The sequence below is a fragment of the Panicum virgatum genome, chromosome 5N (genome assembly GCF_016808335.1).
Source record: "Panicum virgatum strain AP13 chromosome 5N, P.virgatum_v5, whole genome shotgun sequence".
Lineage (NCBI taxonomy): Eukaryota > Viridiplantae > Streptophyta > Magnoliopsida > Poales > Poaceae > Panicum > Panicum virgatum.
The window spans coordinates 58,073,261-58,203,684 of record NC_053149.1 but is presented as its reverse complement, the minus strand read 5'-3'; the positions used below and the strand labels follow the sequence as shown (position 1 = coordinate 58,203,684).

Genomic DNA, 130,424 nt, shown 5'->3' with positions numbered 1-130,424 from the left:
CATTTGTGCATGAAGCTTCCACCTCTCCATGAACGTCCCCTCCTGCTGGAGTTTTGACAAAAGGAACCGCGCCCACCCCATCATTTATTTTCGCTCCATGCACGCCAACATCATCCTGAATATTACTGGCCATTGTTGCTGCACAACCATGATCCTTGTCCACATCTGTAGGTTACCATAGTGCTATATTAATTTGAATACATACTTGTGACATGTATGTGTATCTTCAAGTAAATGATCGCAATACACAAACCTGTGGAGAAGGCATTTGCCAACTTTTGTACCCCCTCAGCCCCCCTAGTTCTGTACTCTTGCAGGCACCCACACCTTCGCCATGCGGTTGTCCTGGTGAACCCCGTGCGGCTGCAGATGTATTATCTGTATATGCAATGTGCAGCGGCATTTAGGTGTTTCTGAAAACATGTTATTCATACAAACTGTACAATTATTATTACCTATCACATTATCCGAACAAACAGGGTCAGCTCCACTGCTCCCAGTTGCAAGTGCGGCTAGTAGTGATTGTTGTTTCACTATGGTTCCTCTAATACTAGAAAAAACCTTATCAATGTTTTCCTTTTGTTTGTCATATGTAGACTTCATCTCAGCATCTAGGCGTTCATGCGCAGAGTCCAGCGCACTAAGCAAGCCACAATAGGCATCCTTCACTCCTTGAATTACTTCCTACACACACATCAACTAACAGACTTTACCTACCTCATTTGTCTAGTAGGCACGGATGGGGGTGTGGGGGGCAGGGGTAGGTGGGGGTACTGTACCTTGTGCCTTGGGTCAGAACATCCTGCCTCGTTGTCTTTATCAATTGATCCTAAGTTATCCTCATTTTCTTGGACTAAGCAACGGCGCTGCACCCGATGATAACATATAATCAATTATTGTCTTCCAATAATAAACCATAGATGTACTGTTAAAGACATGGATCTTTTCTATCATCCCGTGGGAATAGTATATGACTTACTGGCCTCGCACCGAATGATACTTTGCTGATCTCATCTGAAGCAATCAGATTTGATATTCTGTACTTGTTGTACGCCATCACACGTGGGGTGACCCCTGCTGGTATATTGAATTCGCCAAGGTCCACATGATCTAGGTACAGGAGCTGCACTTCAACAATAAATTAGCCCCCACACAGAAGTGATTCCATTATCCTGTTAGCTACACATGATCCTATGCTACAAAAACAAAATCAATGCGCAGCACAGGATTATAATTTAATTACCTCTAGATACAGCCAGCAGCCACCTAGCCTCACAGAGAAAGGGTCGCCATGCATCATGTTATTTTTCACTTCCTGGGCATTCTTTCGAATTATCGATAGCACATACCTTGCCCAGTTGCAATTCCTAACATTTCCAGCAACAGAAATAAATTCCCAAATGTTTTTTGGTACCATTGCGGATCTTTCTTCTGGGCCTAGCATATACGCACAACAAAAAGCTGACAACGCAACTACAAATTTGTCCTCATCCTTTTTTGACATCTCTTCTCCATACTCCTTCAACAAAACCCTCCGCAGCTCATCGCCCTTAGGCAAGACTTTTGGACTTCTTGTCCCAAAGGTCTGATGCAGTGTCAATTTTAAACTGTCTGGTATCGCCCTCTTTGCTTGAACCAGTTCAACACCAGAACTCCTAATGCCTAGAACTCTCTCTACGGATTTCTCAGTCAGTGCCATTTCATTCCCACCTCCTAGCAATATTCTCATTTTTTGTGGGTCTAGCCTCCGCAACAACCAGAAAACCAATGCACGACTATGGGTCATGTTTGTTTTCAAATGCAACAGCCCCCCTAAACCGATCTCTTCAACAATCTCTCTCTTTTTCTTCCCAAATGTACAAACAACCTCACCTATAGCCTGAGATGAGAAAGAACCGTGAAATTTGTCGGGGTAGTACTCCTGCGTTTCTTCCTTGTCGCCCTTGCCTCGCGCTTCACCATTCCCCTTCGTCTCTCCCGCATCGCGCCCATCTCCAAGCCCGCCTCTTCTTGCAGTTCGCTCCCCCAAAACAGCTTCATTAGATGATTCACAGCGCCGCGCATGGCTCCTGGTCACAGCTCTCCTATGCGACAGGTCCCCGGCATTGCTCTCCGCCTTGGAAGCCATGGCCGGCCTACAGATCTGATCCCAAATGTCAAGGCTGTACCACCAGATTCCCCAAAGCTAGTACTCCATTAGCCACCAACACATTTGGATTCAATCGAACCTATCGATGGGCAAGAGATACCTTACATGGGGTTGCCGTCGGTGCTCACGGCTTTGCCGCCATGGATTGCCTGCGGTCGGCGGTCCTCCTCCCTTCCCCGGAGTTGGAAAGCCCCACACCTTTTGCCTTTTCAGTTTTTTTCCCCTTATCTATCCTTATCAACTGGCCTCGCTGTACTCCACGATGAGCCCCACAGGAACATTCACTGCACCCCACCACACCTCTGCTAAGGGTACACCATCTCCGCACGCCAAGTAAAATCGATACATGCCACACACATTGATTATTGCTTTCAAAACAATATAAATGGATCATGATAGTGGAATTGTTGCAATTACGTTCTCATATTTAGTCCATGGATGGTCAGTATGCTTACAAAAGCTACCGCTCAGTTCACCAGTACCCACGTGCTATTTTCCTAGACCCAAACAAAAAATAGCACTAAACAAAATCCCTCAATTCTGGAGCCGCATACATGCTTTTATGGCCTGTCAATGCCAGCCCGACATTATGCCTAAGCACAATTACAACTCCATAACCAAGAACAACTACATTGCCCGATCTAATCATCTGCTCTTTTGGCTGCACCAAATGAACTACTGCAGCCAATATTTAGGCAGAAGTCAAAAGACAGCAACCCCATCCATTTTTTGTCTTAATTACCACTATTTCTCCGCCGACGAGGCATCAACCCTTTTGGATGCAAGGCTTGATGCATCGTCCAGCTCATGATCCGAACTGTCATCATCTTGTCCACCAAATGTTCCGGAGCATTGGTCCCCTTCCGCAAGCTCAACTTTTTCTTTTCCTGTTCCAACTTCATCTACAGAATAGCTGTCCCCCTCCCCCTCCTCACCTGCGACTCCTTCAAGCTCCTGCAAGGTCACAGAAACACAGCATACCATTCATCTAACAACGCTCAATTATCCAACAATTAATTCGACGAACAGTGCGGTACCTGGTACGGCCCTCCCTCATCAAGTGGTGTACCTCCGTTCCAGGAAACTATCTTCGCGTTCACCGAATCCTGCGCATGAAACGCAGGTCTCATGGAAGAATTTATTTGGATCCGGAGATTCAGCGAAATGCAAATCGATTACTGCACGGATGCAAAAAAATTTCATTAAAACTTACCGAATCGGATGACTCCACCAGACCCGATGTACTATCTCCTCTCTTCCTCTTATTTCCGAGTACCTTCTGAGCTGTACTCTGCCCCATAGCCCCCTCCAGCTTCCCTCCTACAGCCAAGTCCGATCCCTGCATACAGAAATCAAAGTACAACTTCGCATAATTTTCTCAGAACAGATATACGAAAAAGGTTGGTGGATGCCCATTCGAAGCAAGCAAAGTTTTACCAACGAGCTGATCCCACCTGAAGCATCTGAATCCATACCCCTCGCTTTCCCACTCTTGGTTACTGCTTCGCACTATTTTCCCTTTCCTCACAACCTTACCTTTTCCGCAGCTCTCCAAAGCTATGAGCCCGGTCTCCGTTTCAGAGAGGTACCCCCGGCTTATGTACCCCGTAGTCAACGACGCACTAAAATTTCTAAGCGCGAGAGTTCAAAATACAGATTCATGTGTTTGGCGGGACTTTTACGAAGTACAGGTACCCATTTTCACCATTTTTTCGGGCCTCGAACCCCTAGAAATGAACGCCCCCGTGGGATCCTGTACAACAGGCCGCTTACACAGTCCCAATACAATTTGGGACAGAAGGCAATGTCTTCCTTCAACTTAGACTGACTTCAACAATCATATGCATTTGCATAAATGCCTCGCGCGGAGCACTGTGCATGGCTGATCCGTCGTCCAACAGAAGACGCAAACGGCGATACAGTTTGCTTCGCAAGGAGAGAGGAGAGGTAAAAATGTCTCACCTCTCTCCTCGAAGCCAAACGAGTCCGCGGGGCCAGGCGAGACGCAGTTGCCGCAGACCCCTCCTCGGCGCCGCCCCATCCTCGCCGTATCCGAGGTCGCCGCCGCCCCCTCCTCACCTCTCCGTGCTCGGCCCCTGTAGCTCGAGCAACGGAGGCCCATGGCGGCCTCGAGCTCCACCGCCGCGGGTCGGCCGGCCGCGGGCTCGTTGGCCGCGAGATCGCCGGCCTCGGCCTCGGGCCGTTCCGGGGATGGCGCGTCGATACAGCGGCGGCGCGTCGATACGTCCGCTCGCCTCGTCCGCTCCATCCGCCACGACGCCCTTGCTCCCTCCCTTTCACTTGTGCGGTGGCCTGGCGGAGAGGAGGCGGGAGGAGGGATGCTCACCGTACCGGAGCAGAGGAGGAGGGACGCCCGCCATGGCACCACGACGCCCGAGCTCAAATGTGGCTCTCGGCGGACCGTGGCTCGGAGCTCCCCGTACTCCCGCGGCGAGGCGCACTGCCACCAAGTGCGTCTCCGGTGCGGGCCGAACGCGGACGCACGGGCGGCGGTGGGCCTTGGGCGGCCGCGTCCGGCGGATCAAAGGCGGGCCGGCGTGCGGGAGGGCGGCGGGGCCGGCGCGCGGGAGGGAGGCGGGAGGGAGGGCTGCGGGGCTGGCGCGCGGTAGGGAGGCGGGAGGGAGGGCTGGTGTGCGGGAGGGAGGGCGGCGGTGCCGACGCGCGGTCCGGCGAAGGTTGATTTGCCTCTCTGATTTCACTGCGCTGTTGGAGTCCATGCTTTGTTGTTCCTACTGTACACACGAGGCAAAATCGAATTGCATTTCCAAAATGTATCTCCGCTGTTCGAGTCAATTTTAGTTGGCCTGGAGTTTGTTCACATTGTTACCAAAATCAAGTGTTATTATCAAATTTGTTCCAAACACAACGTGCTGGTATTCTGGCCATAAGATTAAACACATTGTTTACCAGATATCTGCGACTCCAACCTAACAATAATAGAGAAAGTGATATATGGATGTGGCTCTTTCCAGTAATGCTGTGTAGGTAGACAGGTTTTATCCCAGCACTACACCATAAGCATGAATCACTTCAATGCAAATCGCGAACGGCAAAAAGGCACAGAGCCATCAAAAAATGATTTGATTACAAAAAAGAAATGACTGACAGCCTTAGACTAACATATCAGCAATTGCACCAAGGCGCTGGTCAGTAATATGGCACCTATCTTGGCTATGTCCTAGAACACCACACCGAGAACAAGTCGGTTTCCGCCTTTGCTGCTGATTTCCAATGTCTTTCTCAGGGCACTTCAGCTTGTTATGCTTGTCGCTGCGGCATATACTGCAAAAACGGGGTCTTTTAGAACCTCCTTCGTAACCCGGCTTGTCTCTCTTGTTACTTGGTCTACCTTTGTCTCTCTTCTTCTTCGGAACTCTAAGTGGAAATTGATCAGCACCAGCTATCTCTTCCGGCAAATGCGTATCATTCTCTCTATCAGCTAGGCCAAGACCATCCCTATCTATGTCAAGAGCTTTCATTGCCTTTTTCCCTTCTTCCAGAAACTGCATTCCTATTTTATAGCTCTCAATGTTCCTGTCACCTAACTCAACATACTCAAGCACACTGATCATAATAGAGGAGTGTCGATATGTCTGAGCCATTAACGAAACATCCTTATTGCCGTACGCTCGCAGATGTGCGGGTAACATAATTCTTGCCTTCTTTGTCCAACGTTTAACGATCAGACTATCTGGTATCTTCTGCACACCCTGACTGATGAGCACCTGTACAGGAACACATGGACCAATCAAAAGTTATTTCAACAAAGCATATATTCATTAATCCAAATTCCAAAAGAAGTACACAGATTCAATGCATTAAAACCCTGTCACATCAGCTAGATGTATTTGCCACTTACCCTCAAGATGTGTGCGCATGGCAAACCAAAATGCTCCAGTAAACCACATTCACACTCATATTTCTCACCTAGACCTACAACATCCACCACGTACCTCCCGTTGCACCACTGTTGTACTCTCTCAAAATCATAGTGCTCAACAATGTACCTGTTGCCAGCTTCAACTTCAATTGACCTGTAGAATTCTGATTCATCTTTTGTCTCACAAAACATCTTGTGTACATTAGGGGTGTACAGTTCCCAAGCATGAATGACTAATGGCCCTCCTGTCAACTTTTTCTTCCCCTCCTACAGATATTTGACACCTCAATCAAACAGCTCAGGTGTATAGTTTATCATGCCAACAAATCTAACTTCACATCAACAGTTCAATTGCATCAATAATAATCTTACCTTCTTCGACCTTTTCTCCTCGTAGTCCTCATCTTGGTCCCTTATGAACTGAAGCTTCGAATACTGCTCAACAAAATTGTGCAAGGTGCTGTTAGGAGGTACAATATTTTTCAGCATCATGTTGGCACTCTCACTCCGCTGCGTGCTGGTCATGCGAGCACAAAAAATACCCTTGAAGTAGCTCTTTACCCACTTTTCCCTTGTTGCATATATCTGAAGCACGAATGGGTCTTTGTCCAGCCCATACAAATACATCAATCCAGCCCACTGTCTTTCGAATTCATCAATAGTAAGCATCTCATTCAGCAGCTTGTGAAACTGATCTCTGAAATCCCTATTCTGTGTGTACCTTGTTCCCAAACACTCTACAATCCTCTTCAGGACATGCCATTTGCACCATCGATGGGATGTTTTTTCCCATTCCGCTGCGATAGCAACCTCCATTGCCCTACACTGGTCTGCAGCAATGAATTGCATCAGTGATTGTTCCCCTCCCCAATCAAAACACTATATGCATCAACAGTACCACTAGCAAAGTAATGTTCTATCTGTTCCATACTTTCACTGTACATATAATAAACTGTGCTAAAGAAAACTATTAAGCAAACTCACCGGTAAGGATTGTCACTGGTTCCTTGCCTCCCATTAACCTTGTAAATTCTTTGAATATCCATCTGAAAGTCTCTACCTTCTCATCTGTCATCAAAACCCCGCCCAACAAAACTGACTGAAAATGGTTGTTCACACCAATGAAAAGCCCGAATGGCATCTCATACATGTTTGTTTTGTATGTCGTGTCAAATGTGATAGCATCCCCAAAGTGCTCATACTGCATCCTACTCTTACTGTTGGTCCATATCATAGTTTTTATCCTCCCATCTTCATCTTGGTCTATTGAATACATGAACCCTGGATCATCCTTCATGAACTCACCAAAAAGATCAAGAGTCTTCTTAATATCATTTTCAGCCTGCTCCCTATTTATTTTGTGGCATAGATTCTTCAAACATCTCTTTGTAGTGGGCACGTTTTCCATCTTCCCGAAGAATGTACCAAGTATACTGTACAGCTTCGTTATTGGAACATTATTTTCCCTTAACATACGCACTAATGACCTGGTGTACTTATCAAGATGAGTATGTGATGGCCACAGTTTGTTCTCCCCATATGACTCACTCATTTCATGGTTGTGTATGGGATTATGCTCAACCACAACCCACCCATGATCAGCTGTCCTCCCTAGTCGAAGTTTTGCGGGGCAGTTTGTCCTAGCTGACATTGTCTTCAGCTCCCTGCTCGGCCTACCCTGAAATACAATATTACCTCAGTCAGATTTACTTTTCAGTGAGATACTTGAACTATGTAATGGACAATAGAATTTCAGAGTCACAACTTACACTGCAACAGCAGTTTAATTCTTGACCGAGCTGGTACCTCTTTTCCTGGGGCAGTTTCAAGCTTTCCCTGGTCATTGAGTACCTCTTCTTGCCACATCTTATTCCAAAGCCACACTCCCACGAGTACAAGTTGTAGTACTCATAAGCTTCCTCACAATCATCAAATTCAGTACCCACTGCAGGGTTGATGATGTACTCTGAATTTCGGTCTGCAAACTTCATAAGAGCATGCTCCAGTGCACTTGTTTTCCCTAATTCCTTTCCCCTATGATCTGGCCCGCTGCTCACGCAGTTCCTGTCCAATTCCAAAGTCAAAAACAAATCTAGTTTGTCTGTATACATTTTTACAGAAATCATCAGACTGTACACATCCTAAATAAATAACTATTACTTCTATGCGACAGAAAATCAATAACCTTGTCTTCCAGCCAACTACTTGTTGATTAGTGCTTGAGACTTCAGCATCTACTGACACAATTGCAGCACCCCCACCTTTTACTATGCCACACATAGTGCTTGAGCTCTCTGCTGGTTGCTCATTAAGGTCCCAATGATTCATGTTACAGCCAGCTAACCTGCACATGCAAATGGATTTTTAGTTGCCGCTATACTCGGATCGTGTGAATCTGCCATCTTTCAACATAAATAATTATGGGCCAGCCTACCATGTATCAACCCGGCCTGGTGCAGCATTGTCGGCAACAACCTCCGCCAAAACTAAACCAGCTTCTTTATTTTCTTCAGATCCTTTGCCAGTACCGTGATCCCTTTCAAAGCAGCAGAGATCAATTATTGTTATGTAAAACAAACCTATCAAACGCTGGGTCCAAAAAGGAATTGCCTTGCTTATTCGCTACGCTCACCGTATTTTAATCTGTTCAAGTGCAGCACATGGCCTCTCTTTCAGCGTCTCAGTTTGACTGGTGCTGCAAACACCAATCAATTTGCCCAGCCGGGCCTGAACAAATTCAGCTAATTGCATTGTTAAAACCATAATACTAGTAAGTAACCGAAAACAAACCTCTTTACGTGCAGGTGTTCTAAACCATTAGGTGGCGATTCAGAGTCGAACCCACAGAACGCAACAGGCCTTGCTACTTTTTGCCTTTTGCCGGGCAATGAACTACAAAAGTGGCAGCAATTTATGGAAAACAAGCCCCCCCCCCCAACCATGATATGTACTGAAGTTTCATCAGACAACATACCTTATAGAATTGTTCAGGTCAAATGATGCATCCGTGCTCTCCGAACCTCCACCGCTATTTTCTCTGGGAAAAATAGTACTCAAATCATCAAATGTCAACGCTTTGCAAGAGGTTGAAGCAAAACTTTTTCATACAAACCCAATGAGCAAGATGTAATACCTGCTCCCACCAACGGACCTGCTGTTTCTTCTCTTCTGCGAGTTCAACTTGCCGCTCCGCCACAAGCATCCATCCCCTTCCATTCCTGCCAAACCATCGCGGTAGACTGGTCCCAGATTCAGAGCTGCCGGTACACTGGTCCCAGATTCAGAGCTGCCTGCCGCAGGACACGACGAACCGCGGCAAGCACCTTCCATTCCCCCTCCACTTCGACTACTGCCACTCTGAGCCGCACCGACGGGAAGCTTTGTTCGGCTAGCTTCGAATCGCATGGCTGGAAAGTCCCACCCACTAACTCCTCCAGCCAACCTACGCCAAGACGGTGACCACTCTGCTTCCGCCACCCGCGCTCCCTCCCCGCCAATATCAGCATGCAACCCTCGTCTGGCTTCGAAGCCGGGGTACATGGCCGGAACCGGTGGGTTCACGAACCGGATGTACCCCGCCGCCGGGGCTCCCCCGGCCGGTGACCCCTCTCCTTGCGCCAACCACGCTCCCTCCCCGCCAGCTACATCGCCAAGCCCTCTGCCGGAGCGAGCGCCGGGGTACTTGACCGGACCCGCCTGGTCCATGAACCGGATTCGCCTCCTCGCCGGCGCTACGCCGGTCGTCGCTACTCCCCTTCTCTCTCTTCTAGATCTGATTTTCAAATTTCGAACCACATGAGGGCTCAGCTCACCGTATCATACCCCCTCCCGCGCACTACCCCGTCGCCAGCTCAGCTGTATTCATCGGTTCAAGTGCATACGTATAAGATTCGTATACGTACATCTGACACGAAGGTTTCAAAAGAAAACAGTACAGCACTCATCCACATACATTGATGGACGGTCCAGATAGGTTCCACCATGCTTCTATGGTGTATATTATTCTAGTTCATGATCAGGAGCCTATAGTTGAAGCCATGTTTCAGAACTCGACGTACATCGAACCAGTGGCGGATCCAGACTAGGGGGCTCAACTACACACTGTTCATCTTCAGCGTTGAGCTTTCTTCAATGGCAGGGGAAAAAATAAAGGAGGGGGGGCTCGGGTGTGACGGAACCGCCAAATTAAAACTCTAAATTAAACATAATGGCCGTCATTTGAACACATCGGGCGCATTAACTTAATGATTTAATTTGGCGACCCTTTCTCAACCCACGGCTCAATCGAAACAACACCGGAAGTCCCACTCGAAGGCGGGCGCAGATGGTACAAACACGACAAATACTTGAAAAATATACAAGGATGACAAACCGATAAACAAGAGTTTTACAAGCCGAGTCCAAAGACACCATGAATTACATAATTTACATAAATTACATAATGTACAAACTTTACAATAGGGAAACAAGTTCAAAAGAAAAGAACCTGCAACTACCCTAATTCATTGGCTCAGGTTTAACACAAACCGGTCAGACCGGTTCCCAACACCGGTCAGACCGGTGCCCTTCCCCGGCCTATACTAACCACCGGTCAGACCGGTCCAAACAGGACAGAGGGTTGCACACTCAGCCCTCAAGTGTGCAACCCGGCGAACTCCTAGCCTAGGGGTCTCGATCCACCACTTCCCACCCCTTTGCATCGCGGCGGATAAATTTGACACAGCAGGGGTAGAAATCAACGTCCAGGTGACCTGAAATAAAATTTGGTGGCAACAAACCCTGAGCAACTAATACTCAGCAAGACTTACCCGACCAGTGGGTATAACTTAGCCCACATATCTAGACATGCAAAGCATTTGGCTGGTGGTTATTTTGCAGAAAAAGCAACTAAAGTAATTCCTTACTTTCATTATTTTAGCTCCAGATTCTATTTAACTTAACCATAATCTAATCATTGGCATAATCCAACTATAGCACACATGTGAAGCAATAATCATTAATTCAATGTATGGATCCTCATATATATAACTTATCATCCCCAACATAACACTATGATGCGACGCAGTGATCAAGGTGCTCATATTCGAGAGCGACTGACGGCGAATCGATCCAATTTAACCTTGCAAGGTGGACCTAACCAACACGGCACGCAAAAGCCCCGTCGGACCCCACGCACCAACCTTTCCTCTCCCCGCCTCGAACTACAGAACCGCCCCACCTGCATATAGTCAGCCGAGCCCATACGAGAGACCACCAAAAGTAAACTCATGCATCCCAATTCTCCGCGGCCACTCGACTCGCCCTAAGGGGTGAGTAGAAGTTCTGTACTTTCGAAGTAAGGTAGTACTCGGCTTACCGGTTTCGACTACCTCCTACTCCGGGCATGCGGTTAGTACAATTCAAACATGATCAGTAGGGCCAACAACGGTACGGTCCTTAATCAACACGGGCGGGGCTAGACACCAGGAACCCTGTCCCGCTGCCATACCTACACATCATCATCATTCCCCGTCCGGTCTCTCATTTCCCTATTAATTCAATAACTCACGTACTATAATATAATTATATAACCTATATCTCGCGAGTGACAAGAAATCACCCGACTTCTACCGAGAACCATTAAGCATAGCATTTCTATCGTCCTATACATACTAGTATAACTCCAGGAAATCTAGGGATCATGCAACTAGGGTTCCAAATAATTTCTAAACCTAATGCACAAGTAATAGAAATATATATAGGTGTCATAATTTTTAAAATATTAGGTTGTGCACCGGGACTTGCCTTCGAGCTGCTGCTCAACACTGGGGTGAACTGGGCCTTAGGCCGACTCCTCACGAACTTCCTGCTGCGGGGGCTGCCCCTGCGGCTCCTGTGGCTCCGCAACCACTTCGTATACAACCTCCTCCGCTGCGGCTGCTACACGTATGCATATGATATGAGTGAATGCAAATATGGTTTTTCAATTTTTTTGAACACCCGATATCCGAAAACAATTGCTAACAAATTGACTTAACCTCCCTAAGTACTACACGTCAAAAAAAAGCTAATCCAACTGGTTTCATGTTGTTAGCATGCTCCCAACTCTAATTATGCATTTAACAAGCTAGAAAATTATTTTATCAATCATAAATAAAACCGCATATAGAAAGTTGTGAAAAATCCCATTTTATGGTTTAATCATATAGAGCATGAAGATACGAAGCTAACAAAATTAGTTTTGTATTTTTTTTATTTTTCTACAATTTTCTACGTATTTTCAAGTACTACTGCACAGTGTTTATAGGAAGTTCCGACAACCGCCGGAAGTTTCAGGTGAGTTCCGATAAAGGGTGCTCGGTTTTCCCAAATTAATTCATAGGAAGTTCCGACAAAAGTATAGGAAGTTCCGATAAGTACATTTTCAGCCAAAACAGAAATCGCTCAACAACAAAAATCCTCCTCAGGGAAAAACTAACCCACCAAAATCGAAACCCTTTTAGATCCTAGTTGAGGGATTAGGACCTCCTAGAAAGATAGATCGGGCGGCACAAGTGTAAATACCTTGAATGGACCTTGCTTGCACCAAGAGCTCAAAATCCAAGATACCCGGGGAGAAGCTCGTGGGAAGGAAGGTCCCCCACCCGATTGGAAGCTTTCTTGGTCTTGGAATCAAGTTTAGATGGAGGATTTACACTCTAGAGCCTCATGGAGAGGGAGAGCTTGGGAGGGAGAGGGAGAGCTCATGAGGGAGTGAGTGAGAGGGAGAGTACACGTGAGGGAGAGAGGAAGAGTGAGCTGTGAGGGAGAGAGAGAGTGAAATTCCTATTTCAATGATTGTGGGGCACACCTGTCATTACAGGTCCAACCGGTCAGACCGGTTGCTCCGATCGGTTAGACCGGTCTGGCCCAAATTGACAAAAAAAAATTTGTGTGGTGATTTATCGCGTGATTTATGGAACTAATGGCCGTGATAAATTTTAATTACAGGTGATTAACACATGTGGTGTTACATCGGCGGGCTCCAATGGAGTTTCCTGGGGCAGCACCCCCCCCCCCCCCCCCCCCCCCGCTGGATCCGCCCTGATGATGGTAACACGGCTTTGTTCTGGTCAGACCGCTGGCTGCATGGAACCTCTTTGCAGGACATGCCACCCTGTCTTTGCAATGCGGTCAGTGCTCGAGTCCGGGCACAATGCACTGTTGCGCAAGCTTTAACCAACAAGCAATGGATTAAAGACATTTCAGGGGCTCTGACGGTGCAAGTTCTCATTGAATATCTGCACGTTTGGGATCAAATGGAGCTCATCCACCTGAATCGTGATCCTGACAGACTCTGTTGGAGGTGGACTGCAGATCGGCGTTTTACCACAGCGTCGGCTTACCGTTCCTTCTTCACGGGTCAGCATGCAGTTAAAGGTGCAAAGCTTCTCTGCAAAGCCCGTGCACCATCCAAGTGCAAATTTTTCATCTGGCTTGTCCCCCACGATCGGTGTTGGACAGCGCACCATCGCAAAAGACCATCGATCATCATCTTTCAAAAAAAAACCATCGATCATCTGCTGACCACTTGTGTTTACTCAAGAGAGATATGGTACAGGGTTTTCCTCAGGCTTGGTTGGTCGAACCACGGTCCTTCCCCCGGACTGCATTTCCTTTGCTGATTGGTGGAATTCAGCCCACAAACGGATTGCTAAGTCTGACAGGAAATGTTTTGATTCCGTGATCATTCTCACTTGTTGGCTACTATGGAAGGAGCGCAACCGAAGGACTTTTGAGCATCGATTGCACAATGCAGTTGACCTTACCTCTTTTATAGCTGACGAGGTGGTGTGCTGGACACAGGCCGGTTACCAACACTTCCTGTTGCTACGGCCTTTGGTAGGATGACTGGTCGCGATTTAGTTGTAATGTAATCACACGCTTTAAAACTTTGTTTTGGCCAATTCCCTTTTTTTTAATCGGCCATTGTACTTTATAATTCTTCTTTTTAATGAAATACGTGCTCAGACACGTTCATGAAAAATAAACAATTATGAGCTGCGAGGGCCAAGCAGCTGTTTGCCTGTTTCATTTCATTTGGACAAAAACCAACGGCTGGGCTGCGCATGCACCTTGCCGGTCGTCTACGCCGATCGAATCTGCTGTCGTGAACCGGCCGGCTTCTTCGTCGTCAAGCCGCCTCCGACGCGGGTTATCTTCAGCCAGCGTCGCATCACATCTCTGATCTGTCTAATCAAGAACGCAGCACTGGTTGTGCGATCGGGGGCTGCCACAACCAGAATTTGGGCCTCATGTTCGGCGTTCCATGCCAGGCTGTGTGGCTGCTCTAGTGCTCTGACTCAGTAGACAACTTCGTGTGCTGAATTCCTGTCCTTCCCGTCAGTTCCTCTTCGAGCTGAACCCTGAGTTCCTGTGCCCAAAGCACATGGCATTTCCAGAAAACAGAAAATGACCGTGCCTCTGCCCATGCCCATCCGGGCAAAGTCTGCAAATCTGCAAACGGATCGGCACGGAACCATCTGTCCGGTCCGGGACTCGTCGCATCACGCGCGCACGGCGGGTTACCTGATCACGAAATTGCCAAAACAGAACCAAACGATTCACGGAGAAGGCCAAGCAGCCGGGGCATTTGGCCCGAAACCTCCAGCTCGCCGCTCGTCTGCACCGCACGCTTGCCGGCCGAATCAAACTGTCGTAAACCGGCCGGCCTCTTCAGCTTCAAGCTGCCTCCAACGTGGCATGCCCCCAATTCTCTACTGATGATGGAACATCACGGCTCCGGAACGAAGAAAACCACACAGCGCCTGTACTGCACGATCGCCCGCTGACTTCATGTGCTCCTGACCTGTCTTTTCTTGGTCGCCAAATCTCTTCCGGCCGAAGCTACGCCGAGCTGTCTGTCAGCTGTGCTGACTTTGCACGGAGGAGCAACCAGGAACGGTACATGATGAGGTGCCCGAGCCAGTTTAGGTTGCGCCACAGCTCTGCAATCTGCGCCCCGCTCGCCGTGTCTGCCGTAGCAAACTTCCGCTTCTCTTCTCCTCTTCTAGACCGGAAAGTTTGGTAACTGAAGTTACGGGGATTCATCCTATCCGCGTAGTAGTTTCCTCACGCCACCCCCGCGTGGAGACAGGCACCGGAACGGCAGTGCTCGCTCATCCGTTACGGTGCACGAGTCCTGCACGGGGCAACTGTTCCGGAAATGGGCTGTGAGCGCTGCGTACAGCCAATGCCCAAGTGTTAACATCACGGTGACTCGGTGAGCGTCAGAGCGTATCATGACGTGATCACGCGAGCACAGAACTGAGCTCGCCCTTGTGGTCTTGTGGAGAAAAACCATTGACCCCGGGTGCAGCATCAATGCACCATTAGCCTGAGGTCGAATCGGTTCGATTCCTCCGGATTGGCTGATCAAATTGAGAGCTAAGTAATGGGGCGAAAACACCCAAGCATGCGTAGTGTTTGTCGTCTTATGGAAGTTAATAGTATACAAGAACGGGACTGGACAAGCGTATCAGTGGCAACGATGGGCCCTCGTACAGTCAAACTGCATTATCCCGGTGTCCCCATCGGGGAATTCCGTCGGCTGACAGGGGACGGATGACGGGTTTAAAAATAGTGGTTCCCAATGCTTCAGCGTCAGGAGATGTTCTCAGCACTTTTGCATCATCTATGACGATTTCGCCCTGAGTGGCTAAGCACAAGATCTGCTTGCGGCAGGAAATCAATCAGTAGTTTGATCTCTTCTTTTCAAAAAAAAAAAAAAGTTTGATCTCTCCGTGATCAGCTCCGGATCCATAAAACTCATGAGATGCCAACAGAAGCACCGGTTCGGAGCACCATTCACATCTTGATGAACCAAGTATGGGCAAACCTGCATAAGTTTTCACAAATGAAAGTGCTGTCATGACCGCACCCGAAAGGAAGAGGGCAAGGATACAGAATATTTGAGCCGCAAAAGCACATCAAAACCATGTAAATAACAAAAATGACAAGGACAAGCTTCTGAAACTCTGAACAAATCAGACCTACCAGAAGATGACTCCCTGCTCTTTGGTTTAGTTCAGTGGAGATTAGGTGCCACCTTATGCTTCAGATTCGTCAGCAGGTCTGAATTTTCTGTTCATGTTATCAAGATAACCCTGCTCGCAAAAGGATCATTGTCCATGTCACTAAAGCTGATTAAAAAAACTTCAACGGAATGATCTATATATCATCCTTAATGAATCAACTAAAAACTTGAAAAGTCACCCGGATATCTGGATTATGTACCTGGAGTATGCAAACTGCAGCAAATTTATCTGTTATTGTTTTGGCCTCATCTCGATTTTTTAGATTTAGAGGATGTAAGAGGGCTTCAACACACTGTAGAGAACACAACAACAAGATCAATCAAATCACTCCACTAACAGATAATTTCAAAAGGGAGATGAAAAGAGAGTAGTTGAGCCATAGATTAAGGAGCGACCCTAAGGCATCCAATGATCAGTCTAGTGTATTACAACAATTCAATTTACCATCTCAATATGTTTGAGCAAGAATGCTCAGAGAAGAAAACGTAATTCACCTTTGAGGTGAAATTTTCATCCCAATATGTGTAGCTCAGATCATCAAGTTTCCCTGTTTTACAAAGTTCTCCAGCAAGAAGCCTTACTTGAACTGCCTGATTTACAAAAAAAGAGAACATTAGAAAACATAAAATGGAACAGGGTGAACTGTACAAGAGAATGAAAACTTTACATTTGGAGAGTGTTGACCATGAAGGTTGAATGGATAGCCCACAACAAACCCAGCTAGGGAATATTTCGAAGCCTATTCCAGTAAACAAAGTTGAAATCAGAGATATCATCTTTCATGTCTATTAGTATAAGGTCAAAACTGCAGAAGACCGAATAGGTTCAACAAGAGAAGTTGAAAATTTACAGCCTAGTCAATTAAAAAATACTGCAAAATGATTGAGAATATTCTGCTTTAAATCTCTTTTGACATTTTTTGTGGACAGTGTCAAACCTGAATATTTTGGGAAAATACATGATAAAATAAAACCAAATTGGTAAAGAAGCCTGAGTACCCAACATCTTACAGTCACTGGGATCCTTCATTCCTCTAGGGTAGAGGTAAATTTGAATTTTCCTAAAAAGAATGGTGCGATGTGCCATCATCATTATTACCATAATGCTGTGTAGCAGACTGAGTATCACTGATGACTAACTTTTGAATTTTGATATATCCACAATAGATATGATGTCAAACTTAACAGGATATTAAACATACCAATGTTTTGAAATCATCTGCCATCAAGTTGATGTTTGTCTTTGTCCGACTCAAGACACTGCAAGAATCATTCAGTAAAGTACAAACAACTGATTAACTCGAGAATAGAAAACAACAAAAAAAATCTTTGGTCAATAAGGAAATAGATTTAGATTATCTACCACATGGACATTGTTATCTTTTTCACAAGACACATCAATGACTATAATGGAAGCAAGTCAATTTGTCAGTACCCACTAGCCAAGAAAATAACACGCTATCTTGTCAAGTTGCAAGGAGAATCTTCTCAGACTTGACAGATAAATTTATGAAAACAACATAGACAATTATTGCAAAAACCCTTGATCAGCATACACTGAAGCAATTTTGATACCACCGGCCCAGCCAGGAAGGGGGGAAAACAGTTTAGGCCCATCAAATTCTAGTTTGACCAGCTTGGTTCAGACTGACGGAGCATAGTACAAACTGCTCTAAGGCTGGGCAGAACAGACCCACAAAGTTTACCACCATGAAGATCTACCAATTGGTACACAGACAGTTTAATAACCACACATTCTTTATTGCTAAATATTAGCACACATTTATATTTTTCCAAATAATCAGTATAGTTTTCTGTGCAGCTGTCCATCTTGTTTTAGACTGCATACAGAGATGGGCAGATGCATAGTTTTTTTCCATTTTTCTTTTTACCATCTAGTAAGGATAAAACCACATAACCGCTCAGCATTTGATGCCGCCTGTTCTTAAAAGAACTTTTTTGGGTGGGGCGGGTGCGGATTAGAAAGAATTGGTGTTGCTTCAAAATGCAGAACACAAATAAATAGGCATTGGCTCAATCATAGAACATTACTGTCTTGCATAGAGCAAGTCAGTTTCCGTTTGACACTGGAATACAATGCCAGTGGATCAATGGTTTTGGTGTCATACAGCAAAACTTGACGACCGAAAGAGTTCACAAGCGGAGCCATTCATGCACAAACATTCATATGGAAAACTTCATCTATAAGTCTATGCTAGAACTAGAGTACAATGAAATCACATTGTGCGGCCAGTTAACATAGGAATAAAAGCAAACCCTCGAGACATAGCACTAACAGCATCGAACGTATTGTGCGGCGGCCAGCAATTGTTGGAGGCGCTTACCTCAGAGGCAAAGCAATCCTGTTCTTCTCATCGGAGACGGCCAGTCCGACGTACTTGCTGCCAACGTCGAGCCCGAGCAGCCGAGACGCCTTCGTCTTCGACCCACCCTCCAGAACTTTCCGGAATAGCTCTTCCGCTTGCAGCAGCCTTATTGTATACCTCAACGTGGCCGGCGATGGGCGGACCCAGGAATTGAAACTAGGGCAGGCCTAGCAAAAAAATTTCAAAGTACTAGCAAAAAAAATTAGAGCAATGTTTCTGTTCTTCATAGCTAAACTTTCTGGTAACACACAACAACACACCAATTAATCATTACTGCGGATTGCAATTGGAGCAAAGGGAAAGAGCAGCAGTACGATTGTACGAACCAGTGGCGATGGGCAGAGAGCTGCAGTGGGCGACGACGGCGGAAGGTGACGGGCGGCCGCAGCAAAGCGCAGGCTGGACCGAGCGAACAGACGCGCCCGCAGCCGCGCCGCGCGTTGGGCGGCCGGTGGAGCCGCCGGCCGCGCAAGGCGCAGGCGCTCTGCGCGAAGGGGCGGCAGGGCGGCGGCCGGCAGGTGGGGAGCCGGGTAGGGGAGGGTGGGCGGCGAGCGACGGGCGGAGGGTAGAAGCCGAGCAGTGCGGCGGCCGTCGGGGAGAGGCGGGCATGTGCCAGGCGCGACCGCGGGCCGGACTGGGAGGTCAGCTGGGCTTAGGATTCGCTTGTTGGGCCACTTCTTCGTTTTGGGCTTCCAATTCGAAGTACTAAAGTTTGTTTGGGCCAAATTTTATGTTAGTCGAGGACCTACTGGACTACCCTTTGGGCCCGTTACAGTGGGTGCATGCAAGGTCACGTTGTTTGGTTACCTGTGCACGAGCCTGGTTAAGTAGATAAATTGTTTGGCTGCTCGTATCAATCACCAAGTATAGAAAGCAGATGCTAGAGAGTTTGTTTGGTTGACCGCATGTATACATATTATGATGACAACCTCCTAGGTTATGTGGTGAGAATATCTCCAATACTTCTCAATGTCGCTAATTCTTGGTTCAAACATACCATATCAGCTTTAATTATAAAAAAGCAGATCATATCATCTTGAGAAGTAAAATAATGAGCATATACTAAACGGTGAGCCAGAATAACTGTTCGAACCACATAAGAACGGTGAGACAAAAATGAGCTGATGTGTTATGTCAGAACTATAAATCAACAAGTGGCTTATTTTACACATGTCCGCGCCACACTAAAGATGACCTAGGATTTGAACATGTGACTTCTTGCCTTGCGCGTAACTTCTTCACCACCCTACCTATACAGGGCATGTGACTTTAGTTGGGATAAGTATTTTTTGAACTAACACATGGATAATCCTTTTTAGTCCCGGTTGGAGCTATCAACTAGTTGGTGGCTCCAACATGAATTAAAGGGCCCTCCTGCCCCTAGCTTGCAGTTGGATCTGGGATTAATGTCTAGATTAGTTTCTGAACTTAACCGTGACAATATTAAAGATAAAAAATTATTTGTGGCGGCAAGCGCTGGTCACCCAACGTCAACTACACCGACTGGGCGGATGGGCACGAGTTCCACGTCGGCGACTTGCTCGGTATCGTTCTCGGCATCTCGCCTCTCCCACTCTCACTACCGGAAAAAGGCCGTGTGCAAGTTCACGGGCACACGGCAAACATAAATTTTGTCTGAGTGTGCTCAAAAAAACACACGGCAAAACTAAAGCACACGGCAAAGTCATCATTTGCCATGTGTTTTTTTTTGCATACAGCAAATAAATACTTTGCTGTGTGTTTTTTGACACACGACAAAACAAAATTTTGCTGTGTGTTTTATTTTGGCACACGATAAAGTAATAAAATTTTTTGTTTTCTCACCTCGAAACTTTTTCTACTCTTCAGTCTTCACATACAACATGTGATACTCCATGTCAAAATTTGATATATTTTTGTATTTATTTGTTATATTTAACTAATTAATTTTATTTCAAGCAATTTTTTAAATTAAGTCAAATTAAACCGCAAGTGATTCAAATAATAGAATAAATTAATTAAAAAATGATATTCATGTTATTTAACATAGTTTGAGGCCTTACCTATCAAATGAAAAGAAATTGCAAACATTTTGTATAGGAAATACGACCACAAACGTGTGTTCGAATGATTTTAAAATTCTAAAAAAATCAATTGAAGTCTAAAAATTATGAGATTTGTCAATATCTCATGATATCATATGTGGAGGCTGTGGTCAAAATTTGAGTGGGTTTTGCAATTTTGTCACGTACGATGCTTACAAATGAAAACATCTGCGAAGAAGAATCAGAGAGTTGAGAATGATGCGGTTAGGTTTGGAGTGGAAGTGACGATCAAATTTGAGTTTGACTTCAAAAATTTTTCTATAGCCAAGAGACATAAATATTGTTTCGTGTAAAATTTTGGTAATTTTTTTGGAACCATTTGATAATTTTAATGTATCAAGTGCAATTATAGAATTTATATAAATTGAATTTTGATCTATAACTCCATAAAATAAAGCAATAATATGAGTAGAAAAATTAAGTACATATAGTTGACTGAATTTGATAAGATATATTCAAAGTGCATGGTAATCAATTTGGAAGAATTAAAAAAAGGAAACAAAAAACAAAAAAAGAAGGAAACAAAAAATAAAAAAATAGTTTTGCCGTGTGCTAGATCAAGGCACACGGCAAAATGAACTTCAAATTTCGTAAACGACCTCGAATGGAGAAACGTCCAAAACGAAAGTTGTAGATCTCGAAAAGTTATGAAACTTTATAGTTGACAACTTTTTAATTTGAATTCGTTTAGGGTATCAAACAAGCAATTTAGACTGGATTTAGTATAGTATATGGGAAAGAAAATAAAGTATAAACAAAACTGAGTGTGTGGTGTAGTGGTAGAGAAGGGTAGATGTGAGGGTGAGGTTGCGGGTTCGAAACCTACCACATGCAATGTGCACAAAAACAATTGTGATTCGCGACTTTGGTGGAATGGGCAGGTGGCTGACCGGTGGGGTCCTTCATAAATTAATTTTTTTTTGTTTTCTATTTTTAAAATTAGTTTTTTGGTACTCGGCAAACTCTTTGCCGTGTGTCCGATAAATGGTACACGGCAAAAAGCCTCTTTGCCAACACATATTTGCCGTGTGTCCGGCAAAGGATTTGCCATGAGTATTTTGTGGCACACGGCAGAAGAGCCGATTCCTAGTGTCTCTCCCTAGCACAGCCTCAGAACGCTTGATGCCAAGGACGCCTGTGGGCTGAACGTCCATGCACAATTTGACTACGAGAAGAACAGGTACGACGTGGTGCAGGTGAACGAGACGGCGTACGCGAAGTGCGACGGCAGCAGCCCGATCCTCAGCTACAGCCGCGGCCGCAACTTCATCTTCCGCCTCAACACGACGGGCCGGCTCTACTTCATCTGCAGCCGCGGCTACTGCTGGAACGGCATGAAGGTGTCCGTGCTCGTCCGGCCCGCGCCGCCGCCACCGGTCGCGGCGCCGTCGACGTCCCACGCATCGCGCGCGCGGCCGGGGTCTGGCGGTGGGCGGCTCTCACTGCCTTGGTGGGGGCGCGGCGTGCTGGGGCCGTTGTGCCGTTCCGGGTGTGAACGGAAAGGCGCAAGCACTGGGTGTTCGGAGCGGGGCCTTCCTGACTGACATGGTCTACAGCTGTTTGCTACCGTGCTGCCCATTTTTTGCAGCCTTACGTAGTCGTGTTCGAGGGAAATATCAAATAATCGAGAAAAAATGAGCCATGGTGAACTGTCAATGCGGTTTTTAGACGAATTTTGCATGATCTGATCCTGCGCTGCCAGTAGCCACACGCTGAAACACGCATACAGCACAGCAGATTTGCAGAACCCTCATGGCTATTGTGGTTTGGCAGCCTAGGCAGCACATCACCTGCTAACCAACCATAAACTGTAATGGCCCCGTGCCAAACCTCCATCACCGGCCAACCCCCGGAATCTATGGAAGTTATATTCAGGTGGGGATAGTCCCCCCGGTGTTCTCCCTAAAAAAACAAAAAAACAACAACCATAAACTAGACTTTTGAAGCTTGGGCATCAAGCCAAGTAACGATCTAGGCATCTAGCAGGAATAATGGAATGTGATGCAACTACGTTTAACTGTGAAATAAAGAACTGCATACAAAACTGTGGTTTAATGCGTGATAACACAAGTTTAAAATTCTATGGTGACTGAACCATCACCCTCCAGTATAAGATTCAAAATAGAACGTTAAATATTGAAGAACAAACCAAAGGGAGGCTCCCCCATGCGAACATATTTGCACAAATTATAAAGCTATTTGGTGTATGCTTTCTTTACATCAGGTCCAGTTGCCAGCTGCTGCCTGCTGGTCTCAGCCTTGCCAAAAATTGGACTTGGCAGTCCTACGAAAATATTAAAAGCTGGCCCATGTGGCCAAGAGCATGTACCATGAACACCTGACATGAATTCTAAAAGGAAAGGTAGTACTCTGTCTAAATTTGAAAACCCTGGCAGCCCTGAAATTCATTGGGCATGGGAAAATTGAGCGAACTTCTTTTCGTTAGCAATGATCTGGAATCAGAGGATAAAAAAAAAAACTCAGAGATGCAATGCTCACAAGGTCAGAGTACCCAAGGAAGGTAACCTATCATAGGAAGTGGGAGCATACCCAACTTGCTTTCAGCGAAGGTTAGAGATCAAAAGGGGTGGAGTGTCAGAAAAGAAGAGAGCCTGGAGTCTTTTCTTTCCGGTCCTTTTAGAACAGGAGAACCTGGAGTTAGCATAACAGGATGATGGGTTCAGGTTGTTAGGTGAGGGTGGATAAGTGTGCCATAGATCTGTTGGATAGAGAGCCCTCAAGAGATCATGTTGGAGTCCTTGATAATTTCATATAGTGAGATGGCAATCTCAATAGTCAGTAGTATTATGACACCCCACTCCAGCAGATCTGATCGTCTATTTTGGAGGACTTCTTGAAGAAAATGGATGTTGTGCTGTTACAATAATAAATTATAAGCACAAATGCAAACTCAAAAAGAAAAAAGAAACAGTTTTTTGTACTATAAGAATTTGTACACAAGGCACTTACCTCCACAAATTTCAGTTTGAAGTCGAGGCTTCCAAAACGCTGATTCAGTTCATATTCTTCCCGAAGATACTCCAGAATTTGTGCATAATTTGCATTTTTCCAGGCAATTTCTGACCTGAGGAAAATCATGTTGTTAAATGACAGAAGGTACATGTTCCCAGAAGCAAAATTGCATTTAGAAAAAGCAATCAGCATATCAAAGCAGAAACAACACAGGGTGAGTGCAACAGAGCCAACAAAGATATGATATAATCTGGGGATGGAAAGCACAATGCTTTTTAAAAACAGTTAGCATGGTGACATACTATGTCTAATTTCTAAGAACGAAGATCAAAATTATCGATGTTTACTCAAAGCACTGGAACAAATTCCAAATTAATAGCATAAATACCATGTGAATAGCAAATTCCCTCACATGGGATCGATATATTCTTTCGTCCATAAAGTACTTAACTTCACACATGTCTTATAGGAGATAGAGCGAACCTACAAACGAATATAGTGCTTGAGGGTTCAAGACAGACCTGTCAAAAAGACCAAGTCTGATGATGACATCCGCAAGATTGGAATTAGCCTTGCCCACAAGTTGAAAGAGCTTCTTTCTTTGCATGGTGAAGTTGCCAGTCTTCTCCATAACACGATTAATTTCAGTGAATTCTTCAACCATATCATCAACCTATCAAAATTGGTGTTTAAGTTTAGAACTTTTAGACAGCTTTTAATGACACCGGCACCATGCAAAAGATCATTAACTCTGCTCAATTTCGATACCTGCCGGATATAATGATCAAGGGCAATACTTTGACCAAGAACACTTGAAATTATGCGAATCCCATCTGTGTCTAAACTTTTAAGAGCTATATAATCAAGACCTCCTTTCATCCATGTTGTCAACGATGGTTTCTCGACCACAGCATAATCTGTTAATTGCAAAATAGATGTCATTAATCTAATACATATTTTACTCTAAACCTATAAATTTGCAAATAATTATGCAGGCAGTTTTAGGTAGGGGTGGTAATGGGCCATGGCCCTAGTGGCCTCTTCACAGCCCAACAAGGCCCTTAAATTTTTTAGTTCAAAATTGTATAAGATTAGAGCCCAGCCCTTTTAGGGCCCGGCCCTTAGATTTTCTAGTTCAAAATGTTGGGCCCTTTACCACCCCTAGTTTTAGGGGCTGTACAACAAAGCAACATTGCAGTCTCAGAAAAGGGAAGCAGTGGAAACTTATTTCATCTAAAGAACAGCCTATGCATGCAATGACTCTTAAGTTGAGTTCTATGACATGTATGGATCATCTTTGAACATCACATGAGAGAGAAAAGGGAGACAGCTAAAAAGCAATAAACAGGACTCGATTTAGCAGATGATATGAACAGGAAATGAATTGCATAGATATACCATCTTTTCTCATCTCTGGAAGCCATCCTGAAGCATGTTTCCTAATTATATCAAGATAATATTCAGCTTCATGATCAGCAATGTTGAAAAGTACAGCAGAACCATATTGGAAAACAACCACATAGCGATAGCAAAATCTGTTGTCCTTTACTCCAATCTCCTGCATAAGTATCAACCAAAATCACAAGGAAATCAATTTCTACAGAATAGGCCAATGTCAAAACAGCATGTCTAACCGTTATCCTATTGTGCCTGAGATCAGTTAATTCTAGATTTCACCAGGCCCTCCAACAAAGTGATACTAAGCTGTAATCACTAACCATTATCTCAGGTGGGAATTCAGAGTACCGAAGTGCAATGTAGTTGAGCGTACGGGTTGATGGAGGTACGATATCACTACCATGTTCCGCTTGCATGCTCTTCAGATCAATGCTGCCACAAAGAGGATGAAAAATCAAATGAAAACCCATCATTTTAGTTCACTGCGCCAATTGGGCGTGTGAAATCTTCCGAACAGCACGGTTGCACACAAAGTTTCCTCGCAGATAAATCATCAAACACCTAAGGAGCAAGCGTGGGCGCGGTGCGGCGTCCTTACCTGGTGGAGAGGAAGTAAGCCTTGACGGGGATGTAGCGCGCCGGGCCGTCGTCCTCCTCCTCATGCGGCGGCGTGGGCGCCGGGGCCGACTCGGTCGCCGCGCGAATCCAGGCCCAGTACGCCGAGCCGCCGAGGCCAGAGTCGCGGGCCTCGTGGGGCGCGACGGCCGAGGCCGACGAGAAAAGCCTCGAGAAGGGCAAGCCGTGGGCGGCGGTGGCGTGGGGCCCGCGTGCCAGAGGGTGACCCGGTGGTGGTAGTACTTGTGGCGGCGGCGGCGCGAGGAGGCGGCGAAGACGGCAGCACGCGCGCAGCCGCCCCATCAGGCAGGCGAGTTGCAGTTGCAGCCGCCAAGCTCCGCGACTTCTCGCCGGCTGCGCTCGCTCTGTTGTCTGGAATCTGGAGAGAAAGCAAATGGAGCGGGACCCAGCGCGCAGGGGGAAGGCCCGTATCCCCGTTCCGCAAGAACCGCAGCAACACGATTGTACGAACCAGGTGCCAGGCGCGACCGCGGGCCGGACTGGGAGGTCAGCTGGGCTTAGGATTCGCTTGTTGGGCCACTTCTTCGTTTTGGGCTTCCAATTCGAAGTACTAAAGTTTGTTTGGGCCAAATTTTAGGTTAGTCGAGGGCCTTCTTCATCGTTCAATTAGTGGTGTATATCCCGGCCGTATAAGGCCCAGTCTGTTCTCCTAATTGAGGCAACGAGTCCCAAAACTATCTGATCTGATGGCCAACCCTAGTTGGTGATGTATTATTTGGGACTCAATTCGCAAACCTTTCAGGATTTGACATTTTTATCACAATGATATGTGGGGGTCATGCTGAGTCATTGACATGTGGGTCGGGATGTCAAATTCTAAAAGACAGGCAAATTGAGATCTAAATTCTAAAATTTCTCGGCAACGGCAGTCAGGCAGCCCCAGTACGCTCACACGCACAGCAGCCCACGCGCACATCACACACCGTGTCGACACCAGGGTTCACCTAACCGGTGGGAATCGGTCCGGTTCCGGTTTGGACCGGTACCAAACCGGCCCAAATTCAAAATTTAAATTTAAATTCAAAAAAATGAAAAATTCCTAAAAATACTTCAAGGTGCGACGAATCTAATGGTGTCAAATTTTCTTAAAAATTCGTTCATTTAGTATAGTTTGCGGGGATTTGAAGTTAAACAAAAAAAACATGTATACAAAAATATACAAATACAATATAAAAATAGTACAAAAGAGGGTTGGAGGGTTTATTTAGACTAAAATATGTTATACAAACATTTATTTAGTATACTTTGCGGGCATTTGAATTTAAACAAAAAAAGAAAAAAAATTTGAATTTGACCGCTTACCAGTCAAACCGACCGATAAACCGGTCAAATCGACCGGTATACCGGTACGAACCGATTGAACTGCGCCATTTGAATTTAAATTTGGATTCCACCGGTTCCGACCGGTAACCGGCCAAACCGGACCGGTATACCGGTACCGGAGGCCAGCGGTTACCGGACACCGGTCGGATATTAAAACCCTAGTCACACCGGTCAGATATTAAAACCCTAGTCGACACACGCCCTCTCCCCATCCTCTCATCTCTCCCGGCATCCGCAGTTCTGGGAATTCGCTCGCGCCGCCGCCCTAGTGCTCCACTCTCATTGTGTCTCATTCCCCTTCCTCCCCTGCTACCCTCTCACCTTCTCGTGAAGGCGCACCGCGCACCACTTGCGCGCTCAAGCAGGACACCCAGGCGACGCTCGTTGGCAGAACCTTCCTCATCCATGGGGGATCGGCTTGCTTCATGCGGGTTCCCACCAGCGCCGCCTCGCTACCAAAGGTAAGCTGCCCCGCACACGCCCAAACTGAATGAGCTAGAGTCACCAAGCGCGGAGCTGCGTAGGTCTGTGAAGACCACGACCTCACTTTGTGATTTTAATTATTATGTTTGGAGATGATTTTTTCCCAATTGATTTATGCCATGATTCAGTGCTTCCATTGGTTTATAGTTTGCTTGGATTCAATTTGGGATCCCTAGCCTATCACTGCTAATTTTGTTTTTATTTATAACCTTAGCTCTGTTTGGAATTTTTTTTCTTTTAGTACGCCGATGTCAAAATATGAGCTGTAGACTCCATCGGCATCCTCTTCTGTTTCCGTCTGCCTCCATTGTTCGTATGTCGAGCTAGCGCGTGAGTTCAACGAACCAGCTCGAGCTGGCAAACGAACTGGAATGCCAAACAACCAGCTTGTCTAGATAGCCAATTTTTCAGACAGCTAGCTTATCACAGAATCATGATGAATCTTGCTTCTCAGAAAAGCGATATCCAGATAAGCGGGAACAAATAAGCCCTACACAGCGCGGCGGCGCTGTGCTCAGATTCCCGTGTCGCTCCGGGACCCCCTTAGCTTCGGCCGTTAGACCGCAGGAGTGAAGCATCCATGGCGGAAGAGGCGGCGCAGGAGCAGCCGAGCCCCACAGCGCCCCGCAAGGTCCGCTGTATCGTCAAGCTAGGTACACTCTCACGCTGTCCGCGCTTCCTTTCCATGCGTGCCTGTACACCTCTCTGGCATTGGTTTATTTGAAAAGCTCCAATGGGTAGCGCAGGTGGAGCTGCGATCACGAACAAGGGCGAGCTGGAGAGCATCAACGAGGAGAGCCTGCAGTCGGCGTGCGCACAGCTGCGGCAGGCTATGTCCGAATCCAAAGGCGATGGTGCCCCAGAGAAAGTTCTAGGGATGGACTGGAGCAAGAGGCATGGCGATCCGGCCGACCCAGCTGTGGACGCGGAGTGGATCTCGGGGATGGCTGGGCTGGGGCTTGACACCAATTTCATAGTCGTCCATGGCGCCGGTATTGCTCGGGCTCTGAATTGACTTGTCTTACTCCTGCAGCTGAAGTTGACCCCACATGATGGTTCATATTTTTGCTTTGGAACTTGTAAGCTCAAAATGTTATGTTAATGTATGCATTATTGATTAGCAAGTAACATGTCACAAATTCCTCTCAGTGGAAGAGAAACTTTGCACATTGGGTTGCGTGGCTCGGTTCGACACTGCTCAGCTGTAGTTTCAACTTTGATTTCATAGGCTCTATGATATTCCTTCCTGAGAAATATTTCTAAGCAACTGGTAGAGATTTACCTTGACATATGTAAGCCTTACGAACTATTATTAGACTGTTCGGTTATATGGAGCTAGACTCCAAAAATTTTAGTTTTACAAAGGTTTTACAATTCTGCTTCAGGGTCTTTTGGCCACTTCCAAGCAAGTAGATCTGGAGTTCATAAAGGAGGGCTGCATTCGACACTTGTGAAGGCTGGCTTTGTCGCTACAAGAATTTCAGTGAGGCCCCTTTTGATGTCTATTGGCTTGTCAAATGTTTGTCTTTTTTTTTTGCGTTTTCTGGAAGCATGTTGTAATGCAATAAACTTTGTAATTTAGGTCACTTCTCTTAACCAGGAGATCGTTAGAGCCCTGGCAAGAGGTATGCATTTTTTGGGATCCTTTTATGTATCTTTGTTTCTGTGTAGTATTATGCCTCATGCCAAGCATAGTGTGTATTGTGTTATTTTTCATATCAGTGTTGTAGGTACTTAGAGTCCATGATAATGTTTCCTTCTTGTCTGTAGTAAGATATGCTTATGTTTCCTTATGTTTAGTTTTATCGTATACTTAAGTTCTTATTTAACCCATGATCCCATGCAAGGATGTATTGTCGTTTGTTAAGAACAATTTCTTCCTTTATCTGCAAATCTTAATGAACTTTCATAAATTGGCAGCCATATTACTTGTCCATTTTGAAATAGACCTTGAATAGTTATTACTAGATTGTCAGTTAGAATCAGTGGTTAGTAGAAGACTTACAGAAATGCATATTCTTTTGCAGAAGGAATACCATCTGTTGGGATGTCACCATTTGCTTGTGGGTGGTCTACCAGTCAAAGAAAGGTGAGCAAACTTGAAAACTATTGCTTAGTCAAAGAAAGGTGAGCAAACTTGAAAACATTGCTTTTCTTCCATACCATTAGACATCTCCTTGGAATTATACATTGTTTTACATCCATACATACCTGACCCTTTTAATATGCATTTGCAGATTGCATCAGCTAATGCTTCTCAAATAATTCAGTCACTCCATACTGGCTTTGTCCCTGTAAGTTTTTTCTTAGTTCTTACCAAAGGTTTTGAACCACTATCCCTTCAGAATTTCATATTTCCCTAGGCTGTTAGCATGAGTCATCTGCATATCTAAGAAACATATGGTGTTGCTGGAGTATGTGTCACATTTATTAGTTACTTCTTATACATGTTCTTTGATGCATCATTCAAATCTAATCGCACTGGCAGCCTGGTACTTTTAATAGTCATGGTGTGTGATGCATATTGGATGCTAACATCATATTGTTGTAGGACTTATGTTAATGTCCAGTATGCATTACAGAACAGGATGCTAACATAATTGATTATTATTAATTAATTCTAAACATAGAGGAAGCATTACAAAAGTTCCATGAGTTTTCTCAGATCTGCGTGTGGAAGCAACGTAAACTTTATCAGCAATTAAGATAATTTTTTAGTTTAGTATAAGACCCACGTTTCTTGCAGGTGTTGCATGGAGATGCCGTTCTTGACGAATTGCTGGTGGGTTCTTGAATCAAAGCATGTCTACTTTCTCCTTTAGATTTTAGTCCATTTGTTCATTCAAATTAGAACTGATCTTATCATTCAATTACCAGGACTGCACCATATTGAGTGGGGATGTCATTATACGGCATCTTGCACAACTTCTAAGTCCGAAATATGTTGTATTTCTGGTATTGCTACCTTCCCTCCTTTTTCATGTCTTTAAAATTATGTTGTATCAAATATCAATGGAAGATAACTTGGTTCACCATATTCTTTATTTGGTTATACTGTCTTCCTTTTAATACTGAAATTTTGTTTTGTTCTTTTTCTTTTCATTTGATGGGCTCACTTTCTTTTGCTTTTCTTATCATATTTTACTTCAAATGTGCCATTCATTTCTTACAATAGACAATTGTAATTATCATATTTTACTTCAAATGTGCCATTCATTTCTTACAATAGACAATTGTATTTTTTTTATCTGGTATTCTGAAAATTGAGATGTAGACAGATGTCCATGGAGTATATGATCGCCCTCCAACTGACCCAAATGCAGTACTTCTGAAGGAGATAGGTTAGTATTCACTTGGCATGTATTGATTTGGCTGCCCATAAACCATAATATCTGGCTTTGACTGTTTGAAATGCATAAAGGCTTTATGGAGAAAACAGGAAAAAATGTAATTATAATTTTTTTTGTTTTGCAAAAAAAGAAAAGAAATGTGTTGATGCTATGGACCTCCAACTGATTTGTGCTAGTTAACAGAGGTGGATGATAAAGGAAGCTGGTCTATTGTAAAACCTGCATTACTGCAAGGCAACAATAAAGGAGGTATGACGTTGTATTCCTTTTCATGTATATGGTGATGAGCTAATGATCCTAGGCCCTAGCACTGGTGCAGTTGTGCCATGATGATGCTCCAAAGTTGGATAACTGTAAGTATAAAAAAAACTTGGACGACTATACATGGCTGTACCTGATTGTGGTAGCTAACTGAATAAGCAAAGGCACTATAGTTGTTAAGGCGTCATCGATAATGTTCTTCTGTCTCTCTTCAATAACTTGATAATCAAATGCACGTACCTTCTATATTGCTTCTAATTTCTAAACCGCTTATTTGTAGCTGTTGGGATCAATGTATGGCATTAGGCCTAGAAACTAGTGAAAATCGGTGACCTGTCTATATTGCTTAAAACAGCTTATTGTAGCCTGATATGTCTGCTATGTACTGCAGTGGAGATATCAGTTGCTGCACATGACACCACTGGCGGAATGGAGACCAAAATACTGGAAGCTGCAATGATAGCTAGGCTTGGAATTGATGTTTACATTACAAAGGTGGGAATGCTCGCAACCTTTTTGCCGCTTTGAAACACGATAATCTTAAGATTCTCCTAGCAAATTATTTTCGAATGATGTGACATAACCCTGAGCATTTTCTGTGTGTTTTGTGATACAGGCTGGAACGGAACACTCGCTAAGGGCTTTAAAGAGGGATGTGAGCTCGGACTCTGAAGACTGGCTGGGAACCATTATACGCTCTTCGAAGTAGATTTTATTTATACATTCGATGTTGACTAGTGAATTTTTGTCGTAGCACTGATATATGAAGCTGGGAGCCCTCTATTTCTTCCTAATTGTGATTACATACCGGTCATATGCGTCAGTTTGATTGTACAAATTGAGCTCAGTAACGTTGATTTGGTTGATGAAAGTATCGATGCATTGGTTGGAACTTGGAAGATGCACGAACTCATTTCATGGTTTTAGCCGTTTTATTTTCTTGGGACAGATTTGCTGTGTTTCCTTGGCCAAACATGACCTAGAACATCCATTTGAGAGATATCACAACTTACAAGAAATACACTAGTATTAAGTCCATTAATTAAAAGTGATAAATAAGAGTCTTTTTTTCTGAAAAGTAAAGAGGAGTAAAATTTGAGGGTGCATCCTGGGCTGATCCAGTGCTGGTGAAAGAGTGCGACTCTGTGCTTCCAGCGGGAGCATCACCGGGAGAGCTGGTATCTGGGCCGTATGGACCCAGGAGTCCAGGGAAGCTTTCAGTTTCCGCCTTTCCGGAGCGGGGCGGCTGGTGCTGCAGCCTGCAGGTGAGGCGAGGAGGCTCCGTTGATCTCTATCCACAACAACCGTAGCAGCAGCAGAGTCCGCCTCCGCGGCTCCGCCCTAACCAACGAACAGCAGCGCATGCACTCGGCGGCCACCTCAGACCTCACCGCCCTTTTCCTTCCCCGTTTCGCCGTCGTCGCATCCGGTAAGTGAGCTATCCTTCCCACCAATGGCGGACCTGGGATTCCAGAGTCACCCAATTTACGGTTTTCGTACAAAATTAGACCTGCTCACTGCTGTAGACCGCCGCTCCCCCGCCATGCGCGGTCTCCGCCAGCATCGGCGTCGAGCGGGCACCGCGGATGGCAGCGGCGTGGTGCGGGTGCTGGCCCCTCGCGCTCCGCTGCGGGCCTGCGGCGCCGTCCACCGAACGCTGGCGCAGGCGGGGCTCATCAAGTCGCCCCATGCCCCAGCCCCATTTCAGCCTCCGCCTTTCTCGCGCGCCTGAGCCCGCGCCCGCGCCGGCGTTGTGTCTTCTGTGGCGGAGCGTCCCGACTCCCGTGCACGAATGGGCATTGAGACAGGCTTGATTGCGTGTGACTCTGAACATATTGACCAGAATCTAGAGACACGGGCTATAAATAGTTGTTCCGTTTCTAATATTTAAGCTCTTTGCTGGAAGTGTAACGTGCTTCAGGTTAAGTTACTCTGTTGATGTTATAATTTCAGTTTGTGCTTTGCCGGAGTTGGAGATGCCATCGACCACCTGTGCACTCCATTGAGCAGGGATCGAGTTGCCCAAATTGTGGTGATTGAAGCTGTCCCAAGTTCCAAGCCTATACAATGCAGGGCATCTCTATATGTGGTTCTGTTGCCTCACCCCATGGAGCAAATTGCAGAAGGGCTTGTGTTGCAAGGAACAGTCTGAGGCTGCCATATGAGATTAATGCAGTAAGCCATGGAGCTTTCTCATGCCACTGGCGCATGCATAAACTCCACATAAAGATCAATGGCAGAAGAATGAATGCTACAGTAAGAACTAATGCTAGATGGTTGTTTGGAGGAGACGGGCGTAGCAGCGATGCAAGGCTGGAGCGCAGTGAGTCTGCTAATGAAGATATCTTGATCTTCTACTTCCAGATGGATTTACAGACCCGAATACAAGTGAGTGGTAGCTTATTAGCCTGTACCTTCTAAATATACTGGGAACAGCAGCTAGTGCCTCCAGCTGCACTTTTTGTCATATGTTAATTATTTTACTGATTTATTGTCTAGCGCACAGTCAATTTACAGAGAAGCAAATCTACCATCACTATTGTGATCAACTAATACATGCAAATATTTGATACATCAAATTTGCAAGTCCAACCTCACTCTTGATTGTTCTTTTTTTTACCAGTATGCATTGAATATAGAACAATTTGATGTGGCAAAACAATTGAGGGAAAAACTCACTGAGGTAACATAACAACTTCACTTCAAGTTCAAAAGCAAATACAGAGGTTGAGACATTGCTAACAAAAGAAATCGGCCTTTTTAGATTGAAATGGAGATAATTAGGCAACGTGAAGCTAAACGAGGTTCATCAAAGACTGAAGCTCAAGACAAAGCTCTGAATCTTTTACGTGTACGGTAAGTTAACATTTCAATTTCTCCATGAAGAATTCAGTGTTGTGCTATTCTAGTTTGTTATTTAACCTATACCTTAGAACAAATCTGAGAAGGGGAAACTTGGTTATAGGACAGCCTCCATTTGGAATGTAACTTCATCTTTTCCATTTGTTGCAGTGCAGACTTGCAGAAAGCTATTGACAGTGAAAACTATGCTGTGGCAGCTGGTCTGCGTGATGAAATCGCCAAACTTGAGGTATACCAAACCTGAGGTGCATCATTTCTGTGATTGTTATGTTTTCAGTGATTATAATGTTCAATACCTTACACTTCAACTTTAATGTCACATAGGCCGAATCTCTTGCAGTATCTGCTAAAGCTCTTGCTTATCAAAATGTGAAGTATGCGTTTCGACTAGGGCAGAAAGTACGTCATAATGTACATGGTGAGTACTTCCATGCATCTAAAAATACTTTAGCTTTTGCTGCACATAATCCCAATGGATAAATGTAGCATTTTCTTCAAAATTGCTAGCAAGCAATAAGGAAAGTGAAAAACCTTTTTAACTTTTTTCTCTTTTGGAACAATAGAAGACTGCTCAAAATTGTCAGTAACTTTTCTAGGCTTGTTTATGCTCATATTCCCATTCTTTCAGTTCGGGGTTGCACCAGATCTATTGAAAATAGCAAATAAACATTTCTACAGTTCCAGCTTGGATTGACCCAGAACCACTGAAAGAGCAAATAGATATTTATATTATCAGCTTTGTTAGTAGACCTATTTCGTTTATTATATTTCCCCAATAAATTGACAATGCTTGTCTGCGGCTTTATTCATCCTTATTACTGAGGACATTAATCTTGTAGTTCAGCACTTGGTTTCAATGTCCGTCTTCTTTAATTTTGTGTCATCCTGTACTCCTGTTGAAGGATATAGAGGAGTGATATGTGGCATGGATCCTGTATGCTGTGAATCCAAGTCATGGATGGAGACAGCAAATGTGGAGAAGCTGTCTAAAGGTCCAAATCAACCATTTTATCAGGTAGATGTCGCTTCCAATTTTGTCTTTGTAGCTACAGTTCACAGAATGCCTCAGTATTTTTCTTCTCGTAGTATCTGCAAGTTATTGTGCAATGCTATTTTTGTCAAGTTTACAGCAAGCTAGAGCTGCACTAGATTAACATAATGATAACATGTAATATATGAATATCCTGGCAAAGGCTAAGCATAGCTATTCAATTGACCTGGTCGTAGTTCTGTAGTTCTTTGAATAGGCTTATGCATACGGCTTCTGGAATCTATGATTGTACACCTTTTCATACATTCCTGTTCCGCGACTGTGGTACTCATTGTTCCCTTTTTCTGACTTATTTAGTTATCATATGAATTAACATAGCAATATCAACGGTGAAACGCATTTTATTCCTTGAACCACATCCTCCTTTTAAGACCATTCTTTGGTATACTACCATGCCCTGCATGCTGATGTGCGCATCTGGTCTTTTGAAGTCTTTGACACGCTATGTGATTTATTGTTGAATATTCCAGGTCCTGGTTGACGTATACGTTGATCCAGAACTACTTGTCGCATATGGTGTGTTTCTTTTCCTATCAGTTGATATTAGTTTTAGTAGATACATTTGAATTTTACCTTTTTAGATAAAAACAAATTTGTCATTGTAATTTCAGCAATTTCATGTTTCTTTGTGTGACCTTTCATTAATGAGCCAAATGGCATATGAAAGTTAAACCAGGAGACATGCTATCCAAACCATTATCTAAGATACCTTTACCCATGCTATCCAAACCATTATCTAAGATACCTTTACCCTTTTAAGAAAAAAAAAAGAATAACTTATGTCATTGTGATATATGGTTTTTCACTTTTTAATTTCAGTGGCAGAAGAAAATCTTTCAGCAGCTGAAGAATCAGAGAAAGTGAGCATGCGTTCATATCACATGCTTGGTTGTCCAGCTCATTTACCTGCTGAAATGAAGTAATGCGGTTATCCTTCACTTGTTACTGTAGGGAAGGTTTGATCACCCCTACATTGAATTTCTATTCTATGGTGAGGACACGGCTGGGGACTTCATCCCTATCAAACAACTCCGTGAGAAGTATGACCAGCCACGCTATGAAGCTTCTGGAGATGAAAATGACGACGATGGCGACACAAGTAGCTGAAGGGCGAGGTATCACTTAAATGAAATTCCTGTATCATCAAATTGCCCTGCATACGTTCGTTCAAATTGCCCTACATACTAAACTTAGTCTTTGTCTGTGCAGCGCCTTCATGTAGCTGAAGTTGTTTTGGAACCATTCTGATTCACCACCAACCGAGATGTGAATTATTGAGGTATCTGGTACAACTGCAGATGGCATATGGTATGCAATGCAACCATCGGCGAAATGCTCATCAGCTGGGATGTGCAGTGGATAAATTGCATATCACCCTTGCAGATTGGAGGTTGCGCTTTTACAGTTATAATCTCATCAACCAATGAAACGATGCTTGAGATACATCTGCCTTGCTTAGTTGCTTATACGTTATACTGTCGACGGGTGTCAAAGCAAAAAGGGAAAATAATCCTTGTCGATGTTCCGTGTACAGTTCTCCCTCATCGTCTTATTTTCTGTACCCTCTTACGGGCAATTGTGCATATGTCATACTTGCAACTTCAGTTGAGTTTAGAATAATTTACGCGAAGGCTTCGTATGCAGTTGTTTGGATTTCCGCTTTCGCGGAAACAACAGATTTTGTTGACTGCTCGTGCAAGCCTTTCTTTTGGGATAGATTCCTGAAGAGTTGCTTGGTGCTGATGATAAAATACACTCATGATGCAATCAATTTCGTCTTGCTACTCCGTTTTATCATGATAAAATACACTCACGTTCGTGTAAAACGGAGCGCGGAAACGTCGTGGATTCCCTCATTTTTACACGAACTCTGGTGGTTCATGGTTGGTCCTGATCTCTTGACGCTACAGATTGGAACGGTTGAAAATCGTGGTTGCAGCAACACGCACCTCGGCCCACAGGCCGCAACTGCAGCCCGTAGCGAAAAAAAAACTGCAGCCCGCAGCGGCGAAGCCCCAACGAGGCACCAACCCGTCCACCCTCCACCAAATCCAACCCGTATCCCTCTCGGATCCGGCTGTGGCGGCGCACGTTGACGGGCTCACCAATGCGGCTCCGGGGCTACGGGCGCGTGCTGACGACCGCAGCGGCCGCGCACGGCGCACCGGCGGCAAGCGAGAGTCGAGGGCTCGGCGGCGGCATTATGTCATGGAGCAGCACTCGAGGTCGGCGGAACGGCGCATCGGCTGCGCCGGGGCACGGCGGCGCGTCGCGAGAGCGCAAGCGTGGCGCGCGGGAGTGACTAGAGAGCGTCGAGGACCGGTGGTGGCCGTGGCCCGGGCCGCGGGGGGGGGGGGGGGGGGGGACGAGCAGCGGGCAGGTGAAACAGGCAGCTGCGTCCCGACCTGTGTGCTGTTCGCTCCTCTGCTCCAGCGCTGCGTCCCGACCAGCGCCAATCATGCACGTTCTCTCGACCGGTCCGAAACATCTGCGCAGAGCCCAGGACACGGGCAGCTCGCTCGCCCGCCCGCCCCCGCCCCTGACCCTTTGGCCCCCCGCCCTTTCGTCTCCATCCAACAAGACCTCACACTGCCTGATCCTACCTACGCCACGCCTGGCGCGCGCTGCGGTCAGCACTCCGCCGCAGCCGCTGCGCACGCCACAGTCGCCTCGCCCGCTCCGGCGCTCCCACTCCTCCCACATAATGACCGGACGTCAGGACCACCGGCACAGCGCGCTCGCCGCTCAGCACCGCAGGACGCACAGCTGCCGCTGTTGACTTCCACTCCACTTCCTACTACCAGTCTACTCCTACTCCTACAGCCCTACTAGTACTCCTCAACGAAAGGGGGCCCCCGGGCCACGCAGCTGCTGCTGCCTTCCATTCCATGGCACGCCCGCTGCACGACCCGCACCCATCCCTGTACTGGAACCACCTAACCCCCCACGACTCCATCCTCGCGTGCCACGGAAAGGCACGGAAGAAACATTCCCACTCCACTCTCGGCCTCACGCTTCCGAGCGGCCGAGCCCCCCTCTGCTCTCTATAAATACGTACGTCTCGCCCGTCACCTTCCCCTGACCCGCAGCTCGGCTGAACGCTCTGCTACGATCGACTCCCCCGCTAGGCTCGGAGTTCGGCGGCCATGAAGGTAGGCATAGCAAGAGGAGCCCTCCTCGCCTCGCCGTTTCGTCCAGCGACCCCCCAGCGATGTCTTTTCGGCCTCTGCTGTGATATCTCATCTTGATCTGCTTGCTGGTCGTGTGAGGCTGATGCGCTCTCTCCATGTTGCGAATGCAGAAGGTGCGGGCGAGGCGGCAGCGCGTGCCGGCGTTCGGGGAGTGGAACTACGACTACGGCGGCGCCGGTGACTGGCCGGTCACCCAGTACTTCGACTCCGCCATGCAGGCCGCCGGGCTGGTCGTCGCGATACCGCCCTCGACCAAGCCACCCAAAAAGGTAACTGCTGGGAATGCCTGACGCTGCATACTGCTCTCTTCTTATTACCAGTCTTTCAGTATTTCCTTTTCTTCTTTTCGAGGGAGATTGTGTTTCTGTGATAGAGCTTTAACCTGCAGTAGTTCGTCTTCTGGTGCTCTGTCTCTCACTAATCATTGGTTAACTAGCACTCGTTCAAATTATTACTTCATGATCCAATCCAGCTAAGTTGATTCTAGTACAAAACCCTTGCAACATGACGCGCTCTATCTGTCTGCAAAGCTAATCGAAGTACTGCCACCAGTAAACACAATTTTGAACATCCAATGTGACGTTTTGTTCAAAAACCATCAAGATGTGTCCAATGTTACCTCTACTGGTTTTCAAGCTGGGTAACGTTTGCGTTGTTCTGGCATTAGCAGGCGGTGAAGTGGAGTGACAGTGCCACACTGGAGGCGGAGGGCGAGAAGCAGCGGCAGGCGGTGGTGGCGGGGCTGGGCGAGCAGGGCGCCGTGAAGAAGCAGGGGAAGCAGAGCCGGGTGGCCGACGCCGGGGCCCACGCCTCATCCCCTGCGTACAAGGCGTGCCGGGTGGCCGTCAAGGCCGTGGACCAGGACCTCTACCAGATCCCACCCGACATGCTCTGCCACGAGCCCAGGGTAAATCCCTGCCTCCTTGAAATACAGTCGATTTTGTAGCCTGTCCCCATTTCTTTTCAGAATACTCGCTGGCTAGCGTAGTAGCTGAAAGTCTATAAAGTCATGTCACCTAGTCTTTGTAATAACCGTACTAATCCAACAACCCACCGTGCTTGATAGTAGCATCACTCGTTGATCACATTTCACTGCTCATACCAACCTACTCCTACAATCAACTGGAGAAAAAGAGAAGCAATCACGATCAGGATGAAAACCGTGCCGTTTTTCAGTCAGAATCAATGCTAATAACCACATCATTGGTTCAATACGTTGTACTACCGGAAGATACTGTTCTTTTTTATGGAACCTAGTGTAAGAGTCTCGTGTTTTTTCTTAATCCTGTGCAGAAGAGGGTGACGAGGAGGAGGAGCGTGTGGATGGGCTGCCTGGGGTTCAGCTGCATCGCCTAGGGATCCGCCGCACCGCCTGCCCGATGACTGCTCATCATGAGTCGCCAGCCGCCTTGTTCTCGTGTGTGCGCGCCTCCCCGCTCCTGTAAAAGCACACTCCGTACCTGAAAACCATGGCCATGATGTTGTCACTTGTCACACACCACCCCTCTCTCTCTCTCGTCATCTCCTTCAGTGTTTGGTCGTCGTACGCGTGTAACCAGTAGACGGGCGACGGACGCGACGTGATGTGGCCGTGCCGCGGCAGAGTCATTTCCCCGTGCCCGAGACCACTCGATCGCTGCTTTTCCGGCGTCCCGTTGGCTTGGCTGGCTCCGTGCGTGCGTGGAGTTTACGGCCCCGGCGAGGCCGGCGGAAAGGCCGCGCGTGTTTACCCATGGGAGCTGGAAAAAGGTTTGATGTAACCCTAAATAGTCTGAAAGAGAAAAAAAAAAGGCTTGTGCCTTCCTCCCCGTTTAGTTCCCAAAATTTTTCTCATGCAATGTTTGATCACTAATTTAGAGTATTAAATGTGAATAACTAATAAAAACTCATTCCATAACTCCAGGGTGAAATCGCGAATCTAATGAATCTAATTATACAATGATTAGATAATATTGTGCTACAGTAATCAACCTCTAATGACAGATTAATTATGCTTAATAGATTTGCCTCGCGATTTCCCGTCCATCGTTGTAATTAATTTTATAATTAATTTATATTTAATATTCCTAATTAGTGGTCGAACGGTACCAAAAATTTATGCCCAAGAATTTTTGGGAACTAAACGGTCCCTTGGGATTTGGAGTCCCCGATGGATCAAATCACGTCGGGCCGCTCAACGTCCTTGGAGGATGGATGCTTCGCTTTGGTTTGGTACTTTGGTTGGCGTCGATCGCAGAGGGAGCTGGTTGCTTTACCATGTTATTTCGACTAAGCCATAATACCCACCCACCCTGTGTACAAACTTGTCACATAAAGCCTGGTCGTTTTTGCGCTGCTTCTGCCATCTCCTGTTAACCTGATTGTATGAAATTACGGGAGTGGTGAATAGCATGATGGCATGTCCACTTCCCCAGCATGCCATTGATGGCAATACTAGCCTCTGCGCGACCGGTTGAACCAACCTTTTGCGCTGCGACACTAGCTTTTCACTAGGCGCCCTTAATTTTCGACTACATTGGGGAGAAAAAGGTCAAAAGGCCGATGGAAAGTCAGAACACCAAAGTTGCAGCAAAAAGCAGCGATCAAGTAGTTCTCGAGAGAGGGGAGGGAGAAAGGGAAAATGAGGTTAATTTCCTTGTGGGTGCCACTAGTTATCAGGTAATCTCTTGCATGAATGTTTGGTGCCGTCATGACAGTCCGATTGGGTTGGTTGATAGTAGTACAGTATTACTACATAGTAGTATTATTGCTCTTCATTATTGGTAAATCACATCAACTCTCTTCGTCTTGGGACTTGGGGTGCATTGATTCTGCTGGTGTTGGAAGAAGCTCTCATACTTCTTCGAAAGTTTCTAAACAGGTTTTCAATACATGTTTATTTTTACAAAATCAGTATGGTTGGGGTAGAAATTTAGGTCAAAGCTAAGGGAAGTCAAACTCGAATGGTTGGGATGTACATTTCCTCCCACAATCCCCTCGATTAAGCTTAGTTGCAACACCACGAGGACATTGCAGAAACCTGAGAGCGAGGACCTCTATCCTTTTTTTTTCTTCTAATGGAGGCATGGGCATCTATTGTATGTAGCCCTGCTAATAGTTTAGATTGAAATGGGTTTAATGGATTGAATTTTGATATGGATTGTGTTTGGGTGAATTCAAATGGGTTGTATTAGCTAATGAGGTGGGGTGGGTGGGTTCTATGTAAATATAGATTGGAGTGGATTGGAGTGGGCTGAAATGGATTCTTTATACAAAACAGTATGACTATATATAAATATTGGTCCTGTAAGAGCCGGATCCTAAAAATAAAACCTCGCGTTCACACTATAAAATTTTATCGAAATTGACTGAAATTTGTTGTAGATAACTCAGTATGACTAGGAGCTACTCTGTGCAAAGCAGCGTGGCTAGAATTACACGTGGATCCCACGTCAAGAGCCGGACCCTAGAAATAAAACCTCGCATTCACACTATAAAATTTTATCGATATTGACTGAAATTTGTTGTAGATGACTCAGTATGACTAGGAGCTACTCTGTGCAAAGCAGCGTGGCTAGAATTACACGTGGGTCCCACGTCAAGAGCCAAACTCTAGAAATAAAACCCCGCGTTCACACTATAAAGTTTTATCGAAATTAACCAAAATTTGTTGGAGATGACTCATTATAACTGACAGCTACTCTGTGCAAAACGGTGTGGCAAAATTTATACTATAATTTTTTTTTGAGAAACGGGTTCTTATTGGGTTGTAACCATAGTTTGGCTAATAGTTTATTACATCATGAGCTGAAATATTTGGGTTGAATTGATTTGTGGTGGTGGTGGTTTGGAGTGGTGTGGGTAATATTAGTTTCTCTAATGAGAATGGATTGGTGTGTGTTTAGTTTGGTTTCCAACCTATTTGCAGGGCTAATTGTATGGGGCTTTCCCATGTTTCTGTTTTAGAAAGAGCCCTTCGACCCCATCTTTTTGGCAAACTTTCAGCTTCTGTATTGCTGGCCTCCTGCACAGTGCTGGTCCCACCAACACTCGTAGCCCTACCTCTAGTATGTAAATCTATATTGCTGAACCAAACCGAGGCCAACGAGAGCCTCTGCGCCATTTAGCCTACGGGAAAGTGACGTGTGCAAGTATGCGTTAGCAGTACGCCGTTCATTCATTGGTGCCCGTGTGTCTTGCCTATAGCAGGTCGCGTTTTTCCTACGCGGCAATTGTTGAACCAAACCGAGGCCAACGAGAGCCTCTGCGCCATTTAGCCTACGGGAAAGTGACGCGTGCAAGTATGCGTTAGCAGTACGCTGTTCATTCATTGGTGTCCGCGTGTCTTACCTGCAGCAAGTCGCGTTTTTCCTACGCGGCAGGTCTACATGTCGTCTTTGCCGCGCGAACATTTCTGTGTCACGTGTTGCGGTGTTGGCTGCCGCTGCCTCGCCGTCTCCCCATCGCTTCCCGTGCGCGCCGCCCTTCACCCCATTGCTTTCTGCGCTGGTGCCGGCCTCCTCCAGGCTGCTGCTCCAGCTCAGGCCAACCTGGGTGCCTTGGAGCCTCGGACCACCGCGTGCGAGGCTGCTCGTGCAGGCCTGGGCACTCGAGCCTATGGAAGCCAATCTTGAGCAGAGCTGCCGCATATCCTCTGATTGCTTAGGAACCCCGGTAGTTTCAACTGCATATCCTCTGATTGCTTAGGAACCCCGGTAGTTTCAGCATCCAACACACAGGTACTAGTACAGTCATATGATTGTTCGAGCTATCTCACTGGTGTCCAAATTTCCTATTCCAATAGATCAGGTGCACTAAATTAATCTCATTACTACTGCATATCAACAGAGGAGAATTCCATCTATGTGCTCACGATTTGATTGCCAAGTTGTGCCCATCTTGAATGCATGTTTCCATTTTGAAAATTAAGATCTGTTGATTGTTTTCCTTTTAATCCATGTCCTGCAGAAGGTAGGCATTTAAACGGAGATGAGATGATAATAAGTTGAAGTTGCTTTGTTGCAAATATGAGAGCATAATCTATTCTGAACTTCTCCCTCACTGGCTCATATATGTATTTTTCCACTCTCCTGTTTAATACATCTTAAAATAGTTGCTATAATTGAACATTTGAAATAGATTGGTACATGCACTTGCTTCTCGCTTTATTATCGACCCTGCTATCCTAAACCCACGTGGTCAACCAGGCAGTTGAATAACATGGTTCTACATCTTGGTCATTCAGTTGCAAACTTCACCTAGGGCACTGACATGGTGATCTTGACGTATTCGTATCCTTCAAAAAAAAAATGTTGTACTCAGCAGGCGCGGTGTACCTTTTTTGGGAATTCCAAAAGACAATTCAAGGTGCCTTTTCAAATCATGATTAATGTTGGTCAAATTATCCTTGATTGTACTGTGCAATTGAATTTCATTTATGTCTTACCATTGTTTTCCCTACAGCCTACTATGTCCTCTCAAGGCCCTCTATCCAATTCCAGTATTCCACCTGTACCAATTTCTTTGTTTCACCGAACTCTCTGGCTCTCTGCCATTCTTGCAATAACTTTAGTTTCCAATTATCTCTTAGATTCAGTGCCCGTAGTTGTCAACAAGTGCACAGCCAAAAGGTGCAGAGTTATATTTGTGGTGCTAGCAGTAAAGCACTGAGAACACTTTTCTTAGTAAATGGGATAATATAGATGCTTCATGTCATCTGCATCAAGATATCTGGCACTTCAAACTCCTGATTGATCATACAGATTATCAAACACACAGGCAATCTTGCCACCCTAGGCGCTAGCACTATCGTTTGCCATGGCCCTAGAAATCCATCATTCATGCAACACCAACATGAACCAAATGACCATATCAATGCTAACCAAAAAGCCCACCAAAGAAACCAGCAGCACATCATGCATCCTCTGCAGGCGCAGCAGGCGCAGCAGGCGCAGCGTAGCGCGCCAATCTTTCTAGTTCTTATAGAGTTGCTAGCCTAGATTGTTCATTTCCGATCCTCTGAAGATGCGGCTGTTGGACGGCCATGCTGAACTTTTACAGTGAGCTAGATCCTGTCCATCTACTCATCAGTTCCGTTTCCCTTGTCTGGTATCCCATCGATTGCATCTTGACGGTCATGACTGCATTTTCTCGTGCACATTTCTAGCGCATGCCCAACAGTTTTCTATAAGCACACAGCTTATGCCGGGGTCAATTCTAACGTGATCACGAGCTACAAGTCAATGTAGGTTAGGTTTCAGCTAACTCCAGCTAATCGATGCAGCCGAAACGTCTTATTGGCCTCTAAGCTACAAAAAAGGAATGCAGTGCCTGTACAGAACACTGTTGTCAGTGAGCACTGATGGACTAATTTTTTTATGGGAGCAGAGCTGCAGAGACAAGAGTGATCCTTCTAGAAAGGTTCTACTCGTTAAATTTTTGGAAACTGTAGTATCTACCAATAAAAAAACAAAAACTATCCATCATTGCTAGTTTCATGGAGAGCATTCACATTTCGAGATGCGTATGGATTAGATCTCTCTGAGCACTAAGCCATGGTCGAACTAATGGATGGCAGAGCAAAAGACCATGGTAAACTTGCCTGATTTTTGCTCTATTCATCCATACATACGTTAGCACAGCATTGACAGTTCAACTGAGATTTCGTACCAAACACTTTGTGAAAATCTTTATTGACGGCAGAAACGAAAGACGTGGCTGAAACAAGAAAACGAAAATGTTAAGACGCCAACGGATCGGTCGCTGCAAGCTACTAGCAGTACTCTGTTTGGTTTGTACTGTGCTAGTAAATAGTGACAGTTTGACCGCTAATTATGGTGTCAAACAAAATTAGTTTATAAAATCAACTTCAGAACCCTCGCGCTAGCGATCTTGAAGAATCTAATGAGACTTTTAACCGTGCGATTTTGAGGATGATTACTATAGTATTACTGTAGCAAATCATCGATTAATTAACGTCATTAGATTCGTCGCGAAAAATTACACCCATTCTTAAAAAAAATTTGCAAATAGATTTTATTTGGTCTTTCATGCGGAGGACATAACAGAACAGGCGCGCCTAGCGCGCGAACCAAACGAGGCGCATAGCAGCTAGTTGCCCAATAAGCAGGGTCGCCCATATCTTCGTGCCACGACAAGCACTCACGCATTTGCATCGCACGGCCTAGCCCACATTCCATTCCATCGTAAACGCTGCTCTCTCTTTTTTCTACTGGATCGGTGCCGTATGTCACGACGAGGCCTTTCCCCGCTGTCGCCCGTGCAAAGCCTCGAAAGGCCGACGTGACGGCGATGTGCCGTATCTCGGACCGGTTCCAGACTTCCAGTAGCGTATTACCTGCACCACCGCCTGTCCGCCCGCCTGCCCTCTGCGTCCTTCCCGGTGAAAGCAAGCAGAAGCAGTGCGCCACACTGCCACTCCCCCCTGGCTGCCATGCCTGCTCGTGTGCTAGCTACCAAAGCTTCTCTTCGAGCAGCAGTGATTGTGGTGGGTAAAGGTTGATGCAACCTCCTGCCGTGTCCGTTCGTCGTGAGACTTTGTGCCGGCCGGGCCATCGCTCATGGGGCAGAGGGAAATGGGATTGGACCTGTCGTTCAGACGAACGAACAAGGCGGGCCTGGACGCCTGGTACAGGTGATCAAGATTGCAGGTCACTTTACATCCAACTATCTATATAGCTAGTTAATTGGAAGGAAGACATCGAACATATATTTTTTCTAACTAGTTTGTAGGCTTTCATGGATTTGGTTGATGAAGGCCGTGTTTCATGAACGAAATTTCAGGGAACTAACCTGACGGCAGTGCCAGGTATGTAATATGTTGGTGTCCAAATGCTAAGAACGGAACATCTATACTACACATCACACAACACATATGGCAAGTTTGAATAATTTTGGAGCTATTTGGTTACCAAAATAAGAAAGAAGAAGAGTTTAAGTCTGCATTTATCTATCACGCCTTTAGTTAAGTGGCAGTATGTCCAAGTAACACTAGTCATATTTGGAAACGGACAAATTGAATACTACAACATATGTTAGTATCAAAATGCTCAAAATGGAGCGCACACACACATACATCATAAAATACACCTGGAGACTTTTCAAGAATTTTGGAGCTCTTTAGATAATTGAAAGACGGATAAAGAAGAGGCTAAGTGACCTGCATTTTTTTATCACCTATGAGGCCACCGTTCGATACTGGCATGGCATAAGCTCCCACTGCCTGCTCGTGTACCACCAAAGCTTCTCTTTGCAGCAGGGAAAAAAAAAAGCTTCGACCAGCAGCTTCGTAAAGGTTGATTCAACCCCTCGGTGTGTCTGTTCGTCGTGAGCCTTTGTGCCGGCCGGGCCATCGAGGAGACTTTGTTCTTTAGGCAGCTGGTTATTATTAACGTCTCGTCGGGTCTGTATATTCAGGGACACAGGCTCGACGATCATGTTCTGGCTCGCGGGTAAGACCATGTATGTCTTCGGGAATGAGAAAGAAACATTGTTGGAGGCATGGAGGCGGACTGGCGGAGGGTCAGCGTGTAACCTTTGCTTAGAACATGGGCCTTGGGCCACGATTTTGTTTGGTTCTAGGGAGTGTGCATGGTGGAGGCCCATGCGGGTGCTCGGGTGTGGACAGGAAAGCTTGCTGCTGAAGCTTAATTTTCGCAGGAATTCAGGATAATTTTTTTTATAGAGGGAAGCTTAATTTTTGCAGGAATTCAGGAAAAAAATTTATAGACAAAAATCCGAATTACACCCTCCAACTATCGCAGAAGTTCGATTTTCAACCTTCAACTACAAAACCGGTTTTTTCGACGAACTACTGGCACCTTGCTTTTACTCTCTCCGTTTTGAGCTAACCGGCGTCATATATAAACGAAGGAAGGGAGTAGTTACATCGTCGACGTTCTCCATGCTCTCTATAGCACGCCGTCACCATCCCTCCCACGGGCCCTCCCCGCCACTGCTCCCGCACGACGTCCTCTCCTCTTCGTGCCGGCGAGGCTCGACGCTGCCGGTCTCGCTGCCAGTGCAGCTCGGCGCCGCAGTCCCTCCCTGTCTGCGTGGCTGAGCGACGTCGCCGCCCTCCCCTGCCGGCCTGGCTCGACCCCGCCACACTCCCCTTTCGGTACGGCTCGGCCCCGACGCCCTTGCCTGCCAGCCTAGCTTCGCCCCGCCGCACTTCTGTGCGACGTGGTGGCACTGGGACGGAAGCGGCAGCCCATCCCAGACAACTGCGCGACGTGGTGGACGACGAGGAGGAGGACAAATGGCGCCACTGGGGCGCGAGCCACTCGCCGGGCGACGGCCCACTGCCGGACCTATCGCGGATGAATTTGCCCGCCCTCCAGGCCGAGCTCCTCCGCGGCCGCCCCTACCGGCGCGGCTTCAGCGAGGCTCGGCCCGTCGCCCTCCCCTGCCGGCCTGGCCCCGTGTCGCCGCTCCTCCCCTGCTGAGGTGATGCTGCTGCTTGCACGTGGCGGCCGGTTCCGGCGAGCTGAAGGGGGAAGATTGGAGGAAAGAGATGATTTGAGGATAGACACAAGATTTTGGCTAATCTGTTGGTTTACTAAACCATGTAGCTAGCTATTTAGTTCTTACCTAGTCTTTTACCTAATCATTTAGCTACGATTTTTAGCTAATCTCTTGGAGATGCCCTAAATGTTCTGTGTACAGCTATCGGATATCATCTATTTTTTAATTTACCGTTTTATTGGCAATTATTGTGTGTTGTGCTGGCAACTTCCGTGGAGTTTGGAATAATTTTCGTGGAGGCTTCACATGCAAATGTTCGGACTCAGCTTTCGTGGAAACCACAGATTCCGTTGAGTGCTTTTGCAAGCCTTTCATTTGGGAAAAGATTCCAGGGGGTTGCTGTTGCTGATGATAAAATACAGTAAGATTCTTTTCAAAAAAAAAAAAGCGGTCCGGTCAAGATGCTACGAAAACTCGAGCACATGTCCTTGTGCCCGCTAAGGCTATCTCCAACTATTCCCCCTATCCAACTCCACCCAAACATACTATTTACTATATTTTACTACATCCCTCCAAAAAATTCCTCCCCCTATAACTCCTTCCCTCCAATCATTCCCCCATATCCATTCCCTCTATATACTATCACTCATTAACTAACTATTTATTTATCGTTTTTGAATTTAAAAAAATCATACAATATTTGTACTGTCATAATACACATTATCATCATGTTACGGGACTCAAACGAGATTAATATCATGAAGAAACAAAGTTGGAAATAGCGGGCTATGAAGTTTAGCGGTAACCTTCTCTAAAAGCTATAGAATAGCTATAGCGAAGCTATAGCGGGCTATAGCGAAAACTAAATCATTTAGCGGAATGGTAAAATAATAAATAATCTCATACAAATTTTAAGTATCGTTGGTCTAACACCTAAAATTTGAGTCTAACACGTCTCTTAACTACCCAACAGTACCCAATTGACATTTAGCGCTGTTAAGTCTCACAAAAATCTATTTAGCGGACATTTAGTATGGCTAAATCTCATAAAACCTTCTTTAGCGGATATAGCGGAGAAATGTTGTATAGCGTAGCGGTAGATCTCCTAAAAAGCTATTAGCAAGCTATAGCAGACTATTTCCAACCATGTGAAGAAATGATGTGATTAGAATATAGGGGGAGTTGAAACTCACCCTATATATAAGGGGAGTTTCAACTCCCCATATATAGGAGGAGTTTTGGGGGGAACCGTTGGAGGAAATTCTCCCCCAAAGCTCTCCCTTACATACATAGGGTGGGGGGCGGTTTGCAGGGCTCTGTGAGCAAGCCTAAGATGGAGCCCCGAACGTCGCCGATTCTTTTTCTATTTCACGACCGTTGGGCCAGCCTTCGTGGTACGGAAAGATACCCTTGGAACAATTTTTAACGTTTGGTGACTTACCGCCCAGAACACATGCATGGCATCATCAGGATCAGGTGACGAGCCAAGTATAGCAAATCACATATTCTAAACTGGAGTGAATGACGCAGTAACGTTCGCCGACAGTGCAAGTGTGCAACCTGGCTGCTTGTTTGAGACATGTGACTTCCCTCAGATTCTGATGGGAATTGAGCTGCCAACAGAAAGAAAAAACTGTAATACAAATAAGCCGTGAGCCCAACATCTAACGATCTGGTTACTGCAAAGTGTAAGGGTGTTTGGATGTGCTAAAACAGGGAAGCAAAAGTTTAGATCAAGATATGTTAATGGAGCTAAACGTGAGCTAACAAAAGCTAATCAAGGAATAGTTGACTTTTTGGAGGTAAAGAGAGAGCTTTTATTAACTAGGCACGGTCCTGCTTAAAATCGGTGTTAATGAGATCCACAGCACACGCAGGACGGCAGGCGAGCCTGGTCTAACCACACGGCTGAACGAGTATTTCATCTAGGCTATGGTGAAGCCGATATCTGATTTGTCCTGGTATTTGCCTAAAAGCACATTTACCACCAGGTCACAATCCGATTCCAGGACAAGCGGGTGATGACACCATTGGGAGGCTAATCTTAAACCTTCAACGTACGCGAGTGCTTCCGCCTTCGCCGCAGTTGAAGAGCACACGCCAAGCTGTGAATTTTACCTTTCCATCGCTATCTCTGGCAATGACGTCCCTGGCTCCTGCGCAGCCTGTGGCACTAACAAAGAAAAAGCAACAACATTAACTTCAATCCATTCATTAGGTGGTCGCGACCACGCCTCAGAACTGGGGCTCTCCTAGTGCCCATCTCTTTTTATTAACCCCCCATTCCCCCTAGCGCCTTTTCCTTTACCAACCACCTCGGTTTGTTGTTGACAGCTCTCTAAACTTGACTTAAGGCTGAAGTAGAGCATGTACCGAATCCCCCGACTCGTGTTGGTCCGGCCTCATGGGTGTAATTGCTATGCACTAGCCAAAGTTCTCCATAGCAGTAATAAGAGGATTTTCATTCTGCTTCTTTGTCACAATCGAGCACGACCAACGACTGGTATCTCCACATATCGAGCAGTAGGGGCACAAATTGGTGGTCCTTAGGTGCATCTCCAATCCTTTTTAGTCTAAAATTTTATACTAATTTTTCAAAATAAGATCAGATTTTAAAGAATTAGTACAAAATGTTGAAGTAAAAAATATTGAAGATGCACCTAAAGATCACTAATTGACACCCCTATCGAGCAGGACCAACAATTGTTCCTCCTTTGGTAGTTCTCAATAAGGCCCTGTTTAGATCCCAAAATGCAAAATACAAAATTTTTGTAAATAGCTTGCATGGTGTACTAAATGTAGTCGAAAAATAAATCGCATTACACAAATGGATTGTAAATCGCGTGACGAATCTAATGAGCCTAATTAGGACGTGATTAGGTACTAAATTGCTACAGTAATGCTACAGTAAACATACTCTAATGCTAGATCAATTAGGCTCATTAGATTTGTCTGATAGTTTACATACGAGATCTGTAATTAGTTTTGTGATTAGTCTACATTTAATACTTTAAATGTTGAAAATTCTCTTCTAAAAATGCAAAATGCAAAATGAACTAAACAAAGTCTAAGAGCGCATTACTTGACGTAAGTTAAATTTTGTTGGCAAGCCACCAGCCCACCACCGCATCGAAGCTTGTTTCTGAAGTCTGTCCACAATGTCACTAGTGTCATCCACTTCCATTTTCCTCCTGAACTTGTTATTGTTTGTAGATGTTGGCAATGTGCCTTCTCAGCTTCCACGGAAAAATTCTGACCTTAGGAGGAATCTCCAAGTGCTAATAATAAATAATTAGTCATCATATATGTAAGTAGATCAACAATTAATCTATATTTAGTTCTACTTTTTGGCACGTGAATATGTGGGCTAAAGTTTAGGCCCTTGGACCCCAACATCCTGTGTAGTACCCAGCGTTCTCTGTTAAATGGCAAAGGCAGACCCCGACCGTCAAATGCCCGGAAATGTTTTTTTTTAAAAACCCGGAAACGATGTAAACTCTTCTCCAAGCAATTCGCAAAAGACAAAACTCCAGAGAAAGAAAAAATTGAAATGGCAAAATTGCCAGTATCCAGTCTGGCCCGGGCCACCGTCCCAGACACGGCCACACAGGATGCGTGCACCAAGACACCACCCACGCAGACCACGACCACACCGTGCCGCCCTGGCAATGGCATGGCAGGGCCCTCCCAGCCCACCTGGCAACGCCACGCTCCACCACGGAGTAGACCCCACACCTGAACCTCCATTGAACACTTCAGCCTCACCAAACACGGGCGCGCTCGATCGAGGCCAACCAACCCCCCTCGCCAGACGCCAACTAGCTCCGCCGCAAACCGGGACGGGACGAGCGGGCCACGCCCGCGCGCGGCGCGCCCCACCCCACCCCACCCGACCTGACCTGACCAACCTCGCCGCGCCGCGCACGTCCCCGAGACGCTTTCCACGCGTCCGGGGCCACCGGCCACACCCTGTCCTCCTGGCCTCCTCTACGGGCTCTACTACCGGCTCGGCCGTCTCCCCCTCCCACTCCCAAGTCCCAAGTCCCACCAACTTCTCTTCCAAGGCTCGAGTCCAACCATCCCCTCTCGAACACCCTTCCGCACCACCCGGGCCGCCCCCCGCCTACAAATAAATCCCCCGGCATTTCCAGGCCTCCCGCCCTCTTCCTCCTGCTTCCCGCCCTCTTCCTCCTGCAGTCCTGCCTCCCGCGAGCGCCCCGAAATCCAGGTGCTCGTGGCGGGGAGGTAGGTACCGCCGATGGAGTTCAAGGTGGCCGCCAAGGCCGCGGCGGCGTCGCTGGCGCCCGCGCCCGCGAACCAGGGAGCGCAGGGCAGGAGCCGCGTCAGCTTCGTCTCCGGCCCAGCGCCGACCAGGACCAAGGCGCTCCGCGCGACCAGCAACTCCGCGACCCCCGTGGCCAAGTACGTACTAATTGGACTCCTCCTAGCTAGAAATCGTTGGGTGTCACGAACTAGTGCTGCACTTGGTTCCGTGTGGGGGTTTGTAGGCATGTGCTTGCGCGTGTGGGGGCTGACTGTAGTGCGGTGGTTTCCTGTGATGATCCTGGAATCGGGTTTGGATGTCAATTGGGAGAGTTGTTGGTCTAGCGTTTCTGTTTCTGAGATTGGTGCTTCTGAATCCGACCGTACATGCTTTATGGCTTGATTTCCGAGACTGATTGCTTGATTTCAGGCGTCCGCTTTATGGCTGTTTTGCGGAGATTGCATCGGCAATTCCTGGCTGTTTTTTCCGGTGATTTTATTTGGCAATTTTTTTTGGCTATTTTGCGATCCACCATGGCCGAGGACTTACCAATTGGGTTCGTTCTAGCTGGAAATCGCTTGATCTAACGAACGGCTGTTCCGCTTGGTTCCGTGGTGTTGGGATCTTCGGCTCGATCACCAGACAGAGGAAGTAGACTTCGGACGAGGGTTAAAACACAAAGAAACGAATTGCACAATAGAAATTGCTCTATAGTTCGCACAAAATGTTCCAACCCGTACAATGTTGGGTGGGGGTATTTATACCCCCAAATCTTATTACGTCATACCAAAAATGCCCCTCTGGTCCCCACGAAGGTCAAAAAATTACATTAGGGGTATTTGGTAATTTCCCTTAGTCGGACAGTCCGACTTGGATACTCCTATTTGGATCACTTGTTTCTTGCCCTTCGGGAACCTTCGGTAGTGGTATTCAACAAGCTTCGTGTGGCGCCGCCTTCATCGTTCGCCACTCTTGAGCCGCCCGCCGCACCCGAAGGTTCTTGTCATAACCTTCGAGAGTATGGCTCCGAGCGGCCCTCGGAACCTTCGGGTTTCGTGATGTGCAGCAACCCTCAGAGACGACCTTCGACAAGCTTCGAGGGACTTCGCCTTTTTCATCCGTCATCTTCGCGCTGCCCGAAGCATAACGAAGATTCAGGGCATCACCTTCGGACACCGTACCTCGACGAGCTCTTCGATGCTTCGTCATCTTCGGTGAACCTTCAGTCATCTTTTGGTGAACTTTCGGTCATCCTTCGGGTCAGGCCACCTTCGTGAGGGGGCGATTGCCCAACAGTAGCCTCTCGCGGGCGAGGTCACTCCGGCCGGCCGAACCCTCGAAAAGACCAAAATCGGTCAAGACACCCATGCGAAAGCGTCTCCCCCGAAGGACGGAGGTGGGCGAGACCCGAAGGTATTTTGTTACACGTGTCGCGGTATGATTTGCCGTCGTTTTGACTTCTCCTCGATTTTACCGTTTAGTGAACAGTGCGAAGTTACCCCCTATAAAAGGGGGCGTGGAGGAAAGGTCGCTTTCACGCTTTCATTCTTTACGAACTTTCGCTCGCTTGTCGAATTTGACACGCGGCGCTTTTCGATTTGCCCATCCTTCGGGTCTTGAAAGCGACTCGTTCCGACCCATCCTTCGCGGCGGTTGTGGAAAGGGAAGGAGTGCTCTGCTATGTCTTTGTGAGTTATCGCTTCAACCTTTTTGCTGGGATCTTCGAGATTTGTTCTTTGCGATTCTGAATATTTGGTTTGTTTAGGGATGGCCCGGTTGAAGGTTACTGCCAGGCCCATCAGATCCGAGGACATTGAACCTTCGGAAGAGGAGAGAAGGCAGTTGTCTGAGGGAGAGGAGGATTTGACCAACGTGGACGCTGATCCTTCGGAGCTAATGGGGTCCTGGGAGAAGCCTCCTACTCATTTTTGGTCAATCGTGGGCGACCCGGGAGTTGGTCGAGAGTTATGAACAAAAAGGGTACTTTGGCCCCGGAATTTGCCGTGCCCCTGATGAGGAGACTACACCGGACCCTCGCGATGGAGAGTGTGTGGTGTTTCGGGACTTCTTTGCTGCTGGTCTGTGTTTTCCGCTGGACCCCGTCTTTCCGAAGATTCTGGCCCGGTTTGGTCTTCGGATGCACCACCTTACCCCCAACGCCATCGTGCAGCTGTCAAAGTTTTTCTGGGCGATCAAAACCTTCGAGGGGCCAGTTAGCGTGGATGCTTTCTGTAGACTCTACGAGATGCATCCACAGACGTGGAAGGTTTCTTTTGACGAAGATCCGCAAGTATATTATGCTCAGAGTGGTTGTTCGTTCCACCCGAGGACCAACAAGACCCATGGAATCGATAGGATGGAGCTATCTTATTGCCAGAAGAACAAGTGGGAAGATGATTGGGAGCAGTATTGGTTTTATGCCAAGATTGGTTTTCCTAGTGTTGATTCTTCGGAAGGACTCTCCTATCCCCTTGCCGCGAAGGTTGCGGAGTTCAAGCACATTACCAAGGCAGACTTCCGGAGGACAGCGGCCGGCTACAATGAGTGCTGCTCCGCATTTGCTTTTGCGGCGCGCGTCGTGAGCGGTCGCGGTCGTGATCTGATCGAAGAATATCTGGCCGCGAAGGTCTGACCGTTGACGAGGGATTGGTTACCGGGGGCCAATGTTTTTAAGGCGGTAAGGCGAAGTGCGGTGACTCAGCCCTTTGAGTCGACTAGGCGCTTAAGGCGCGCGGCGAGGCGACGCCATACAGATGTCCTAGCATGTAGGAAAAGAGCAGAAACATACCTTGTTGGTGCCAATTTTCCAGCTCTCTTCTTTCCAATTTCTCTTACTTGATGTAGCATGTACTTGCAACATGTTGTGAGTGATAATGAATGTAAGAAACAAGTTATAATGCAATTAATTAGCTATGTAAATATGGATCAAGTGTATCTTGTTCTTGCTGATGATTTGTGATCTCTTTTATTCTCCCAAGCACCAAGCTAAAAAAATAGAGAAATTTAGCAATATGAGGTCAACAATAGTAGTATATGGGCAAGTTCACAAGTAGCATAATGGGTAAAAATACAGCCTAAGTAACATCAATATATCAGTCCATAAACTTAGATACTAGTGGGATAATTTGCAGCATAAGTAGCATAACTTAGATACATCAGTCCATAAAAATATAGCATAAGTAACATCTCTCAAAAGCCAACCCAAGCTCAAAAGACAACCCCAACTCAATATCCATCATCAAACTCATCATGGTTATTTGCAGCTTGCAATCCATTCTCCTCTACCTGCTCTTCCTCATCATCTAGGTACATTGGCCTTTGCCTCTTGTGTTTTTTCCAAGTAATTTGTCATCTCCACCCTAATCTCTGTAGTAGTTTCGCTGCATATTTTTGAATCTCCAAAGCCACCTGCTAGATGTTGCTTCAGCCTTTTTATGCCCCCATGAACCATTGTGCCACATAGGGTACATGTCACCTCATCTCGGTTACCAAGCTTTGCCCAATATCCATACTTCCAGCCTGGGTCCTTAGACTTTTTGGGCTTCCTGCCTGGATCAGTCTTGGGATCATATGCAGGTTTGACAGAGTCAGCTGGAGTTGCCATTTTTTTGTTGCTAGATAGTACATGAAAAGAGCCAACAACCATGGGCATAATTAAAATATGATGAGGACAGCAGTGCATATTAAAAGATCAAGCTAGCATACAAAATAGAATTGGCCAGATTTTGGATTGCCAAACGGATCAAGCTAGCACAGTTCTTTCAGAGAAGAAAGAAGTCGCATCTGTGACATATCACATATATAAAGCTGCATCTAGGCCAGGAAGACAGGAACATATAGTAGGTTGACTTTCGGCATAAGAAGAGTATTGTTCAAGGGAGCTAATACTTGCCGAAGGTGACAAATACCTACAACTAATAGTCTAATAGACAGAAATTCAATGCAGTGAATACATATATCATGATGGGAGCAGAAGCAATGCAGGTGTAAGAGGTTACTGCATACTTGCATAGACAAAGAAAAGGGGGAAGACATAAAGAGAATGGGAGGGAACCTCTTAGTTGGGTGATGTGCAACCTTCGGCAACCTGCTTTACAACCTGGAGTCCTGGACCTATTATCATCCAGACAAAAATCTCAGAAAACAAAGCAAAGCAGAGTAGCAAAGTGCAGAGCGAGGATGGGAGCAGAAGCTGAGTACCTGTGGCTTGGGCGCTTGGCGCCTTGGTCCTAGTCCTGGGCTCCTGCCTCCTGGGCTCTTGCCTCCTGCGCTACTTGGTGGAAGGCGGAAGCAGCTGGTGAGGAAGCTGAGAGGAGGAAGGAAAGGAGCAGAGAGCGAGGAAGGGAGCAGAGTACCTGTGGCTTGGCGCCTTAGTCCTGTTCCTCGGCTCCTGCCTCCTGGGCTCCTTGGTGGAAGGCTGGAAGCTGCTGCTGGTCAGGTGCGCCGCGCCGCCGCCAACCTTCAGGTGCTCCGCCGCCGCCAAGCTTCAGGTGCGCTGCCGCCGCCAACCTTCAGGTGCGCCGCTGCCCTATCCTCTATGGCCCTATCTGAATCTCAGCTCACGTTTTTTTGCGCGGGTCATGTACGCCGCGCCCTTCCCCCGCGCGGGTCATCCTCCCGCGCGGGTCGCGCCGCGCGCTCCTCCCGCGCTGCGATATGGCGTCGTCTTCTACCCGTGAGGCGTCCAAATTCGCCTTTTACCGCCTAGGCGACGCCTAACTACGGAAGTCGGACGCCATATCGCAGCTTGGTAAGTCGAGCGTGACGCCCAGTACATGGAGAGCGACCGGACGACTAGGCGACGCCTAGGCGACGACTTATTAACAGAGCCGGGGGCCTTCTCGAAGGTTCGAGTCGCTGGCTTGAGGGATAAGCTTCCTTTCCCAGATTTTGGCTTGCGGAAACCCGAAGATGTTTCTGACGATATGGTTGTCGAAGAGATCGAGCAAGAGGCAGTTGCTATTGCCGGTCCTTATCTGACGATGGAACGTGATTCATTTGAAGCTATTTGCTCCGAGAAGATCAGGGTGAACCGGAGTTTTCTGAAGATGGCCGTTGTGTATGGCCCCCGCGAAGCTCCTCGTGAGAGGAAAAGGGGGGCAAATACTTCTGCGCCCTCCGTGAGGTTGTCCGAAGGTCCGACCGCCAAGAAGGCCAAGAAGGCCGAGGCTGTTGTTGCTCAGTCTGCGAAGGCTCCAAAAGTAGTCGCTGAGAAACCTTCGCGCACCTCCATGATCAAGCCTGCGGCGGGTGCGGCGAAAGAGTCAATAGGGAAAGGTATCTTTTCTTGCGGTTGCTCTTTTCATATTGCTAGAGAGGATTTGGGTAGTGATGCTTTTATGCGGGAGCTTCGCGCTACGGAGAGTAGCGTTCCCTGGCGCTTGCGCACTGGTGAAAGGGTTCACCTTTATCTTGATCAATTTGGTTCGTTCCGTGCAGAGCCAAACACTGTAGGTGCTGTCTTGACGGCAGTGCAAAAGGGGGTCAAATCTTCCCTTCGGGTTGTGAATCTTCTGGACGAGGAAAGTGACGAGGAAGCACCTTCGGTTCTCGTGAAGGTTCAGCCCAGGGGAGGGGTGGAGCACCCCCCCAGCTCTTGCTTGAAGAGATGTCATCCCCAGAGAAGGATGATGACATGGAGAGGGGGAAGGAGGTTCCCATTGGAGGATCCAAGGGTGCTGACGGGAAGGATGATTTCATGGGGGGCCCGAGTGATTCGATTGCTTTACAGACCGGCGAAGATGACAAAGCCCAAGGGACCGCGGGGGTTGATGGCCATTTGATTGAAGCGAAAGATCGGTTTTCTGAACTAGGTACCTTCTCGATCTCTAGACGCCTTGCTTTCCAAGGTCCTGACACTGACCCTTATCTTCGATACCCCCTTCAAGTAGATGTTGCAAGCGTGATGAAGGAGCTCGGGGATTTGATGGGACTGGAGCCTTCGGAGGCTGAGACTGCTGGAGTCGCGTCAAGGAACCAGCCTGCTCTCCCCGGGGATGTCGAGAATTTTGATGCTGAGGGTACGGCGCTCTGGCCTTGTTTTCTTTTAGATCTTGTGTTTTGTGCAGCTTTGTCATGTGTTTTGGTCTGTGTAGGTTTTATGAAGAGTTTTGGAGTTTACGGGACCAGAAATCTTAGTCGGATCACGGCGTCATTATGCGCGAAGGTTTGTGCTGTGTGTTGTTGAGTTGTCTTTTATTGGCGGTGTTGGTTTTGAGCCTGGTTTTCTTTCAGGCTTTGCTTGCCAGTCGTGCAGCTGTGGGTAGTGCTAGGAAGGATGAGCATGATTTTCTGGCTCACTCTGCTGAGAAGGCTCGCCTGATGGAGCGGATTAGCGCTTTGGAGAAAGAAAATGAAGCCTTGGAGAACCTTCGCGGTTATTTGACGTCGGAGAACTAGCTCTTGAAGGGGAGGGTATCGAAAAGGAAGAGACCATTGCGAAGATGTAGGAGAAAATAAGCCTTGACGAAGGTGTTCTTGAGAAACTTCGAAGTGTGGTAGAGAAAGATGCTACGAAGGTTATTAACCTTCAAACGGAGGTTCGCCAACTCAAAGCCGATGTCGAGAGAAAAAATGACAAGATCTCAGAGCTTAAGGAGGTTGAGGAGGACCGCGCGATGTGGGAGTCCGCCTCGCAGGACATCTTGAGCAAGAGCGCGGCCATCCGCGAGGAATACCGCAAGGCTTTGGCATCTTTTGGTGCTGAGCCCTCGCCTTTCCCGGAGGACTCCGAATGTGGCGCGTCAGGGCTGCTCGATTGGCTGTTGGGCGAGTTCGAGGATCTAGGTTAGATTTTGGCTAGCGTGTCGGACAACACTGCAGTCATGACTTGTTAAAGCGTCATGGCTGTCTTGGCTTGCGAAGGTTGTCGAGAGCTGGAAACAATTGGCGCGCGGGACTATACCTTTCCAGATTATGCTGAGCTTGAGGATGATATTGCGAAGGTTCAGACTGTTAAAAAGGCTTTCCTTCGTAAATTTTGGAAGTTTTCTGGTCGGTAAGTGGTTCAGGAGGCTGCGCGACGGAGACTAGAAGAGGTTTGTTTTTCCTTTTCCCTTCTGCCTTCCTTTGGGGAATAAGTTTTTTTTTTTAAACTTGGGTACGCTGTTGACTGTTTCAATCCTTCTTCGCAGGCAAGGCGTGCTTGCGAGGCCGCGAAGGGTGTTGTGGAGGAGGGTGCTCGTCTTGAGGACATCGCGGGAGGGTCCGTGGCTGGCGGGGGCTCCGGGGCTCCAACCGAGAGTGATGCTTCTCAGGTTTAGAGTCGCGACAACTTTGGTTTGGGGTTTTTGTGTGGTGGGGGGAGATCCGGCCGTGTATAGTAACTCGTTGTTTCTTGATTAGGCAATCGTGCCTGCCAACCATGCTCTTTATGCTCGACCGCTGCGTATCCATGGCGGAGGTGTTATTGTGAGCGGGACGGATTGGGAGCGCTTTAGTTTTGCTAATCCTGGTGCTAGTGTCGCTGAATTCTTGAGGTGGTCTGATGGTAGCCTCGGGTAGCACTTGAATTCGTGGATGCTTGACTTTGTATTGGATCCGATTCATCCTTTGAGATGGCTTTAGTTTATATGTGTTCCATGCTTCGTGGTGGCTGTTGTTTTGGAACTGTTCCATCCTTCGAGATGGCTTTTGTTTTAGAACTGTTCCATCCTTCGAGGTGGCTTAGTTTTGGAATTATTCCATCCTTCGAGGTGGCTTTGCAGATCTCCGGAGGGATAAGATCTTTTTATTTTAAAAGCGTCTGCCCCCTCCCAAGCTCTTGTTTCTCCGGAGGTTGGGTATTTTTTGAAAGCGTCCTCCTTTCTTTGCAAGGTTGTCCCGGGGTTTTATTGTTTTGATGTAACGAAGTCTTTGGGAGGAAGGCTGCAATATTGTGCGAAAGCGTCTCCCGCTCCCTTGCAGTCTTGCTCTGAAGACTTTGGTAGTGTGTATTTCGTTTTATCCGAAGGCTTCTTGGCTGTGACTCATTTTTGGGATCGTCGGAATCTTGGCATCCTAGTGTCTAAGGCACACTTTCGTTTTTGGCCGAAGGTTTTCTGGCTTCGACTCATGTTTTGAGTCAAGAGCCCCTTGGTTTGTTTAGGATGCACTTTAATTTTTAGCCGAATGTTTCTTAGCTTCGACTCGTGTTTCGAGTCGACAACCCCTTGGCTTTCTTAGTGTATAGCGTACACTTTAATTTGTAGCCGAAGGTTTCTTGGCTTGGACTCATGTGTTTCGAGACGACAGTCCCTTGGTTTTCTTAGTGTATGGCATACGCTTTGATTTGTAGCCGAAGGTTTCTTGGCTTAGACTCGTGTTTCGAGTTGACAGCCCCTTGGCTTTCTTAGTGTATAGTATACATTTTATTTTGTAGCCGAAGGTTTTTTGGCTTCGTGTTTCGAGACGACAGCCCCTTGGCTTTCTTAGTGTATAGCATACACTTTATTTGTAGCCGAATGTTTCTTGGCTTCGATTCGTGTTTCGAGTCGACAGCCCCTTGGTTTTCTTAGTGTATAGCATACATTTTATTTGTAGCCGAAGGTTTCTTGGCTTCGACTCGTGTTTCGAGTCGACAACCCCTTGGCTTTCTTAGTGTATAGCATACACTTTGATTTGTAGCCGAATGTTTTTTGGGTTCGACTCGTGTTTCGAGACGACAGCCCCTTGGCTTTTTTAGTGTATAGCATATACTTTGATTTGTAGCCGAAGGTTTCTTGGCTTCGACTCGTTTCGAGACGACAGCCCCTTGGCTTTCTTAGTGTATAGTGTACACTTTAATTTGTAGCCGAAGGTTTCTTGGCTTCGACTCGTGTTTCGAGACGACAGCCCCTTGGCTTTCTTAGTGTATAGTGTACACTTTAATTTGTAGCCGAATGTTTTTTGGCTTGGACTCGTGTTTCGAGTCGACAGCCCTTTGGCTTTCTTAGTGTATAGCATACACTTTGATTTGTAGCCAAAGGTTTCTTGGCTTCGACTCGTGTTTCGAGACGACAACCCCTTGGCTTTTTTAGTGTATAGCATACACTTTAAAATAAGTATGTACAGCTTGTTACGGTTACGCGTTGTACTGACTTAGTTATTTTCAGCCTTGGTGCAAATGCGAAGGTCGATGTTTGCGACCCTGTGGTTGCTTCGACATGAGACATTTTCCTGAAGGGAATTATTCATATATTTTGGGGAATTTACATAGGAACCGCCTCATCAAAAACCTCACCTTCGAATTGGAGTTCCCTTCTGTGAGGAAAAGAGTACGGTCCTAGACTCAAAATAAAGGGAAAATGACGCGAAGGTATGAGCGTGCTTATTTGCCGCTTATCCTTTTACAACTTTTACTCTAGACATGATACTTTTTGAGACTGTCAGCATTCCAGGAGTGCTGCAGCTCGTTTCCTTCGATGTCCGCCAAGTGGTAAGATCCTGGCCTGTTGGAGTATAACACGATGTAGGGTCCATCCCACTTGGATTGAAGCTTGCCGATAGTTTCGGCGTTTGGCTTTCTTCTTAGAAACCAGTCTCCTTCGGCGATTTCTCTGTTTACTACTTTTTTGTTTCGCCATTTCCTTGTTTCTTCTTGGTATGCTTCTAAATTTTCCGAAGCTTGCAAGATGTCGAGTTCTGTGAGATTTGCTGGCACTTTTGTGTTTGAGTTCTTCTGGGCTCATGGCCTCGGCTCCATACAGCAATCTGAATGGGGTAAATTTTGTTGCTCTGCATTCATTTGTGTTGTGGGACTAGATGACCTTCGGTAGTTCGTCTGCCCATTTGCCCTTTTTCAGTCCGAATAGGCATTTTTTGATGGCGTTGAAAATTAAACCATTGGCTCTTTCCACGGCACCATTGGACTGAGGGTGATAAACTGATGCAAACATGACCTTTGTTCTTACCGAGTGGCAGAATTCTCTGAACAGTTGAGAATCGAATTGCTTCCTGTTATCAACGGTTAGTTCTTTTGGCACTCCGAACCTGCAGATTACGTTTTGCCAGAAGAATTTTCTGATAGCTTCGGAAGTGATGTTCACTAGTGGTTTTGCCTCTATCCATTTTGTGAAGTATTCCACTGCAACCACAGCGTATTTGTAGTTGCCTTGAGCTGTTGGTAGGGGACCGACCAAGTCCATGCTCCATCTTTGGAGTTGCCACGCCGGAGGTATAAGTTATATTGGTTGCAAAGGTCTGTTTGATTTAGGTGCCATCATTTGGCATCCTTCGCAGGTTTTGACTATCTGCTCGGCATCTTTCAATGCAGATGGTCAAAAGAAACCTTGCCTGAAGGCTTTGGCGACCAGAGGTCTTATGCCAATGTGTGATCCGCAAAGTCCGGAGTGTATTTCCTTCAATAGTTCCTGGCCTTCGGCCGTTGTTATGTGCTTGAGCCTGGGGCAACCACTCTAGACTTGTAGAGTTCACCTTCGGACAAGGTGTAGCTTCTTGCCCTTTGGAACATTCTTTTTCCTTCCTTTTCATCCGCAGGCTCGAAGTGTCCCCGATGGTATGCCATGATTGGTGATCGCCAATCTTCGCTTGCTATGACGTTGACTTGTTTTGCTTTTTCTTGTTTTGTGGAGGGTTTTGTGTTTTTCTCGTAGAAAACGTTCGGAGGTAGTGGTTCTTTGCGAGCAGCAGCCTTTGCTAGCTTGTCAGCTTCGTCGTTCTGGCTTCTTGGTATGTGAATGGCAGTGAAGCCTTTGAAATATTTTTCCATAGCTCTTACTGCATCTAGGTACATTTTCATTTCTGGCTTCTTCGCTTCTGACTTTTTCCACGTGGTCGGTGATGACCTTTGAGTCGGATTTGATGACGAAGTTTGGATGACCCAAGGCCCTCATTTTCCTGAGGCCTAGCAGCAGTGCTTCGTACTCTATGGTGTTGTTTGTGCAGGGGTCTGGATCACTGAATTCGAGGCGCGCGGCATATCTTAGTTTCGCACCCGAAGGTGATTGGATGATTGCCGCGACGCCGACTCCTTCGTTACACCATGCACCATCATAGTGTACTGTCCAAGGTTCAATTGGGGCTTCTGTCTCGAAGGTTGGCGAGGTCCAATCCACCACGAAATCTGCCAAGACCTGGGATTTAATGGCTGTTCTTTTTTCTCGAAGTCAATGTAATGCTCCGAAAGTTCTGAAGCCCACTTGCTTATTCTTGCCGAAGCTTCTCTGTTATGGAAGAGGTCATGCAGTGGTTGGTCGGTAATTGCTACTATTTTATGACCTTCGAAGTAGTGTCTCAATTTTCTTGATGCCATGACAACGGCATAGGCAATTTTCTCTAGCTCAGAATAGAATAACTTTGAACCGGAGAGTGCCTCTGAGGCGAAGTATACAAGCAGCTGTTTTTTCCGACCTTCGATTGTTCTTTCCACCACCGGGGCTGCGCTAAAGGCTGTTTGTGAAGCGGATGTATAGAGCAGAAGAGTTTCTTCGGGGTTGGGTGAGGTCATCTTGGTCAAGTTTTCTAAGTAATTCTTTAATTCTCTGAATGCTTTCTTTTGTTCTTCTCCCCACTCAAATTTATTGGAGTTTCAGAGAGTTTTGAAGAATGAAGAGCTTCGGTCTGCTGATCGAGGGATAAATCTGTTCAATGCTGCGATTCTGCCTGTCAGTTTCTGCACGTCTCTTACGGATTGCGGTTCTTCCATGTTTTGGAGTGCTCTAATTTTGTCTGGGTTTGCCTTTATGCCTTTTGTTGAAACAAGACATCCGAGGACTTTGCCTTTGTCTATTCCAAAGACGCATTTTTCAGGATTCAAACTGAGGTTTGCCTTCTGAAGGTTAGCGAAGGTTTCGGCCAGGTTTGCCACGTTTCTTTCTTTCTGCACTAGTGACCACTATGTCGTCGACATATGCCAACACATTTTTTCTGAGTTGAGGGCCCAGAATTTTTGAGGACATTCGTGAGAATGACTGTCCAGCATTTTTCAAATCTTCGGGCAATTTGACGAAACAGTATGTCGGTATCCCAGGACTGGGATACCCCCTCTTGCTGTGTCTAGGCAAGAGTCTCGTAGTTATCCTTAACTACGCACTGACGGCTGAGCAGCCGGACCCCTGTGGTCCGGAGCCCTACTCTCCCGGCAAACGGCCCGGACCCGCTCCCCGCTTGGGGAAGGTCCGGTGGCGCCGCGTGTCCCGGAGAAGGTAGCCCTCAACTAAAAACAGCTGGGGGCCCCGGACCTCCTAGGGAGTACCGGACCCCCGCCGGGTCCCGGATCGCCATATACTATCCGACACCCCGCCTGGGCTGGTCCGGAGCCGCCACGTGTCCACAGGTACGGGTATGCGTGCGGAGCCGCGTGGCTTCCACCGGAAGCCACGCCTACCTACCGCATTCAAAGCGGTAGCCGGAAGTGCGCACTGCCACAGCAGAGCCCGAGGCGGCTTTTGCCAAGTTGCACTATTGGTCGCGTGTTACCAAGGCGCACAATGCAGTCGCTGGCGAAGCCCACGCCGCGTATGTCAGTCTACTATGCCAGTTGGTCATGACGGCTCGGCTTCGCCTATTATGACGCCTACATGGTAGCCTCGACAGACTACGCCGCATGCTACATTGCCCCAACGGGCGCCTAGCTGATGGGACGAATAAAGACTCCCTTCGGTCAAGATAGCTGACAGGGCGATGAAGCGTATCCAAGAAGAGATTCTCAACCGCTGTAGCTCCATTAAAGCTTTCTGCGCAATATACTATACATCCACGTCAGACCCACCTGTCAGGGTCTGAATGCCTGTGTACGCGTTCCCTTGGTCTATAAAAGGGAGACGCTCGCTAGAGAAAGGGCAATTCAAGGCCCCCCGGGGCAGAGGATAGACTCGTTCACACCAAGAGCAATACACCTCACAGTGGACGTAGGGTATTACGCTCCGGCGGCCCGAACCACTCAAAAACCCGAGTGTTCTTGTGTTCTTGCCCCTAAGCTAGATTGGCCTAATCGCTCAGCACTTTCCCGAGTACTTTCCTTCTGGGATTAGGCGGGTGCGTTCCGCCACCCGGCTGTGGGTAGCCCCAAAAAGCCCACGACACAGTATGTTCCGAAAGGGGTTGTGAAACTAGTTTTTTTTCTTCGTCTTCTCTCTTCATCCATATTTGATGGTACCCGGAGAAGCAGTCTAAGAGTGACATTAGTTAGCTGTTTGATGCATCATGGACAACTTTGTCGATCCTTGGTAAGGGGAAATCGTCCTTCGGACAGGCTTTGTTTAGATCAGTGAAATCTATGCACATTCTCTATTTATCATTTTTCTTCTTTACTGGCACAGTGTTGGCCAGCCAAGTGGGATACTTTACTTCTCTTATGACCTTCGCATCAAGAAGCATTTGGACTTCTGCTTTCACTGCTGCGACTTTGTCATCAGACATCTTGCGAAGCTTCTGCTTTTTGGGCTTTATCTTTGGATCAATGTCCAGTTTATGTTCTATGATGTCTCGGCTGACGCCGCGAAGGTCGTTTGCTGACCAAGCGAAGACATCCTTGTTTTTGTTTAGGAACTCCAAGAGTTTGCACTCTTCTTCTGGCTCGAGGGCCGCACTTATTGTTACTTGCCGGTCTGGCAAGAGCTTGTCAAGTGATACTTTTTTTACTTTGCACTCTTGTTGGAATGTTTCTTCTTTGTCCCTTTTTGCTCTTTGAGTGGCGGGGGTTTCTTGTCAGCTTCGACCAAATGGATGTTTCTTTGTCCGGGAGCGACACCCCGCTCGATATCTCTGGCGAATTGTTGGTTGCCTCGGACTGTGATTACTCCTTTGATTGCAGGCATTTTCATGCACAGATAGAGCTGATGGACGATTGCCTCAAATTTGTTGATGAGGCCACGGCCGAAGATTGCATTGTATGGGTAATTCATTTCCACGACATCGAAGGTGATAGATTCGGTCCTTGGGTTTGAGAGATCCCCGAAGGATACCGGAAGGGTTATCATTCCAAGGTCGTTCACTCGTTTGCCCCCGAAGCCAATGAGCGGGATATCCGCTGGCTGCAGAAGGTTGCGATCGATGTTCATGCGGTCGAAGGTACTTGAAAAGATGATGTCTGCGGAACTTCTCGTGTCGACCAGAATTTTTCTGATGGTCCAGCCTTGTATATTGGCTTCGATGATTAATGCATCTGTATGGGGAAAGCTGAGCAGGTTTACATCTTCTTCAGAAAACACTATGGGCATGTGAGACCATTGCGTTTTCTGGACGGGTCCATCCACCATGATGGAATGAACTTGTCGAAAGTAGTTTTTTCTTTGTTTTTTGTTCTCGAATTCTAGGGATGACCCTCCGGATATTGGTATTATCATGCCGAAGGTTGGTAGTACTGCAGGGTGGGCATTTTGGTTAGTTTGGTTTTCTTGCTTGAGTGGGGGGCCTGGTGGAGGTGGGGGCAGCTCTTCTTCAGTTGCTTGAGCTGTGGGCGGGGGAGGTAGCCTTGGTTGGTTTTGCTGCGGGGGTTGACAGTTGATGGGATATGGATTATAGCCGAAGGTTGGCACTGTTTGGAAAGGGGGGTTAAAAGTTGGTTGCGGTGGTTGGAATTGCAGTGTTTGCTGGGCAAGCCAGCTTGTGTGCGCTACGAGTTTGGCATTCTTTTTAGTTTCCATTCTTTCAAGTGTCCTTTTCTTTTCGGGACACTGATTAGTTCTATGGCCAGCATCTTCCCCATGAAAGTGACAGAACAATTTCTGCGGGCCTTGCGAAGGTCCGCGGCCTCGGCCTCTTCCTTTTCCTCGGCCCCTGTTGGACCTGCCCCTTTGATGGTGTTCTTTGGAGTTGTTGTTGTCTTGCTCCTTCGGAGGTTGGGTGGGTGGTTGGATTATGTAAGGATCGAATTCTTCTGGTTGATCCGTATCTTGCGAAGGTTCAACAGGGAGTATGTACTGATTTTGCTGATTGGTGTTTGCTTGACTGTTTTGTAGCCAGCTCAGCTGTTGCCTCATTAACTTTCTTTGTTCGACCCTTCGCTTGTGGTCTGCTTCGGACTTTGCGTATTTCTCTACCTCCACATACAATTCTGACAGACTTCTTGGTGGCTATCTGTCGAGGTGGGATGCCAATTGGCTTGGGAGGAGACTTTCGATGAATTTGGCTATTGCGTCTTTCTCAGAGAAGTTTGGAGTTTGTGTTTTTTTCTGCACAAATCTCTGAAGGTACTCGGGTAGTGGCTCTCTGTCCATCTGTATGCAGTTGAATTGTTGTAAGGTGTTGATGGATAATTTTTTGAAGACTTGAAAGTCTTGCTTGAGTTTTTCCTTGAGCTGCACCCAACTTTGAATTGAGAGGGGTTGAATGTAGCAGTACCAGTTTGCAACTGGGCCTTCGCATGCCATGACAAAGGACTTTGCCATGATGGGATCATCTTCGCCAGCTGAGGCGATTGTAGCTTCGTAAGTCATTATGAATTGTGCAGGATTGACTGATCCATCATATTTTGGGAGTTGGACTGGCTTGTAGCCGTATGGCCAGGATGTTCGCTGCAAGGCAATTGACAGCGGTGATGTTGAGTCGAATGGAGGGTTTGGTTGGAAATGATGATCTTGATATATATGAGTTGTCTGGCGAAGGTCTTGACCTTCGTGATGTCTGGAAAGTCCAGCGATTGCGTGGGTGTTTGAGGGCTCTTGCGGTTGCCCAACTTCTTCCTGCATTTTCTGGATTTCTGCTTTCATTTCTGCAACTTTGCGTTTTGTTTCAGCCAGCCTCTGAGCTTGCTTGGCTGCTCTCTTTCTGGTCGCTAGTTGAGTGGCCAGGTGAGCTTTCTTCATTTCTAAGGCGCGAAGCTGAAGGTAGTTCATGGTGCACGTTTTGTTCAAGCTGGTTATCTTCAAGCTGGAAGAGGTTGTTTAGTATTTCAGCCTCGGTTGTTGCTGCTGCTACTGCTGCTGCTTTTTTGCCTGCTGCCGCGGCCTTTTTTTTGCCTCAATAGCACGTTCTGCTTGGATACGCTTTTCTTTCTCAGCCAGTTGGGCGGGGGTTGGTTCGATTGGAGGAGATTGTCCGATGGGGACTTCGTGAAGGTTTGAACCGTCGGCACCAGAAGCGCCTTGGTTGGTGGTTTTCTTTCTTTGTGGGGCCATCGTAAGGTGATTTTCGAGCTAAGAACACGGGTGGGCGCGTCTGTTGGGATCTTCGGCTCGATCACCAGACAGAGGAAGTAGACTTCGGACGAGGGTTAAAACACAAAGAAACGAGTTGCACAATAGAAATTGCTCTATAGTTCGCACAAAATGTTCCAACCTGTACAATGTTGGGTGGGGGGTATTTATACCCTCAAATCTTATTACATCATACCAAAAATGCCCCTCCAGTCCCCACGAAGGTCAAGAGATTACATTAGGGGTATTTGGTAATTTCCCTAAGTCGGACAGTCCGACTTGGATACTCCTACTCAGATCACATGTTTCTTGCCCTTCGGGAACCTTTGGTAGTGGTATTCAACAAGCTTCGTGTGGCGCCGCATTCATCGTTTGCTACTCTTGAGTCGCCCGCCGCGCCCGAAGGTTCTTGTCATAACCTTCGAGAGTATGGCTCCGAGCGGTCCTCGAAACCTTCGGGTTCCGTGATGTGCGGCAACCCTCAGAGACGACCTTCGAAAAGCTTCGAGGGACTTCACCTTTTTCATCCGTCACCTTCGCGCTGCCCGAAGCATAATGAAGATTCAGGGCATCACCTTCGGACGCCGTACCTCGACGAGCTCTTCGATGCTTCGTCATCTTCGGTGAATCTTCAGTCATCTTTCGGTGAACCTTCGGTCATCCTTCGGGTCAGGCCACCTTCGTGAGGGGGCGATTGCCCAACACGTGGGAGGTTTGTAGGTTTGTGCTTGCGCGTGTGGTGCTGGCTGTAGTGCGGTAATTTCCTATGCTGATCCTGGAATCGGGTTTGGATTTGTGTTATAGCAATTAGGAGAGTTGGTGGTCTCGCGTTTCCGTTTCTGAGATTAGTCCTTCTGAATCCGATATCCTTTAGATACTTATTGCATTATTTCAGGCAATTTGTGGGCTGTTTCGCGGTGATTGTATTGGCATTTTCTCGCTGCTTTTGGCAACTTTTTTGCTGTTTTGCGACCCACCGTGGCCAAGTACGTACTAATTGGGTTTGTTCTAGCTGGAAATCTCTTGTTGCAACGAACCGCTGTTGCGCTTGGTTCCGTGGGGGGTTTTGTGGGTTTGTGCCTGCGCGTGTGGTGCTGGCTGTACTGCGGTGATTTCCTGTGATGATCCTGGAATCGGATTTCGATTTGTGTTGTAGGAGTTGGGAGAGTTGGTGGTCTTGTGTTTCCTTTTCTGAGATTAGTTCCTCTGAATCCGACCGTACATGCTTTAGATGCTGATTGCATAATTTCAGGCATCCAATTTGTGGCTGTTTTGTGGTGATTGTATTGGCAATTTCTGAATGTTTTCTGCAGCGATTTTATTTGTCAATTCGCGGCTGGTTTGCGACCCACCATGGGCAAGTATGCACTAATTGGGTTCGTTCTAGGTGGAAATCACTTGGTGTAATGAATGATTGTTGCGCTTGGTTCCGTGTAAGGCTGGCTGTGGTGTGTTAATTTCCATTGATGCTACTGCAATTGGATTTGGATTTGCCTTGGTAATCAATTGGGGGAGTTGGTGGTCTAGCATTTCCGTTTCTGAGTAATCCTTCTGAATCCGACCATCTCTGTTTCAGATATTGATTGCATGAATTCAGCCTTCCGGTTTGTGGCTGTTTTGTGGTGATTGAATTGGCGATTGTGGCTGTTTAGCAGTGATTGAATTGTTAATTTGTGTCTGTTTTGCGGTCATTGGATTGATCTCCTAGAAGTTGGGGAAGTCCTTGTTGAATTATCTCCTAAGAACACAGAGTTTATTATTGTGTAAAAAATGGACATGGTGTTGATATCCTGTGAAGTTGAATTATTTGGTGGTAGAGTTGTGTTGGAATTCAGTTGCTTGAGCCAAAAGCGTGCTAAGCCTGTAGGCATTACATGTTTATATTGTTGTACCTAAACTCTGGAAATTTTCAGCTATGTTATTTGTAATTCCCACCAATAATAGGTCTGGAGACTTGATGGTAAAGAGTTAATAGTTTACTTTTACGACTCATATGTTGTAGTTTCTTTGTGATAAAGGTTTGTTGATTTTTTGTGAAACTATTCCAGAAACTTAAGTGGAATCTTGAGGAGGGAATTGACATGGAGTACTATGGATGTTAACCTTGTTGCTTTTTGCAGAAAGACTTGAGACTCTTATGTTATCCTTGAATGCTTTCTTTTTACGACAGCCAGTTTTAGCTATACTGAAGGAACTGATCATTCTTTTTTCTTAATGGTGCACTTTTCTTAGGGAAGAGAGGGTTGATCGAAGTGAAATATTGACATTGGATAGCATCAGGCAGACTTTGATCAGACTAGAAGACAGCATCATCTTTGGCCTCTTGGAGAGAGCCCAGTACCGCTACAATGCTGATACATATGATAGCAACTCTTTCCACATGGATGGTTTTGAAGGATCTTTGGTTGAGTACATAGTTACAGAAACTGAAAAGCTTCATGCCCAGGTGAATCCATTTGGACTTTTCTAAACAAAAACAGTTGATCATGAATTGCAAAAGAATAACATATGCTAATGTTTTTTTTAATATAGGTTGGGAGATACAAGAGCCCAGATGAGCACCCATTCTTTCCAGAAGATCTGCCTGAGCCAAGGTTGCCACCTATGCAATATCCAACGGTATGCTTGTTCTTCGATCTCAATTGCTTCTCTTGATGAGTTTTGTAGTTTCCTCATCAGTGTAAGAAATATAGCCCACTATTGCAACTATTGAAGAGTTTTGTAGTTTTGTAGCTAGACCATAATTTTCTTCATATAGGTAGATAAATTGATTTTGTTTTTTTGTTACAGTTGTTTAGCAACTGACTTAAAAGGCCTGTACAGCTCATATATTGAGCAATGCTTGAGAGTAGTGAACAACATATAGGCAGTGTGATACAGTCAGTATTGTAAATGCCACTGATCTTAGATACAAAAATCTGAAAAAGTTCTGTGTTTACTAAGATACTCTACTTCTCCAACATATCATGGAATGAGCTGTATAGCTCTTTGCGTATTGCATTGAGTTGAAATAAGCAGAGAGGTCGTATTTTTTTCCTTATTAGCTCCAAAAATGATGTCCTTGCATTTGCAACATGTGCTCTTTTGACTTTGAATAAATGCAAAGAGAGCTCCTACGGAGCCACAGAACCTTAGGTGGAGCAGAGGTGAAAGTACATGTTTTATTCATTGATTATTACTTAGCATTTTGCTTCAATAGTCATTGGATGGTTGACCTGCATGATTCTTGTTACTGTGCAAGCACTGCCATAGTGTCATCACAATCCATATGCTACATGAGACATCTGTTTATGCTGCATTTGGAGTGTCATCTATTGCAAGACTCATTATGTGTATTTCCATGAACTTCTTCCAAGATTTCAGATGGATTCATATTCCGCTCTTATCCTTTGTATAGGTTTTGCATCCCATTGCTGATTCTATCAATATCAACAAAAAGATCTGGAAACTGTATTTCGATGAGCTTCTTCCAAGATTGACAAAAGAAGGAAGTGATGGTAACTATGGATCCAGTGCTCTTTGTGACACGTCATGCTTGCAGGTACAGCTTATGTTCTTGTAAAATCCTCTTACTTGCAGCTGATATTAATATTGAATCTTCTTACTCCACTTTACAGCTGATATTTATGTCAAATTCTCCTGCTTGTGTTAAAAAGACTTGTGTTCATGTCAACAGCTGAAGACAAGCAAATTACTTTGGGTCCACACCTGCTTGTGTTCTTGTCAATACTTTACTGTGAAAACTCCTTTTTAACTCTGCTGTAGTGTTCATTCAGTACAAAGAACATATTTTAGCAAACAAAGTCAAACCCACCTTCAAGTATCAATCCATGCAAGTCTTTCTATTGCCTTAATTTCTTGAGATGCCATTTTCATAGTATTGAGCTGATGTTCACTGGTGACTTGTGAAATTTTGCATTTGTATAGTTTGGGGCTTATTCTTTGTTCATTGTTTTATCATTCAGGCACTCTCTAAAAGAATCCACTATGGGAAGTTTGTGGCAGAGGCCAAGTTTCAGGAGTCCCCAGAAGTTTACAGCCCTGCCATAAAAGCTCAGGTCTGTGCTTTCTGCTTCTCTCTAATATGTCTGCTACTACTATGTCATTTTTTTATTTCCTTCAAATCATTTTTTTGTTTTACTTGCGAGTTTCAGATCAAATACGATAATTGGATTCTTGTCATGTTTCAGGACCCTTTTCAACTCATGCAGCTTCTAACATACGAGACGGTGGAGCGTGCTATCGAGCACAGGGTTGAAGCGAAGGCCAAGATCTTCGGGCAAGAGGTGAAAATCGGCGCTGAGGACACAGGCGCCCCACCGGTGTACAAGATCAACCCCAGCCTGGTCGCCGGACTCTACAGGAGAATCATGCCGCTAACCAAGGAGGTTCAGGTCGCGTACTTGCTTAGGAGGCTGGATTGAGTGCGTTTATACTGCTCTGAACTCCCAGATTCGAACTTCATGGCGTTTGGAAATAATTTGAAGGCAGAACGTCAGTAGGTATCTCTCACTTTTGAGGACTGGTCGGAGAACATACCGTGGGTGGAGTTGTGGCAGGAACATGCGGAACCATCATGTGGAGTTGTCGCGTACTCGCATGTGCATGTAGGGAGTACTACTGTTGAAAGACTTCGAATGCTGTATGCGATGCTGGGTCATCTTCGTTGGTGGGGTACCCTTGTGAAACAGGGTGCCGAATGGCGGAACCATCTACAGTGTCTCAGAATTATGATGATCTTGCGTTGGTTCCTTTTTCTTCTTTCTTTATGCGTTGGTTCTTTTTTCTTTCCGTTGGTTCCATAATTCGGCAGTCTCGCGGACTCTTGGAGGTTTTTTTGGTTCATCAAGCTGGTTTCCCGTTGCACGCGATGGTTTAAGCAGAATCCGGATTTAACTTTTCCACAAAAAAAAATCCGGATTCAGCTGCGCGGTATGCTCCATGCCCCAGCCCCACAAATTGTTTCAGGTACCGTCGTGCCGAACCGTGACATTTGAATGAAGATCAGTGTCAAGAATGCTGGATGCCTTGGTGGTCGGTCTCCTGTGTTTGGTTTGGTGGTGAAACAAATTTCATGAAACTTTTTGCAGTTTGACCACTAATTAGATGTATTAAATAAAGTTTAATTACAAAATCATTTCTAGAACCTTGGTACTGTAGCAGTACTGTACCTAATGAGACCTTTGACTGAACGATCGGAGGATGATTAAAGTATGGTTACTGTAGCATTAATGTTCTTGATCATGGATTAATTAGGCTTATTAGATTCGGCGCGCAAATTTACACCTATATGTAAAAAGATTTTGCAAATAGACTTCGTTTAATACGTCATGTATGTAAAATTACTTCGCGAAAAATATTGCGGTTTCCAGGCAGCCCTGCACCCAACCGCATGCCAAAACGATGCTTTTGCTGTTTGCGCCATCCCAGGTCCCTCTCATTCTCAGTAGATGCCGCATAAAGGAATGCCACATACATTGGAGATGGAACCAAGAAATGTTTGTTTAAAAAAACTTCTCAATAATTGTTTTCAAAAAACTCTCCCCCAGAATTTTGACATGCTTTCACAGTTCCTTTAAATAAAAAGAATACCCAAGTGGAAGGAAAGTACTACTGTGTTGAAAACGGATGGTTGGAATGTAGCATGTCCCTTGGCGCGCTAGACAGTCGGTCCGTACAGTACAGTACAGCCCGCATTAACCGTAATGGGCAACGGGGTAGTGGCCACATCCATCCATTCATAGTTTGGAAACAAGTCTCTGCTCCACGATCCACGTTTAGGAGTTGGCTGAAACAAATTTGAACCGGAGAAGTCGCCTTGAAGAAACACGGGTTTCGACGGCGCAGACGTCATATGCGGACCCCGGGTCCACAGGTCACGCGAAATGTATTTACCAGGAACCCACAGCAAAACTTGTGTTCGGGCTGCATACGGTTTCATCCGTAGTAGTACTATCATTTATCATGCGCTTCGGCTGAGCCGCTGAGCACGAGCCCCAGATTACAGCCTGGCTGCCGCGACCGAGTAGATTCACAGGTGCCGAAAATGCAAGTACGGGTGCATACTTTGCATGCATCCAATGCAGTAAAACAACAAATTCCGCCTTCTTTCTTTTTATACGAAAAAAGATTCACAGGTCCAGAAAAGAGAAGGAACGCACATCGATTTCCACTCCATAAATGTCCCGTTCCAATCCCCCGAATTTCATCCACATTTCCACCCCGCCGCCGCCGCCCCTGTCCCGCTCGTCCTCCAGAAATGGCGACGTCGCCGCGCCTCCTCCTCCTCGTGGTGCTACTCCTCTTCGCGTCGGCGGCGGCCCCCTCCGCCGCGGTAAGGTTAGTCGTCGGTGGCGGCAAGCGCTGGGCACCCAACGTCAACTACACCGACTGGGCGGATGGGCACGAGTTCCACGTCGGCGACTGGCTCGGTATCGTTCTCGCCCCTCCCTCCCTCTCTTTCTCTCTCTCCCCTGCGCAGCCTCAGAGGGCTTGAAGCCAAGGACGCCTGTGCGCTGAACCTAGCTCCGCGTGGATGCAGAATTCGACTACGAGAAGGACAGGTACGACGTGGTCCAGGTGAACGAGACGGCGTACGCGAAGTGCGACGGGGGCAGCCCGATCCTCAGCTACAGCCGCGGCCGCAGCTTCGTCTTCCGCCTCAACACCACGGGCCGGCTCTACTTCATCTGCAGCCGCGGCTACTGCTGGAACGGCATGAGGGTGTCTGTGCTCGTCCAGCCCGCGCCGCCGCCGCCGGCGGCCATGGCGCCGTCGTCCCACGCCCGCGCCGCGACCGGGGTCTGGCGGTGGGCGGCTCTCACTGTCTTGATAGGCTTGGCGGTGCCTTTTCGGGTGTGAACGGAAAGGCGCAAGCACTGGCCGTTCTGCGCGGTGCCTTCCTGACTGCCATGGTCTACAGATGTTTGCCTACCGTGCTATCCATTTTTTGCAGCTTAACGTAGTCGTGTTTGGAAGGAAATCAAATAATAGAGAGAGAAAATGAGCCATGGTGAACTGTCAAGGTGGTTTAGACGAATTTTGCATGATCTGATCCTGCGCTGCCAGTAACCACATACGCACATAACAGGACTGCAGCTTTGCAACACCCGGTTTGGCAGAACATTACCTGGTAACCAACCATACACTGGACTTCTGAAGCTCGGGCATCAAGCCAACAAAAGTAACGATCTAGCAGGAATATGACGCAGCTACGCTTAACTGTGAAATAAAGAAGAATGCATACAAGCCTTCAAAAAAAGAAAAGGAAGAATGCATACAAAACTGTGGTTCAATGCGTGATAACCACAAGTTTAAAATTCTATGGTGACTGAACCATCACTCTCCGGAAGAAGATTCAAAATAGAACGTGCAATATTGGAGCTTAAACCAAAGGGAGGCTCCCCATGCGACATATATTTTGTCCAAATTATAAAGCTATTTGGTGTATGCATTCTTTACATCAGACCCACTGTCAGTCTATATCATAGTCCACATGCTAGTGCAACAGCTATAGTGTAACTTGGCATTTCAACGGTCAAAAAAAATATACCACATAATCAAGTCTTCAATTAGTCTTCCTATAAACAAGGGTATAATGCTACAATCTAGTGATACAATAGAGAACTCAGAAAATATGTGTGAGGAACCGCCCAAATTATCCCGATTAAACTAGATTATCGTCCATTGATCAAAACAAATTAAGCGAGATAATCCCGGTAGTCCCCGGTATGCGTCTTGAGCAACACCCAGGATCAACTCACATACCGTTTCTTCACATCATAACAACCATCACAAGGATACATATGAGAGCGAAATTTTAAACTTTTGATCACAAGTCTTAATTACCTTACAAAACTCATGAAGTTAACTAAACATAAGCAACCAAACATGAGGACTTTCAACATTTAAAAGTTATTTACAAACTAAGGTGTATCCTAGGTCTAAGTGGATAACCTACCAAGTTTTTCTTATGATTCAGAGTCTAAACGCAGCGGATATTTAGAGAGTATTAGGTAGCAATAATGATGTCCTTGCCCATAAGACACCACTTGCATAAGCTTTAAGCGAGTTCCACCGTCCATCCACTTTGCCGGCTCCGGCGGGATGAACGTGGCTGTCACTCCTTAGGAGAGAACCTGTAAAACAACTTAACGGCAACACCGTAAGTACATTTCGTACTTGTAGGGCTTATCCATAATACTATATGTTGTGGTTTGTGGAGACCCACAGCCGAGTGGCGTAGTGCACCCGCCTAATCCCAGAGGGTGAGTACTCGGGGAAGCGCTAAGCGATTTGGCAGGTCTACCTAGAGAGCAAGAACACAAGAACACTCGAGGATTTAGAGTGGTTCGGGCCGCCGGAGCGTAATACCCTACATCCACTGTGAGTTGTATTGCTCTTGCATATAAATGAATCTATCCTCTGCCCAGGCTGGGTTCTGACCTCTGCCGGGACTTCTTCGGCCTGTCCTTTCTCTAACGGGCGTCTCCCTTTTATAGCCCAAGAGAACGCGTACACAGGCGTTGAGACCCCGACAGGTGGGTCCAACGCGGATGTATAGTATACTGCGCATAAGGCATTAATGGTGCTACAGTGGTTGAGAATCTCTCCCCAGATACGCTTCATCGCCCTGTGGACTCTCTGACCGAGGAGTGGATTCACATGTCCCGTCGGCGAGGCGCCCATTGAGGTAGTGTAGGTTGCGGCGTAGACTGTTTGGTCTACCGCGTAGGCGTCATGATGGGCGAAGGCGAGCTGTCGTGTCCAACTGGCGTAGCAGACTGACATGCGTGGCGTGGGCGGCGCCAGCGGCTGCACTGTGTGCCTTGGTAACGCACGATCAACAGTGCAGCCTGACAAAAGTCGCCTCGGGCTCTGCTGTGGCAGAGCGCACTTACGTCTCCCGTATTGTATGCGGTAGGTGGGCGAGTCTTCCTGAGGAAGCTTCGCGGCCGCGCGCGTGACTGCGCCTGCGGACACGTGGCAGCTCCGGACCTGCCCCAGGCATGGTGTCTGTTCCCTCCCCGCTGAGGGGTCCGGATAGTATATGGGGGTCCGGGACCCCGGCTGTTTTGGCTGAGCGCTCCCTTCTCCGGGACACGCGGCATCACCGGACCCTTCCCTAGCAAGGAATGGGTCTGGGGCCGCTGACCGGGTGAGAAGGGCTTCGGACCGCGGGGGTCCGGCTGCTCAGGCCGTCAGCGCGTAATCAAGAATAACTACGAGGCTCTCGCCTAGACATAGCAAGAGGGGGTACCCTAGTCCAGAGGTACCGACACTATATATTTGGTGGATGCATGAGGCTTGTCAAATTTTAACATTTATAAATAAAAATGCGAGTATAATTTATCAAGTGAATAAGCAAAAGACATGGCATCTAATATTTCTATATCAAGCACCAATACAATTGTATAAGTAAAGTGATTATGTAATTATGAGCTCAATCTTCCATAAGCCCTTCACGAAACTCTACGTTAAAGTCAAAGTACAAGAGTGTGCTCAATGTCCGAGAGCGCGGCTATTGCAATATATTATAAACCCTGCAGGGGTGTACAACTTTTCCCACACGACACAAGACCATAGGCCATACGACCCGTCGATCCGTAAGCAATGATTCACGTGTCAACCGTTCGCATACCCATCCCCAATGCTGAGACGAACGGCCGGGATGGACAGGTGCAACGGAACTGCCGACTACACCCCATCACAAACCGCGCCGAATCCGCTCAGTGAAGGGTGCGCGTATGGTACTGAGCTTACCATCCCATTATAAAGTATGTGGATTGTACGGAAAAGTGCTCAAGTATCAAAGCGATGACGCGTCGGTCCTTAACCAACTCAAGTAAGTCTAAACCATTTGGATTCCACTTCCAACATGGCCCTACCACACTTGCTCAAGTCTCGATCCATCATTCATATCTTGCTCATGTTTTAATATTGCTCATCTACTCAAGTATATTTAGGCAAACACCCTATAACTCGCGAGTGATGGTGACCTTGCCATCTCTCGACTTCTACCGTAAGCTAAGCATGGCTAAACAAATTAATTCGAAAAGTCTAAACATACATACTTTACCTAGTATATGTTGTTCTAGAGCTATAAGGGAAACATGCCGAGTGGGTTCTACACAAATCACATGACTAGATAGGGTTAAGCCCATGCACAAGCAATACTTTATAATAGCAAATTAAGAATTCAAAAGTAAGGTTTGAGATACATAGGTGCCTGCCTTGGTACTCCGCAACCGCGACACTCCGGAACGTCATCCTCTAAGAAAGTAGACAAATGCATGAATTAGAAAAGATGCCATGAATGCATATGCTTATGAGATGCAATGACTTATGAGAGGTAAATGCTAACATGATTCAAAGTCATAAAACAAGCACTGAAAAGAGGAAAATTAGGGCACACAAACATTACATAGGGTGAAGCTACAAAACAATTACTTGTACATTTGCACACACACTATACATTGTAACATGAGGATGCCATGAAAACTAGTTGTGCTATTACTAGTCATCATATAAATTAATAATAAGTAACTCATCTCAACATCAAGCATCAACTATGGGAGTTAGTTCATGATTTCTATCAACATAGAGTGCTAGAGTCTAGAGTATGCTCATACAAGTTGATAATATTATTATAGCTAACTTTAGACAATCAAGAATTAATAATACTTGCCGGCAACATCACATTTTAGTTAAGCTAAGATCAGCATTATATAAAAGAGAAGCTATCAAATCTTCTTCTACTTAATTAAGACAAACATCATCATTATAAGTTGTTTCATGGAAGTTTCTAACTATAACAACATATGACATTTATTTAAGTGGATAGCTCACATGAGCACAATTGATTCACTAGACATTTTACAAGTAAACTAGTTTTAGAATAAACATAGATTAAACTGTACCAATCTATAAGCAATTCACATAAAACAACATGTCCAATGGATAGTACACATCATAAGGAAGCTAGCAAAATTGGTTTCATAATTTTTGGACTAATAGAGAATTAATTATGTAATTAACAAGGTAAACACATATTTAATTAAACTGGAAAATAATATAATTATTTTGGGAGCAAACATATTTTTAAAAGGTAGAGGACATCAAGACAAAACCAACAAAATTTGTTTCACATCAATCAGAGTTATATTCAATTTTATATGAATTATGCAAGATGATGCATGCTTATGCACTTAAACAAACATGGCTGCTATTGCGCTGCTATAGTACCGAGGACTGTCCGGTCCGGAAGAGCGGACCGTCCGCAGTACAAGCCCGATATGAGTTCCAGAAACACATCGGTTCTATGTGGAAATGGGAAGTGAACTGCGGACCGTCCGGAGGTGAATGACGGACTGTCCGCCGTAGAAAATTCTGGGGACGTGTTTTTGTGCAGAGGCTCGGTGTTGGAGGCCACGACTCGCGGACTGTTCGGCCGTAGGTCGCGGACCGTCCGCTCGTCGGCCGAGGTTCACCGGCGAGTTCGCCGGCGGCAGCTCGGCATCAGTTTTGAGTGCGGTTTGTTTCTATAGGTTTCTAAGGACATGGGGAATTTATTTTGGCTAGACGATTTAACATGCATGGAGTTTCTAAAGCTCTAGGTCATCAATGGTGAAGGACCATGAATGGGCTAGGGAGCTCGATTTAGGGCAAAGGAAGGGAGATGATTGGCAAGGGGAGCTCACCGGCGACGAGTAGAGCACGAGCAAGGGGCCACTTGTTGGAGTAGAGCGGCGTCGGTGTAGATCGGGTCGAATTCATCCTTGAGGGCTTGGGGAAGATGAAGAAGTTTGGGGATGTCCTTCTCCTTGGTCTCCGGCGAGAAAGAGGTGGCCGAGGTGGTGGAGGAGCTCGTCGGCGTCGTCCTTCTCTAATCCTCCGTCGATCTCCGGCGAGAGTGGGTTGGATTTGGTGAGAGGGTATGAGTTCTTCCTCCATGGCTTGGTTGGAGGAAGAGAAAGGAGAGGAGATGGGTGTTCCGTGGGGAAGAGAGGCAACGGGAAGGGGAGGGGGCGCTGGTGGTGGCGGGGCACAAGTGGGGCCGATGGGGATACGTGGCACCGCTTCTCTATGCATGGGCCTCTCGCAGATCGTCCGCAGTAGAGGAGCGGACCGTCCGGAGGGGAGGGTTACTTTACAGGATTGGTTCTGTACAGAAAACTTCTTCCTTTACTTCAACTCCCAAAACTAATCTTCCAAGCCTCCAAGAGCAACCCATTTTGCTTGGAATTGGTAGAAAAGCTATTGTGGATTTGAAATGAAAATTCTTCTCGAAATGCTATTTTTGGGTTTCCCGCTAAGCTGTTTGGCTTCAAGATGGTTTCCTAAAATCCGGGAAAATCACCTAAATTCAAGTTTTTCAAAGTAGTATTTTATCAAAGTATTTCCCGATATAAGTCATATAATAAAAATGCAATTTGCTTCACAAAGCATGAGTTCAAGATGCATTAATAATTCAAAATTAAATTCAAATGCATTCAAATAAAGTACAAATTTTTTATAACACTAACAAGAATGCTCATGATGCAATGCTTAACATGATAATTACATTTGGGTCGTTACAATATGAGACACTGAAAAATAGTGAAGCGGTGAATACACGATAATATGACTATTCTGGAGGCCGCTGCTAACAGATTTTTCAAATGGAATGTTCAAAAAAAAGATTTTTCAAATGGAAATATTTTGAAGAGATCCAAACAGCGAGCACATAGTATACAATAGCTATTTAAAACTGAACCACAACAAGGCTATTCTTAAAAAAAAAACTCTACCCGGGGGGAGAAACGGCCCCACCGTTTTTTCATTAAGATGAAGCCACACCGGCTTATCCGGGTAGATAAACCCCCCGAACCCTGGCCCATGCCCGTGAGGGCCAAGCCTTACGGCGAGCACAGCGATGGGTTTTTTTTTCTTTCAGCAGCCTGAAATTCGCTTCTGATGAGAATCGAACTCAGGACCTGCTGAGAGCGCGACGCTACCGGGTCGGGCTAGCCATCCCAACCGCCCGGCCTTTCGCACAACAAGGCTATTCTTCAAAATCATATTCCGTAGACTGGCAGTATTTTTACATATTCCATAACAAGAAAGGCATACAAGCACAGCAACAGTTGAATCGAAGACAACTATTAAACAGAGGCCAGTGTTATACAAACACTGTGACCTTCTAATTACCTTGTGGTTGGTTCAGATATCTGGGGATATCACAGCGAAGCAAAGGGCATCAAAGGCAAGATTCTATCATATTCGTCCTTACCAATAGCATCTTTTTGGCGGACAATCTCTTCATCGATATACAGGACACATGAGAGAACCAAGAGCTGCTTCAGGTCAACATAGATTATCCAAGCCCTCCCATAAACCCTGTCTTCCCTCAGCACACCGCACAGGACATCCGGGTCATTCTTGGTCCAGAACCTTGTAGTCATTTTGCGCCCAGATGTCATTGATGTTGATCTTACGATGGATCTCCCAGCTCCAGGTATCGCCCATCATCATCAGATTCCAAACAATGATCTCCCGGTCACTTGTTCGGATGCCCTGCCGGTAGTTGTCGATGTGAATGAAACGTATCGTGCCTTGGCTGACAGACACATTCCGGAATGACTCTGGGCAGTGCCTATCGATCAGCCACTGGCTGGGTAATTGCAGTTGCAGGTTCCCAGGGACAGGTATGAAATGGAGCACAGGTGACTCCTCATCGGAGAAGTCACAGAACACTATAACTGGGGGTGGGGGTGGTGGGGTGGGGGGGGGGGGGGGGGGCGGTGATCCGAAAGTCAACATACGGGTCCCTGGCCCAAAACAGCCACAAATCATTTTTTTTGGGGTGGCGGCGGGGGCGGTCGGTGTGCAACCTGATCACGGAGGGAACGACTACATAACAATCGAGTAAATTTTATGATAGCATCACTCAATTTCCAAACCAATGGGATGAAGACACGTGGTATTGTCTGCTAACAAAACTATAAGTAACCAGAATACCAAAAAAAATAATCAATTTGCTAATCAAACATGCTAGGAAAAAAATCGAGTGAAAACCAAAATTGCATCAATCGAATAAAATGTACATGAGGCCCATGGCCCAATAGATAAGCGCATACATCAAAGTTGCATGGCAGCATCAGTTATTTTCCCTCGTTTCAATGTCCGTTTCATTTATTTCATAAGGCCCACCAGCATTGTTGCACGGTTGAATAAATAATAATGGAAAATTCGATTCATGCCACCACAACTCCGTGAAATTGGGTGTCATGTTGAAAATCATGCCACTCAATGGCATGATTTTCAATATGAGATCCAATTTCAAGAAATTGGAGTGGCATGGATCCAACTGACCCAAATAATAAAGCATGACTAGTCATTAGTTGAGAGACTGGAACTTGGATAAACTAGATTTATTACTAAGATGTGCACATATTGATTCTACATCATGGTTAATGTCATTTATTCTTTGAGTCTACTGTAGCTAACATTTTGGGTTGAGTCCGCCTCCTGTAGCACTTTTCTAAACATTTAGCAAATAACAAACATTTCACTATTAAAAGAAGTGACTTGAGAAAAAGCCAATGAATAAAGTAAACATAACAAGAACATTAAGATCTTGATGTTGCATTTAACCCATATATACTTCATCTAAAAAATTAGAATGATATCAACAAAGATGGCAAAAAAAACTATAACACCCTAAGGCAGTAAGGCTCTAATGGTCTTGTCACTACATTTTAGAAAGGACATTCACACACATAATTCAATATGAAAAGAAAAAACAATATACTTTGGAAATAGAAAACATTACAACTTCTCCCACATTTGATCTACAAAAAATAAGTAAAAAATTGCCCGATAAGGAAATTTGTATCTTGCCAAGAGATTTGACCACTGACTTGGTACCTTAATGAACAATAGTGCTACAAAGATAAGAGATAGAAGAAAATAAAAAAATGACACATACAAAACACGTATGCTAGTTGACATGACAACATGCCATAAAAAACAAGTACAAGACCAATTGAACTTTATGGGTTTATCGAAAAATAATATGACATAAAAATTTGCGAGATTCCTTTGTCACTTGCAATTAGCCCTGCTAATGGTTTGGGTTGAAATGGGTTTAATGAATTGGGTTTTGATATGAATTTTGTTTGGGTGAATTTAAATGGGTTGTATTAGCTAATGGGGGTGGGGTGGGGTGGATTCTATGTAAATATAGATTGGAGTGGCTTGGGGTGGAATGAAATGGATTCTTTATGCAAAACAGTATGATTATATATAATTGTCGGTCCGTAAGAGCCGGACCTTAGAAATAAAATATCGCGTTCACATTATAAAATTTTAACAAAATTGACTGAAACTTATTGGAGATGGCTCAGTATGACTAGCAGCTACTTTGTGCAAAGCAGTGTGGCTAGAATTACACGTGGGTCCCACGTCAAGAGTCGGACCTTAGAAATAAAATCTCGCGTTCACACTATAAGATTTTATCAAAATTGACTGAAATTTATTGGAGATGACTCAGTATGACTAGGAGCTACTCTGTGCAAAGCAGCATGACTAGAATTACACGTGCGTCCCACGTCAAGAGCCGGACCCTAGAAATAAAACCTCGCGTTCACACTATAAAATTTTATCAAAATTTACTAAAATTTGTTGGAGATGACTCAGTATGACTAGGAGCTACTCTGTGCAAAGCAATATAACTAGAATTACACGTGGGTCCCATATCAAGAGCCGGACCCTAGAAATAAAACCTCGTGTTCACACTATAAAATTTTATCGAAATTGACTAAAACTTGTTGGAGATGACTCAGTATGATTAGGAGTACTCTGTGCAAAGCAACGTGACTAGAATTATACATGGGTCCCACGTCAAGAACCGGACCCTAGAAATAAAACCCCGCGTTCACACTATAAAATTTTATCGAAATTGACTGAAATTTGTTGGAGATGACTCGGTATAAATAACAGCTACTCTGTGCAAAACGGTGTGGCAAAATCTACACTATAATTTTTTTTAAAAAAATGGGTTCTTATTGGGTTGTAACCATAGTTTGGCTAATAGTCTATTACATCATAAGCTGAAATATTTGTGTTGGATTGGTTTGTGGTGGTGGTGGTTTGAAGTGGTGTGGATAATATTGGTTTCTCTTATGAGAATGAATTGATGTAGATATGGTTTTATTTTGGGCCCATTTGCAGGGCTACTTGCAATAACCGTGCACTGATGAAGTGTACCTACAACAACAATTAAAATACACACTAATGCTATAAAAATAGACTAATTTTTTCACGTCATAAACTAAATCAGCAACTAGCTGCGAGCCACACGTGCTCGGCCTTCTCGGTCACGTAGCAGGCAGGAGCCCAGGAGTCCGGCTCTGTCTAGAAGCATCGTACAGTCGATTCTTCGACAGGACTAGCATCGGCTTCCGTTTTCGTGCAAATGATGATGATGGTCCTCTGCCCATTCTCTTTTAGGCTTTCCCACACCAGCGATTCTACATACATTGTGCATGGATTCATCTGGTTCGATCCAAACCCCACCCAACCACGCTTGCTAACCTTACCCAATTATGTTTCCACGGTTAATCCATTTGATAAAAATATAGAAGTACAAAACTATATAATGCAAAATTATAAATAAATTTATATAATAAAAAGTGAGAACGCAAAAGTATTTTTGTCCAAGAAAGATTTAGAGCATCAAAAATAGAAAAAAAAATTAGAGTAAAAATTAAGAAACAAAAATTTCAAGAACATATTTTGGACAAAAAATGCAATCAAAATTTGCGGGAGAGCAAAAGTTCAAGGAATGAATTAAACACAAAAAACTTTGTCAAAAAAAGGACACAAAAATACCTAGGCAAAAACTTTTGGAAATAAACATTTGTGACAAGAATTTGAAACAAAAAGTTTGGGAAAATTAGAAAAGAAATGAAACAAACATTTGAAAAAGATTTAGCAATAAAACATTGTGAATAACATTCAAAAAAATGAAAAGTTGTAGTCTACAAATATTGAATAAAATAGTGGAAAGCAAAAGGTAATAAAAAACTTGAATGAAAGGTCAAAATATTATGAAGAAAATTCGTAAAATAAAAAAGTTGGAGCAAAACTTAGGGAAGATAAAGAAATTATGAACAAGTGTTACAGAATGAACTAAATAAAAGAAAAAGGAAAAAAGGGCAGGTGGTGCTTCACCTCGCCCGCACACGAGTCGGCCCAATAGAAGTTTGACGGAACCGGATCCTCTGCAGTACTCAAATCAGAACAGTAAAAATGAGTCTTGTGCTACAGTGTTTCGACGTAGTACTTTCATTCCACTGTAGCATGCGATCCCATCCATCCAGTGGCGGAGGTAGGATTGGGGATTAGGGGGGGCTGAATCAATGGAGTTAGAGATTGAGATGGATTTTTAATGATAAATTAATGTTTTTGCTACAGTATTTTAAGTGTAATTATTTGCTTTAGGGGGGCTGGAGCCCCCCAGCCCCCCTGTGCATCTGCCGCTGCATCCATCCATTCCAGATCGCGGGGCTATCACCCCTTTCACCTCTCTCTGCAGTACTTTCAAAGTACTGCAGAGGATCTCAATCCAAGTTTGACATGGCGAACTGGCACATGACAAGTATGCAAGATTTTGATGGAAAAAGGAAGAGAGAGAAAGAAGGAGGGAGGCTAGCGAATCATGGAATCAGCCCGCTGAAACATTGGGATGGTGGGGCTAAACTAGATGCGCGTTTCGCATCGTCGACCGGAAGAAAGGGAATTCCCGTTTGTATCTCCATATTATAGGGAATTGTGGTGGTGGCCGGTTGGCTAAGACAATTTTTCTTTTTTCTTGTTATATTCTCAATTTTTTAATTTTAATTTTATTTTCTAGGGGCAGGTTAGGCCACAACCTATCCCTACAATGCTCCCATGAATAGCTATTTCTGCATGCGAAAAGCAAAAGCGAGTACCGCATTCTACAAATATCTTTTCAACCGTACCTACAAATTCTTTTTTTTGTAGTGGTGCAATCTACTAGTATTATATACTACCACCATTCCAATCCAAATTATTAGTGGTTTTGCTTTTCTAAATACATAATTAATAATTTGGGATGGAGGGAGGGAGTATATAAGTAATACAAGGTACATTCAGTCATTCACTGCAAAAGAAAGCAGCCAATCTACCCCTCTTAATTATCAACAAAATGAGAGTGCATGCTAGTACTAAGATTGGATCTAACTGTAATATAATGAAGATCCGAGTATGTTGCATAGGTGCCTCATCCTCCATTATCAACCCTTTCCAAGTGATGATTAAGAAAGCTAGCGATGCAAGAATCCTCTGGAGAAAGAAAAAACGATACGAGATGCAGCTAGCAAGAAAAACTAACGGCCGCGCGCGCCCCTTCTACGATCAGTTGTGCAGCCTGTTGGGCCCGCTCGGCACGAGCCGCTTGGACACGCCGTAGCGTGGGTCGATCTCCTCGCCGTCGCGGCTGGGGGGCGGCATCGGCAGGTGGTGGCCGCCGCTGCGGCGCCTGGCGTGCAGCTGCTCGCACGACGGGAGGTGCTCCCCGCGCTGCTGCTCGCAGAGGTGGGCGAGGAAGGCCTCGTCGGGCTGCAACGCCGCCGGCGCCCTCGCCGTCCAGGCCTTCTCCTGGGTGGTCGCCTCCTTCGGCGACACCGACACGGTGACGACGGCCGATGAGGCCAAGAGGATGGAGGCCAGGAAAAGGAGACAGAGGCAATGCGAAGGCTCCATCATTGGCGCTCTTGAAGTCTTGATCGACGATCGGCCTCTCTTTCTATCTCGCTGTTGGGGGACGATCGGCCTCTCTTTCTATCTCGCTGTTGGGGGTGGTGGCAGGCTTTAATAGGCAGTGGCATGAAACAGAGACGAGCGAAACGACCGCCGGCAGATCTAAGTTTCAGTTGATCGGCTTCGCATGGATCACGTATTACCGAACTTGCTATTTTTGCGCGGCTTATCTGCCTTTTTTGCGGATTAGTATTTTTTAGCTGTTCGACCCCATCGTAACGACCCTCGTAGGCGTCTAGGCGACGCGAACTCATGGGCTGAAATCCATCGATCACAAAGCTCACAATGTAAGGTCTTTGATCCGGCCCATGGGCTCAATTGGGTTCATTTGTACCGCCTAGGTGAAATTCGCTGAATTTTTACCGGTACTGTACATCCCAGGGAAATTGATAACTCTTTTTTTTTTCGGCGCTGCTAGCGCTCGGCTCCGACGCCACTGCGCCACTGCACGCGCCGTTAGCCTGCGCCGCCCGCGTGCTTCCCACGCGCCGCACGCGGAGCTCTGCTGATCCCGGCCCTGCGCGCGCGTGCCGTCGCTGCTCCACCTGAGCGCTGCGAGTCGCTCCGCCGCACCCTGCCACCCCGTGAGCCTCTCCGCCCGCGAGCCGCCGTGGAAGGAAGTGCGCGCTGCCGCCGGGATAGGGGAGGCCCGTGCGTCGCCGGGGAAAGAGAGAAGAACGAGTGGATAAGGTAGAAAGGAAGCAGTGCTTGACATCATGATATTTCATTAGTTAGGCCACGGAACCGTCCGCCGTACCGGACGTCATTTTACTAGCATTACCGTTATTTATTTGGAAGTTCTTCGCAGGTCACGAAAACTTGGTTGAAGCTGAATTTTATTAGCTCCTCCAGCAATCCTTCGTTGGCACATGCCACTTTCATAATATTGACTAAACTACAGTAAAAACTTATCCACAAATAAAATAAGTTTACACTAAGAGCCGTCTAATGATTTAACAAATAACCTTTATAACGAATTATCTTTTTTTTTGTATTTTAGAATAACATTTCCTTTAGTTTGTGGAATGAAAAAAAATGAAATGACATGAGTCGAATTTCTATATATTACTTGCGCGCCGCTCCGTGCGACCTGAGCGTAGCCACGTCAGTGAAAAAAAATTACAGCGTCCGATGGTAAATCTACGGTTCACGTTTACTCCACCCACACATCACTGTTCCAGTAAATATCTCCACATCCATCTTCTTCCCGACGCCTCCTTTCCTCTGCGTCCCGTCCCCGCTCCTCTCCGCGCCCCTCCCCGGCGCCGCCTTCTCCGCCTGCCCCGCGCCCCTCCCTGGCGCCGCCGTCTCCGCCTCCCCCGCGCCCTCCCCACCACATCTCCTTCCTCCTGCGCCCGCGCGCTCTCCGCCCCCGCACTGCCGCCGCCGGCGGCCGTCGTCTCCCCATCCCCGATCCCGCCGCCTCTCGCTGGGGAAGCCCGCGGCGGCGGTTGCTCGGACGGCTCCGCGCTCACTTCGTTTAGCGGGGAGCGGCGCAGGGATATGGTGGTGGCAAGCATCGAGCAGCCGCCGGCCTCGGTGGCGCCGTCGTCGCTACCTGTGTACGCCAGGGCCGTCGCTCCGCCACCGCCGCTGTTGCCGGCGCGTGAGGCGCCGCTCTGCTCCCCTCCCACCGGGGCTCAGGTGTCTCCTTCCTCATCTATTGCTGCCGCTGGCGCCGCCCCCGCCTACCCGCGTCTTTCCTGTGACCTTCGTTCCCATTGATTGCTCTGTTGTTTCCCGGGCGTGCCGTTCGATGGCCGTCCCCGTGCGCAACGCTCGTGGGTTCTCCCAACCATGAGTGGCTGAGTGCATGTACAAGATCAAAATGATTTGTACAGTATGGTGGAGATGATGCTCACCAGCGCTCTCCTTGATCCCACAGTTGCGTTGTTCTTTGCTGGCCCACTGATACAATATGGTTGGTAAAGCAATTTTGAAAAACAAATATAGCTTTTTCATGGTTTAGTGAATAAATTTGCCTGGACATTTGGTCCCACTATATCTGTGGGCAAGATGCAGGAATTTCAGTTTGGAATTCAACTTAACACCATAGGCTAAATTGAGACTTTGCAGAGTAAAAAAAAAATCAAAGTATTCTGAGCCTTCTCTTTATACATATGAATGCTTCTTAGTACATTCTTATTGGAGAAATGTGTTTGGTAACTATTATGTGAAATGCTTTATAGGTTTATGGGCACAAGTTTCACAGTGGCGATGAGGTAGGTCGAACCATACTATATATATGTGTCGCATCCTTTCAAGACTACAAATTTGTGTCGATATGCTTTTAGTAGATTTGTACATGCTTCTATTTGTTCCATTGGCTAAATACAAGGTGAGGTTACATTCTATGCCATGTTGTTTAGCTTCTAATTAAATAGAAAGGTAAAAGAATCATATTTTGAGAAAGCTTTAATTTTGTTTCTCATGGCAAACACCTGGTGGTGGTGACATTGGTAGATTGCCAACCAATATAAACAATTTAGGTTCAAGATTGTTTAATTTTTTTTCTGCTGCTTTGTTTGTCCACAAAATATGAAATTTATATGGTAGCTCACTTTATGCATTTATAGTTCACTGTAAAAGTTTCATGTCTACAAACTATGTGTATATTTGTAGATCTTTATTTGTTCAATTTGTCTTGCTAAGGCTAAAATAAATAGCTCCTGTTGTCAACAATTTCTGGTAAATTTTTGTTACGCTCCTTATCTGTATCTTATCATGCTAGTGAATTTGTATTGCCAGATTATGACTGCAATTTAAGTTTTTGCATTTGTTCAGTTCCTAGCTATAGCTTTCTTTTTTGTGTTGTGCTAAGTAAATTCTTTTCTGCATGAATGTTTTTCAGCAAGTTGCTTGGTTCAATTTACCTTTCATGTCCTTGCATTATGATCAGAATGTGGTTCATTTTTATTTAATGTGGTTCTACTTGCTTGTAAGTCTATTTGCTGTGTTTAATTGATCAATCATCAACTTATGCATGATAACCTCTGTTAACCCTTTGTTTATTAGTAGCACTACTGTTTCCTTCTCCAAATTAGTTTAAACAAGTTTCAGGTAAAAAAAATAGTTTTCGAGTGCAGACTCATTATTTTTCATTTTGGTGCAGGTTCACGGCAGATTTTCCTTTTTGATATGGGCTATCGGAATATAACTACCCCTGGAAACTTGTGAAGTTGGCGCACTTTGTCCTTCTTACAACAGATGGTAAAGTCGATAAGTTTCCACCTCTCATAGTTTCATTACTTTTGCAGTAGTTACAGATTATTATTTGTTATATGCTCTCTAGTTTAGTTTAGAACAGAGTCAACTTGGAACGACTCTAGGGTATGGCAGAAACACCTATGCTTCTGTCAAAAAATGGTTTAGAAGCTTGCATTAAAGTTTGTACATACTTTTCCTGTTGTGATCTAAAGCTTGTACAGCCTGTTGCCAGTCCATGGTTGCATAGAATTCTTCAAAGTCAATAAGTCTCAAATTTAAAACCAATTGTTCAGTGGAGTTAGCATGAGTTAAATGTGCAGCATAACTAGCTAAACTGGCTGTATTCTTAGAAAGAATAGTAGTTGTTTTGGTTTCCTATCACATAAAATTTCAAATCTTTAATTTTGCAGGGCACCATATTGAAGATAGGCTTCTGCTCAGATGGCAATATTCATTTTAATATATTAAGGCATCTTCATTTACTTCTTTACCTTCAAGACACAAGGGATTTATGAAATTTATCTTCTTGTTCCTTGCTTCTTTACAGGACCTAAATTTGTGCCAACAAGATAAAGTAAGATGCCTTTTCTCTTTTGTATTTGGACCTTTCTTGTTCCCATTACACAATATGGGAGTTGTTGATTTGTGTATGTATAATGTGCAGATCAAGGTGTTGCAATGTCACCTGAATTTTCATATCTAGAGAACAATACCTGGGATTTAACCACAAGGTAACAAAAAATATGCTAGACCTGTAATTGAAAAAGAATAAACATTATGTATCTACTTATTTGAGAAGTCGAAAAAGACCCCCCCAGCACTTAGTTTATGGTACATGTTCTAATCGGTTTTTGCTATGCTCTAGCGTTTCGAATTTGAACAGAGGTATTGCTCCAGCATTAATTATGTTGTAACACCAGCATGAATATGCTAAAGGCAGATCCGCAAGATTTATTTTAAACATCTATTTACTTGCTTTGGAATATTGAGGTTGCAATCCATATTTCAGTGAGGTTACACTACACCCTGCTAAGCACCCAAACATTTGTATATGGGACTCGATTGCTATATTACTACACAGTTTCTGAGTTTCTTTTTTTTTGTATTAGTTCAAGGCCATGTATACATCTCGATTTTTTTATATTGTTAATCTTTAGCAACGTTGTTATGCAACAGGATGATGTTTCAGGTTTCCATTCAGAAAAAAAAGCTACAAAAAAGATCCAGCCATGTCTAAACCTACATTGTCTCTTTTACGCTATGTATTCCAGACTACTTTTGAATAGAACAGTTAATTTATATTATTCACTTTACTTTTTTTTTGTATATCATAATATTTTCCTTTAAATTTTTGGATAACTGACCAAGAAGAGAAGGTGTCAAAGAATAGAATTTTAGCTCAAATAAAGATGATGTTCCAACATATTGTCATAATACCTAGCCTTTTCCAGTGATTGCTAAAGCTAACTAAAATGAAGGCCAAAAAAAACAATTAAGGGTCTTTTATGTAGCTATAAAATTGGCGACTCTTTACACGGATACATAAGATTATTCACTTCACTGTTATGTGGTTGCAATATTTGAAAAGGTGAGGCACATCCCCAAATAAATTCTGCAGATCCATTCCATAAATTGGCATAGTTTCTTGTTCAACTCCATGAAGATATTAAATTCTATCGACAAGTCCCAACCAAAAATAAATCATAAACATGGAAACGACCGATGGAACTACTCTTTGGATATGATACGAACCTGTTTCAAGCTAGCTGCTGTATATTTCTGAGAATAGATATTATTTCTGGAACATAATTATTTCCCTACAAAGTTTCATAATTTCATTGTTGCCTCCTTTAAGTATTTGGATTACTAACCTCAGTCACTTTTTACGAAATGTTGTTGGGATTCTTAGGCATATGGTTCACTTTATACCACTGCTACAATCAATATTCCTGCAAGCACAAGGTTCTTAAATTAGCAATCTAGAAGTGCATATCCTGCGTTCCTCTCATTGTTTTGAGTTAAGGCTTTACTTCTTGACATTTGATCTACGATGCCTAATCAATGCCTTATTTGGAAACATCATGACTGTACTGCCTTAGTTAACGGGGAGGAAATTACACATAAGACTTCAGGTATGCATTATGTTGTATTTGCATCATGACCAGCTCTGTTTTTTAGGAGTTCAGTGCTGTCTCCCTGCAACGCTTTCTATTTTGGCATAGTTGTTATGTTGCTCTATTTTCTTCCAAAAAGATGGATTTGAGCCTAATCCAAAGTAAGAGATGGCCAACATGTGCGCCTGAATAAAGGAAGCACACATGCGTAATGGCTCACTCTCCCTTCCCATGTGTTTTCTTTCTTCCAGAGGATTACCAACTTCCGTTCAGTTCCTCTTCTTTTTTAGCTTCATTCATAGCTGTGCATATAGTCGGGTTGAGTCCGTCCAGATTTGCTTTTCTGTACACTTCGATTGCTTTGTGTGATACATGCTTTGTGTGATACATTCCTTCTACAAGGGACCGCAACTCTTCTGCTTCCTACTAATAATTTCTGCTTATTCACCTTCTTTCTGCCATGTCTGCCTCCCAATCCATGTTACTACAGTGCATACATGCTTCGATTCTTTGCATCCGCGTTACATTCATCGTTTGCAAAATCTAATCCCCCCCCCAAATTTAATTTATGGTTTTTCATTGCTATTTCAGGTGAAGAAGGTGCTAATTACTTCCACTGTATTTTGGTGATAATGCGCATGGGAATCGAGGTTACGATTGCAGGCAAGTCAAATGTACTTTAAGCAATATATCTCAAATGTATTTTAAGCGATTTAGATACAGAGGATAACCACAAAATCCTTGGTGCTCAATATCATCTTAAGATTACCAATTAGACTGTGTACGTATTTATGCAAATGAAAACTAATTACCTATTCAGATTCCTACTTCATAAACATCAGCTGAATTAACAACCCACATCCCACATTTACAAAACTAAATTATATGCACAACATATCCAGTGCATTCTTCACAGCGGTACGAGCAGACTCCATCATCTTTGTAACACAATTAGTTCATAACTAAGGATTTGTAGGGGTAAGGAATGAATGCTAACTTTCATACCGTTGTATGTGTGTGTGTATATGTGGATCTCTATAAGGGTTCATACTACTGCAGATTAAGCAACTTATTAGACATAAATGCTCCTAATATTTGCTTACTTCCTATTAAAAAAGAAACACAGGCGCGCCAAGGCGCGCGCAAAGTACTCGTAATGATAAAAACTCTGAGCTGACGGACTCTGTATATGTTGTGTTTTTTCGTCTCCATCTCGCGGTCATAATTTGTTTAGTTTCCTTTTAAAAATTTTATACCATCACATCGAATATATCGGCACATGCATGGAACACTAAATCTAGAAAAAAACTAATTACATAGTTACCTTGTAAATCACGAGACGAATCTAATAAGCCTAATAAGACCATGACTAGACACTAAATTACTACAGTATACATGCTCTAATGATAGATTAATTAGATTTAATAAATTCGTCTCATTGTTTACAGACGAAATCTATAATTTATTTTGTAATTAGTTCACATTTAATACTTCAAATATATGCTGAAATATTCAACGTGATATTTACGAAGTAAACTTTTTGCATCTAAACAAAGCCTGCCCTTGTTGTCATCTTTTAAGACCCGCCCTGTTTAGATCTATAAAGCCAAAATACAAATTTTTTGTAAATCGCTTGCATGGTGTATTAAATGTAGTCGAAAAATAAATCGCATTACATAAATGGACTGTAAATCGCGAGACGAATCTAATGAGTCTAATTAGGATGTGATTAGACATTAAATTGCTACAGTAATACTACAATAAACATGCTCTAATAATGGATTAATTAGGCTCATTAGATTTGTCTCGTAGTTTACTGACGAGATCTGTAATTAATTTTGTGATTAGTCTATATTTAATACTTCAAATATTGAAGATTTTCTTCCAAAAATTCAAAAATCTAAAATACAAAGTGATCTAAACAAGGCCTAAATAAAAAACTCTTCATCCTATCACCTTTCAGTACCTGCCCTGCCTTTTTATGTCTAGAAAAAACTCTTCATCCTATCACCTTTCAGTACCTGCCCTGCCTTTTTATGTCTAGGTTACTTTTGCCTTTCGGGTCTTCCTTCAGTCAACTTAAAAGCTTGAGATCGACTTACTACTACATGACTGTGTTCACTTCCAAAATTTCTCTCTCCAAATTTCACTATTCACCTATCACATCAAATCTTTTATCTCATGCATGGAGCATTAAATGTAGATAAATAAAAAAACTAATTACATAGTTTTGATGTACACGATGAGACGAATCTTTTGAGCCTAGTTAGGTCATGGTAGGACAACAATTACCACAAACAAACGAAAAATGCTACAATGTGCCACAGTGTTTGATGTGACTCTTTTTACCACTATTTTACGGATCTAAACACATCCCATGCATGATTGTAGTTTAAATTTTGTGCTCTTGTGTTTGTTCAAACTCGTTGCTTTCTTCCCCCAATAAGCCACAAAGTGCGTTTTACTATCCACCCCTTTACGCACTCGGGTGCGTCACGCTGCTTGCCCGAAATCGCGAGCTGCTCGTCGTCAGAGGAGCTGAACAGGTCAACTGCAAGCTGGTGTCGGAACGAGAACGAGTCGCCTACGCGACCTGAATGCCAGAAGATGTCATCAGGATCGGATATTGCTCTGTTTGGATACACTAACATTGTTAGATGTTAGTGTTAGTTTCTAACACAGAACTAATATAGAATTAACACTAACACTTAAGGTGTTGGAATGTTAGTGTTAGTTAGACAATAAAAACACTTTTTCAATTATTTGACTCATTTAAATTCTTTTGCAGCCGGATTTGTTGTAGCCGGCCACTTTGTGGCCTCCTCCTTCTTGCCCGACGGCGTGGTTGGGGTCGGCGGCGGGGTTGCGGGCGATGGCGAGGTTCCGAGCGACCGCGGCGGGGTTGGGGGCGGCGGGGTTGGGGGCGGCGGCGAGGAAGCGAGCGGCGCAAGGATTGCGGGCGGCGGCGGCGGGGTTGGGGGCTGCGGCGGGGATGCGGCCGGCGTCGGGGATGCGGGCTGTTGACATCGGATTTTGTCAGTAAATCTGATGTAATCTGAATTATGAAGCAATCGGCTATTCGTGTTGACTTGAGCCAATAGATAATAGTAATTGCCAATGGAGCTGAAAGCCTGTTGGTTTGGAATTCACATGTGAGGGCAAGTGAAGCAAAAACCTGTCTGGAACTTACATACAAGTATGTGAAGCCACGTGGGATGGAAAAGAAAGCAAATATGGTGTAGGGGCTGTTCGGTTTGATTTGGTCAGCTAATCACGTGACTAGCGTGGAGGACAAAATAAAAGAAGCTTCACGTATAAGGCACGATGGGCTTCGTGTGATTGGTCAAGCAAGAAGAGAATATTAGAGAAAAATATACATGGCAAGATGATCCATATGCACATGCAAGGAAACGTGAAGCTTCATAGCTGGAATGAGTCCACACGTGAGGATGATTAAAATAATTGAAGATCCAAGTAGCCACGAGAGGAATTTCGGCTTGGTGGAATTAAATATTTCCTAATCTAATGCCTCGGCCGTGACAAGTCAGAAGCTTCATCGATGAGGATTCTATAGAAAGAAAATCAGAGTCCATGTATCTTAATATTAATTTTGTTTAGATATTTTTTTCTCTAGCAAGTAACCGGCTAGGGTGTCTAGGCTATAAATATGTACCCCATTTATTGTGTAAAAGTTTATCACACGATCAACAAACAAACTCTACTTTTTATCTGCAATTTATTTTTCGGCGACTTCGCCACTTTTTTTTTTGCGAGTTCTTTTGAGTTGATCAATGACGCATGACATTCGAGCGACTTGATCTGCTGCTAAGTTTTCGTTTACCGAGTAAATCTGAGTTTTAGCTTCCGAGCGCATCGCTGTGGCTTCGTTCAGATAATCAGATCTATTCAAAAGTTATCGAGTTTATCTAGGCTTTGACTTCCGGGCGTATCGCTGTCGTCTCGTCTAGATTTATTCACCAATTACCTATATCGGCTAGATTTGTAGATTTTCCTACACTTTTTGGCCATTATCACACCTAAAAACATATTAGATTGGCTTTAGGTTTTGCAGTAACACTTTTGTTATCTCAAGAGCCGATTTAGATCTGTTTTTAGTTTATATCATCTGAGTTACACATTCGTAGCTTAGATTTTGTTATACACGCATAATCGGCTACTCAAAGCCGATTTTGTCGTCTAGTGCATCGGCTGATCCTGCCGACGCACTCGTTTATTGCACGCTTGTATTTAAATATTCTTTTGTCGTGTATTGTATCGGCAAAGCTTGCCGATACGCCTATCTGAGGGATAATCGGAACTCCAGCCGATATACCCTCGAATTTAATATTTACTCTGTCTTCTTGTCAATCAACAGGTCAGATTGACTGGCACGCTTGGTCTACTTTTCGTGCTTGGTGAATACTTGCCCTCGGATTCTAGTGTGTTGATTTTTGCGTCAACACATCTTTTGGCACGCTCGGTGGGACACGACAATATCATCATGAATTTTCCAACGGAGATGTTCGAGCAAGCTATGAAACATGCGATGATCAACTGGACTAACAGCCTGGCGAGCACGACGAATAATACAATCAAAGGTGTGAATGCTGATAAAATTGTTCATCAGTTTGATTATCACACCTCACAGCCAATGGTTTATCAGCATCAAACATCGGCTCAGACAGTCAGCTATCAATATTATGCATCGGCTCCACAGCCGATAGCTTATCAGCAACCATGGTCAGCGGTCCAGCAGCTACAGCCGATGACTCATCAACAACAGTGGTTAGGTAGCTGTTGGCCGCAAGCATCAGTTTTTCAGCCTATGGAATGTCAGTTGCGCGAAGTAGTTCAGCCATCCATGACCTGGCAGACAGTCGTTCAGCCAGCAATTCGTCATCAGGTCCAATTAGCTATTAGGCAAGAAAAAACTCAATGAGAGGAGTTTGTGCAGACGAGGAGGGTCAACGAAGATTTGTTTCCGTCCTGCATGGCCAAAGTGGACAACGAAAATAAATGTGTCAAGTCTGAAGAGTTGAAATCAATTGATTATGGGGTGCAATTGTTGGCTGAAGAACCAGGAAGACAAGACCGACATGAAGAAATGCTAGATTTTGAAAGGTCCTCTGCAGAAGAATTAGCTATTAGACAAAAATTGATTAGAGTTGGGAATAAGGAGATTCATACTGATTCATTAGTTTTAGAGGAGCTTCAAAAATCTATGGACAAAATACCCATTGATGAGCAAAATAATGATTATCGATATGAATATGTCCAAGGAGAAAGTAGCCGATATAATAAAGAATGTGAGCAGCTTGGGAGTATATATCGGCTTGTTGGAGAAAACTTGGGCAAGTATATTATTTCAACTGGAAAAGCCGATGTAACAATTTGTACAAGAGTATTAACCGTCGTATTCACTGAGTATAATCGGGGGTTCCGCTTAAGTTTATGGGATCCAGGTGGATAGAGCATCGGCTAGATTTTTAAGATGCTAATTTTTGACTTCCTGTGTACACCTTCTTGGATGAATCTTCTTTATGATCTGTCTTGGTTACTTGAATAGCCGATGGAGATTATAGAAAGCCGATGGAATAAAATATTGGCTGATTGCATGGCCAATGTTTGAACGTCTTTGGTTTACACTTCCAGATTTTAGCTCTTCCAGGAATATATTTGCGGCCGCAATTATCAGTGGAGATATTCAAAGGAGGTTGATCGGTTCGTTGCTATTTATTATTTGGAGATGGCCCATGGATTAACTCCAATGATTTTCTAATGGCTGATGCCAGTGGCCGAATTCAATCGGCTATACGTTCTTTCATGGATGACCTTGTAACTGGCGGAGGCAAGCATATATCGGTTGCATGTGTGGTTCAGTTTAGCAGATTGCTTTTGTCGAAGAAAAACTACAGCCGATGGAGCATGTCTAAAGGAGATGTCAGCTGACAGTCATTTGGGCAAAGGACAGAAGCCGATAGACTGTGTAAAAAAGTATCGGCTGCTATTTGGATCCACCGAATAAAGCATCGGCATTATCTGAGACATCATATCTAGCAGATGTTATTATTTTGACGGCAGAGGTGTAAGTGACCGATTGGTCGGAGATTGTTTCCATCGGCTAGGTAATCAACCTACACAGTGGATGAAGAGATGCTGATAACAAAAGGGAAGCTCTATTGGTCATGAGTATCTAATTCAAGGTTGATGATTATTAATTCTGGTCGAGTACTCCTTCAGGATATATATATCATTATCTCAGGTTATTTAATCGGCTATTATTACTATAAGTTAGCAGATGCATAGACAACCGATGGAAGTAATATTGTGGCCGATGGTTATTATTAAGAGGAGTTTAGCCGATGTAATCATTTTTCATCGGCTGAAAGATATCAGATCAGGATTGAGCAAATCTTGAATTTTTAATCGGCTACTATTTGGGAATATTAAAGGAAGGAACCAATACTAGTTCTAATTCTATTGATTGGAAGAAGTTCTTTCATCGGCTATTATTACCAAGAGCTATTGTAACAGCCGATGGATTAATAAAAAGCATTGGCCGATAATAAAATAGAAGAAACGCTGATGGAAATAAAAAGCAGTTGGTGGAGTTATAACTACAAACTTCAGGGGAAGCCGATGGTACAGAGCTGAGGTTAACTACAGCCGGCTGTGTGTTACTTAGACGGATTTGGTGCCAGGATAATTATGAAGAAATTGTACATACATCCATTTGTTTAAATGAATCGGCTACATCCGTTTCAGTTGATGACGTCGATGGCCGATGGATTTGTCCAGGATGTCTGGAGCTAATGGATGTTAAGCATGAGAAATTATGTCCGGCATGCACATTTGATCAGGAAAGCCGTCGTGTTCTCACCTCGGCTTCGTAGCGGCTGGCGCATCAAGCTCAGCATCGGCACATCGCGATCCGTCTTGTTCATGCTCATGATTACCGAGGCGCCGCAGAAGGCCATGGAACGCCTGGCTAACATCAGTCGCGGCGACATCCACAAACACATGACGGTGGAAGACACAATCTATTTGAAGCAATATTTGATGGGTAGACAACGCTTTGATCCGATGGACTCGCTGGCCGGCGTTCAGGAAGTGTCAGCCCGCACAGCCGATGAAGAGGTGTAGCAGGGACATGCTTTAGCTGATGGAAGCTATATAATATGAAGATCGGCTATCATCTTCTTTAGCCAGAAATATACGGCGGGTGGAATATTGGCTGACTGGAGCTAGTTTCTGATTACTACACATCCGTGGCATACATGCAACTAGTTGTTTTGAATCATGCTGTTCACAAGTATGCCTGTCGCTTCCCTAGTGATGGAGTTGGACCGATAGTAATGTGTTGGCCACCAGTGGTGCTTATTCTTGGGAGTTAGGGCTTCTAAAACGACGAGCACATCGGCCGATTCTTTGCTCAGTATGGAGAAGCATCGGCCAAGGGGACATTGACCAAAGGATCGCTGTGGAGCTGCGCCAACAGTATTTTCGTCACACTTGCAGTTCTTCCTCGTCATCCGTCGTGGTTCCCGCTGGTTCTATGTGCGCGCTGGCTAAGTTTTATGTTACCGTCGCCAATCGACTCCTTGTGCTTTTCTGCATCAACGACAACACCAAGCTCTATCACCACGACGAGCCCGCCAAGTCTCGACGATGGTTTTCTGATGAACGGGCGCTGGATGGACGGTTTATCCACGCAGTATCAAGGATGTCATGTTACCGGAACTAGTACGGCCCAAGCGGTAATGGTGTGGAGCTAAAATGTCGAGGGGCGATGCGCTGCTGACAACTGTCGTGACATCCCAATGCTGTGAAGTACGGGAGTCCAATGCTAACCATCGCCGGCATAGTTCTTGAGTGCAGTGGATACACGTGAGGCAGAAGGAGCAGCCGATTGGAATTAAACATGGGAAGTACCTAATGACATTAAAATATTGGTTGGAAGACTGGTCGGTTCCTAGAAAGCCAATTAGATTGTCATTCAATTAAACCATCGTTCGTTGATATTCTAATTGGCTATCAGGTGGAGTTTGTTATTTTAACCAGCCGGGATTGACTTCTTTCCCAATGACGAAAAGCTCACATCAAAGAAGAAGAGGCAGATCAATACTTCAATGTGATGGCTGCTTGAGGAATATAAAAGTGCTGATGATGGAGTTAGTCTCTGATAAAAGCGGGATTAATTCAGAAGATATCTTTATCTCACCAATGATTGATAGCTGATAAAAGTAACTATCGGCTGTTAGGATTTCTGCTTTTCGGAGTGAGAGCAACATCGTTGTCATTTGAAGAAGAGGCTGGGTTGGTCTCATCGGCTCACTGTTATGATGTTGGTCAGCGCAGGCAAAGTCGATGATGATGAACGGACGTTACCTAAGACGACGGTACCAGCCATAGTGCTACCAGGCATAAAGACAAGCCTGATACAGTCGCCGGCCAAACGCAAGAAAGAAAGCACATCCTTATTATACTGATTGCCAAAGATGATCCATTGGCACAGCTACAAGGTTGAGGTCCAATAATGCGGGCAAGTTACATTGTTGTGGATGATTGCTTGCTTTGGCCGGTCGGGATATGCAGATGGAGTTACTTGCTAGACCAACACCTGTCATATTGTACGAGATCAAGGTCGATGATTGCCATTAGAGAAGAAGACCAGGGTTCAGACATCAACCAACGGGGATACAGGAAGCCGATGATCAAAAACTGACTATGATGCTGCCGCTCCGCTGCTGATGCTGGTATGATCAAAGAAACCTTATTTTTTACTGCAAAAATACTTAGGGGTTTTTATTTTATGAAAAATAAAAATAGCTTAGCTCCTCAAAGATATGAAATTCCTATCAGAGCCATATATGTTGATATCTTTGAGAACCTCATACATATGCTACTTGTTCTTGCATTGAGCGTTGTCAAATTGTTTGTGTCCCTTGTGAGATTCATTTTATGCTTTTAAGATTAAGATCACGTACACTCCACATATATTTTTCATTGTTGAGTATTCTAGATATTAACTTCCGGGCGCATCGCTGTTGTTTTGTCTAGACTCACCAACTCAGCTACTCATATGCTGACTTCTACACTGGAAGTTACGCAAAAATATGCCCTCCATCCACACAAAAATGCTCCATCCCTTTGACATGATTCTTCATATTCATCATGCAAAAAGATATGGGCTATGCAAAAAAAGGGGAGGGAAAATATTCGTGCCCAAGAAAAAAAGAAGAAAAAAAGGGAAAAAATAGATAGCCCATATCTCAAAATAAAGATAGAGTCACGCAGAAAGGGGTGCGAGTTCCATCAAAAAAAAAAAAATTCCACACACATGCACATTTTGACTGATTGTATGACTTGTTTTCACCATTGGGTCCGGTTTTTGGCTTTGCAAAATATGCAGTGCAAGTATGCTACCTTTTAATCACCTACCTGAACTCCACCAAAAAGCCTTATTAGAAATAGGGAGAAGAGAGACGATCCACTACCTTGGTGAGGAATCATATATATTGAGTGATTCGAGAAAATCATTTGAGGAGCAAGGTTATATTTTGATTTAAAAATCTTTCAAAAAACCCAAATTATTTAGCAGGAAGAGTAGAGTTGATTTGATTTTCCACATTGGTTAAAACTTTCTGATAGAAAAAGCTTGAGAAAGGGTCATCGGTTACAAAACAACAGTACTAGAAAGATCAAAAGTTCATGGAGTGGTCAGGCAAGCTACATTGGCAAGAGGATTGATGACTTTGAGCTTGTAGAGTTTCGAAGCATGAAGCCCTCGTACTCTGAAACTGGGGGGGGGGGGGGGGGGGGGGGGGGGCTTGTGTTGACACCGGATTTTGTCAATAAATCCGATGTAATCTAAATTATGAAGCAATCGACTATTCATGTTGACTTGAGAGCCGATAGATGATATCAATTGCCAAAGGAGCTGAAAGCCTGTTGGTTTGGAATTCACACGTGAGGGCAAGTGAAGCAAAAACCTGTCTGGAACTTACATGCAAGTATGTGAAGCCACGTGGGAAGGAAAAGAAAGCAAATATGGTGTAGGGGCTGTTCGGTTTGATTTGGTCAGCTAATCACGTGACTAGCGTGGAGGACAAAATAAAAGAAGCTTCACGTATGAGGCACGATGGGCTTCGTGTGATTGGTCAAGCAAGAAGAGAATATTAGAGAAAAATATACATGGCAACATGATCAATATGCACATGCAAGGAAACGTGAAGCTTCATAGCTGGAATGGGTCCACGCGTGAGGATGATTAAAATAATTGAAGATCCAAGTAGCCACGAGAGGAATTTCGGCTTGGTGGAATTAAATATTTCCTAATCTAATGCCTCGGCCGTGACCAGGGTTTTATTTCCCAACCGGTTTCCGGTAACCGCCGAGCTCCGGTTCCGGTTTACCGGACCGGTTTGACCGGTTACCGGTCGGAACCGGTTGAATTCAAATCCAAATTCAAATAAATTCAAAAGCTACCGTTCAACCGGTTCCAACCGGTTTACCGGCCGATTTGACCGGTTTACCGGCCGGTTTTACCGGTTTACCGGTCGGTTTGACCGGTTTGAATTCAAATCCAAATTCAAAAGCTCCCGTGCGACCGGTTTACCGGTCGGTTTGACCGGTTTACCGACCGGTTTGACCGGTTTACCGGCCGGTTTGATCGGTTTGACTGGTGGGCCTTAATGGGCCGGCCCATTTTTTTCTTTTTCTTTTTTGATTTAACTTTAAATCCCCGCAAACTATACTAAATGAACGAATTTTTGAGAAAATTTGATACCATTAGATTCATCGCAACTTGAAGTATTTTTAGGAATTTTTTGAGAATTTTTTATTTTTTGAATTTAAATTTAAATTTTGAATTTTGGCCGGTTGGGTACCGGTCGAAACCGGAACCGGTCCGGACCGGTTTGACCGGTAACCGGTCAAACCGGACCGGTTCCCACCGGTAAGGTTAACCCTGGCCGTGACAAGTCAGAAGCTTCATCGATGAGGATTCTATAGAAAGAAAATCAGAGTCAATGTATCTTAATATTAGTTTTGTTTAGATATTTCTTCTCTAGCAAGTTTGGTGTGCCGTAACCGGCTAGAGTGTCTAGGCTATAAATATGTATCCCATTTATTGTGTAAAGGTTTATCACACGATCAACAAACAAACTCTACTTTTTACCTGCAATTTATTTTTCGGCGACTTCGCCACTTTTCTTTTCTTTTCGGCGAGTTCTTTCGAGTTGATCAAGGACGCATCATATTCGAGCGACTTGATCTGCTGGTAAGTTTTTGTTTACCGAGTAAATCTGAGCTTTAGCTTCCGGGCGCATCGCTGTGGCTTCGTTCAGATCTATTCAAAAGTTATCGAGTTGATCTAGGCTTTGACTTCCGGGCGTATCGCTGTCGTCTCGTCTAGATTTATTCACCAATTACCGATATCGGCTAGATTTGTAGGTTTTCCTACGCTTTTTGGCCATTATCACACCTAAAAACATATTAGATCGGCTTTAGGTTTTGCAGTAACACTTTTGTTATTTCAAGAGCCGGTTTATATCTATTTTTAGTTTACATCATCTGAGTTACACATTCGTAGCTTATATTTTGTTATACACGCATAATCGACTACTCAAAGCCGGTTTTGTCATCTAGTGCATCGGCTGATCCTGCCGACGCACTCGTTTATTACACGCTTGCATTTAAATATTCTTTTGTCGTGTATTGTATCGGCAAAGCTTGCCGATACGCCTATCGGAGGGATAATCGGAACTCTAGCCAGTACACCCTCGAATTTAACGTTTACTCTGTCTCCTTGTCAATCAACAGGTCAGATTGACTGGCACGCTTGGTCTACTTTCCGTGCTTGGTGAACACTTGCCCTCGGATTCCAGTGTGTTGATTTTTGCATCAACAAGGGCGCCAGCGGCGGAGTTGGGGTAGTCGGCAGCGGGGTTGGGGCGGCGGCGGCGGCGGTGGGGCAGGGGCTGCGGCGGGGATGCGGTCGGCGTCAGGGATGCGTGCGCCGGCGGCGGGGTTGGGGGAGCCAGCGGCGGGGTTGGGGGCGGCGGCGGCGGCGGTCACGCCATGGCGGGCAGCGCCAGGCTCACGCCATGGAGGAGGCGGTGGTCACGCCATGGTTGGGTCGGGCGGTGGGCATTGGGCGCGGGGGATCTGAGGGAGGAGAGAGGGAGTGGGACTTCCCTTTTTTCTGTGGACTCCACCAAAACTAACACAAAAAATACCTCTTAGAGCTGCTAGTTTTTTAGAGGTGTTAGTTGCATCTAACACAAACTAACACACCTGTTTGGGTATTTAGATATTAATTTATTCTGATCTAACACAAACTAACACTAACATAGGGTATTCAAACAGGGCCAATGCTTGGCAGAGAGTGGGACTTCCCTTTTTTCTGTGGACTCCACCAAAACTAACACAAAAATACCTCTTAGAGCTGCTAGTTTTTTGGAGGTGTTAGTTGCATCTAACACAAACTAACACACCTGTTTGAATATTTAGATATTAGTTTATCCTGATTTAACACAAATTAATACTAACATAGGTATTCAAACAGGCCAATGCTTGGCTTCGTCCCACGACAAATAATGTTCGGAGCGCATCGTCGGCGACTCGGCGTTCGCTGCATGCGCCTCTGACTAGGTCCCAGCTGGTCGATTTGCGCGGCACGGCCAGTGCGCCACACACACAAGCTGGTCCCTCGATTGGCGGTGCTTCCGTGGCGGATCGATGCCAAAGGGGCTATCGTGCGCCTGCTTTCTTTTCCCTCTCTGTTTGCCAGATGCTGATTTACATAAGCAAGCAAAAAAAAAAAAAAGAAACCATGTTCCTGAATTCAAATTAGGCACTGTGTCTACCTTTTCGCGTACCAGCAGCCGCTGCTGGGTGTCGAGCGTCCTCGTCACGAACAAAAAGATGCACGCGGCACTGAGTGTGCCCCGGCCCCATCGAGTGGGTGAACAGGAAAAAAGGAGCTTTCACAACAGCTTGGCTTAGCTTATGGCGACGCCGACCGACGCGACGCGCGATAGAAGCAAAGCAATATGAGATTATGTTCGTTTTAGGAAGGTTTTGGAAGCAGATGAGATTTAATATGTACGTTTTGGAAGGGTTTTTTTTGTTCCCTACGTGCTGTCGCGCCGGCCACATGTTAGGTCCGTGTCGTCCGCACGTCCGCATCACATACAGCGCGCCACCGATTTATTCAGGACCGTGTAGGGTCGTTCGAAAAGTTCTTTGCGCTTGCACGGTGTCCAATCGCGCCTTGCCGGTGCTCCGTGCTTCCTATTGCACACACCGCAAATGCTCGTGATGTTATCGTACCGGCTCTAGCGTTTTCCTCTGGGTTGTCTAGTTTTGGTCGAATAGGTGCTGCCAGTCTGCCACGGAAATGGACCCCAGGGCCGTACCGGTAAATTCGAGGGCCCTGTGCGAAAAATGGACTGGACCCTAGTGGCTTGTGCAGGATTGCGAATACCAAGCGATAGCAGCCGGCAAGTGTGATAAGCGCGATGTGCTGTGTGAAAGTACAAATGTTAGAAGTCACACGTGTGACTGGCAGTTAAATCATCACAAAAGGTCTAATAACTATTTTTTGTTCCGGAATAATTTCTTTTATTGCTGGAACAATTGTTATTGTTTGAGGAACAAAAAAATTTCCAAAAAAAGTTTGTTTTAGCAACAAAGCATTGAGGGGCCTGGTTTATTAGGCCGATTTTATGTTCAAAATATGGAATCCTGGAGAGGTTGTGGTGCTGTGATAGGTCCACTCGAGATTACACACCTGACCCCGAGTAGCACCCATGTAAAAGGAAGTGATAAGTGATACGCCTACAATGATTTATCTTTTAGGAGCAATTTGGGTCATATTTTGCTACAAATTGGATCAATAATTAACTAAATTAAAGTATTTACATGACTATATCTAATGTATATCTAATATTTTGGGGGCCCTGTGCGGTCGCACGGCCCGCACGTGCTTAGATACGGGCCTGATGGACCCTTCCTGCATCACGGTTTATTGATCATTCTTACGAAAAAAAATAGTAAATGGAATTTTTGGAATTTAAGGTGCCTAGCGGCACCAGCCGGCAGCCAAATAAAAGCAGTGGCGGAGCCACGAATCAAACTTCGAGGGGGCCGGACCAAATCAAGTCAAACTAATATATATATAGCATAATAATACCTATTATTATTAATATAGCCTAGAGTTATTTAGCATAATAATACCTATCTATATTTTAATATAGTATGAATAATCACATTTCACCTATATCAACAGATGGTCAATAAATAAAATAAATAAGTATTTTTGCCATTTTGGCATAATGATTTTCCCCTCTGTTCAAAATTATTGATCATTTTAGCTTTTAAATACATAAATATAAATACATAGCAAGATTTGCTATGTACCTAGATATAAACTATGTCTAGTACCTAGCAAAAACTGTATATATCTAGAAAAAGCCAAACAACCTATAAATTAGAATGAAGATAATAGCTTATATGTAGAAATAAGAACTTATGCGTGTGTAGTAAATATGATATTTAAGGGCGTGTTTAGTTCGTGAAATTTTTTGGGTTTGGCTACTGTAGCACTTTCGTTTTTATTTGATAATTAGTGTCCAATCATGTACTAATTAGGCTCAAAAGATTCATCTCATCATTTCCAGCTAAACTGTGCAATTAGTTAATTTTTAAACTACATTTAATGCTTCATGTATGTGTCCAAAAATTTAATGTGATGAGAAATCTTGAAAAATTTTGGGAACTAAACAGGGCCTAAATCAATCAAGCTTAATCTAAACGATGAGAAGTCCTAATTACTAGAAAAATAAGATCTAATTGATTATTAATTAACTTAAATAACTGGTGATTAAGTAAATTATATTGTATGTGCATGGCCCCTGCCAGCGCCCCCTTGGCTCCGCCATTGAACAAAAGGCAGAACATAAAAGTTGTTTAATTTCGGAGGCTAAACTTTGGACTATGTCATATAAAAAAATCTTGATATTTATTATTATTAAATAAAGTCTGATTACAAAACTAACTGCAGAGTTCTGGGGCTAAACTGCGAGATGAATCTAATGAGACATATTAATTCATAATTAGCAGATAGTTAATGTAGCATCACTGTAGCGAATCATGAATTAATTAGGATTATTAGATTCGTCTCGCAAATTAGCACCCATCTGTCAAAAAAGTTTTATATACAATTTTTTATACTTTTAAATGATAAGATTTCTTTTGATGTGAAAGGGGCTAGAAAAAAGCTGATGGAAACAAACAGGGTCTAAAGTATCCACAAAGCTAATAGAGTGAAGCGTCCCCTCATAAGAGGTGACTCAAATGTGATACAAATATCAGTTTCAGGAGGCTGATAACACATTTATTACATCAAATGGTACATCACCGTACAACTCTACGCGGTAATGGGCAATGAAGCGCCACTATCGCGAGGACAACAACTAAAACCCAAATAAGAACGTGAACCACGACGAGGTCATCAGAGTCTTGAGCCATATGAAGCTTCCTGCGGGTGACCCTAGCCACAGGCAAGGTTGGGTGCAGAACGGAACCTATCGGGTACCATGATTAGGGGCACCCTAATCAGGAGACTAAATCGTCCTAAAAACACAAAACACGGCCCACGAAGGCCTACAACCTCTTTCCAAATCCGGAGGAAAGGAAAGGACTCAAAGAAGCCCAATCCACGACCGTATGCCCAGTGCGGCCCCTCCGAGCCCCCTCGAACCCGCGGGGCAATCTCCGCCTCGCTCGAGGGCCACCCGCCGAGACCCTCGACAAGTGCCTCACGTTTCCGCTTCGCTCGAGGGTAGTGAGCCTACCCTCGAGAGAGCGTACTGACTCCGCCTCGCTCGAGACCACCACTCGACGGAAAGGACAAACGGCCCTTCCGCTCACCCGCCCGTCGTACGAATGCATTAAATTCCAACCACTCCTCCGCAGCATCCGAGTCAGACGGCGTCAGGCCTCCACTCCACACAGTGGCTGTGACCGGAGTCCCGTCCACCAACTCCGGTCACTGCTCCGCCATTCCGGACGCTGTGGCGACACTGTGGGAACCTGCGACACAGTGCAAGACGTACTCGGCACTGCTCCAGCCACTGTGCTACCAACTCCTCGTACCTCCTTCATAATTTTCCCTCTGAGGAACCTTCGAACGGCATGGGCACGACCCTCGGAAGCGGCTCCGACCTTGACCAGGACAAGACCCTGGCCTGCAGGACCCTCGGAATGTCGCCACGCCACGCCTGGAGGACGGTACCCCCTACAGCAACTACCACGCCGCCCGCTGGAGCTACAAGGGCGCCGGCGCGATCTCCGCAAGGCCAAGGACGACGCCCAGGACGACTGCCACGCTAGGCGCCATACCCCACAGTGTACTTTCTACAGTGCTCGACCACTGCACCCCCGCGATTAGGGGAAAAGACGACGACTTCTCCTCCCCCTGTACATATACACCGCCCCTCCATGTGTCTATAAAAGGGGGAGGCGGTCACTGTCCTCTCGGGGGGGCATCTGGCAGAACACAACACTCAGCACTACTCACAGAGCACATATGCTCTTCTGATCCCCGATATTAGCACTCGCCTCAATCAACTCCTCCTCTAGCAGAGACCTGGGAGCTTTCCTCCCTCTCTCGCCTCGCTTGTACCCCCTACTACAGGCACCCCCGGTGCAAGACAATACAGTGCTCTTACACATCTCTTTGCTGGACGTACGGCCCCGCGGCCAGAACCAGGATAAACCCATGCGTGACTGTGTTGGCTCCTGTATCAACCATCTGGGACGAGGAACACGCAGCATCATCACTAGTTGGGTCCGGACCACCGGGTCAGGACACCGGCAGTGACGCGCCAGGTAGGGGTCGGTGCGTGACATTTCTCTTTTGTTCCCATTTGATCTCCAGGGATGGCGAGCAAATCCAACCCATTTCCCATGGGCGTCTCGGATCCGCTCCCGGCGGGATACGAGATTCGGTTCGGGAGTCTTGAGTTCAGGACAACCGGCAACGGTTACCTCATGGAGCTCCTCTCGCCCAGACGCAACCCTGACACTCCGACTTCACCAGCCCGGCGCAACAAGCGCTCGGGCCAGCGCTCGCGACAAGTACACATGGAGCGGCGCAGGGCGGCACGCCTCAGCTCCCCCACGTGGGTTGAGGTTGGCATGTCGCAGCTCAGCGTCGTGGCCGACGGGGCCACCACTTCGTCATCACGTGCTCCGGCTCCATCTGCGCCGGCACCACCATCGACTGCAACCCTAGTGCCTCCAAGGGAGGGTGCGCCTGCGCCGTCGTCCTTTCCCTTCGGGATGCGCAATGCTGTCACTTACGCCTCTTCATCCAGCACCAACTTCACCGAGTACGAGGATCTACCGGGTCATCACCTCCTCTCGATCCGCAACCTCATCGCGTCATCTCCTGACGACTCCTACCCCGAGATGGCGGGCTCGATCGCCGACGACATCAGCTTATTCATGGACAACTTCACGGCCGAGGAGGCCGAGGACTACTCCGGGGTCCGATACCTCGATGCTTTTCGATCGTTCCAGCTCGTGGCGGCTTACTGCCTCACCTGCTCCGAGGACTCCAGCGAGGGGGATTACGATCCCACTCGGGCGTGCTTCATGGTCGAGCTCGCGGACGGGCAAATCGACGATGCTCTGGGCAATGATGGGAACGGCGGGGCAGACGCGCAGTGATGAGGACATCTCTGCATCGGATACGTACACGTTGAAGTCTGACTCGTCTACAACTTGGACTTCGTTTCCTTCTCGGATTCCAGAAACAGTCTGCACCAAAAACAATGCCACGGCCACATACGGAGTCCGTTTGAGGAGAACTTTATGTGGTTGGAAAAATAATTTCATAACCTTTCCAACGCCACCAGATTCAGGTCCATATCTCTTCGGAGTCAATAGAAATTCATGAAACAAGTCGACATCCAGAATCTAGAAAGGTGCCGCGCCACCTCTTTTGGGCCAATGGCCCGTGTATCGTGTCGGGCCTTAAGCCCAAGTTGAGGGCGCCCACCTCTGGTCGCCCCAACACTAGGTCACCTGGTTCTTCTATAAACTCAGTAGCCGCCGCCGCTTAGGCTCGGGTTTTGTTTAGTTTTGAGTTTTCCTTTGAGGAACAGACATTGCATCATTGTATCTGTGGCGACAAGTCCTTATACATTGATCCAGGGCCCCCGTTCTTGATCTCTTCGACTGTGTCGATTAGCCCTTTGGAATCGAGTTCTTGAACCCCACTTTGATTTTCACTTCATACACATCTGCAATTTCAGATTGCGTGTTTATCCTTTCTTACTTGTGTTCTTTGATTCGCTTGCAGGCAAAGCCTTCTCGGCAAGGTCAATCAAGTTGTGCTTGGTTGATAACCAGCGGAGCGGTGGTGTAGTGGTTGCAGGCTTCGAATTCGTGTTTGATTAGAAGTTGGATCGCCAACGTCACGTACTCCATCAATCGAATCTACCCTACCTCTCGGAAGATCGGGCCGCGTCTACATCATGCAGGCAAACCAAGCGGTGGTGCCTGCCGCGACCCCTCCTTCTTCTTGAAGCTCAGCGGCGCGGCAGGCACAGCTGGCACAACTCAAGGAGCTTCAAGCCAAGCTTGACGAGCAGCGGCGGCAGACACAGGAGCTGCGCACCGTACACGAGCAGCAGCGCACCGCGCGTGGCACACATGCCCAGGCGGCGGGGTGCGTCGCCCGGGAGCGGATCCTAGCCGACGACAACGTCGACAAACCACCGGAACTAAAAACGGCCGGCGAAAAACTTGTCACTGCGGCCTACCTACTCCAAGCAATGCCCGAGGCATCGACGATTTCGGGTCGCAACCTGCGCCGTGAGGCACAGGTGCTCATCGAGCAGGCTGCGGTGCAGCAGGCTGAGAGCTTCGCATCCCGAATGCGTTCAGCGGCACCGGCAAAGGCCGGTGGGACTGCACAGCAGGACCGCGAGACTTCGGTGCACACTCCCCAGGAGGGAAGGGAAAAGCAGCCGCAGCGGACGGTGCGAGAGCACCCTCGGTACACGACCGCATCGGAAGGACTCCCGCAAGGGAGAGACTCTACGACACGCGCGGACACACCGGCGACGGTGACGCCTGCAACATAATCAATGGCAGGAAGTACACCCCTCAATGGGGTGGCGCTTCGACCCCGGACACGACAGGGGCGAGTCTCCGGAGCCTCCGGGAACCCGTGTGTTCAGCCGGGAGATTCGTACCGCTCCCTTTCCCCCGCGCTTTCGACAGCCCACCACCCTCGACAAGTACTCGGGCGAGTCCGATCCCGCGGTTTGGCTCAACGACTACCGCCTATCATGCCAGCTGGGCGGTGCAACGGATGACACGGTCATCATCCGTAACCTCCCCCTTCACCTCGCCGACGCTACATGAACGTTTCTCGAGCACTTGCCCGCGGACCAAATCCACGACTTGGCCGACCTAGTCAAGATTTTCGTGGGCAACTTCCAGGACACTTACGTGCGCCCTGGGAACTCCTGGGACCTCAAAGGGTGTCGGTAGAAGCCCAATGAGTCCCTGCGCGACTACATGCGGCGCTTCTCCAAGCAATGCACCGAGCTCCCCAGCGTCACCTACGTCGAGGTCATCAACGCCTTCCTCGAAGGCACGACGTGCAGGAACCTGGTGCACGAGCTTGCGCGAAGCCGTCCCGCCAGAACCAACGAGCTGTTCGATTCCGCCACCAACTACGCCGCTGGCGAGGAGGCAGTTGGTGCCATCTTTGACGGCAAGGCGAACAAGTGCAAGGAAGATGCGCCCGTAGAGGGCAGCAGCGCCAAGACCAACACCCCCGACAAGAAGCAAAAGCGGGGGAAGAAAGGAAAGAAGCCAGCCCCACCGAACCAACACGGACCGGGACAGGCGGAGGACTCTGACGAGGCCTTCGTTGCTGCCCCGGACCGCAAAGGACCTCGAGGCCCCCCTGAGGCGGTGGTGGCCTGTTCGACGGCATGCTCAAGAAGCTGTGCCCTTACCACAAGGGCTCGGTCAACCACACCCTCGAGCAGTGTGAGATGCTCCGGAAGTACTACAACCGCGTCGCGCATCGCGACGAGGACAACAAGAAGGATGTTGGCGACAAAGGTGGAGACAACAAGTTCCCCCCGGTGGAGAACGCTTTCTTCATCTTCGGAGGGCCGACAACGAACATGACCTCTCGGCAGCGCAAGCGTGAGCGCTGGGATGTCTTCTCCGTCACCAAGGCCATGCCATCCTACCTCGACTGGTCGGAGGACACCATTTCCTTCAGCCGCAAGGACCACCCCGACTACGTCCCACACCCAGGACGGTACCCACTTGTTGTCGACCCCATCATTGGCAACACTCGCTTCTGCAAGGTGCTCATGGATGGAGGCAGCAGCCTCAACATCATGTACGCCCACACCTTGGAGCTCATGGGGATCGGATTGGACAAGCTCCGCCCCAGCAAATCGCAATTTCATGGCATTGCGCCAGGGAAGTGAGTCCAACCCCTCGGCCAGATCGACCTACCCTTCTACTTCGGCACGGCATCCAACTTCCGCAAGGAAGTGCTCACCTTTTAGGTGGTGGGGTTTCGGGGAGCCTACCACGCCATCATTGGCCGTCCCTGCGATGCCAAGTTTATGGCCGTCCCAAACTACACCTACCTGAAGATGAAGATGCCAGGTCCAAAGGGTGTCATCACCGTCGGCTCCTCATTCGAGCACGCCTACGAGTGCGATGTCGAGTGTGTCGAGCACGTGGAGGCTCAAGCGGAGGACGAGGCCCTCGCAGCCACCCTCGACAAAATGGCAAGCGAGGCCTTGGACTCCACACACCGGCACGCGGGCAGCTTCGAGCCCGCCGAGGGTATCAAGAAGGTGCCCCTCAATCCGAATCACTCCGACGAAAAGGCATCAACGCCACCCTCGATAGCAAATAGGAAGTGGTGCTCGTCGACTTTCTCCGCGCCAATGCAGACATCTTTGCGTGGAGCCCCTCGGACATGCCTGGCATATCGAGGGAGGTCGCCGAGCACTCCCTTGACATCTGATCCAACTCCAAGCCGGTGAAGCAGCGCCTACGATGCTTCGACGAGCTCAAACGCCGGGCGATCGGCGAGGAGCTGCAGAAACTTATGGTTGCCGGATTCATCAAGGAGGTATTCCATCTCGAGTGGCTAGCTAATCCTGTATTAGTGAAGAAAAAAGAATGGAAGTTGGAGGATGTGCGTAGACTACACTAGTTTAAATAAAGCATGTCCGAAGGTTCCCTTTCCTTTGCCGCGTATTGATCAAATCGTTGATTCAACTGCGGGATGCGAACTTTTATCCTTTCTTGATGCTTATTCTGGTTACCACCAAATCAAGATGAAAGAGTCCGACCAGCTTGCAACCTCTTTTATCACACCATTCGGCATGTACTGCTATGTCACGATGCCTTTTGGCCTCAGAAACGCCGGAGCTACATACCAGCGGTGTATGCTTCACGTATTCGGGTACCATATTGGGCAGAACGTAGAGGCATATGTCGATGACATCGTTGTAAAATCCAGGATGGTGGACGACCTGGTCGCTGATCTCAGGATCGCGTTCGATTGCCTAAGGGCCAAAGGGGTAAAACTCAACCCGAAAAAATATGTTTTCGGGGTCCCTCGAGGCATGCTCTTGGGCTTCATTGTCTCCCAGCGGGGCATTGAACCCAACCCTGAGAAAGACTCGGCCATCACTCGGATGGGACTGATCCGAGACCTAAAGGGGGGTACAGAGGGTCATGGGATGCCTAGCGTCCATCACCCGATTCATCTCGCGTCTTGGTGAGAAACGCTTGCCCCTGTATCGACTCCTGAGGAAAACTGAATGCTTCACGTGGACCCTCGAGGCTCAAGAAGCCCTCGACAGGCTGAAGGCATCGCTCACTCATGCCCCCATTCTCACACCAACTATAGACGGCGAGCCCCTCTACTTGTACGTAGCTGCGATGACCCAAGTGGTCAGCGCGGTGATCGTTGTCGAAAGACAAGAGTAGGGCCATGCTCTGCCTGTCCAATGGCCGGTGTACTACATCAGCGAAGTGTTGTCCAAAACCAAGACACGCTATCCGCAGATCCAGAAGCTGCTATACACGGTGGTCTTGGCTCGACGCAAGTTGCGCCACTACTTCGAGGCTCATCCCGTCACCGTGGTCTCGTCTTTCCCTCTAGGAGAGATAGTCCGCAACAGGGAAGCCGAGGGTAGAATTGCCAAGTGGTCCGTGGAGCCGATGGGAGAAACTCTCACCTACGCGCCTCGCAAGGCGATGAAGTCCCAAATCCTGGCCGACTTCGTTGCTGAGTGGACGGACACTCAGCTACACCCATCGCAAATCCAAGATGAATGCTGGACCATGTACTTCGACGGGTCGGTGATGAAAACCGGCGCCAGCGCCGGCCTTCTCTTCATATCACCCCTCAGAGAGCACATGCGCTATGTAATTCGCCTACACTTCCCTTCATCTAACTACATGGCAGAGTATGAGGCCCTCCTTAGTGGCCTCTGCATCGCCATCGAGCTCGGCGTCAAGCGCCTCGACGTACGTGGTGACTCTCAGCTCGTCATCGACCAAGTGATGAAGGAGTCTAGCAGTCATGACCCGAAGATGGAGGCATACTGCAACGCAGTACGCCGCCTCGAAGACAAGTTCGACGGCCTAGAACTCAACCACGTCCCGCGCAAGTACAACGAAGATGCCGACGAATTAGCCAAGATTGTGTCAGGGCGGACAACCATCCCCCCGAACATCTTTGCTCGCGACATCGCCAAGCTCTCCATCGATTTCAAGGATCCGGCGGAACCAGGCCCCTCGAACGCCGAGCCCCCCCGGCGGGAACCCCTCGACGGAGAAGCCCGAGGCCATGGACACTGACTTCGAGACCTCCTCTATGGACGAGGCCGAAGCAATGGAGATTGATGAGGCCCCGTCTCCACGAGATTAGCGTACCCAGTACCTTGATTGGATGATTCGAGGAGTCCTACCCTTGGACCGCGCTTAGGCGCGGCGCGTCGCGAGGCGGGCCAAGTCCTTCGTCTTGATCGACGACGAGCTGTACAAGCATAGTCCCTCGGGCATTCTGCAATGATGCATCCCCATCCCCGAGGGCAAGGAGCTGATCCGTGACATCCACGCTGGCATCTGTGGTCACCACGCTGCGCCGTGCACCCTAGTGGGTAACGCGTTTCGGCAAGGCTTTTACTGGCCCACCGCGGTCGCCGACACCACCGACGTCGTGCGGACCTGCGAGGGTTGCCAGTTCTATGCTCGAAAGACGCACCTCCCGGCCCACACTCTGCAGACCATCCCCATCACGTGGCCGTTTGTAGTGTGGGGATTGGGCTTCGTTGGCCCGCTGCAGAAGGCGCCTGGGGGCTACACCCACTTGTTGGTGGCAATCGACATGTTCTCCAAGTAGATCGAGGCTCGACCCATCGGCAAGATTAGATCTGAGCAAGCTGTTGTATTCTTTACTGACATTGTCTTTAGGTTCGGGGTCCCGAATTCGATCATCATCGACAATGGCACCCAGTTCACAGGCAAGAAATTCTTGGCGTTCTGCGACAGCTACCATATACGCGTGGACTGGTCAGCTGTGGCGCACCCATAGACGAATGGGCAAGTGGAGCGTGCCAACGGCATGATCCTCCAAGGCCTCAAGCCAAGGATCTGCAACAAGCTGAACAAGTTTGGCCAGAGGTGGCTCACAGAGCTGCCCTCGGTTATCTGGAGCCTGAGGACGACCCCAAGCAGGGCCACGGGCTTTACCCCGTTCTTCCTCATCTATAGCGCCGAGGCCATGCTCCCCACAGACTTGGAGTATGGGTCACCGAGGCTCAAGGCCTATCAAGAGCAGCAGGACCAGCAAGTCCGCGAGGACTCGCTGGACCAAGTGGACGAGGCTCGAGACGTGGCGCTCCTACACTCCGTGCGTTATCAGCAATCGTTGCGAAGATATCAGGCGCAGAGGGTTCGACGCCAAGACCTCAACAAGGGCGACTTGGTTCTGAGGCTTCGACAAGACAACAGGGGACACCACAAGCTTTCAGCACCATGGGAAGGCCCGTACATCATCGCGGAGGTGCTCAAGCCCGGCACGTACAAGCTGTCGAACGAAAATGGCAAAGTCTTCACCAATGCCTGGAACATACATCAGCTACGTCGCTTCTATCCTTAGAATTCCAAGCTATTTGTGCATCGCCTGTACTCATATTTAAAATTTCCCGAAGCAATAAAGGAGTATGCTTTACTTAATTATCTTTGAGAACTCTCCGAACCCTCGGAGGATCGGATGCACACAAACACTGAGGTACGCTCGGCTTTACCCTTGGCAAAGCCAAGCCTCCCTCGGGGGCTACTATGGGGGAACCCCCGAACATCCCCAAAAATCGCCAACATTTTTTCGAAAAATTTCCGTATCTAAGTTTCTCGTGTACTTATAAAGGTAGACGCAAGGTGTAAGCGACTAAGGAACAGGATCGGCCGAGCCGCGGGACCGCCTACGCCTCCAGGATACGGCATCCCCACTCACCTCCCTACACCTAAGTCACTTATGAACGACAACTTTCTCGCTGAAGCCTATCTAAGACACATACGAGAACACGGGGGTTAAGTAGCAAAAGGCGAAGGCTCGAACGCACAAGGCCTCAATGGGCCACAACATCGATTTACAATAACAAATTTCTTAAATCCAGAAGTCGATTATGACAAGTACTAACTTATTACATGGGCTCCGAGGCCCAGACTTCTTACAGGTTATCCTCCCCCCCTTGCAGGTCTTCAACGGCATCGAATTCAGCTATGGGGGGATGTCAGCTTCAAGCTTCCTGGCCAGGACAGTGGCGAACTCCTCGGCGGCTGCATCGGCGTCATCCATGATGGACGATGCAGCATCCGCAACGGCATCGGTTGGGACGATGTACCCTGACGACACCCTCTGGAGGTCCATAATGTAGTGCGTTGAGGCCACGGCGAGGGCTCGCAGGACACCAAGGCGGAAATTGCTCTTGGCGTGCTCGACGATCCGGCCGCCAGTAACACCCTAATTTAAATTCCAGCATTTAATAATAAATTTAATTGGTTTATTTAATTTTCTAGGATTTATTTTGCTTAGTCTGGCATTTAATCTAATTTTTGGTTTCACAAGTAATTAAAATTTGTCTAAGTTTAAAAACTTGTTGTTGCATTCATGCTGGTGCATGGTTTTAATTATTTGAGTGTGGTTTGAATTCAAATTGTATTTGAATTCAAACTTTGTTTGAATTAGAAATAGAAGAAAATAAGAATTAAAAAAGAAACCAAACCCAAACCCAGGAAAACCCAACACAACCCTGTCCGGCCCATCACTCCCCCCTTCCCTTTTTCCCGAGCCCAGCCCAAGGCGACCCAGCCTCTCCCTGCGGCCCAGACTCCCCGGCCTGCCCCGCGCCACGCGGCCCAGTCACCCAGCGCGGCCCGCTTCGCCCCCGCTCGCCCACACCGCGCGTCGCCATCTCCTCCCTGCGTGCCTGACCCCACCCGCCAGCAGCAGCGCCGCGTCAGCGCCCCGCGCGCCCCACTGCCAACTGGGCCCCGCGCGTCAGCTCCGCCCCTTTCCTCCCGCAGCGCCCGCCCGCGTTGAGTTCGCCGGGAATCTCGCGGCGGTTTCCCTGGGCACGCACGCCTAGGTTCCACGCCGCCCTATAAGTAGCGCCCCGCGACCCCCCTGCATCCCATCTCCCCCAGCGCCGCCCCCAAACCCTAGCTCGCCGCGCCCGCACCACTCCGCCGCACGGCACCCCCTGCGCCGCCGTGGTTCAGCCACCTCGCTGCCGCCCAGCTCCTGCCAAGCTCGTGGCCTCGCCACCTCAACTCCAGGAGGCTTCCTAGGGCCTCCTTGCTCGACCTCGACCGGTGTAGCGCCGCAATTTTGGACCAAGATCACCGCCGGTGAGAACCTCCGCCCTGCAAATCCTTGCCTCCGGTGATCACCGGACCATCTGACCCCCTCTGCACCCCCGCAGGACCGCCGCGAACCTTCCCCGGTGGATCAGCAGCCCGGGAAGCCCCTGCATCAACCCCGTCCGTGACCACCACGCGCACGCCGCCGTCGGACTTCGCCGACGACTCCCCTGCGCCGCATCTCCGTCCACCACAACCCCTCGGTGAGCACCGCGTGGACCTCCTCTCCCTTTTAGCGCTAGATGTTGTAGACCTTAGCGCCCATTAGGTGCTCATGCACACGCTCGCCGGCGCAGACCCGCCGCTCGCCGTCGCGCACCCACGCCCAGTCCTCAACCCACCTCGCAGAGCCCGCCATCGAGTTCCTGGCCTCGCGCACTGCCTCCCTGTGCAAGTCACGCGCCGAATCGAGCCCGGGAACGCGTTTACGCGTTTCTCTGGTGAGTCACCGCCGCGGCAACGCAGCGCCGCCACTCGCCGTCGCGCCCGCGCCGCCGCCGTCGCCCCCTTTGGATCTGGTCCATCCGATCCGCAATCAACGGATTAGATTAGATCCTGCGTACCTCTTGGTTTTGGCGCACACGATCGCGATCCAACGGCCCAGGGCCGTTGACCACGCTAGATTCCGGTCAGCTGTGGTAGTTTTGCTAAAGACACCCTCATGTTTCTTGTTATCAACCCGCAGTCCACCCCTTTTGAAAAATAATTGCGGTTTGGCCCAGTTTTTAGCGTCTAAGCCCCTGGGTTTCTTTAAAATACAACCCGCAGTCCAGGCTTGAAGTTTTTGCGAGTTAGACCCTGAAGCTTTAGTTTAATTACGTTTAGGCCCTCGGTTTTAGCAGAAAAGCCTCTGGAACCCTGTTTTTATTACAAATAAGCCCCTAGAACTTGTTTTTGGCCTAGATTATGCGTTTTAGCTCCGTTTTAGGTGTTCTTTATGTCCACGCGATCGTTGTAACGCGTAGAATAGTTTTAGACTAGTTTAGTGTGCTGTTTTTTATGTATTGATGTACTGTTTCTTAGTTTTTATTAGTGTTTGCTTGTATGCTTATTTTTGTGCATTGTTTTGGCCATGTGTTCGTGAGTAGACGTTGATCCATCTGAGGAGCCCCAGTACCAGTACCAGGAGCAGCCATCTTCCGAGCACTTTGAGCAGCAGCAGGAGCAGTACGAGGAAGGCAAGTATAACATGAACAACCTATCACTTTTAATTACATTTACATACTGCATTTAATACTGTATGCCTATAAGGACATTCCTAGCCACTTTATATCCTTTATATATACTTTGGGTTGCATTTTGGTTAGTTGTGCTAGGTTGCTGCGCTATAACACACTCTGGTCCTTTTAATTAATTTGATTAATGGTTTACTTGAACTTAATTCTGAGAGTGGCACTCTGTGTGGATGAGTGGCTCACGTCTCGTTAAAAGATGGTTTTTGTAGAAACATGGTTTAGGGGGCCAGCACGGTGCTTAGTGCTTGGTTGGCCACTCTCCATAAGGACCGGTTCATAGAGCGACAACCTGGGACAACAGCGCTACCACAAGGCTAGAATGGGATAGACTTGGCTTACTAATTAGGTCTTTTTGGTTTGGAGTAACTTACCTGCGGGGCAAGAGTAGTAAGCTTCAATGGTCCCTGCTCCTCCGGCTGGTCTGTGCTTGGTTTGCGTACCTGTACTTGTACCCCCGTGAGGTGGGCCCATCGTCGCTGACCTAACTCTCGCGGTTACGCCTTACCAACGAGATTCTTTGTAACGGCCTCGTAGTGAGTCGCTAGTCATCTCACCTAAGGAAGTGTGATGAACCTCTGGCGTAGCTCACGACTTGTGGGTAAAGATGTGCAACCTCTGCAGAGTGTAAAACTGGTATACTAGCCGTGCTCACGGTTATGAGCGGCCCAGATCCTCCTTTTGATTAGTGGGGTTGTCTCCTTCCGACGAGGGGGTGCCTCTCGGGGTTACCTTGGTGGCTTGGTTTTGGTCTGGTTCTCAGTAGTATCATGAGTAAATTTGACTAATTACTATGTAACTGGGTTAATGGTAATTCATCAACTTGTAGTAAATAGCTTTAATAAAATTTTGCCAAGATTAAAAGCTAATGCAGTTAGTCAGCCAACCTTAGAGCCTCATAGTTTGTGTTATACTTGTTGAGTACAAGTTGTGTACTCACTCTTGCCTCTTCTCTACTTTTTCCTCTTGGCTACGCTACTGCTGCTCAGTTCCTGCCGACACGAGAGAGTTCGTCCAGCGCTACCAGGACTACGAGGACTTCTAGGTGTTCGTCTCCCAGTCGACGTCCCTGTGGCGCCCTGCTCAGATTCGGAGAGTTTTTACCGTATTTGTACTTCGCTTCCACTGTATCAGACATTTTGTCATTAATATAATAAATAACATTCATATTCGCTTTATTATATCCTTTTTACGTGATATGTGCTATGATATAGTGTTCATTCTGTTGTATATTCGTGTGACTTGATCCGGGCACGTATATGATTGCTCGGTTTATGTTCTTTTATAAACCGGGTGTTACAGAGTGGTATCAGAGCCGTATCGACTGTTGGACGAAGCCTAGATAGAACTGGTCGAGTTTTAGGACTTCTTCTCACCAATCCTTGCCTGCTGAAACTATTTTACTATTATACCCCTTGACTTCTATGACTTTTTACCCGTCTTGCCTTGATTTCTCACTCTGAAGAATAGTTTTCGTAGATTTTGGCCTGAATCAGTCATCTGACCACCATGAGTAAGCTAGGTGACCCTTTTATAATAATACGATAGCACGATCCGCGACGCGTTGTGTTAGTCGAGTCGTATGCTAAACTCGGCTAAGTCGTGAAAATTGTCTGCTTGTTATTATGCTACATGTTTGATTTGGATTTTTTTGGATGATTGCATAGCTTAGTAGTTTAAATTTGTTTAGAGAAAATCACTCTTATGCTAAAGTTAACTAATTAATAAAATGAGTTAGATCGTTGGGGGTAAAACAGTCCACTCTATCCTGTCTACTTGATCATGGCTGAGTCTTTTTCCGCAAAGAGTTATCATATCCATCTGAATTTATTCCAGCAATATCCTTACTCGTGAAATCTTTTGTCCAAAATCAGATGGTGAACACCAGGCGTGGTTCTGACCAGCAGGGGCAGAACAACCCGGGTCAGAACACCCAGGGGACCGGGATCCCGATGCCGCCGCCTTTGACTCCGGAGCAGTACTTCCAGCTCCAGATGCAGATGATGGCTACCCTGAACAATACTGTTCAGGCTCTTCAGCAGGCTCACACTCAGCCACCGCCTCCTCCACCGCCGCAGCCTCGCGACAGGCGTGCCGAGTTCCTGAGGGGTCACCCGCCGACGTTTTCTCACACATCCGACCCTCTTCAGGCTGACGACTGGCTCCGTGCAGTGGAGCGCCAGCTGGACATCGCCCAGTGCGATGATCGTGAGCGCCTCTTGTACGCAGCAGGACAGCTGCGAGGGGCAGCTTTGGACTGGTGGGAGTCCCACCCAGTTCAGGACCGCGAGGCTCTCACTTGCTCCAGTTCAGGGAGCGTTTCCGCAACCACAACGTCCCCGCGGGCGTTATGAAGATGAAGCAGAAGGAGTTCCTTGCACTGAAGCAGGTAATCTTAAATATAATCATTCAGCGGTTTCTTTTGAGCTAATGCCCCTTGTTCTATCCTTGTGAATCTTGAGTTAATCTTTTGATATCTATCTGTCTTTGTCACTTCAGGGGACTATGTCGGTCACGGAGTATCGTGATCGCTTTCTGCAGCTTGCTCGCTACGCCCCTGCCGATGTTGCGGATGACCGCAAGAAGCAGGAGCACTTCATGGAGGGCCTTGAGGACTACCTCCAGTACGCGCTGCTCAACCTCCGCTTCGACGACTTCAACCATCTGGTTGACAGCGCGCTCAACACTGAGCGCAAGCACTTGGAGATGGAGGACAAGAAGAGGAAGATTGTCCCCGTTGCTTCCGGCAGCAACACTCGTCCTCGCCTCCAGCAGCCTCAGCAGTACCAGCAGCCTCAGTACCGGCCTCCTTAGCAGTACCAACAGAGGCCACCGCAGCAGTACCCACCTCGACAGCAGCAGGCAGGTCAGGGCCCGAGGTTACCGGCACCTCCGGCTCATGCTGCTCCACCGGCACCACAGGCTCCACGTCCGGCAGCTCCTACCGGACAGCAGGCTCAGGGACCTCCTCGCACCTGCTTTCACTGCGGCCAGCCGGGGCACTACGCCAACGCTTGCCCCCGGAAGGCGCAGGCGGGACAGCAGGGGCGCCCAGCTCAGCCCAGGGCGCCACTTCAGGGCAGAGTGAACCACGTGACGGCCGAGTCAGCGGCCGAGGCTCCCAACGTGGTTATTGGTACATTCATGGTTAATTCATATCCAGCTACAGTGCTTTTCTATACTAGTGCTACGCATTCCTTCATTACTCAGTCTTTTGTCGAGCATCATGGTATTCATACTAGCACATTAAAGAGGTGCCTGTTAGTGTCTTCACCGGGAGGACAGTTGAGGTCTCACACTTACTGCCCGAGAGTCAGTGTTTCTTTGAGGGGAGTAGAGTTCTGTACGGATCTGATGGTGCTAGACACCAAGGGCATTGATGTCATTCTGGGAATGGAGACTCTGGCCAAATGGGGAGTCCGGATAGATTGTGCTCAGAGGACAGTCTTGCTATCAGCTTCCAGTGGCCAAGAGGTTGTTATCAGTGCAGTAGAGCCTTCTGAATTTCTTCATCAGATGGAGGCTAGACCCACGGACGGTATTCGCGTGGTGTCTGAATTCCCGGATGATCTGCCAGGTATTTCGCCTGAACGCGCCATTGAGTTTTATATTGATCTCTTGCCTGGCACAGCTCCTATTGCAAAGCGGCCCTACCGTATGGCACCTATAGAGCATGAAGAAGTCAAGAAGACTATTGATGAGTTGCTAGCCAAGGGCTATATCCGTCGCAGCTTCTCTCCTTGGGCTTTTCCATTATTGCTGGTAGATAAGAAGGATGGCTCGAAGAGGATGTGTGTGGATTATCGGGAGCTGAATGCAGTTACTATCAAGAACAAGCATCCACTGCCCCGTATTGAGGATCTCTTTGATTTGCTTCGAGGTGCTCGTATATTCTCGAAGATTGATCTTCGTTCGGGTTATTTTCAGCTGAGGATCCGTCCTGGAGATATTCCGAAAACAGCATTCACTTGCAAGTATGGGCTTTATGAGTATACGGTCATGTCCTTCGGCTTGACTAATGCCCTGGCTTTCTTCATGCATCTGATGAACATGGTCTTCATGGATTATCTGGATGTCTTTGTGGTGATTTTCATTGATGATATTCTGATCTTCTCCAAGACAGAAGATGAGCATGAGGAGCATCTGAGACTCGTGTTGCAGAGATTGAGAGAGCATCAGCTGTATGCTAAGTTCAGCAAGTGCGAGTTCTGGATTGACGAGGTTCCATTCCTCGGTCATGTTATCTCTCAGGGAGGCATTGCTGTTGATCCGAGCAAGGTGAAGGATGTGCTAGAGTGGGAGACACCGCAGACAGTAAAGGAAGTCAGGTCATTCTTGGGCTTAGCTGGATATTATCGGAGGTTCATTGAGAATTTCTCCAAGATCGCGAAGCCTTTGACTTCTTTGCTAGAGAAGAATGTGTCTTTCGTGTGGACTGATGAGCGTCAGAGGGCCTTTGATGAGCTGAAGAAGAGGTTGACTACGGCGCCAGTCTTGACTTTGCCAGACCAGACGAAGAGGTTCATGGTATATTGTGATGCTTCGAAGGATGGTCTTGGGTGTGTTCTGATGCAGGAGGGCAGAGTGATCGCTTATGCTTCACGGCAGTTACGTCGGCATGAGCTGAATTATCCTACTCATGATCTTGAGTTAGCCGCAGTTGTGCATGCTCTGAAGATTTGGAGGCATTACTTGTATGGGCAGCGGTGTGATATCTACACTGATCACAAGAGCCTCAAGTACATTTTCACGCAGAATGAGCTGAACATGCGGCAGAGAAGATGGCTAGAGTTAGTCAAGGACTATGACCTGGAGATTCACTATCATCCGGGTAAGGCCAATGTTGTAGCAGATACTCTGAGCAGAAGAAGTTATGTCAACATGGCCGTGGCTTTCCAGATGCCTCCAGAGTTATGCGAGGAGTTCGAGCAGCTGAGTCTGGGCTTCTTGCATCATACTTCCAGTGTAGCATTCGAGGCAGTACCGACTCTAGAGTCAGAGATCAGGCAGCATCAGAAAGATGATGAGAAGCTGCAGGAGATCCCTGAGTTGCTCAAGAAGGGCAAGGCTCCTCATTTTATAGAGGATGATCAGGGCACCTTGTGGTACAAGAACCGGATCTGCGTGCCTGATGTGCATGATCTCCGAAAGTTGATTCTGAGTGAGGCCAATGATACATCTTACTCTATTCATCCGGGCAGCACGAAGATGTATTATGATCTGAAGGAACGTTTCTGGTGGTATGGGATGAAGCGTTCAGTGGCAGAGTACGTGGCTATTTGTGACACATGTCAGCGTGTCAAGGCTGAGCATCAGAGGCCAGCAGGTCTGTTACAGCCTTTGAAGATTCCAGAGTGGAAATGGAAGGAAATCACTATGGACTTCATTGTTTGATTGCCTCGTAGTCAGAAAGGGTACAACTCTATATGGGTAGTAGTGGATCGTCTGACGAAGGTTGCTCACTTCATTCCAGTGAACACTACTTACTCCGGTGCTAGACTTGCAGAGTTGTACATCTCTCGGATTGTCTGTTTGCATGGTGTGCCCAAGAAGATCATATCTGACAGAGGGTCTCAGTTCACTTCTCGGTTCTGGGAGCAGCTCCATGATTCGCTGGATACGAAGCTGTGTTTCAGTACGGCTTATCACCCTCAGACAGATGGGCAGACAGAGAGAACCAACCAAGTGTTGGAGGATATGCTGAGAGCTTGTGCCATTCAGTACGGTACTAGCTGGGATAAGTGCCTGTTATATGCTGAGTTCTCATATAACAACAGCTATCAGGCCAGTCTGAAAAAGTCCCCCTTTGAGGCATTGTATGGCAGAAAGTGAAGAACTCCTCTCTATTGGGATCAGATTGGTGAGAAGCAGCTCTTTGGCCCTGAGATCATAGATGATGCAGAGCAGATGGCAAACGGAGAGACCTGACTTTCAGTGTCGGTGATTATGTGTACCTGAAGGTGTCTCCGATGAGAGGAATCTGCCGATTTAATGTCAAGGGGAAGTTAGCACCTCGGTATGTGGGGCCATTCAAGGTGCTAGAGCGGAAAGGCGAAGTTGCTTATCGCCTGGAGTTAGCTCTCAGCCTCTCGGGAGTTCATGATGTCTTCCATATATCTCAGCTGAAGAGGTGTTTGCGAGTACCCGAGGAGCAGGCACCCCTGGATGGAGTGGATGTACAGGAAGATCTGACTTATACTGAGCATCCGGTGAAGATTCTGGAGACATCAGAGAGAGTTACTCGGAACAAGCGCATCAAGATGTGCAGAGTTCAGTGGAGTCATCACAGTGAAGCTGAGGCTACTTGGGAGCGAGAAGATGAGCTGATGAAGACATATCCAGATCTCTTTGCTAGCTAGCCCAGCTAAATCTCGGGGACGAGATTTCTTTAAGGGGGTAGGGTCTGTAACACCCTAATTTAAATTCCAGCATTTAATAATAAATTTAATTGGTTTATTTAATTTTCTAGGATTTATTTTGCTTAGTCCGACATTTAATCTAATTTTTGGTTTCACAAGTAATTAAAATTCGTCTAAGTTTAAAAACTTGTTGTTGCATTCATGCTGGTGCATGGTTTTAATTATTTGAGTGTGGTTTGAATTCAAATTGTATTTGAATTCAAACTTTGTTTGAATTAGAAATAGAAGAAAATAAGAATTAAAAAAGAAACCAAACCCAAACCCAGGAAAACCCAACACAACCCAGTCCGGCCCATCACTCCCCCCTTCCCTTTTTCCCGAGCCTAGCCCAAGGCGACCCAGCCTCTCCCCGCGGCCCAGACTCCCCGGCCTGCCCCGTGCCACGCGGCCCAGTCACCCAGCGCGGGCCGCTTCGCCCCCGCTCGCCTACACCGCGCGTCGCCGTCTCCTCCCTGCGTGCCTGACCCCACCCGCCAGCAGCAGCGCCGCGTCAGCGCCCCGCGCGCCCCACTGCCAACTGGGCCCCGCGCGTCAGCTCCGCCCCTTTCCTCCCGCAGCGCCCGCCCGCGTTGAGTTCGCCGGGAATCTCACGGCGGTTCCCCTGGGCACGCACGCCTAGGTTCCACGCCACCCTATAAGTAGCGCCCCGCGACCCCCCTGCATCCCATCTCCCCCAGCGCTGCCCCCAAACCCTAGCTCGCCGCGCCCGCACCACTCCGCCGCACGGCACCCCCTGCGCCGCCGTGGTTCAGCCACCTCGCTGCCGCCCAGCTCCTGCCAAGCTCGTGGCCTCGCCGCCTCAACTCCAGGAGGCTTCCTAGGGCCTCCTTGCTCGACCTCGACCGGTGTAGCGCCGCAATTTTGGACCAAGATCACCGCCGGTGATAACCTCCGCCCTGCAAATCCTTGCCTCCGGTGATCACCGGACCATCTGACCCCCTCTGCACCCCCGCAGGACCGCCGCGAACCTTCCCCGGTGGATTAGCATCCCGGGAAGCCCCTGCGTCAACCCCGTCCGCGACCACCACGCGCACGCCGCCGTCGGACTTCGCCGACGACTCCCCTGAGCCGCATCTCCGTCCACCACAACCCCTCGGTGAGCACCGCGTGGACCTCCTCTCCCTTTTAGCGCTAGATGTTGTAGACCTTAGCGCCCATTAGGTGCTCATGCACATGCTCGCCGGCGCGGACCCGCCGCTCGCCGTCGCGCACCCACGCCCAGTCCTCAACCCACCTCGCAGAGCCCGCCATCGAGTTCCTGGTCTCGCGCACTGCCTCCCTGTGCAAGTCACGCGCCGAATCGAGCCCGGGAACGCGTTTACGCGTTTCTCCGGCGAGTCACCACCGCGGCAACGCAGCGCCGCCGCTCGCCGTCGCGCCCGCGCCACCGCCGTCGCCCCCTTTGGATCTGGTCCATCCGATCCGCAATCAACGGATTAGATTAGATCCTGCGTACCTCTTCGTTTTGGCGCACACGATTGCGATCCAACGGCCCAGGGCCGTTGACCACGCTAGATTCCGGTCAGCTGTGGTAGTTTTGCTAAAGACACCCTCATGTTTCTTGTTATCAACCCGCAGTCCACCCCTTTTGAAAAATAATTGCGGTTTGGCCCAGTTTTTAGCGTCTAAGCCCCTGGGTTTCTTTAAAATACAACCCGCAGTCCAGGCTTGAAGTTTTTGCGAGTTAGACCCTGAAGCTTTAGTTTATTTACGTTTAGGCCCTCGGTTTTAGCAGAAAAGCCCATGGAACCCTGTTTTTATTACAAATAAGCCCCTAGAACTTGTTTTTGGCCTAGATTATGCGTTTTAGCTCCGTTTTAGGCGTTCTTTATGTCCACGCGATCGTTGTAATGTGTAGAATAGTTTTAGACTAGTTTAGTGTGCTGTTTTTATGTATTGATGTACTGTTTCTTAGTTTTTATTAGTGTTTGCTTGTATGCTTATTTTTGTGCATTGTTTTGGCCATGTGTTCGTGAGTAGACGTTGATCCATCTGAGGAGCCCCAGTACCAGTACCAGGAGCAGCCATCTTCCGAGCACTTTGAGCAGAAGCAGGAGCAGTACGAGGAAGGCAAGTATAACATGAACAACCTATCACTTTTAATTACATTTACATACTGCATTTAATACTGTATGCCTATAAGGACATTCCTAGCCACTTTATATCCTTTATATATACTTTGGGTTGCATTTTGGTTAGTTGTGCTAGGTTGCTGCGCTATAACACACTCTGGTCCTTTTAATTAATTTGATTAATGGTTTACTTGAACTTAATTCTGAGAGTGGCACTCTGTGTGGATGAGTGGCTCACGTCTCGTTAAAAGATGGTTTTTGTAGAAACATGGTTTAGGGGGCCAGCACGGTGCTTAGTGCTTGGTTGGCCACTCTCCATAAGGACCGGTTCATAGAGCGACAACCTGGGACAACAGCGCTACCACAAGGCTAGAATGGGATAGACTTGGCTTACTAATTAGGTCTTTTTGGTTTGGAGTAACTTACCTGCGGGGCAAGAGTAGTAAGCTTCAATGGTCCCTGCTCCTCCGGCTGGTCTGTGCTTGGTTTGCGTACCTGTGCTTGTATGTAACACCCGGTTTATAAAAGAACATAAACCGAGCAATCATATACGTGCCAGGATCAAGTCACACGTATATACAACAGAATGAACAGTATATCACAGCACATATCACGAATAAGGCATAATAAATCGAAATACGAATGTTATTTATTACATTAATGACAAAAATGTCTGATACAGCGGAAGCGAAGTACAAAATACGGTAAAAGCTCTCCGAAGCTGAAGCAGGGCGCCACAGGGACGTCGACTGGGAGACGAAGCACCTAGAAGTCCTCGTAGTCCTGGTAGCGCTGGACGAACTCCCTCGCGTCGGCAGGAACTGAGCAGCAGTAGCGTAGCCAAGAGGAAAAAGTAGAGAAGAGGCAAGAGTGAGTACACAACTTGTACTCAACAAGTATAACACAAACTATGAGGCTCTAGGCTGGCTGACTCAACTGCATTAGCTTTTAAGTGTTGGTAAAATTTTATTACAGCTATTTACTACGAGTTGATGAGTTACCATTAACCCAGTTACATAGTAATTAATCAGAATTAATTATACTACTACTGAGAACCATACCAAAACCACCAAGGTAACCCCGAGAAGCACCTCCCTCGTCGGAAGGAGACAACTTCACTAATCAAAAGGAGGATCTGGGCCGCTCATAACCGTGAGCACGGCTAGTATACCAGTTTTACACTCTGCAGAGGTTGCACATCTTTACCCACAAGTCGTGAGCTACGCCAGTTGTTCATCACACTTCCTTAGGTGAGATGGCCAGCGACTCACTACGAGGCCTTTAAAAAGAATCTCGTTGGTAAGGCGTAACCGCGAGAGTTAGGTCGGCGACAATGGGGCCCACCTCCAGGGGTACAAGCACGTAGCACAGACCAAGCCAGAGGAGCAGGGACCATTGAAGCTTGCTACTCTTGCCCCGCAGGTAAGTTACTCCAAACCAAAAAGATCTAATTATTACGCCAAGTCTATCCCATTCTAGCCTTGTGGTAGCGCTGTTGTCCCAGGTTGTCGCTCTATGAACCGGTCCTTATGGAGAGTGGCCAACCAGGCAGTAAGCACCGTGCTGGCCCCCTAAACCATGTTTCTAAAAAAAAACATCTTTTAACGAGAAGTGAGCCACTCAAGCCACATAGAGTGCCACTCTCAGAATTAAGTTCAAGTAAAATATTAATCAATTTAATTAAAAAGGACCAGAGTGTGTTATAGCGCAGCAACCTAGCACAACTAACCAAAATGCAACCCAAAGGATATATATAAAGGATATAAACTGGCTAGGAAATCCTTAAAGGCATACAGTATTAAAATGCAGTATGAAATTGTATTTAAAGATGATAGGTTGTTCATGTTATACTTGCCTTCCTCAAAAGTTCTCCTGCTGCCCAAACTGCTCTGAAGATGGATCTTGGCACTGGTACTGATGCTCCTCCGGTAGCTCAACGTCTACTCACGAACACGTGGCCAAAAACAAGTCTAGCACAAAACATACAAGCAAACAAAGGCAAACACTAAGAAACAGTACATCAATACATAAAAACAGCAAGAAAAACTAAGCTAAAACTATTCTACGCGTTACAACGGTCGCGTGGATATAAAGAACGCTAAAAACGGAGCTAAAACGCATTTTCTAGGCTAAAAACAAGGTCCAGGGACTAAACTGCAAGAAAACTAAGGTTCCAGGGGGTTTTCTGCAAAAACTGAGGGCCTAAACGTAAATAAACCTTAGTTCTAGGGTCTAACTCGCAAAAATGCCAGGGCTGGACCGCGGGTTCAAATTTAAAGGAACTCAGGGTGTTAAGTGCTAAAAACAGGACCTAAATCTAATTTCTTTTGAACTGGCCAGGAGCTCGGGTTGAATCAGGGGAAAACCGGGGGCTCTTTATCAAAATCGCCAGCCCGAACCGGTACGCGCGAACGAGGGCCGCTGGATCTGGATCTAACGGTGCAGATCTAATGGGACTTTGATCTAATCTAGCGCGTCTGTTTCGGATCGAACGGCTGAGGTCGAACGCGACCGACGGTGGCGGCGGGACTCGCCGGGATTCTTCTCCCGTGGCGGCGCGTGGGGAAAAACTTGCCGAACTTGGCCAAGACCGCCGCTCCAGGGTCAATTCGACCCGTGCGTGGGTCTGGGATGGTCAATGCGCCATGGCGAACTCTCCTGTGCACT

At 46.6% G+C, this 130,424-nt stretch overlaps 10 protein-coding genes and 1 long non-coding RNA gene across 26 annotated transcripts; 7 read left to right on the top strand and 4 right to left on the bottom strand.

The window, feature by feature from the left end:
- Positions 1–5,185: 5,185 nt before the first annotated feature.
- Positions 5,186–8,041, bottom strand: LOC120674986 (protein FAR1-RELATED SEQUENCE 7-like). Its single transcript, XM_039956076.1, has 5 exons — positions 7,820–8,041; positions 7,035–7,728; positions 6,423–6,880; positions 6,030–6,317; positions 5,186–5,895 (listed from the first exon to the last, which is right to left on the bottom strand). The coding sequence occupies exons 1-5, from the start codon at positions 8,039–8,041 to the stop codon at positions 5,281–5,283; spliced, it is 2,277 nt and encodes a 758-aa protein (XP_039812010.1). The 3' UTR covers positions 5,186–5,280.
- Positions 8,042–15,460: 7,419 nt separating this feature from the next.
- Positions 15,461–19,219, bottom strand: LOC120674985 (the record flags this gene model as incomplete). The annotated part of the gene is made up of 8 exons (XM_039956075.1): positions 15,461–15,906; positions 16,065–16,174; positions 16,305–16,397; positions 16,600–16,695; positions 16,773–16,844; positions 17,307–17,364; positions 18,450–18,658; positions 18,818–19,219. Coding segments are annotated over 7 exons (987 nt in total), but the record flags the coding sequence as incomplete, so codon positions are not given.
- Positions 19,220–19,396: 177 nt separating this feature from the next.
- LOC120674984 (lamin-like protein) lies at positions 19,397–22,199 on the top strand. The gene is made up of 4 exons (XM_039956074.1): positions 19,397–19,435; positions 19,966–20,035; positions 21,734–21,951; positions 22,164–22,199. Exons 1-4 carry the CDS (start codon positions 19,397–19,399, stop codon positions 22,197–22,199), a joined length of 363 nt encoding a protein of 120 aa, XP_039812008.1.
- Positions 22,200–22,697: 498 nt separating this feature from the next.
- LOC120675910 (protein RETARDED ROOT GROWTH, mitochondrial-like) lies at positions 22,698–25,963 on the bottom strand. Of its 3 annotated transcripts, none has more exons than XR_005675535.1 (8): positions 25,545–25,962; positions 25,267–25,378; positions 24,947–25,106; positions 24,317–24,465; positions 24,070–24,221; positions 23,546–23,660; positions 23,126–23,450; positions 22,698–23,028 (listed from the first exon to the last, which is right to left on the bottom strand). XR_005675535.1 is itself a non-coding variant. In XM_039957120.1 (8 exons), exons 1-7 carry the CDS (start codon positions 25,862–25,864, stop codon positions 23,313–23,315), a joined length of 1,146 nt encoding a protein of 381 aa, XP_039813054.1. In that variant the 5' UTR covers positions 25,865–25,963; the 3' UTR covers positions 22,698–23,214; positions 23,286–23,312. The 3 variants fall into 3 exon arrangements, 2 of the variants coding, with proteins under 2 accessions (XP_039813054.1, XP_039813053.1); XM_039957120.1 differs by having other exon boundaries at positions 22,698–23,214; positions 23,286–23,450; positions 25,545–25,963; XM_039957119.1 differs by having other exon boundaries at positions 22,698–23,450.
- Positions 25,964–27,085: 1,122 nt separating this feature from the next.
- LOC120672214 (isopentenyl phosphate kinase-like) lies at positions 27,086–31,898 on the top strand. Of its 3 annotated transcripts, none has more exons than XM_039952529.1 (13): positions 27,086–27,366; positions 27,843–28,041; positions 28,135–28,380; positions 28,774–28,871; positions 28,971–29,013; positions 29,416–29,477; positions 29,626–29,682; positions 30,135–30,170; positions 30,266–30,343; positions 30,663–30,729; positions 30,922–30,987; positions 31,391–31,494; positions 31,616–31,898. In XM_039952529.1, the coding sequence occupies exons 2-13, from the start codon at positions 27,969–27,971 to the stop codon at positions 31,706–31,708; spliced, it is 1,023 nt and encodes a 340-aa protein (XP_039808463.1). In that variant the 5' UTR covers positions 27,086–27,366; positions 27,843–27,968; the 3' UTR covers positions 31,709–31,898. The 3 variants fall into 3 exon arrangements, 2 of the variants coding, with proteins under 2 accessions (XP_039808463.1, XP_039808465.1); XR_005674008.1 differs by having other exon boundaries at positions 27,098–27,366; positions 30,922–31,091; XM_039952531.1 differs by lacking the exon at positions 27,086–27,366 and having other exon boundaries at positions 28,130–28,380.
- A 340-nt stretch (positions 31,899–32,238) lies between these two features.
- Positions 32,239–36,557, top strand: LOC120672215 (clp protease adapter protein ClpF, chloroplastic-like). 6 transcript variants are annotated; one of them, XM_039952534.1, is made up of 11 exons: positions 32,240–32,428; positions 32,953–33,387; positions 33,623–33,682; positions 33,764–33,855; positions 34,012–34,090; positions 34,186–34,279; positions 34,764–34,876; positions 35,383–35,428; positions 35,732–35,772; positions 35,864–36,022; positions 36,122–36,557. In XM_039952534.1, exons 2-10 carry the CDS (start codon positions 33,067–33,069, stop codon positions 36,017–36,019), a joined length of 1,002 nt encoding a protein of 333 aa, XP_039808468.1. In that variant the 5' UTR covers positions 32,240–32,428; positions 32,953–33,066; the 3' UTR covers positions 36,020–36,022; positions 36,122–36,557. The 6 variants fall into 6 exon arrangements, with proteins under 6 accessions (XP_039808470.1, XP_039808469.1, XP_039808471.1 ...); XM_039952532.1 differs by having other exon boundaries at positions 35,864–36,027; positions 36,122–36,555; XM_039952533.1 differs by having other exon boundaries at positions 32,254–32,428; positions 32,526–33,387; positions 35,864–36,027; positions 36,122–36,555.
- A 1,129-nt stretch (positions 36,558–37,686) lies between these two features.
- On the top strand, positions 37,687–39,597 carry LOC120672016. The gene is made up of 4 exons (XM_039952298.1): positions 37,687–38,064; positions 38,214–38,372; positions 38,774–39,010; positions 39,397–39,597. The coding sequence occupies exons 1-4, from the start codon at positions 38,059–38,061 to the stop codon at positions 39,457–39,459; spliced, it is 465 nt and encodes a 154-aa protein (XP_039808232.1). The 5' UTR covers positions 37,687–38,058; the 3' UTR covers positions 39,460–39,597.
- Positions 39,598–51,635: 12,038 nt separating this feature from the next.
- LOC120672943 (chorismate mutase 1, chloroplastic) lies at positions 51,636–72,648 on the top strand. Of its 7 annotated transcripts, XM_039953579.1 has the most exons (7): positions 57,304–58,869; positions 58,966–59,088; positions 70,120–70,333; positions 70,420–70,506; positions 71,285–71,428; positions 71,853–71,945; positions 72,078–72,648. In XM_039953579.1, the coding sequence occupies exons 2-7, from the start codon at positions 59,078–59,080 to the stop codon at positions 72,309–72,311; spliced, it is 783 nt and encodes a 260-aa protein (XP_039809513.1). In that variant the 5' UTR covers positions 57,304–58,869; positions 58,966–59,077; the 3' UTR covers positions 72,312–72,648. The 7 variants fall into 7 exon arrangements, 4 of the variants coding, with proteins under 4 accessions (XP_039809512.1, XP_039809511.1, XP_039809510.1 ...); XM_039953578.1 differs by lacking the exons at positions 57,304–58,869; positions 58,966–59,088 and adding an exon at positions 51,636–51,990 and having other exon boundaries at positions 72,099–72,648; XM_039953577.1 differs by lacking the exons at positions 57,304–58,869; positions 58,966–59,088 and adding an exon at positions 51,657–51,990.
- A 1,435-nt stretch (positions 72,649–74,083) lies between these two features.
- LOC120676669 (lamin-like protein) lies at positions 74,084–74,897 on the top strand. Its single transcript, XM_039957994.1, has 2 exons — positions 74,084–74,318; positions 74,429–74,897. The coding sequence occupies exons 1-2, from the start codon at positions 74,147–74,149 to the stop codon at positions 74,746–74,748; spliced, it is 492 nt and encodes a 163-aa protein (XP_039813928.1). The 5' UTR covers positions 74,084–74,146; the 3' UTR covers positions 74,749–74,897.
- An 11,121-nt stretch (positions 74,898–86,018) lies between these two features.
- On the bottom strand, positions 86,019–86,682 carry LOC120677014 (CLAVATA3/ESR (CLE)-related protein 10-like). Its single transcript, XM_039958358.1, has one exon. The coding sequence runs from the start codon at positions 86,656–86,658 to the stop codon at positions 86,308–86,310; it is 351 nt and encodes a 116-aa protein (XP_039814292.1). The 5' UTR covers positions 86,659–86,682; the 3' UTR covers positions 86,019–86,307.
- A 2,259-nt stretch (positions 86,683–88,941) lies between these two features.
- LOC120673422 lies at positions 88,942–92,589 on the top strand. Its single transcript, XR_005674647.1, has 3 exons — positions 88,942–89,922; positions 90,330–90,493; positions 90,584–92,589. It is a non-coding gene; the product is annotated as an uncharacterized LOC120673422 (long non-coding RNA).
- The last annotated feature ends 37,835 nt before the right edge of the window (positions 92,590–130,424 follow it).

What these genes read in the sequence shown, in the direction of transcription:
- LOC120677014 (XM_039958358.1), bottom strand. Translation starts at nt 86,658, where the DNA reads ATGATGGAGCCTTCGCATTGCCTCTGTCTCCTTTTCCTGGCCTCCATC.
- LOC120672016 (XM_039952298.1), top strand. An exon ending in CGACCAAGCCACCCAAAAAG is followed by an intron (nt 38,373 to 38,773) that starts GTAACTGCTGGG and finishes TGGCATTAGCAG; the next exon opens with GCGGTGAAGTGGAGTGACAG. An exon ending in TGCTCTGCCACGAGCCCAGG is followed by an intron (nt 39,011 to 39,396) that starts GTAAATCCCTGC and finishes AATCCTGTGCAG; the next exon opens with AAGAGGGTGACGAGGAGGAG.
- LOC120672214 (XM_039952529.1), top strand. Translation starts at nt 27,969, where the DNA reads ATGGCGGAAGAGGCGGCGCAGGAGCAGCCGAGCCCCACAGCGCCCCGC. An exon ending in TTGTCGCTACAAGAATTTCA is followed by an intron (nt 28,872 to 28,970) that starts GTGAGGCCCCTT and finishes TTTGTAATTTAG; the next exon opens with GTCACTTCTCTTAACCAGGA. An exon ending in TTGATGTTTACATTACAAAG is followed by an intron (nt 31,495 to 31,615) that starts GTGGGAATGCTC and finishes TTTGTGATACAG; the next exon opens with GCTGGAACGGAACACTCGCT.
- LOC120675910 (XM_039957120.1), bottom strand. Translation starts at nt 25,864, where the DNA reads ATGGGGCGGCTGCGCGCGTGCTGCCGTCTTCGCCGCCTCCTCGCGCCG. An exon ending in GCTTACTTCCTCTCCACCAG is followed by an intron (nt 25,379 to 25,544) that starts GTAAGGACGCCG and finishes TCTTTGTGGCAG; the next exon opens with CATTGATCTGAAGAGCATGC. An exon ending in AATTCCCACCTGAGATAATG is followed by an intron (nt 25,107 to 25,266) that starts GTTAGTGATTAC and finishes ATACTTATGCAG; the next exon opens with GAGATTGGAGTAAAGGACAA.
- LOC120676669 (XM_039957994.1), top strand. Translation starts at nt 74,147, where the DNA reads ATGGCGACGTCGCCGCGCCTCCTCCTCCTCGTGGTGCTACTCCTCTTC. An exon ending in CCACGTCGGCGACTGGCTCG is followed by an intron (nt 74,319 to 74,428) that starts GTATCGTTCTCG and finishes GCGTGGATGCAG; the next exon opens with AATTCGACTACGAGAAGGAC.
- LOC120672215 (XM_039952534.1), top strand. Translation starts at nt 33,067, where the DNA reads ATGCAGGGCATCTCTATATGTGGTTCTGTTGCCTCACCCCATGGAGCA. An exon ending in ATGAAATCGCCAAACTTGAG is followed by an intron (nt 34,091 to 34,185) that starts GTATACCAAACC and finishes AATGTCACATAG; the next exon opens with GCCGAATCTCTTGCAGTATC. An exon ending in CAAATCAACCATTTTATCAG is followed by an intron (nt 34,877 to 35,382) that starts GTAGATGTCGCT and finishes TGAATATTCCAG; the next exon opens with GTCCTGGTTGACGTATACGT.
- LOC120674984 (XM_039956074.1), top strand. Translation starts at nt 19,397, where the DNA reads ATGTATACATATTATGATGACAACCTCCTAGGTTATGTG. An exon ending in CCACGTCGGCGACTTGCTCG is followed by an intron (nt 20,036 to 21,733) that starts GTATCGTTCTCG and finishes ACGTCCATGCAC; the next exon opens with AATTTGACTACGAGAAGAAC. An exon ending in GGCCCGCGCCGCCGCCACCG is followed by an intron (nt 21,952 to 22,163) that starts GTCGCGGCGCCG and finishes CATTTTTTGCAG; the next exon opens with CCTTACGTAGTCGTGTTCGA.
- LOC120672943 (XM_039953576.1), top strand. Translation starts at nt 56,608, where the DNA reads ATGGAGAGCGACCGGACGACTAGGCGACGCCTAGGCGACGACTTATTA.
- LOC120674986 (XM_039956076.1), bottom strand. Translation starts at nt 8,041, where the DNA reads ATGAAGTTTGCAGACCGAAATTCAGAGTACATCATCAACCCTGCAGTG. An exon ending in ACCAGTGACAATCCTTACCG is followed by an intron (nt 6,881 to 7,034) that starts GTGAGTTTGCTT and finishes TCATTGCTGCAG; the next exon opens with ACCAGTGTAGGGCAATGGAG. An exon ending in CATGCGCACACATCTTGAGG is followed by an intron (nt 5,896 to 6,029) that starts GTAAGTGGCAAA and finishes GTTCCTGTACAG; the next exon opens with GTGCTCATCAGTCAGGGTGT.